The sequence below is a fragment of the Cydia pomonella genome, unplaced genomic scaffold (genome assembly GCF_033807575.1).
Source record: "Cydia pomonella isolate Wapato2018A unplaced genomic scaffold, ilCydPomo1 PGA_scaffold_202, whole genome shotgun sequence".
NCBI lineage: Eukaryota > Metazoa > Arthropoda > Insecta > Lepidoptera > Tortricidae > Cydia > Cydia pomonella.
The window spans coordinates 844,708-988,886 of NW_026907842.1; the positions used below are offsets into that span (position 1 = coordinate 844,708).

At 39.6% G+C, this 144,179-nt stretch overlaps 5 protein-coding genes, 1 long non-coding RNA gene and 1 pseudogene across 6 annotated transcripts; 5 read left to right on the top strand and 2 right to left on the bottom strand.

Annotated features, from left to right (window-relative positions):
* The first annotated feature begins 2,574 nt into the window (after positions 1-2,574).
* On the top strand, positions 2,575-18,314 carry LOC133533754 (dihydrolipoyl dehydrogenase-like). The gene is made up of 12 exons (XM_061872793.1): positions 2,575-2,735; positions 3,076-3,198; positions 3,644-3,880; positions 4,429-4,569; positions 4,964-5,129; positions 6,040-6,197; positions 6,605-6,741; positions 7,158-7,245; positions 7,355-7,456; positions 8,075-8,212; positions 9,103-9,192; positions 17,077-18,314. Exons 1-12 carry the CDS (start codon positions 2,694-2,696, stop codon positions 17,140-17,142), a joined length of 1,488 nt encoding a protein of 495 aa, XP_061728777.1. The 5' UTR covers positions 2,575-2,693; the 3' UTR covers positions 17,143-18,314.
* A 1,442-nt stretch (positions 18,315-19,756) lies between these two features.
* LOC133533756 (uncharacterized) lies at positions 19,757-50,664 on the bottom strand. Its single transcript, XM_061872795.1, has 19 exons — positions 50,166-50,664; positions 49,959-50,081; positions 48,809-48,980; positions 47,726-47,880; positions 46,568-46,723; positions 45,997-46,217; positions 45,623-45,794; positions 45,104-45,270; positions 44,455-44,734; positions 43,831-43,914; positions 43,492-43,628; positions 43,002-43,155; positions 39,782-39,978; positions 28,524-28,608; positions 27,773-27,952; positions 27,307-27,468; positions 22,896-22,980; positions 22,378-22,583; positions 19,757-21,988 (listed from the first exon to the last, which is right to left on the bottom strand). The coding sequence occupies exons 1-19, from the start codon at positions 50,601-50,603 to the stop codon at positions 21,056-21,058; spliced, it is 4,107 nt and encodes a 1,368-aa protein (XP_061728779.1). The 5' UTR covers positions 50,604-50,664; the 3' UTR covers positions 19,757-21,055.
* Positions 50,665-52,963: 2,299 nt separating this feature from the next.
* LOC133533755 (mpv17-like protein 2) lies at positions 52,964-55,453 on the top strand. The gene is made up of 4 exons (XM_061872794.1): positions 52,964-53,330; positions 53,503-53,764; positions 53,848-54,086; positions 54,552-55,453. The coding sequence occupies exons 2-4, from the start codon at positions 53,533-53,535 to the stop codon at positions 54,690-54,692; spliced, it is 612 nt and encodes a 203-aa protein (XP_061728778.1). The 5' UTR covers positions 52,964-53,330; positions 53,503-53,532; the 3' UTR covers positions 54,693-55,453.
* Positions 55,454-55,845: 392 nt separating this feature from the next.
* LOC133533752 (histone-lysine N-methyltransferase 2D-like) lies at positions 55,846-64,618 on the bottom strand. The gene is made up of 6 exons (XM_061872792.1): positions 64,364-64,618; positions 64,019-64,267; positions 63,221-63,522; positions 61,234-61,803; positions 60,640-60,999; positions 55,846-59,879 (listed from the first exon to the last, which is right to left on the bottom strand). Exons 2-6 carry the CDS (start codon positions 64,263-64,265, stop codon positions 59,733-59,735), a joined length of 1,626 nt encoding a protein of 541 aa, XP_061728776.1. The 5' UTR covers positions 64,266-64,267; positions 64,364-64,618; the 3' UTR covers positions 55,846-59,732.
* Positions 64,619-65,799: 1,181 nt separating this feature from the next.
* Positions 65,800-69,180, top strand: LOC133533747 (GTPase Era, mitochondrial-like). The gene is made up of 5 exons (XM_061872779.1): positions 65,800-66,242; positions 66,355-66,479; positions 66,842-67,016; positions 67,973-68,164; positions 68,790-69,180. The coding sequence occupies exons 1-5, from the start codon at positions 66,057-66,059 to the stop codon at positions 69,144-69,146; spliced, it is 1,035 nt and encodes a 344-aa protein (XP_061728763.1). The 5' UTR covers positions 65,800-66,056; the 3' UTR covers positions 69,147-69,180.
* A 43,691-nt stretch (positions 69,181-112,871) lies between these two features.
* LOC133533763 (uncharacterized) lies at positions 112,872-113,735 on the top strand. Its single transcript, XR_009801920.1, has 2 exons — positions 112,872-113,076; positions 113,199-113,735. It is a non-coding gene; the product is annotated as an uncharacterized LOC133533763 (long non-coding RNA).
* A 27,780-nt stretch (positions 113,736-141,515) lies between these two features.
* On the top strand, positions 141,516-142,645 carry LOC133533710 (uncharacterized; annotated as a pseudogene).
* The last annotated feature ends 1,534 nt before the right edge of the window (positions 142,646-144,179 follow it).

A 144,179-nucleotide genomic window follows, 5' to 3' on the forward strand; every position in this document is an offset into this window, starting at 1 on the left:
GAATACTTGTTAAATATTCACAAAGATAAGAGGGTGATGCCGAAGACCGTGCGGAGAGGAAGATAAAAAGTCGCATGGCGCTACTTTCTCGGATCGGATCAAATGCTCCCAAGCAAGGGGATGCAATCTAGGGTTATTTTACGCTAAGATGAAATGACGATGACTAGAGTTGGCATAATAAAAAAGACAGTCGTTGCAGCAAGCTGCAAAAGTGTATATCCTCTTTATGAACGAAATTAATTCCTAAAGTGGTTGTGCACTTCTGCAATGGGTGTAACTAACCCAAGTATCCTTTTTTCCTAATCTTTGTTAATTTGCGTTACTGGGTCACAGTTCAAAACGAAACATCAGTTATTTTTTCCTAAGATTATATTTCTTGAGTGTCATTGAGGACCTACAGTAGCGAAACAATAGTATGACGCATTAACTTTAGTTAGTGTAGTACCTATAATTTGCGTCGCGTTTTATATGACGCCTCGAGTTGACTGCTCAGCTGATACCTCTATCTGAATGTGCTTTTAAGAAGTTAAGTGAGTAGGCCAGGCTATTGGAAGCTCACAAATCGATCACAAACAACCACTCCGCCTTTACGATTACAGTTATCTTAGACAACAACTGGAAACTAATGCATCCAAAGCATGGTTAGAATATAATTTTATAAAATATAAAAATACATACCTATACATATAGTATTGTGTTATTCGTGGACCAATTTGTTATTTTTAGGTAAAGTAAATTCCGCAAAGGGTACTTAATGCATCATTGGGGTGTTTGTACTAATTAAAATTAAACTTTAAGGTAAAAAACATTTCTTTTAGGGTTTCTTAGGGCTCTGACTAAATATTATATACTTTCTGAGGTCTACGTATGTGCCTGTGCCTACCTATCTAATGTATAAAGATATCCCTTCTTGATACGAATTACGAACTTAACAAAATTCAATTCGATTTCTTACATATTAAAATAATGGTTACGAACAAAACAGCTGATTTATTTATTGTCCATTAATTACGATGTTAAAATAACCTACATACACATGGGCATGGGCTACGGAGACTGCTTACCATCAGGCGGGCCGTATGCTTGTTTGCCACCGACGTAGTATAAAAAAAAAAACCTACTGTTCTATTTTAATTCATGTTCAATTAAATACCAAACTGCATCGACATATCTATTGTTATTATCATTTAAATCATTATTTATGTTCGGCGATGGATATGAATATAAATTGCAAATTAAGACAAATATAAACCTAGTGAGCATAAGTATTTCATAAAATTAATAATTTTATTGCTCAGCGAGATAAATGCATTTAGCGTGTCTGTACTGAGCTCAAAAAATACATAAACATACTTTTTTTTTACTCACAACCACAGCTGTCAATTATTTAAACCTAAGTAAAATAATTACAAACAGTAACTCACCAGAATAATCGAAGTGGCGTACACGTCAGTTGATTAGTCGCGATCTAACACAATATTTTGGATATAAACACGTGAGAGCGACCGGCTATTTTCTGTTATGTAAAAACACGGCGATTTTTGTCACGCGATGCGCACATAGATCAGCGACTCCCCATCTACAAATCCATTCCGCGTCTGATTGATAAACAAAACTTCCGCCCCCATGGAGCGCGCGCAATCTCATGTTGCTAGCGTAAAAAATAAATATTTTCAACACTTTCAAGGTTATATTGCACAAAAAAAAAACCTGACTGACAATATATAAGTTTTTTTTTTTATACCATACATGAATCACATTTTTTTAACCTTTCAATGTGTTATTTATTAGCTCATTGAGTATATCCTTTTTATTTATAATTTATGATATACAATCACTGCCGGTCTTTTTGGCATGAAACAAGCATAAAATTACTATCGTCTATATGCAAATCCAGACGGGATGATCAAATCGACCGATTCGATCAGAAAAGAAATTAGCGTTAATCTCCAATTTAATCACCAATTTTAGATTTATGGTACTATTTGTGCGCTCTGAATTTAAAAAAAATGCCTTCAAACACGGACTAGTGTCAGGGGGCTTACCACGAAAACCGAAATTCGCGAATTGCGGGGATCTTTCTCTTTTACTCTTACTAAGACGTAATTAGAGTGACAGAGAAAAATGCCCGCAATTGACGAACTTCGATTTTCCCGGTAGGAGCCCAGAAATTGGTATTCTTGCGTCCGCGCCACCTGATCTGGAGGCCTACCGCGAAAATCGAAGTTCGTCAATTGCGGGCATTTGTCTCTGTCACTTTAAATACGTCTTGGTGAGAGTAAAAGAGAAAGATCCCCGCAATTGGCGAATTTCGGTTTTCGCGGCAGGCCTCCTGATCAGACAATTTAATCAGATTGGAGAAAAAAATTTCCCGCCTGGACTGGCCATAATAAGCTCTATCATGAAAACCGAAATTCGCAAATTGAGGGTCTTTCTCTTTTACTCTTACTGAGGCGTGATTAGAGTGACAGAGAAAAATGGTCCGCTATTGACGAACTTCGATTTTCGCGGTTATAGCCCTGATATTTGTTATTATTTCCAATAGCAACACACATTATATTGTCACATCACAGATGACATTTCATGACATTTACATGACTTTTGCTTGATCGTCGCCATCGTCAGGGCCAGGGCCAGGGCTCTGAGTATATTTTTCTGCGCTTCTGCAACATCTTTTCAACAAAAAATACAAAATGGGCTACAAATTTCTTAAACTAGCTTCCACTTCCATAAGGGTAAGCTATACTTTCTTATTTAGGTTCAATTCTTTACACAACAAAAGGTTACTTGTTATGCAATGATCACGTAGAGAGGTTGGAATGGGTTACTGAAACAAGAATTATGTTGGGATAATGTTTTCTGATATAAGTGAAAAAAAAACATTCAACAGTGTGACACAGTATATGGTATATCGTTTATTTGTTTTCACTGACCTTCAAGTACATGACCGATTAATCTAGGCCGGTGCACTGCAATACCTAACGTATTGGATATTCTCTTTACCTCTTTAAAAAAAAATGTATATTTTCTGACTATCAATTTTAATGCATTATATTACACACAAAATAATTGCAGCCAGTGAGTGTCCGAATTGGAGTGAGGTCGTACGCAACAAGCCATGATGCAGATCTCGTGGTTATCGGCGCCGGCCCTGGCGGTTATGTCGCAGCGATTAAGGCTGCTCAGCTTGGAATGAAGGTAATAAAATCCTTAGACCTTGTTATCCACTGACTATCTAACTAAAGTTGTATGCTTACAAACAGGACAACCGTAAAACACTTGCGAATGTATTTTACGAATATTTTTCTCTTCATCATGCTACAATTAGCTGGCCACGCCCTTTTCCTGTATTTTTTCACTTTACTGCTATTACACTATTTTATGTATGAAGTCATGGGTGGCCTAAGGGTGAGCGGTGTGATGCCAACCAATGCCTTAGCTAGGCGTGGGCGAATAGGGCCTTCGCACTTAGGGGGCCCCACAATGCCTACCTTTTTATTACCTTGGAAATACATATTCAAAAGAGCCTCACAGGTGTGGGTTTCACCTGGCCCGCGGCTAGATTAGTTCACGCTACACCACTGATGCTAATAGGTGCATTGTCTGTGTGATTGTTAGTGTGTGTTTGTTTTATTTATTTCAGGTAGTGTCTGTGGAGAAAGAACCTACTCTTGGTGGTACCTGCCTAAATGTGGGATGTATTCCCTCTAAGGCTCTACTGCATAACACACACTTGTACCACCAAGCACAGCATGACTTTAAGCGCAGAGGCATTGAAGTTGGATCTGTACAAATGAATTTCAAAACTCTGATGGAGTACAAAGAAGCATCTGTGAAAGCCCTTACTGGAGGAATTGCTATGCTTTTCCAAAAGAATAAGGTTAGTTAAAAAAAAACATGGATATTTCGTGGTTATAATGATTTTGAATTCCTTAGGTTCAAAACCAATAGTCATAAGATAGACTATATATTCAGTAGGCAGTGGGAATGTGCAGTAGAAGCAGAATAACACACAGCAACCCACAAGCTGATGATAAACTAAAACAGTAGCTGTAGGCACAAAATTTATAATATTTCCATTTCAGCCAATATTAAATGTTTAGCAAAAATAAGTAAGGTGCAGAAGCCACATAGCAGCATGGGACCGCTCCGCCACGGGGCACGGCGGTGGCGCGGCGCGTAGTTTTGTATTGGGGTGTAGACACTACTATGTGGGTTCTGCATCTAAACACTTTGTGAGAACTTGAGTTGAAAATGAAATTACTTCCTCGCATGATATGCTAATAAGTTTAAGCTGGTGCAATTTGGTTGCGACACAAGTTTAGCAGGCCAAGTTTACTGCAAGCCACTCAAACAAGATCATAATTATGTGGAGCTGCTCATGTGCTAATTCTTGTAAACCATTTGTAATGTATTATTATATAACAGGTCAAGCTGGTAAAGGGTGTAGGCACCATTGTGGCCCCCAACAAGGTAGAGGTGAAAGGTGCAAGTGGAGTAGAGACAGTTAACACTAAGAACATTCTTATTGCCACTGGCTCTGAAGTCACACCCTTCCCTGGAGTTCCGGTAAGTGTTGAAGATCCACATTCTTCTATGCTTGTATTGTAATATGGGCAATTTAATAACTAGCACCTATTTTGTGTGAGGCGGGATAGGCTAATCCAGCAGTGTCCGGTAACCAGTAACCCAATAGTCCGGTTTATTTTGGTACCCTTTTTTTACAATAGTCCTACACTAACTGGGGCTTGTCCTTGCGTGTAGTGTGAACAGGGATAATCGTCGATTGGTGTCATGTTCATGTTACATTTAGAGTAAATTGTCTTATTACAAGTTGGCTCTACGTGTTGGCTTCGGCCCCACGCACGCCTTCCAAATGTCCGGGACCACACGGTCCCGAGAATTTGTAAAAGACAGACATAATAATAAATAATTGGAATGAAAATGAAATTTCTGTCTTCAGGTTGACCAGAAAAATATTGTGGATTCAACCGGCGCCCTATCCCTGCCGCAAATCCCTAAGAAGATGCTCGTCATCGGCGCCGGTGTCATCGGTCTGGAGCTCGGCTCGGTCTACCAGAGGCTCGGCGCCGAAGTCACGGCTATTGAGTTCCTTGGCACCATTGGTGGTTAGTTATTTTTATATTAATCAATTAGAAATCAATCTTGAAATGGATTCCTAAGATGCTTGTTATCGGCGCCGGTGTCATCGGTTTGCGGCCGGCTGGTGCTCGGCTCTGTCTACCATAGGTTCGGCGCTGAAGTTATTGCTATTGAGTTCCTTGACAACATTGGCGGTAAATTCTATTTGATTTATGCTAAATAGTACATAATTTGGCTATTCAACTTGCTATCGGTAAAAAAAACTTATAATCCCTTTCTCTTCACATGAGATTTGTGTGCGTGACCTCAACCCTTATGCGGAAACCAATAAAAGTCATTAATAATAAATGTCTCCTCTGCAATGAGAGCAAGAATGCAATTATTTTACTTAATCTAAATCCAACCCTAAACTGATCTCATGAAAATTCGCCTCATATTATTATAAAGAAAATAATTTGTTTAGTCATTTTTACAAGCTTTTATTTAACTTGCCCTGTTAGTATGTATGGGACAAATCTTGCAAGTTAAATTTGACCCACTTCCCGGTTTCCGATAAAACTGAAAATTTGCATACATATGTAAGTCGGGTGACAATACAATATTATGGTACCATTAAGCTGATCAGATGGAGACAGGAGGTAGCCATAGGAACTCTGTGACAAAACAACGCAACCTAATTGTGTTTGCGGTTTTTAGAATTGTCTCAATGAGTATTAGTTTCTTGTGGAAAATAAAGTACAGTCAGCGATAAAAGCTTGTACCAAAAATGAAATTTTTGCCAAAAACTTATTACAATATTGATGAATGAAAAACAAAATAAAAAGTATGTAAATTTTAAGAGACTAAATATACATGGTTAATTCCTTTCAGATATTTATTTTTGTCTGCAGTCCTATTATTCACTATAGCATTCTAAGTTTCGCTACAAATTTCCAGGTGTCGGTATCGATCTGGAAGTGGCGAATACGCTCCAGAAAATCCTGGCCAAGCAGGGCATGAAGTTCAAGCTCGGCACCAAGGTCTTGGGCATCAAGAAGGAGGGAGAAACTGTCAAGGTCGAAGTGGAGGCAGCCAAGGGCGGCAACAAGGAGACGGTATGTTTTTTTAAGGAAAAGCTTCTTTTCTCATCATAGCGTCTGACTGTAAACTGAAATAGATGTCACATATGAAATAAAAAGTGACCAAGGCCTCCAGTGCCCGAGGCTGGATTAGAAGAACGTGGTTGAGCTGAAGCCATCGCGTCGGCAGAAAAGTTTTACCTCCAAGTCCCACGGACGAGACATTTCATAGAAAACATTAAACGTTAGAAAACCCTAGAACTTTGACATGTCTATGGCTGGGACTCATACATGGGTAAAAGTTAAATAGCGAACAAGTGCTCTGTTACTATCCGGAAATATAAATATATAGTATTTGGAATTAGCTCTGTGTCATGCGTATCAAATCTTCGTTAACGAAAATTTGTATATAAAAAAAAACATTATTCGGAATATGATTTCAGTTGGATTGCGACGTCGTGCTGATCTCGATCGGGCGCCGGCCGTACACCCGCGAGCTGGGGCTGGACAAGGTGGGCATCGCGCTCGACGACCGCGGCCGCGTGCCCGTCAACGAGAAGTTCCAGACCAAAGTGCCCGGGTATACCATTTTTATCTTTGCTACGAAAGACATAAGATCTAAAATCCGACACAAGCAACCTGGGTCTCGATACTGTTGGCATTGCCCTTGGCGGTCGCGGCCGAGTGCCCGTCAGCGAGAAGTTCCAGATTAAAGGTCAACATTTCCTACACCAGCGAACACGGGTTGTACAAGGTGGGCATTACGCACGACGACTTGAAGGAAAACTTAATCATGGATGTTACATCACTGTACTTATTGCGAATTGAACAACAAAGTAAACTTTTATAATAAATGTTACAACAGCAACCTTCATCTCTGTTCTTTGCCAAATTTTGTACCCATGTGTAATTTATAAACTTATTGTGTGTGTTTTAAGTTGAGGTGATAATAAAACGCAAGAGTAATAAAGTAATATTGTAATTTAAATATTACAGAATTTATGCGATTGGCGACTGCATCCACGGTCCCATGTTGGCGCATAAGGCAGAAGACGAAGGCATCGTTTGCGTGGAAGGCATTAAGGTACTGAGCTATTTAATTACTATTGCATCCAATTAATATAATCTTTATTAGGTTGATGCAAATTGCGCGTCATCGTGGATGACACGAACTATATGTGGTTTGATTTCAGGGCATGCCGGTACACTTCAACTACGACGCGATCCCGTCGGTCATCTACACCACGCCCGAGGTCGGCTGGGTCGGCAAGTCGGAGGAGGACCTTAAGAAGGAGGTCAGTTTACATACAGCTCATATTTTATTTAAAAAAAAACTTTTTAGGAAAAGTCGAAAACTGGGAATTGGGAGTACACATATTTATTTTATTTTGCCGCCTCAAAGTTTCAACGTTTAGGCATTACAAAAATAATCGTCGACGTTACACTGTAGCAATTCATGTTAACATTAGTTGGGTATAAGTATCATTTCACGAATTCATTCAAGTATTTCTACCTTCCTCACTCCCAGTCCTTGAAAATGGTTATTTTTACAAGCTTTTATTTATTTCTACCAGTTGTCTGTCTGTAATTAAATCTTATAAGTAAAATTTGACTCTCTTTTCGGTTTCCAATGATGTTGAAATTTTTCTACAAGTGTATGTCGGGTGACAATGCAATATTATGGTACCATCAAGCTACTGATGATGCAGACAGGAGGTGGCCATTGGTAAAATCGTTAAATCTTCTTCTTTCAATTATGTTACCCCCTGCTGGGGTGTAGGGCTCGAACCATTTTCTTCCACTGTCTCCGGTCCTGGGCAAGCTTGGGAAATCGTTAAATACATACCTACTAAAACCACCGGGTATTGGGAGTGTTACATACTATACTTATAGATCTATTTAACATCTTTCAGGGCAAAGCGTACAAAGTAGGCAAATTCCCGTTCCTGGCGAACTCCCGAGCGAAAACCAACGGCGAGCCCGACGGCTTCGTCAAGGTCCTCTCCGACAAGGCCACCGACGTCATCCTCGGCACACATATCATCGGCCCCGTGAGTATTCATCCAAGGACCTTACGTTTAAACCGGATTCGTCCTGGTTTTTCTATTCTAACGCGAAATAGTCTACGCACCGGTCAGGAAAAAGTGCAGTACGGATTTCATACTGCCCTGATTCAAATAAATAAATATTATATGACATTTTTACACAAATTGACTAAGTTCCACAGTAAGCTCATTAAGGCTTGTGTTGTGGGTACTTAGACAACGATATATATAATATATAAATATTTATAAATACTTAAATACATAGAAAACACCCGTGACTCAGGAACAAATACCTTTGTTCATCACACAAATAAATGCCCCTATAGTCGTTAGATTTGTAGCTGTAGGCAGGCTCTAGTGACCCCACTAGGCCAGACCGGTCGTCCCAGGTCGTCGAGATATCTGATTTGAAAATAACTTAGACCTAATTTTGCACAAAAAAATCAGCTAATCATAGCGATTTTAAGTCTTTCTTGAGGTATATAAAATGGCGCTAAAATAATGAGGTCAGATTTCTGTATAGTCGTTAGTTTTCAAGCTGGCCCTTACGGCTAACTCTTTGTCTATTGTAAGTAAAACCTCGCAACATATTTATCCATTAGAATTTTAAATCTTATTGCAATTTCAATGGGAGTTGTAATTCAATAACCGGTTAAAGTGACCGAACCTCTTTTTATGCAGATAAGTAGCACGTGCGGTTTTACTTACAATAGACAATGGGCGAGTCGTTAGGACCAGCTCGAAAACTAACGACTACAACAGACTTACATGAAAGATTGAAACGAAAGAACTGTTTATTTTGATGACGATTCCTTCACCTTAGTAGTAGTGTAAGTAAGGTTTGAATTTGTGTGGCAACTGGCAAGTAGCGAACAGTAACGAGAATGTAATCACAGGGTGGCGGCGAGCTGATCAACGAGGCGGTGCTGGCGCAGGAGTACGGCGCCGCCGCCGAGGACGTGGCGCGCGTCTGCCACGCGCACCCCGTGAGTACTGCCGCCTACAGTCCCGGCGCATGCCATACCGCATCCAATGTTTCAGCGAGACAACGCTATGCGCGTACTATAGCGACATCCCGCTCGCACGCAGGAGTACGGCGCCGCCGCCGAGGACGTGGCGCGCGTCTGCCACGCGCACCCCGTGAGTACTGCCGCCTACAGTCCCGGCGCATGCCATACCGCATCCAATGTTTCAGCGAGACAACGCTATGCGCGTACTATAGCGACATCCCGCTCGCACGCAGGAGTACGGCGCCGCCGCCGAGGACGTGGCGCGCGTCTGCCACGCGCACCCCGTGAGTACTGCCGCCTACAGTCCCGGCGCATGCCATACCGCATCCAATGTTTCAGCGAGACAACGCTATGCGCGTACTATAGCGACATCCCGCTCGCACGCAGGAGTACGGCGCCGCCGCCGAGGACGTGGCGCGCGTCTGCCACGCGCACCCCGTGAGTACTGCCGCCTACAGTCCCGGCGCATGCCATACCGCATCCAATGTTTCAGCGAGACAACGCTATGCGCGTACTATAGCGACATCCCGCTCGCACGCAGGAGTACGGCGCCGCCGCCGAGGACGTGGCGCGCGTCTGCCACGCGCACCCCGTGAGTACTGCCGCCTACAGTCCCGGCGCATGCCATACCGCATCCAATGTTTCAGCGAGACAACGCTATGCGCGTACTATAGCGACATCCCGCTCGCACGCAGGAGTACGGCGCCGCCGCCGAGGACGTGGCGCGCGTCTGCCACGCGCACCCCGTGAGTACTGCCGCCTACAGTCCCGGCGCATGCCATACCGCATCCAATGTTTCAGCGAGACAACGCTATGCGCGTACTATAGCGACATCCCGCTCGCACGCAGGAGTACGGCGCCGCCGCCGAGGACGTGGCGCGCGTCTGCCACGCGCACCCCGTGAGTACTGCCGCCTACAGTCCCGGCGCATGCCATACCGCATCCAATGTTTCAGCGAGACAACGCTATGCGCGTACTATAGCGACATCCCGCTCGCACGCAGGAGTACGGCGCCGCCGCCGAGGACGTGGCGCGCGTCTGCCACGCGCACCCCGTGAGTACTGCCGCCTACAGTCCCGGCGCATGCCATACCGCATCCAATGTTTCAGCGAGACAACGCTATGCGCGTACTATAGCGACATCCCGCTCGCACGCAGGAGTACGGCGCCGCCGCCGAGGACGTGGCGCGCGTCTGCCACGCGCACCCCGTGAGTACTGCCGCCTACAGTCCCGGCGCATGCCATACCGCATCCAATGTTTCAGCGAGACAACGCTATGCGCGTACTATAGCGATATCCCGCTCGCACGCAGGAGTACGGCGCCGCCGCCGAGGACGTGGCGCGCGTCTGCCACGCGCACCCCGTGAGTACTGCCGCCTACAGTCCCGGCGCATGCCATACCGCATCCAATGTTTCAGCGAGACAACGCTATGCGCGTACTATAACGACATCCCGCTCGCACGCAGGAGTACGGCGCCGCCGCCGAGGACGTGGCGCGCGTCTGCCACGCGCACCCCGTGAGTACTGCCGCCTACAGTCCCGGCGCATGCCATACCGCATCCAATGTTTCAGCGAGACAACGCTATGCGCGTACTATAGCGACATCCCGCTCGCACGCAGGAGTACGGCGCCGCCGCCGAGGACGTGGCGCGCGTCTGCCACGCGCACCCCGTGAGTACTGCCGCCTACAGTCCCGGCGCATGCCATACCGCATCCAATGTTTCAGCGAGACAACGCTATGCGCGTACTATAGCGACATCCCGCTCGCACGCAGGAGTACGGCGCCGCCGCCGAGGACGTGGCGCGCGTCTGCCACGCGCACCCCGTGAGTACTGCCGCCTACAGTCCCGGCGCATGCCATACCGCATCCAATGTTTCAGCGAGACAACGCTATGCGCGTACTATAGCGACATCCCGCTCGCACGCAGGAGTACGGCGCCGCCGCCGAGGACGTGGCGCGCGTCTGCCACGCGCACCCCGTGAGTACTGCCGCCTACAGTCCCGGCGCATGCCATACCGCATCCAATGTTTCAGCGAGACAACGCTATGCGCGTACTATAGCGACATCCCGCTCGCACGCAGGAGTACGGCGCCGCCGCCGAGGACGTGGCGCGCGTCTGCCACGCGCACCCCGTGAGTACTGCCGCCTACAGTCCCGGCGCATGCCATACCGCATCCAATGTTTCAGCGAGACAACGCTATGCGCGTACTATAGCGACATCCCGCTCGCACGCAGGAGTACGGCGCCGCCGCCGAGGACGTGGCGCGCGTCTGCCACGCGCACCCCGTGAGTACTGCCGCCTACAGTCCCGGCGCATGCCATACCGCATCCAATGTTTCAGCGAGACAACGCTATGCGCGTACTATAGCGACATCCCGCTCGCACGCAGGAGTACGGCGCCGCCGCCGAGGACGTGGCGCGCGTCTGCCACGCGCACCCCGTGAGTACTGCCGCCTACAGTCCCGGCGCATGCCATACCGCATCCAATGTTTCAGCGAGACAACGCTATGCGCGTACTATAGCGACATCCCGCTCGCACGCAGGAGTACGGCGCCGCCGCCGAGGACGTGGCGCGCGTCTGCCACGCGCACCCCGTGAGTACTGCCGCCTACAGTCCCGGCGCATGCCATACCGCATCCAATGTTTCAGCGAGACAACGCTATGCGCGTACTATAGCGACATCCCGCTCGCACGCAGGAGTACGGCGCCGCCGCCGAGGACGTGGCGCGCGTCTGCCACGCGCACCCCGTGAGTACTGCCGCCTACAGTCCCGGCGCATGCCATACCGCATCCAATGTTTCAGCGAGACAACGCTATGCGCGTACTATAGCGACATCCCGCTCGCACGCAGGAGTACGGCGCCGCCGCCGAGGACGTGGCGCGCGTCTGCCACGCGCACCCCGTGAGTACTGCCGCCTACAGTCCCGGCGCATGCCATACCGCATCCAATGTTTCAGCGAGACAACGCTATGCGCGTACTATAGCGACATCCCGCTCGCACGCAGGAGTACGGCGCCGCCGCCGAGGACGTGGCGCGCGTCTGCCACGCGCACCCCGTGAGTACTGCCGCCTACAGTCCCGGCGCATGCCATACCGCATCCAATGTTTCAGCGAGACAACGCTATGCGCGTACTATAGCGACATCCCGCTCGCACGCAGGAGTACGGCGCCGCCGCCGAGGACGTGGCGCGCGTCTGCCACGCGCACCCCGTGAGTACTGCCGCCTACAGTCCCGGCGCATGCCATACCGCATCCAATGTTTCAGCGAGACAACGCTATGCGCGTACTATAGCGACATCCCGCTCGCACGCAGGAGTACGGCGCCGCCGCCGAGGACGTGGCGCGCGTCTGCCACGCGCACCCCGTGAGTACTGCCGCCTACAGTCCCGGCGCATGCCATACCGCATCCAATGTTTCAGCGAGACAACGCTATGCGCGTACTATAGCGACATCCCGCTCGCACGCAGGAGTACGGCGCCGCCGCCGAGGACGTGGCGCGCGTCTGCCACGCGCACCCCGTGAGTACTGCCGCCTACAGTCCCGGCGCATGCCATACCGCATCCAATGTTTCAGCGAGACAACGCTATGCGCGTACTATAGCGACATCCCGCTCGCACGCAGGAGTACGGCGCCGCCGCCGAGGACGTGGCGCGCGTCTGCCACGCGCACCCCGTGAGTATTGCCGCCTACAGTCCCGGCGCATGCCATACCGCATCCAATGTTTCAGCGAGACAACGCTATGCGCGTACTATAGCGACATCCCGCTCGCACGCAGGAGTACGGCGCCGCCGCCGAGGACGTGGCGCGCGTCTGCCACGCGCACCCCGTGAGTACTGCCGCCTACAGTCCCGGCGCATGCCATACCGCATCCAATGTTTCAGCGAGACAACGCTATGCGCGTACTATAGCGACATCCCGCTCGCACGCAGGAGTACGGCGCCGCCGCCGAGGACGTGGCGCGCGTCTGCCACGCGCACCCCGTGAGTACTGCCGCCTACAGTCCCGGCGCATGCCATACCGCATCCAATGTTTCAGCGAGACAACGCTATGCGCGTACTATAGCGACATCCCGCTCGCACGCAGGAGTACGGCGCCGCCGCCGAGGACGTGGCGCGCGTCTGCCACGCGCACCCCGTGAGTACTGCCGCCTACAGTCCCGGCGCATGCCATACCGCATCCAATGTTTCAGCGAGACAACGCTATGCGCGTACTATAGCGACATCCCGCTCGCACGCAGGAGTACGGCGCCGCCGCCGAGGACGTGGCGCGCGTCTGCCACGCGCACCCCGTGAGTACTGCCGCCTACAGTCCCGGCGCATGCCATACCGCATCCAATGTTTCAGCGAGACAACGCTATGCGCGTACTATAGCGACATCCCGCTCGCACGCAGGAGTACGGCGCCGCCGCCGAGGACGTGGCGCGCGTCTGCCACGCGCACCCCGTGAGTACTGCCGCCTACAGTCCCGGCGCATGCCATACCGCATCCAATGTTTCAGCGAGACAACGCTATGCGCGTACTATAGCGACATCCCGCTCGCACGCAGGAGTACGGCGCCGCCGCCGAGGACGTGGCGCGCGTCTGCCACGCGCACCCCGTGAGTACTGCCGCCTACAGTCCCGGTGCATGCCATACCGCATCCAATGTTTCAGCGAGACAACGCTATGCGCGTACTATAGCGACATCCCGCTCGCACGCAGGAGTACGGCGCCGCCGCCGAGGACGTGGCGCGCGTCTGCCACGCGCACCCCGTGAGTACTGCCGCCTACAGTCCCGGCGCATGCCATACCGCATCCAATGTTTCAGCGAGACAACGCTATGCGCGTACTATAGCGACATCCCGCTCGCACGCAGGAGTACGGCGCCGCCGCCGAGGACGTGGCGCGCGTCTGCCACGCGCACCCCGTGAGTACTGCCGCCTACAGTCCCGGCGCATGCCATACCGCATCCAATGTTTCAGCGAGACAACGCTATGCGCGTACTATAGCGACATCCCGCTCGCACGCAGGAGTACGGCGCCGCCGCCGAGGACGTGGCGCGCGTCTGCCACGCGCACCCCGTGAGTACTGCCGCCTACAGTCCCGGCGCATGCCATACCGCATCCAATGTTTCAGCGAGACAACGCTATGCGCGTGCTATAGCGACATCCCGCTCGCACGCAGGAGTACGGCGCCGCCGCCGAGGACGTGGCGCGCGTCTGCCATGCGCACCCCGTGAGTACTGCCGCCTACAGTCCCGGCGCATGCCATACCGCATCCAATGTTTCAGCGAGACAACGCTATGCGCGTACTATAGCGACATCCCGCTCGCACGCAGGAGTACGGCGCCGCCGCCGAGGACGTGGCGCGCGTCTGCCACGCGCACCCCGTGAGTACTGCCGCCTACAGTCCCGGCGCATGCCATACCGCATCCAATGTTTCAGCGAGACAACGCTATGCGCGTACTATAGCGACATCCCGCTCGCACGCAGGAGTACGGCGCCGCCGCCGAGGACGTGGCGCGCGTCTGCCACGCGCACCCCGTGAGTACTGCCGCCTACAGTCCCGGCGCATGCCATACCGCATCCAATGTTTCAGCGAGACAACGCTATGCGCGTACTATAGCGACATCCCGCTCGCACGCAGGAGTACGGCGCCGCCGCCGAGGACGTGGCGCGCGTCTGCCACGCGCACCCCGTGAGTACTGCCGCCTACAGTCCCGGCGCATGCCATACCGCATCCAATGTTTCAGCGAGACAACGCTATGCGCGTACTATAGCGACATCCCGCTCGCACGCAGGAGTACGGCGCCGCCGCCGAGGACGTGGCGCGCGTCTGCCACGCGCACCCCGTGAGTACTGCCGCCTACAGTCCCGGCGCATGCCATACCGCATCCAATGTTTCAGCGAGACAACGCTATGCGCGTACTATAGCGACATCCCGCTCGCACGCAGGAGTACGGCGCCGCCGCCGAGGACGTGGCGCGCGTCTGCCACGCGCACCCCGTGAGTACTGCCGCCTACAGTCCCGGCGCATGCCATACCGCATCCAATGTTTCAGCGAGACAACGCTATGCGCGTGCTATAGCGACATCCCGCTCGCACGCAGGAGTACGGCGCCGCCGCCGAGGACGTGGCGCGCGTCTGCCACGCGCACCCCGTGAGTACTGCCGCCTACAGTCCCGGCGCATGCCATACCGCATCCAATGTTTCAGCGAGACAACGCTATGCGCGTACTATAGCGACATCCCGCTCGCACGCAGGAGTACGGCGCCGCCGCCGAGGACGTGGCGCGCGTCTGCCACGCGCACCCCGTGAGTACTGCCGCCTACAGTCCCGGCGCATGCCATACCGCATCCAATGTTTCAGCGAGACAACGCTATGCGCGTACTATAGCGACATCCCGCTCGCACGCAGGAGTACGGCGCCGCCGCCGAGGACGTGGCGCGCGTCTGCCACGCGCACCCCGTGAGTACTGCCGCCTACAGTCCCGGCGCATGCCATACCACATCCAATGTTTCAGCGAGACAACGCTATGCGCGTGCTATAGCGACATCCCGCTCGCACGCAGGAGTACGGCGCCGCCGCCGAGGACGTGGCGCGCGTCTGCCACGCGCACCCCGTGAGTACTGCCGCCTACAGTCCCGGCGCATGCCATACCGCATCCAATGTTTCAGCGAGACAACGCTATGCGCGTGCTATAGCGACATCCCGCTCGCACGCAGGAGTACGGCGCCGCCGCCGAGGACGTGGCGCGCGTCTGCCACGCGCACCCCGTGAGTACTGCCGCCTACAGTCCCGGCGCATGCCATACCGCATCCAATGTTTCACCGAGACAACGCTATGCGCGTACTATAGCGACATCCCGCTCGCACGCAGGAGTACGGCGCCGCCGCCGAGGACGTGGCGCGCGTCTGCCACGCGCACCCCGTGAGTACTGCCGCCTACAGTCCCGGCGCATGCCATACCGCATCCAATGTTTCAGCGAGACAACGCTATGCGCGTACTATAGCGACATCCCACTCGCACGCAGGAGTACGGCGCCGCCGCCGAGGACGTGGCGCGCGTCTGCCACGCGCACCCCGTGAGTACTGCCGCCTACAGTCCCGGCGCATGCCATACCGCATCCAATGTTTCAGCGAGACAACGCTATGCGCGTACTATAGCGACATCCCGCTCGCACGCAGGAGTACGGCGCCGCCGCCGAGGACGTGGCGCGCGTCTGCCACGCGCACCCCGTGAGTACTGCCGCCTACAGTCCCGGCGCATGCCATACCGCATCCAATGTTTCAGCGAGACAACGCTATGCGCGTACTATAGCGACATCCCGCTCGCACGCAGGAGTACGGCGCCGCCGCCGAGGACGTGGCGCGCGTCTGCCACGCGCACCCCGTGAGTACTGCCGCCTACAGTCCCGGCGCATGCCATATCGCATCCAATGTTTCAGCGAGACAACGCTATGCGCGTACTATAGCGACATCCCGCTCGCACGATGCAGTGTGCTAAGCGCCTATACGGCTATGTGACCGATGCTCTTCGACAAAAAAATTGTGACCGGAAGAGTAGCTATGTATCCAAAGGATCGCATCTCGTTTAGATTAAGGGAACGATGATGTCATTAAACGATAATGCCAACATTACAATAAGTCAATATGGCATTACTGTAACTGGTGTGACTGAAACACAAATCTCTGGTTTGAAACCGTTGTTTGAATTTACAGTACTATCCGAATTCTGCATACATCCGTGTATAGATAGTGTCATTCACGATGACGCGTGCCTTGACTCATAATATCATGTTATTAAAGGTTTGATTTGACAAATCTGCGCGTCATCGTGTTTGACACTATGGAAAATTTTGCTAACAATACCGTATGTTTTCAGACCTGCGCAGAGGCGCTGCGTGAAGCGAATCTCGCGGCGTACTGCGGCAAGCCCATCAACTTCTAAATATACATCGTGTAGTACACTCGGAGACCAGTGGCCGTGGGGCCGAGCGGAGAAGTGGCCCCGACGATAACCACCATGTGACGACTCTGCAGTGATCAGATTTTTTATGGTGAAACAGTCGAGACAGTACAATGAATAAAACTAAAGTATAATAAATATATTAACAGCGAAACGCTACATGATCATTGTATCATAGACACAAAGTTTAATTTCGTCTGACTGTTTGCGTTGTGTCGCCGTCAGATATACCGAAGCAAGCAGGCACTCGCACAAATATCAGAACACTACTCAATTGCCAAGGCGTTCTGGATTTTTTTTGCAGTCTACTCTGGTGTAGATATTTTTGATGCTGACAATGCTTAAATCCACAAGCAACTTTTTTCGTCTAAGCCAGAGGTCGGCAAACCGCGGCTTGCGAGCCGCATGCGGCTATTTGGGGGTACAATTACGACTTTTTACGTCACTTGTAAAATTAACCCTTGAGAGTTCTTACACCACTGAAAACAACATTTGTGGTTATTTAAGCTGCCTTAACACATTGACTGCCAGACAAAAAAACGGCGCACTACCCCAGAAGCCGGTGATCTATAGCTGCGTACAAAACAACCCCCCCAGCGGGTTGTCCGGCATCTGAACAAGTTCACGAGCGCCCACCAGGTGGGCTTCCGGCAGTGAATGTGTTAAACTGATGTCTACTGGAGTTGATTCTTCTTCTCAAAAGTTTGCCGACCCCTGTACTAAGCTGCGCTACAAAAAATCTGATCACCAAATATTAGAAATAAGCAAGTTGTGGATTTTATCATTCATAACTTGCTTCTTGGGGTTTAGTCACAATAAATGATGCACGTCCCTGTAACGAATCTTGTGTGAATCTGATATGAAAGGTATTAAATATAATTTCCAAACGCTGCCACTACATCCTCTACGTCACTATATAAAACTCCATAAGAGATTTTGTATAATGTATACTTATTTTATTTTTGTTGCTAAGCTGACGTGAATTTAAATCTTGTTATTTTTTTTAACCTATTTATTTTACAAACTTCGTTTGCGAGTCCATTCCGATTAAGATCAGTTAACCATGCATTTACTGCGAGTAAATGTTTGTTCAATTGGTGTATTTATTTTATTTTGTAAATAGTTTACAGAAATACAAAATGTTATAAAACGTATTTTGTTATTATTTTATAATATCACGTCCAGGTTACCAGAGAACACAGTGTAGAGAATAAAGCATATAGTTATTTTCGGTATTTATCTTTGTCTTTATTTATTTACTGTAGTAATTTTGAAGTTTAGAGTTTTGACCGCAGAAAGAGATGGCGGGACGACTTGGATGCGTTTCAGCGGGACTGGCGGGACCTTGCTCAGCACAGGGAGGATTGGAAAGCTAGAGGGGAGGCCTTTGCCCAGCAGTGGGACACACAAATAGGCTAAAAAAAATAAAAATAAAAGTTTTGATGTAAATATACAGCTCCAGAAAAAAAACTCACTGAGGTTCAGACTGGTATCTTCTCGATTTATAAGTATGATGCTATACACCACGACCACGGAAGATTTTGTAATTTCTTTTACGGTACAAATTAGCCGGGTCCACACAGCGAGGATATGCGCATATGCTCGCGCTGTGTGGACCCGGCTATTAACGAAAAAAATGTACTTTTTTGTACTTGTATTAATAAAAATTGTACTCGTACGGTTTAGGCGCTGTAACACCGGAGTCGTGGACGTTCTGGGTAGATGCTATATGGCACGGCCACACTTTATTTTATGACACGAGTGGTTAATATTACAGCAAAATACTACAAAATAAATGTAGGTACTTTAATGTACATTGAAGTACATTTGTAGAATTTGGGCTATTAAATTAATCAATATCATAAAATACACGTAAAGCCTGATCTTGCCAGATAGCATCTACCCAGCACGACCCCGACCTTTTATGTCACCTTGCCTAAACCATACGAGTACAATTAAGACAAAGCACTTTGTTAAAAACTATATTAGAAGAAAAACCGCTAGTAAGCTATACCATAGAGAAATAAGAAGTAATAGAGTGCTCACTCCATACATCAGTTTTGGTACCAAAATGCTTATTATATTCGCAGTCGACATCTAGCATCGAGTAGCGGAACTCTCAGTACTGCTACTCGACAATAGATATCGCGGCAAACAAAAAGTCTAATGCTCAACGATTTTCAGCTAATATTATAAGCAGAGTAATCGTAGGAGTTGAAAATAGAGTTCCGGTTACTCTGGTTATAATATTAGCGGAAAATCGTTGAGCATTAGACTTTTTGTTTGCCGCGATATCTATTGTCGAGTAGCAGTACTGAGAGTTCCGCTAATATAATAAGCATTTTGGTACCAAAACTGATGTATGGAGTGAGCACTCTATTACTTCTTATTTCTCTATGGCTATACGCAATACAACTTCTAAAAGAAAAAGTAAATGTTGTCTTATACTACTTAAAGAACTTGGCTGAAGACTGGCGTCCACTCCACCGAGCACCGACAAGAACCAGACTCTTTAATTATGATGATAAATATAGGTAAAGCCTTTTGACTTAGTTGCCAAAGGTATAAATAAGGAAGTTAATAAAAAAAACCTAAATTGGTTGATATGGTATTTTATTTATGCATGTGTTTTATAACATTGTATTGTATTACAGTAAAATTGATTAGAAGTTTATAAAACAATCTCGTAAAATAATGTAAATTGCAGAGTTCTGCATGAATTAATGTTTTATTTGTGAAGCCAATAAAACAGACCAACAAGGTGTTAAATCACGCACTAATTCAAAAGGATCGACCATTGTGGTAATATCACAATGGAACGTTAGAATAATCTTTGCCCCGGGAATGGACGAGTCAGATAATCTGACTCGTATAATAACCACATCTACAGACCATCTTACTGTGGGTCTTTTTCTGCCTTCCCTGCCCTTTTCCTATAAAATAGGAGCTACTTTCATTTCAGTAGGCAGGTTCGAAGAGTAAGAGGCTTATTACTCTGTAAATGTAATCTGACTCAGATTAGGACAAGGAACATAACAAAAGTTTGTAAGGACTCTTTTTAAGACACCAGAAATATTAATAAAAACATAAAATTGTAGAAGTAGATTGACACAATCCTTTCTATAATATCAACAAGAATAATTCTTAGGCTTAAACTTAAAGATATAAAAACAGTGAGTTAGCAACAATTTTCCACAACTGTTAATCAAGAGAATTAGTTCGTTCTAAGTTACCAGAAAATTTAAAATTACTAAAATTGCGCTATAATGTGAAAATGGCCACAAATATGATGGAACTATGTAAAAAAACTCGCTTAAAAAGCGTTAAATACAAATATAAAACAATATTCTACGCATCTTTGACAGGTAAAACAAGTAGAGTGACTAGAAGAAAATACAACGAATATAGGTTTAGGTGGGTAACAGTTAATATGATTAAGTTAATAGCACGACAATTATTATTATCATTACTCATGTATATTTCCTAACAAGCTAACACAAACACTCAAACAAGAACCGCACTATAACACTTCTATCACGACTAATCAAACAACAAACACAATTGACAAGTCGAATAGATCACATTCACAACAACTGCTCTAAGTAAAAAGAAACGAAGATAAATTATCACATTAGTTGGACAGATTTGATTTACTAAAATATAAGCTCTTCTAAATAAGCTAACAAGCAAAATATTTATTTATTATAATGTTTATTGAAGTTTATGACCGGTCAATTTATAGTATAATATTTCAATATTAATTTTAGATAATTCAATACCACAAATTAAATAAAAACTAACATTTCCTATCCATTGAAAATTCAATCGCGTTATTGCTTTAACATGATGATGATGATGCCGCATGGAAACATTCACAAAAAATCCTTGCATTTCTTCAGCCCCACGTATCTAGTACTTCGCTACACATATTCAAGTAGAACTTGGGCGACAAAATCTGACTGTACTGAGCACAATCATTCGAGTACATTATGGCACCCGCCATCGTCGTAGCATTAGACTCCATGTATTTACGTAACACTCTTTCTAACTCTGCAACTGCCAAATTATTTTCCAAGTAAAAGTCCTTTGAGAGGCGGAAACATTCCTCCCACAGTTTAGTGTCGACAGGGAAAATACTGATGCATCTGTCAATTACATTTGCTGCTTTTACTGATAAGTCGCTTTCCGTTATAAAAGTAGTGGATGTAGCGATGGTTTTCTTTCGTATATATTTCATTTCATTGCAACAACACGGCAAACTCTGGTATATAGAAGAATCTATCACAGGATAGGGATCTTCGTTGAGTATTGTCAAGGATATGTCTTTGATTCTCTTGGACATTATATTTGTTATTACAATTTTGAGTTCGTCTTCTTTGCGTAGATATTTGGGTGAGGCGCTTTTGTTTTCATTGGCTTCAAATTGTGTATGAGTGAGGTAGAGGCGGTCTTCTTGTGGACTGGATTTTAAATTCTCTAACAGAAGTTTTAAACAATTTGAGTATTTTTTGTTATGGAAAGCGAGTTTAGCTGCCATGTTAAGGTTGTTCGCGAGGATGTCCTCATTAATATATTCCCTTAGAAGTAGAATGATGTCATCGGCCCATGATTTCTTTTTGAAGTCGTTGCAGGACGTGAGAGGGTTGAGTTTGGGTTCTAAAGGCTTCCTCTGCGAGCCGTCGATATCGAAGGGGAACATGATGTCGATCCTGTCGATGGGCTGGAACAGGAACTTGTTGTTGGAGCGGCTGGCGGGAATTTTGATGACGCGTTTAGTCGTTTTCATCATTATGACGCGATTAGTGCCTTTTTCTTTTTCGTTGTTAGTCTGAAATACATTTAAAAAAATCACATTAAAGGAATTACTATTACTTCATCGAGTTTCAACGGCGGTTTTGTGATATTTTTAATGGTGTTAAAACGATTCTGCAATTTCTGATTATGATCGCACATTTCGCATGGTTGATCCTGCAAGTTCGAGCTCACAAAAAGCACGATAAATGCCATGTTACCGAGACATGAGATTTCTTGTCAAGAGCCAAACGAAGAGACACGTAATCACGTTACTAACTTCTACGTCTACATTATCAGTGATAAAGTAATTTAAATCGGAAGCTACATTTACACATTTTTAGGAGTTATTTAGAATGATTTAACCACCTGAAAACTTGTTTAAAACCATGACACAATATGTAGCGAGGTGATCGCGTGACTTACTTGCAAGTGCATATTGCCCGTGGCGTAAATCCTGCCATCGTCGTCAATATACACAGTGAAGTCCCCTCCACACGCCGCCAGCGCCTTCGACGGCCCGCCGGCCCGCGGCGTGCAGGCGGTGGCGGCCTCTTGCGCGTTGTCGGGCTGCGAATCCGTCCGGATTCTCACTGCAGTTGGTATTGTTATTTGTTTTCTATCACCGCTTCCTATAAGCAACCAAAATAGATATTTCATATGCAAACTCCAATGCGATACTCGCTGTTCAAAATTGAACATAAGTTATAATTGAAGTGCCCTGAAAATGCCTTGCGATAAGTATACTCGTAATTCGAACAATAATACTTTTTCAAGTAAAAGTGCGTTCAGATGTGGCGAACGCGCCAATCTCGAATCACACTGCATGCGCGTTGCACATTAGGACGAAATGCTCGCAAGTTACGTTCCTTTTATAAATGGTGCACATTCGCCAGATCTGGATGTATTTTAAATGAAAATAAATCAATTGTTGAGATACTGACCTAATTGTCCATCAAAATTCAAACCCCATGAGTACAGCGTGCCCGCACTGTCGACGATGCACGAATGGTGCCACCCAGCTGACATCTGCAATATAAATAAATAAAACACCGGTCAAGAGCATGTCAGACTGCTCAGTGTAGGGTTCCGTAGTTCTTCTGTCACAATGCGCTGAACGGAGGCTATTAATGTAACACGTACAGTCATGGAATTTGAAGGAATGTCACTTTTCGATTTTATGTAAATGCATTGTTCAAAAGTAAATTGTACACTATAAGCCAAAAGCACTTTCGGAGCGCTTATTAAGACTTTTAACTATACCTCCTTTTATGAGCATTAGAAAAAGGATAAACAATCTTGACGTGTTTATTGAAAAACACTTAACAAAAATAAGTTACACTAAATGTGTAACAAATTATCATGCACAAATATTTTAGTGGCAGCGAGCACTGAGAACAGCGCGGTCTGTTTGTATATTTAATTTGTTGCTACATTATCGCATTGGGTTCAGCCTGTAATGATAATTGTATGTGGCGCCAGGTGCGGGTGGCGGCGGGCGGGCGCCCCAGCACCACGCCTCTTGCTTGTACTCGTAAGTACGTATGAATGAGACCTGTAAGATGGGCGCCGCCACGGCGGCGGTGTCGAGGCGCAGCGGCGCCAGGTGCGGGTCGGGCGCGGCGGCGGCGGCGGGCGGGCGCCCCAGCACCACACCTCTTGCTTGTAAGTACGTATGAATGAGACCTGTAAGATGGGCGCCGCCACGGCGGCGGTGTCGAGGCGCAGCGGCGCCAGGTGCGGGTCGGGCGCGGCGGCGGCGGCGGGCGGGCGCCCCAGCACCACACCTCTTGCTTGTAAGTACGTATGAATGAGACCTGTAAGATGGGCGCCGCCACGGCGGCGGTGTCGAGGCGCAGCGGCGCCAGGTGCGGGTCGGGCGCGGCGGCGGCGGCGGGCGGGCGCCCCAGCACCACACCTCTTGCTTGTAAGTACGTATGAATGAGACCTGTAAGATGGGCGCCGCCACGGCGGCGGTGTCGAGGCGCAGCGGCGCCAGGTGCGGGTCGGGCGCGGCGGCGGCGGCGGGCGGGCGCCCCAGCACCACACCTCTTGCTTGTAAGTACGTATGAATGAGACCTGTAAGATGGGCGCCGCCACGGCGGCGGTGTCGAGGCGCAGCGGCGCCAGGTGCGGGTCGGGCGCGGCGGCGGCGGCGGGCGGGCGCCGCAGCACCACACCTCTTGCTTGTAAGTACGTATGAATGAGACCTGTAAGATGGGCGCCGCCACGGCGGCGGTGTCGAGGCGCAGCGGCGCCAGGTGCGGGTCGGGCGCGGCGGCGGCGGCGGGCGGGCGCCCCAGCACCACACCTCTTGCTTGTAAGTACGTATGAATGAGACCTGTAAGATGGGCGCCGCCACGGCGGCGGTGTCGAGGCGCAGCGGCGCCAGGTGCGGGTCGGGCGCGGCGGCGGCGGCGGGCGGGCGCCCCAGCACCACACCTCTTGCTTGTAAGTACGTAGAATGAGACCTGTAAGATGGGCGCCGCCACGGCGGCGGTGTCGAGGCGCAGCGGCGCCAGGTGCGGGTCGGGCGGGTCGGGCGCGGCGGCGGCGGCGGGCGGGCGCCCCAGCACCACACCTCTTGCTTGTAAGTACGTAGAATGAGACCTGTAAGATGGGCGCCGCCACGGCGGCGGTGTCGAGGCGCAGCGGCGCCAGGTGCGGGTCGGGCGCGGCGGCGGCGGCGGGCGGGCGCCCCAGCACCACACCTCTTGCTTGTAAGTACGTAGAATGAGACCTGTAAGATGGGCGCCGCCACGGCGGCGGTGTCGAGGCGCAGCGGCGCCAGGTGCGGGTCGGGCGCGGCGGCGGCGGCGGGCGGGCGCCCCAGCACCACACCTCTTGCTAGTATAGTAGGTATGAATGAGACCTGTAAGATGGGCGCCGCCACGGCGGCGGTGTCGAGGCGCAGCGGCGCCAGGTGCGGGTCGGGCGCGGCGGCGGCGGCGGGCGGGCGCCCCAGCACCACACCTCTTGCTTGTAAGTACGTATGAATGAGACCTGTAAGATGGGCGCCGCCACGGCGGCGGTGTCGAGGCGCAGCGGCGCCAGGTGCGGGTCGGGCGCGGCGGCGGCGGCGGGCGGGCGCCCCAGCACCACACCTCTTGCTTGTAAGTACGTATGAATGAGACCTGTAAGATGGGCGCCGCCACGGCGGCGGTGTCGAGGCGCAGCGGCGCCAGGTGCGGGTCGGGCGCGGCGGCGGCGGCGGGCGGGCGCCCCAGCACCACACCTCTTGCTTGTAAGTACGTAGAATGAGACCTGTAAGATGGGCGCCGCCACGGCGGCGGTGTCGAGGCGCAGCGGCGCCAGGTGCGGGTCGGGCGCGGCGGCGGCGGCGGGCGGGCGCCCCAGCACCACACCTCTTGCTTGTAAGTACGTAGAATGAGACCTGTAAGATGGGCGCCGCCACGGCGGCGGTGTCGAGGCGCAGCGGCGCCAGGTGCGGGTCGGGCGCGGCGGCGGCGGCGGGCGGGCGCCCCAGCACCACACCTCTTGCTTGTAAGTACGTAGAATGAGACCTGTAAGATGGGCGCCGCCACGGCGGCGGTGTCGAGGCGCAGCGGCGCCAGGTGCGGGTCGGGCGCGGCGGCGGCGGCGGGCGGGCGCCCCAGCACCACACCTCTTGCTTGTAAGTACGTAGAATGAGACCTGTAAGATGGGCGCCGCCACGGCGGCGGTGTCGAGGCGCAGCGGCGCCAGGTGCGGGTCGGGCGCGGCGGCGGCGGCGGGCGGGCGCCCCAGCACCACACCTCTTGCTTGTAAGTACGTAGAATGAGACCTGTAAGATGGGCGCCGCCACGGCGGCGGTGTCGAGGCGCAGCGGCGCCAGGTGCGGGTCGGGCGCGGCGGCGGCGGCGGGCGGGCGCCCCAGCACCACACCTCTTGCTTGTAAGTACGTAGAATGAGACCTGTAAGATGGGCGCCGCCACGGCGGCGGTGTCGAGGCGCAGCGGCGCCAGGTGCGGGTCGGGCGCGGCGGCGGCGGCGGGCGGGCGCCCCAGCACCACACCTCTTGCTTGTAAGTACGTAGAATGAGACCTGTAAGATGGGCGCCGCCACGGCGGCGGTGTCGAGGCGCAGCGGCGCCAGGTGCGGGTCGGGCGCGGCGGCGGCGGCGGGCGGGCGCCCCAGCACCACACCTCTTGCTTGTAAGTACGTATGAATGAGACCTGTAAGATGGGCGCCGCCACGGCGGCGGTGTCGAGGCGCAGCGGCGCCAGGTGCGGGTCGGGCGCGGCGGCGGCGGCGGGCGGGCGCCCCAGCACCACACCTCTTGCTTGTAAGTACGTATGAATGAGACCTGTAAGATGGGCGCCGCCACGGCGGCGGTGTCGAGGCGCAGCGGCGCCAGGTGCGGGTCGGGCGCGGCGGCGGCGGCGGGCGGGCGCCCCAGCACCACACCTCTTGCTTGTAAGTACGTATGAATGAGACCTGTAAGATGGGCGCCGCCACGGCGGCGGTGTCGAGGCGCAGCGGCGCCAGGTGCGGGTCGGGCGCGGCGGCGGCGGCGGGCGGGCGCCCCAGCACCACACCTCTTGCTTGTAAGTACGTATGAATGAGACCTGTAAGATGGGCGCCGCCACGGCGGCGGTGTCGAGGCGCAGCGGCGCCAGGTGCGGGTCGGGCGCGGCGGCGGCGGCGGGCGGGCGCCCCAGCACCACACCTCTTGCTTGTAAGTACGTATGAATGAGACCTGTAAGATGGGCGCCGCCACGGCGGCGGTGTCGAGGCGCAGCGGCGCCAGGTGCGGGTCGGGCGCGGCGGCGGCGGCGGGCGGGCGCCCCAGCACCACACCTCTTGCTTGTAAGTACGTATGAATGAGACCTGTAAGATGGGCGCCGCCACGGCGGCGGTGTCGAGGCGCAGCGGCGCCAGGTGCGGGTCGGGCGCGGCGGCGGCGGCGGGCGGGCGCCCCAGCACCACACCTCTTGCTTGTAAGTACGTATGAATGAGACCTGTAAGATGGGCGCCGCCACGGCGGCGGTGTCGAGGCGCAGCGGCGCCAGGTGCGGGTCGGGCGCGGCGGCGGCGGGCGGGCGGGCGCCCCAGCACCACACCTCTTGCTTGTAAGTACGTATGAATGAGACCTGTAAGATGGGCGCCGCCACGGCGGCGGTGTCGAGGCGCAGCGGCGCCAGGTGCGGGTCGGGCGCGGCGGCGGCGGCGGGCGGGCGCCCCAGCACCACACCTCTTGCTTGTAAGTACGTATGAATGAGACCTGTAAGATGGGCGCCGCCACGGCGGCGGTGTCGAGGCGCAGCGGCGCCAGGTGCGGGTCGGGCGCGGCGGCGGCGGCGGGCGGGCGCCCCAGCACCACACCTCTTGCTTGTAAGTACGTATGAATGAGACCTGTAAGATGGGCGCCGCCACGGCGGCGGTGTCGAGGCGCAGCGGCGCCAGGTGCGGGTCGGGCGCGGCGGCGGCGGGCGGGTCGCGGCGCGCCGCCGCCGCGCGCACCTGCTGCGGACTCGCGCCCCAGCACCACAACTCTTGCTTTTGAGTTAGCGCCAACTGAAACAATTATACTGATACTCAAACAAAGCTAGCCTAAAAATTAACCTTGGATTTAAAATTATTAACTTCATTAATATATGAGAACACTATCAGGTACCGGTGGCCTACTGGACTTCTACAATATCATCTCTCGCTGTCTGTCTCACAGCGTTATGGTTAGACTAGAGTATAAGGCCTCGGTTGTTCTCACCCGCGGCCCGTGGCGAGCACTGTTTATCGTGCGCGCCGGAGCCGAGCTAGCCGAACACGCCGTTATGGTTCAACACTAGCGATAGCGTATACACAGTAGAAATAGACTTACATTGTGGAAGTACCCCACAGCAATATTCTCAACAGGGTCGAGCGCGACCCGCAGCGGCAGCGAGCTCTTGTCGCGCGCGCCGGAGCCGAGCTGACCGAACACGCCAGCGCCCATCGCCCACACTTCGCCATTGCGGGTTAACACTACGGTGTGACACGCGCCGCAACCCACGCGCAGTACCTGTCAGGTAAAGAAATATGCTATAATTTTCATTGAAGTGGAGCGGCTCCTAAGCTCTGTTTTTATATCCCTGACATTAAAATGACGGTTGAAAGTGACAATTTACTGCCCAGTATTTTGTAACAATTTTAAATTAGTAGATCTGTGAGCTGTAGAGCTCGCGATAAGATTGACATGATTGATGAGTCATTATCACAGCTCACTCACAATAGTCTTAGGTGCCATAGACGCTAATCCTAAAGCTACATAAAAGTCCTTTACGCCAATTTCCACCATTTTGAATATTGTCCAAAAAACGAAACGACAGTACACCTGCTTACAACATCTCACGAGAATCGATTGAGAATTGCGATCTGTAGAAAACATCCGGACATACGAAAGCAGATTGCCCGAGAAAAACGGACACCTCCGCTATCGCTTCGGTCAACTAAAATCAAAATTCGGCTGAACAGATTAGGGAATTGAATGGTTTATTAGTATCTTGTATATAAAAAAGGATCAATCTGAGAATCATGGTAAAAGGAAAATCGCTATCTGAACCTGATTGACTGGTAACAAAGATGATCCTTACTTTTCTGCCCTGGAACTTGGTGACTAGCTGCGGAGTCCATTTATCATCTATGGTGCCAAGACCGAGCTGACCATGCACGCCCCACCTTTAAAATAAAAATGTTCAATTATCCATTTATCAAGACTACAAGCTCGCGTCTGTTCAATATGAGACGTAGAGGTTGGACAGTAATTCCATTAGAGGTCATCATCATTTAAGAGCATGGCTCTTGTCGGTGGAGTAGACGCCAGTTTTCGCGGTCCTCGGCCAAGTTCTTTAGGTCCCTGTAAGACACGACATTTGCTTTTCCTTTAGAGGTAAGCATCTATAAAGAGTCACGCGTTGTGGTCGCAATGCTAGCCAAGCTCGTCAGTTACAAATAGCTGTAGTACCCTGCCGCATATAACTAATTAGTCATGTCACGCTCGCATCGAAGAGCCGCGCACCATGGCCGCGTCACCATCTACGAGGGTGGATTGAAAAATCCGCGGCCTGAATATTAAAAAGAAAACAGAGGTTTTTTATTTTTATTTTTCTACATAGTCCCCGTCGAGTTCAATGCACAAGTGCCATCCAGTGTCAAGTGTTCCATCTGGATTCCAGAGCCATTACACCACTTTTGAAGAAGCTTTCCTCGAGACCTTCAAAATAGGCATCCACCTCAGCTTGGACCTCGTCGTTACTTGAAAATTTCATACCACCCATGTTTTTTTAAATTGAGGAACAGATGAAAGTCCGATGGTGCTAAATCGGGTGAAAATTGGGTGGGGCAATAATTCAAACCCACATTTGGCAATCTCCGCCATCGATTTTAGTGACGTGTGAACACATGCATTGTCCTGGTGGACCTGGAAGACAACTTTCTTTGTCAACATTCCAGGTCTTTTTATCTTCAGAGCCTCGCGTAATCTGCGTAATAACTCGGAATTTATAGTTTTACCTTTCTGAAGATAGTCAACCATTATTATTCCCTTTGCATCCCAGAAAACAGATGCCATGAGCGTATTGGCCAACTAAATTGCTTTGGCTTTTTTGTGAGGCGGAGATCCAGGACGAACCCACTGCTTCGATTGCTGTTTGGTCTCTGGTGTATAGTGGTGGACCCACATCTCGTCCGTAGTAACAAAAAGTCTTATATATCATAGAGTCGTACAGGTCTAGACATTCACGTGAATTAGTACGACGAGCGATTTTTTGTTCCACTGAAAGAAGCCTCGGGACCCATCTCGCCGACACCTTGGAAAAACCTAATTCGTGGACTATAATATATTGAGTTTGTGGGGACATATATACATACTTAAACATATACATCGACCGACGTCGTGTCCGTTATAGAAACAGTGAAATTGTTCTGATAAGAACAGTTTATAGATCGATCGATTGACACTCTGCGGTTAAGCAGAGAAACGGTGACGCTTGCTCTAACAAGAGCAGTTTTGAGTTTGCCCTGAGAAGGGCAGTTTTATGTTGCCCTGACAAGGGCAGTTTATGCATATGCGGAGCCTGCAGCATCCTCTTCGTGTCTTCTACCGGCGTGTATCAAGCAGCGGAGCGGGACACGGCGCACCGACGACACGATGTGCACCCTACGGAGGCCGGCCGAGAAAAGGACGGGAACGTTGGCGCGCTTTACTTTATAGGCGCGCGCGAATGCCGCGGCCACGCGCCGCAACCTTGCGCCCGCGCACCTCACCCCGCGCGTCCCGCGCGGCTACTATTATTTATCACGCTCTTTCCTGTATATAGATCTCTTTCTTACATTTCTCTAATTTTGTATAAATTACGCGCATTTTGTAAATAAATTCATTCAATCTTGTACATAGCTAAAAACGTCTTTCACTCCAAGAACCTTCTGATATCTGCCTACATGGTACCTACCTCACCATAAGTTCTTTCATAAGAGATGCCTACGATGTCAGCTATTTCCCGCACCTTTAATCGCCGTTCTTTCATTATCATTTCGCATAATAATTGCCACATTGTCCGTGTTAGTCACCGTTGTTGGCTCAGATCATAGAAAGTACTAGATGGCTGACGGAGGCGTGGCGCGTGTCGCCGCGACATGGCCACATCGTGGCCATACCAGCCCGCCGTAAGACAGTAGCAAATTAGCTGTCATTGAACAATGTGCGCGTCAATTTTATTGAAATGCCGAATTATAGCGTTATTTTGTGTCGAAATAGGAGTGCATCCAAAAACTATAAGGATCATGGAGTTACATACCACATTTTTTTTCACGTATTAGTCAATAAAACCACACATTTTAACAAATAAATCCAGTGACATATGATTTTTCTGAGTCAGACCATGTTGTCATACAAACGCGTGGCAATTTGACTATGCATCCTACATTGACGCTTTGGCATGGAAAACTATTTGTAGTGTCCATAGCAACGGCGCAATGCATTAAACCGCTAACGATATTCACAGGGGCATTATTGTTTCTTGGTACGGCCGCCAACCGCTCCCTTCATTGACGCCGCGAAGTAGAGTGGTGCTCGTGCATATAATTGATCTTTGAGCGTTATCGATAAAAATGTTTGGATGTAGTGTGTATGAAAGTAATTATTTTTCAAGTAAAATTTTACAATTATTTTATATGCACCTAATGTTTAATTTAATACTTATTAATTTGGATTAAAAATCGAATAGTGGAGATGCGGAATAACTTACCGAAATAATTAAATTATACTGGTTCTGAATTACTCCTTGTTGAGCGTCCACAGATCGGCGGCACTTTGGATATTGATGTGCTTGAATTATATGGATCTCACTTTCCTTTATATATTTATTTGTAGTGCATGCAATATCGTAATTTGTGGATTTTTTCTCTTCAGACATTGAAATGTGTCATGTACATATACTTCTTTTTCCGCCTTGCCGTTTATTTGAAAACCCGACAAGGAGGTCAGAATAGATAATAAAAAAGGTTATATTTATGCGGCGCAAACATTCCCCCGGCCTTGAAAGGAATAGTTTTCAAAAGTTATTTAAATAAATCATTTACTACATAATAGCATCCTTATTGCTCAGAGAAAACTAAATGAACATAAACAAATTAGGCCTACATAACTTAATAGAAATAACGAATTACTAATAGAAATACATATATTATTGAGAAGGCAAAGGACATAATTTGACTAAAGGTGTTTTAAGTATGCCTGATTTGGTTTTAACCAAAGCAACTCTGGCAATACCATCCTTGCCCGGCATAAGTTTAGTTATAAGACCTAACGGCCAATGTAAAGGCATAACATTCTCTTGAAGAATAACTACAACTGTTCCTTCCTTAACAGGCTGAGAAGGAGTATTCCATTTTTGTCTGGTTTGCAACGTGTGCAAATACTCATCGCGCCACCTCTTCCAAAATGATTGTGTTAAACGATCTAATAATTGATATCTTTGCAAAAGATGATCAGATGTTACCTCCGCAACAGACGCAGCTGGAAGATATTTCAATGGAGTAACATTAAGAAAATGAGCTGGTGTCAATGCGGAAGGCTCAGCGGGATCAGAGCTTAACACGGATAGTGGCCTAGAATTTAATAAAGCCTCAATTTCACATAGAACTGTCATTAATTCCTGAAATGACAAAATTTGTTTACCTATAGTACGATACAAGTGTAATTTGACGCATTTAACATTACTTTCCCAACATCCTCCAAAATGTGGAGCACTGGGAGGAATAAATCGCCAAATTATCTTATTGGCTGATAGTTCATTTTCCCAAGCCTCTTTATACTCATTCGCAAGGAAATTATGAAGTTCATGCAAATATGTATTGGCTCCCTGGAAGTTTGTTCCGTTATCGCTGTATATGTATTTAACAGGACCGCGTCTGGATAAAAACCGCTTAAATGCTGACATAAAACTTGCTGTACTTAAGTCAGTTGCAAGTTCTAAATGAATTGCTCGCGTTGTGAGACATGTGAATAAGCACAAATAAACCTTTTGACTCTTCACACCCCTTCGTCGAACAGGTGTACAATACAAAGGACCAGCGTAATCGCAACCAGTATGTATAAAGGCTTTCTCAACTTGATTTACCCTACATGCTGGTAAGTCTGCCATCATTGGGCAGTTAGCCTTTGGCTTGGTCCGGAAGCAGTAATTGCATAAATGAATCCGATGACGAATAATACATCGAGCTGCTATAATCCAGAAGCGATGTCGCAGAATAGATATAAGAGTTTCAGGTCCTGCATGTAAATGGTGTCGATGGTAGTAATCGACCAGTAGATTAATGATGTGATCACGACGTGGCAATAACAAAGGATGTTTATAATCGTAATCTTCATTAGAATTACTGAGACGTCCTCCGACGCGAAGAATTCCATCTTCAATAAATGGCTTCAGGCTTGCAAAAGCCTTTGTAAACCCTTTTTTCAAGGTCATGTCTAAAATATGTTGACTGAAATAAACTCTTTGTAGAGCTCGTACAATTTCCAGTTCGGCTGTTGTTAAGTCATCAGCGCTAATAAGACCTTTAGGTAATCGTTTTATGAATTTTAAGATATAGGCAACTGTGCGAACATATCTAATCCATGACGAGAACCGTTTAGACAAATCATAAATTATGCTGTCGTTCGAATTGTCACAAGTCATTAAAGAAACCGTTTTTTCTTCAGGAACGTTAACTTCGTCTGGAATAAACGCCTGAATCGGCCATTCGTTTTTTGGGAGCTTCATCCATGGAGGGCCTGATAGCCATAGAGGATGGTTCACCAGTTGTGCTGGAGTTAAGCCTCTAGACAGGCAGTCACTTGGATTCTCTGTTCCCTTGATATGATAAAAATGATCGCCTGACAAGTTCTCTTGGATCTTAGTAACTCGATTGGCCACAAAGGTTTGCCATCGATGGGGCGACGAATGAATCCAACAAAGTGTCACTGTTGAATCGGAAAAGGCCAACACAGAGTCAATTGGGTATCTGGTTGAGTAGGTATCAACCACCCTTTTCATTAGTTGTGACAATAGCAATGCTGCGCATAATTCCAGTCTTGCTAGGCTAACAACCTTCACGGGCGCTATCTTAGATTTAGCGCAAATTAAATTAATGACACCCCGGTCATTATTAGGAAAGGTGACGTAGGCATAAACCACTCCACCATAAGCCCTTTCACTAGCATCCGAAAAACCGACTATAGTTAATGAACAGTTTTCAATAACACCTATATGTCTGGAAATGTTAATGTTAGATAGTAGCGGTAGTTCACTTTGGAACTGTTGCCATTGGCGTACAATTTGATCAGGCGGCAATTCATCCCAATCGATTTTCAAAAGCCATAACTCCTTTATTAGAAGCTTAGCAAACACGATTACAGGGGCAACTAAGCCCAGAACATCGAATAGTCGAGCTACTGATGAAAGAATGTTTCTTTTAGTACACGGTCGATCATCGGGACTAACCTGGAACTTGAATACATCTTCACCAGGATACCAACGAAGACCTAAAATCTTCAACGTTGTATCATCGTCGAAGGTGACACTTTGGGACAGATGTAGTTCCTTTGGTATTTCTTTCAGAACAGCTGCAGAATTAGACGACCATTTTGCCAGTTGGAATCCGCCTTTCAAGAACAAATCCAGCAGTTGTTTAGTCGCTTGTACAGCCTGGTCTTCATCAATAACTGAACTGGCTACATCATCCATATAAATATCACGAGATGCGATTTCTTTTGCGAGTGGGTATTTATCACCTTCATCAGCTACTAACTGTTTGACAGTTCGCAGTGCCAGAAAAGGACTGCTACGTAGACCGAAAGCTACCCTGTTATATTGAAACACCCTTATAGTTTCTTCAGGACCAAACCTGTAAAGGATACGCTGATAAGGACGATCCTCCCCCCGTACGTCAATACACAGATACATTTGACGTACATCAGACGTGATGGCAATAGCAAATAATCGCAAGTTTAGGAGAATGCAGAACAAGTCAGCCTGTAGACTTGGTCCTGCGTGAAGTATGTCATTTAATGATAAGCCGCTTGTGGTCTGTGCACTAGCGTCCAGCACAATTCTCACCTTTGTGGTTGTTCTGTCACTTTTGACAATTGCGTGATGGGGTATGTGATAAGCATCATTTGACTTATCATTCGGAACCTCAGATAAGTATTTTTTATCAATATGTTCACGGATAACTTCATCATAAGCTGGCTTTAACTCAGGTTGTTTGAGGAATTTTCTTTCAAGTGCTAAAAATCTGCGTTCAGCAGTCTTGTAAGAATTGCCTAAATTGTTTGGTTCCAATTTAAATGGAAGTGCAACTTCGTACCGCCCGTCTTCCAAACGATTCACTGTATTTTTGAATATGTCTTCAGCTTGTTTGTCGGCAGGACTATGAATGACTCCATCTAAATCTTCAATTTCCCAAAATTTTTGCATCAAATTTCCCACTTCAACCGAAGTAAAATACCCAGCTGCTGAGTAGGAAGCATTTACTGCGGGAGCATCACCTAATATGATGTACCCCAGTGTAGTTTCTAAAGCGTCAGGCAAACCAGGTTGGTTCGCAATTTTATCCGACATTAACAATTTGGTGAATAACTTAACACCAAGAAGTACGTCAATTTCTCCTGGGATCGCCCAGGAATCATCTGCTAGATGTAAATTATCAAACAGATCAGATGAAGATTGATCAATATGACAGGTCGGTAAATCAGGCGTGATCTCATCTAATACAAGCGCTTCGATAGTATATTGACATTTAGGATCATATCTTGACCTAAATGTTAAGTTGACAGTTCCTCGAATGGGTTGTGTTATCGTTGTTCCCCCTAATCCATTTATTGAAGTCACGGGGCTGCTGTGTACAGGAAGACCTAAATTCTTGCAGCACTTCAATGTAACGTAATGTTTCTGTGATCCTGGATCCAGCAGACATCTCAAAACCTTGTCCTTGCCGTTACGCCCACTAGCTAGCACCTTAGCAGTGGCGAGAATTTCCGTCAAGGGTGATTTAGTCTGTCTCAATGCCGAATGAGTACATACGGAGGCACCGTTGTCCGTCACAGATGAACTTGTGCTAGCTTCACTATCATCCTTAGGTGAGGACTTGGACTCGTTTCTCTTCATTACAGGTTTTCAAAGTGTAACGTTGTATGATGTTTGCCTTGACATTTACGACAAGTTTTCTTTGAGGAACATTTCGATGCAGTATGATGCGTGTTCAGACAATTAGTGCACGCGTGAGTTTCCTTAACGAAATTAAATTTTTCGTTAGGTGGGAGTTTCATGAAGGAATTACAATTATAAAGTTGCGAGTGATCATTACTCTTACACATAGCACATGGATTTCCGTTGTCATGCCCTTGCGTGCTAACATACGCTTGGGGTGTGCGAGGGAGAGGAGCTCGCACGCTGCTAGTGCTGGCAGCGGAGCCGCTTTCAGCCTTAGTTGGCGTTCGTTGCGATGTCCGATATAAAATCTTCACTTGTTCACTAACGAAACAAATGAATTCGTCATATGTAGGCATTTTAGAAGAATTCCGAATAGACATCTCAAAATTCTTTGTGGTATCTGAATCTAATAACTTAAGACCCAGATGAATGAAAATAAAGTCACTTAAGTTTTCGAGCTTGAGTTGTTTTATTGCTGAAATAGTAGCAGCAAACGAATCAATTGTTTTTTCTAAAATAGATGCCGAAGGACCGTTGACGTTGACAGGTTTCATCGAAAACAGCTGGTTTAAATATGACGTTGCCAATGCGCGTTTATCATCATATTTTGCGATCAATGCTTCCCAAACTGTGTTGTAATTTTCTGCGGCAGGTATAACTCCCACACAGATCGACTTTGCTTTTCCTGTCAGATGACTAAATAAGTAATGAACACGCTCAGAATCTGTAAGTTTTTTATTCTCATGTATGATACGCTTAAATGTTTCATAGAAGTATGGGAAATTTTGAATATCTCCATCGAAAGAAGGAAGATCAATCCGTGGGATTTTAATGGAGTCGTCCTTACAGGTATGGCTTGAATCCCTGGATGTCGAGAGGCTCGGAGCAGGTGCATCAATTTTTGTAATTTGACATTTGATTACGCAGTAGAGATCTTCAAACGCGTTCATTGCGCTGTAGTTCACGTTATATTCCGGGTCCAACTCCAAGTTCAGAAGATTGACGTCATCCATCAACTCTATAAATTCTTTCCTCAGTTGATCGACCAATCGAGCTTGCGCGATGAACTGCGATAGAGCCTTCTTGTCACTGCTTAGCTTTGGAATCATATCGTAAATGTTTTGTAAACGTATGAAACATTGAGCACGCTTTGCTTCGGCGAGCTTAAGTCTCGTTGCCATGGTTACCTAGTTGTTACTATGACAGCACGAAAAATATGAATAATTGCCTAAAATACACAAGTAATTGTAAATTATATTCAACTTGAATAATATCTTAATACAAGTCGAAGGAAAATGAAGTAAATACGAACGTTCCGCTTGTATGATACCTTAATACAAGTGTAACTTTCGCAATAGGTTAATTACAGTTAAAGAAAAACTGAGGCCTTCAGGAATAATTTACCCGTAGTTTTCAGTTTATTTTAATGTATTTTGTAACTTAAAATACATAAAAATTATATAACGAACATTGCATGCAAAAATGTCCCGTGAAAATTAAAACACAATATGACAGTTACAAATTACGAAATATTATTTGTAACACATCTATTTATGAATAAGGTAGCGCGATGAATAATTCCACACATTTCCACACACTACGCGTAAAAATAACAGACAATAACAATAACTTAGTATACTGACTGTACCTTTGGATAAATTAATTACCTACGGGAACATCTTGATAAAGAATTAAGAAACCGCGATTCAGTGAGCAACAAGGATGAATTATAGAATTTTAAAGGTAAATTTGGAATCCGGTTCATAGGCCAAAAAATGGAGATGCGGAATAACTTACCGAAATAATTAAATTATACTGGTTCTGAATTACTCCTTGTTGAGCGTCCACAGATCGGCGGCACTTTGGATATTGATGTGCTTGAATTATATGGATCTCACTTTCCTTTATATATTTATTTGTAGTGCATGCAATATCGTAATTTGTGGATTTTTTCTCTTCAGACATTGAAATGTGTCATGTACATATACTTCTTTTTCCGCCTTGCCGTTTATTTGAAAACCCGACAAGGAGGTCAGAATAGATAATAAAAAAGGTTATATTTATGCGGCGCAAACAAATAGGTAAGCCAAAAAATAAACTGATTTAATTAAGTACAATTTATTTATAACATTATAGTTTATACCTATAAGTATATTTTATTTAGGTTCTTAGCAACGATTCGAATAACTGCACTAGGTATAATCAAATATGTTCATAATTGCAATTTTTTTCAGTTTCCCGAAAAATTCCAGTATTAAAGAAAAGTGGATAGATGCTACAGGTAGAGGCCCCTAACTGGTTTACGAGCGAGAAAAGTGTTATTTGTTTGGATCATTTTCAAGAAAAATGTTTCCAGTTACACTTCGCCTCATTTATATAACGATAGAATATAAATATGTTTAAAATAATAGTATATTGTATACTTAGTCTATTCAAAAGTTCTATCAGAAAGATTTTTACTGATAATTATGATTACTCTTTCCTTATTATTCGTACATATGATTTAAAAGCTTATTTAATGGTGCATTATACTTACAATATAATTTACTATAACTTGCTTTCGCAGTTCTTCATAACTCTATGTAACATGCTGGAATTGCTTTCAATTGGTGACGAAATATGCTATAATAAACTGAAACTATTTTTTTAATGAAGCGCTCACGTCTAACGACAATCCCAAAGTAAACAATTTAAACAAAAATTACATCAAATAATGACTAAAATTTAAACCAATTTGATTAGTTAAGCATAAACAAGCTTTCGCATCATGGTACATGTTTTTTTTTTTTTAATTAAAAGCTTTGTATTACATTTTATCAGTAAAAACCTTTGTAAGAGAACTTTTGGATCAACTCATATACCTCACACGTACCTTAAAATTCTTAGCTCGTAAATAAGGTCAAAAATTTAAAGGAATATAAATTAAGTCTATGGCAATTATTACTTAAAACAAAAATGTCAAAACTCTAAGGTCATGTTCAGAACATGTAAAATATCGATAGCTCTATCGAATCGTCCTCACTCTAGTGCCGCCGCTCTAGACTTCTACACCGCGCGGTTTGGCCAATCACAGCGCGTGAGTTGGTTGTCTGGCCACGCCTTTAATGATGTGGTGGGGGACAGTTGGAGACAGCGAGACTCGTTGAAATTATGCTTCGTTATAAATCTCCTTACTTCTTATATCTATGGTTGTTGGCCTCCCGGGACGAGGGTCATCTGCGATACTGTCTCGTCCACGCTTGAATTCAGCTGCCCATTTTTTCACCATTTCATGGGCAGGATTGCCCTAATGTACTTTGCATATCATCATAATTTTTTTTCGGTGTCAATCCTTTTTTATGCAGGTATAATCACAGCACGCTGCTCTAATTTATCCATTTTCACGACATCTACCGACACGTAACTTTAAATATGTCGTAAAATTGCTTTTAAATATAGACGCCAATTGAAATTTCGCGGGAAGACAGTTGAATGTTGACATTTCAAAATGGCGGCAGAAAAAAGTTTTTTAGTCACCCCTCGTAGTTACCCTTAACTATTGCGTATCATGTCTTCATGTCACTGTCACGTTGCGCTGTCGCGTATAGCTACAATACGCACCCCCAGGTGTAGAGCCGGCCGCCCCGGTCCACCGCGGCCGAGTGGTAGTGCCCGGCCGCCACGGCCGCGCCGGGCGCGCCGCCGCCGCGTCGCGTATATCTACAATACGCACCCCCAGGTGTAGAGCCGGCCGCCCCGGTCCACCGCGGCCGAGTGGTAGTGCCCGGCCGCCACGGCCGCGCCGGGCGCGCCGCCGCCGCGTCGCGTATAGCTACAATACGCACCCCCAGGTGTAGAGCCGGCCGCCCCGGTCCACCGCGGCCGAGTGGTAGTGCCCGGCCGCCACGGCCGCGCCGGGCGCGCCGCCGCCGCGTCGCGTATAGCTACAATACGCACCCCCAGGTGTAGAGCCGGCCGCCCCGGTCCACCGCGGCCGAGTGGTAGTGCCCGGCCGCCACGGCCGCGCCGGGCGCGCCGCCGCCGCGTCGCGTATAGCTACAATACGCACCCCCAGGTGTAGAGCCGGCCGCCCCGGTCCACCGCGGCCGAGTGGTAGTGCCCGGCCGCCACGGCCGCGCCGGGCGCGCCGCCGCCGCGTCGCGTATAGCTACAATACGCACCCCCAGGTGTAGAGCCGGCCGCCCCGGTCCACCGCGGCCGAGTGGTAGTGTCCGGCCGCCACGGCCGCGCCGGGCGCGCCGCCGCCGAGCCGCGCCTGCAGCAGCGCGCCGCGCGCCGCCGCCGCGTCCCCCGCCGCGCCGCCCCACGCCGCGCCCACGCCCAGCTGCCCGTAGCTGTTATCGCCTGCTGCGTATATCTGCCATGGAACACTACGATATAAACGCTAATATAACGCAATGCTGCTAACGCATTTACGTGTCTGTGTAATAAATAAATCAATGTAAAATGTATCTGTTTTATACTTGGATATTAGTTTTTTTTACTATAGGTCTACAAACTGGGTGTCACAACTAGTACGAGGGCGTTTTGAGAAGTCAGTGACTTTATGTAAAACAAAAATCATTTTAACATATAAATAGTATATTACAATTCTGAACTCCTTGGTAGCTGGCAGTTTTTTTTTTATAAGACGGGACAATAAAAAAGTTGTTGAGGGATATGTCAAATACGATCGGAAAATTGTTGGAAAATGGAGAAAAGTGAATTTCGTGTGTTAATTAAACATTACTTTTTACGTGGAAAAACTATTAAAGAGACTGAAAACTGTTTAATAAAATATTATGGGGAATCTGCTCCTTCTCATGGAATGGTACATAAGTGGTTTACTGAATTTCGTTCTGGACGCAGTACCAATGACGCAGAACGCTCTGGAAGGCCGATTGAAGTGACCACTGATGATGTCGTGAATAAAGTTCACGATATTGTTTTGGATGACCGTCGAGTGAAGATTCGTGAGATAGCTGAGACTGCACACATTTCGTCTGAACGAGTTTTTCATATCTTGCATAGTATATTTTTTTCTTTTTTTTTTATATTTTGAATATGAAAAAGCTTTCCGCAAGATGGGTGCCGCGTTTGCTGACAGCCGATCAAAAACGACTTCCTGAAACAACTTCCGAGCAATGCTTAGCCAAATTCAAGCGTAATCCTAATGAAATTTTACGTCGATTTGTGACGGAAGATCAAACGTGGATCCACCATTATACGCCAGAGACGAAAAATCAGTCAAAACAGTGGACAGCTAACGAACGGGCCCCAAAGAAAGCGAAAACCGGTAATTCGGCAGGAAAGGTAATGGCCACTGTTTTTTGGGACAGCCAAGGGGTTATCTATATAGATTATTTAGAGAAAGGTAAAACAATAAACGGCCCTTATTATGCTACTTTGTTGGAAAAAAATAACGCAGAAGTTGTGAAAAAACGGCCACATCTGACAAAGAAGAAAATCCTTTTTCACCACGATAATGGCCCTGCAGACTCGTCAGCAGTCGCAACAGCCAAATTAGTAGAATTGCGTTACGAAATACTGCCCCACCCACCTTATTCTCCAGATTTGGCCGCATGTGATTTTTTTTATTTCCAAACATGAAGAAATGGCTCGGTGGGAAAAGATTTTCATCAAAAAAGTCATAGCTGAAACTGAAGCATATTTTTCAGGGTATGACAAAAAATATTTTTTGTAGGGGTTGAAAAAACTGGAACATTGTTGGATGAAGTGTATGGAGTTGAAAGGAGATTATGTAGAGAAATAAAACTAAAACAGGTGATTTTTTTTTTTTTTTGCAAAAATTCAATGACTTATCAAACCACCCTCGTACAACATAAAGAATATCACATTGTGTTTTTCAAACAAAAACTTGTGTGCACCTTAAAATAGCAGACACGACATGCATGAAAAAGAACAGTTAGCTAATTACCTTTCATACTTTTAACAGTTTACTAATAAAATATGAACAAAATTGACAAAAAAAGAGATTGAAGTTAAAATAAAAGCATAATAAAACTTTATAACTTTTAGTTTTGATTTGACTGAGGCCAAAGAATGAGAGAATATGTCTAAACTAGCTCTGATGACAAAATATGATGCGATCATTTTATACAGAGGTGCATGCCTGCCAATATTGGTACGACAGTGGGGGAGAGAGAAAGGTTTTCTGTTGCACAGGCGACAGCCCGCACGACGTACAATCAACTTGATATTTCTGAGCAGTTCCGGACTGTTTACTAAGCCGTGTAGGAGTAAAATGTCATTAGCTTTTCGTCTAGAAAGCAGTGATTGCATTTTATAGTGCTGAAGTCTAGCGTCGTAGGATCTAAAGATTTTACATTTGTTTTGGACGAAGGTCAGGGTATATAAAAAGCGTTTCTGAATTCGTTCAATGCGATCAGAATGTACCTTATATCCTGGATTCCACACAGAAGAGCAAAACTCCAGTATACTTCTAACCAAGGAATTGTAAACAGGTATCAAAACTTTTGGGTCTTTAAAGGATTTAATTTGTCTCGTCACGAATCCCGAGAGCTTTGATGTCCGCTTAACAACTGAGTCTACGTGTTCCCGGAAGTTAAGAGCGCCATCGATTGTGACTCCTAGACGCGAATACGAATACTTGTAACTTCGGCTAGAGCTGCTCCATTCAAATTGTGCGTGACAGCCGTTGGAACTCTTTTTCGGACAGCCGTTGGAACTCTTCGTGAAAACTTTATGTGGTAACATTTTGTACTATTTAAAACCATATTATTCTCACTGGACCAATTCGATACCTTATCAATATTCACTAGTAAATGTCTTATGTCGAAGTTGCTCTTTAAGTCGTCTGCATACATTTTAAACTTACATGAAATAGATTCCACGAGGTCGTTTATATAGACTATAAAAAACAACGGCCCGACTGGCCCGAGGTGTGATCCTTGTGGGACGCCAGAGGGAATTTGTAACGCCTCGGACTTAAAACCACGCAAAGCCACTAATTGCGAACGGTTTTTCAGATATGACTCACACGAACGGAGCAGGGAGCCGTGTATGCCCATTTTCTCAATTTTCGCAATGAGAATTTTATGATCTATTAAATCGAATGCCTTACTAAAGTCTATAAACTGCATGAACTTCAACTGTTGTCTGCCTTTTGTATTTGAATCCGCCAGCCGGAGGTCCCGCAAAATATATTGAATATTAAATCATCAACCTACGTTTTAATAGTTCTTTGATATGCGTGCGAGTACCTTTCACAGGTTAATTTCAAATCTACTAACCATTTGTTACAAAACCACTTTATAAAGCAAAATAGTATTAATAATTAGATATGTCATATTTGTTTAATTAGGATGAAACATAAATGCTGGCGTTGTCCTACATTGTCCTGTACGAACTGGGACTTACCCCATTCTCCGTCAATATCAACGTATGATGTCTCCCACAGGCCACGTCGATGACTCTCCCGATCACATCTATATTGACCGGCGTCTCTGTCATCATTACTTTGGCGTTCCCATCATCAGTTAGCGCCCAGTGTCCGAAACCGCAACTGAGTGCCCTTTGAAAACAAAATTAAAACTTTATTTAGCAAGTATACCTACCTATATTTTATCTTCTAAAATGAAGTTGAATCAACCAACTAAGTTAAAAAACCAATTCGTTACCATAAATTTCTTCGACGTTACCTACCATGCCATCATTGCCTGGCTTAAAATAGCAATTTTCTGCCAGCAGTCTATTTCTAAATCCTAACAATGGTTGCCTTTCTCCCACATTAGGAATTAGACAAAGACAGTTGTTTGGTATAGAATCATTATTTCAAGCCGGGAAATTAAGGAAGCTTGCGTTACTCAAAGTTTTTGTCTATACCAAGTATATTTATGCAGACATTTACCTTCGAGGTACAAACTGATTCTTCCACGTTTCGGAGGTTGGCGTCAATTCAAGGTGGATGTCTGGGCACGGGCTGCGGGCTTCGAGAGCACAGGCTACACGCATAAACGTTGATATAAGCTGGAGCATTCTTGTTGTCTGAAAAAAAACGAGGAGTTTAATATCTTTATATTATAAAATGTCTAATACAATTGTGTCCGTATAAAAAAAACAAACGTAAAGAAGTGACGTGGCGTTAAGCAAAGTATCCAACTTTCAACTAACGAATGACGATAGATATACCAACAACATAATGCAAGAAATACTGGTCCTAGATTGAAGAGAAAATAAGAGTACTTACGTAGATTGAAGATATTCCCTGATTCAAATCTCGCATAACAGGTCGTAATTGTTCTTGCATTGGATTCAACCATAGACAAAAGCACTAAAATCCAAAATAATATATAAAATTCAACATACTTAATTATTTTTTACAACAGATTTACAATTACATCATGAATTCCATGCCCTAAAATCTCTGACAAAATACAGCAGTAGTGTTTCTGCATTTTTTTCTTGGATTTGGTTTCCACCTTAAACACTTTCGTGGCAAAAAAACTGTTACAAATTGGACTGGCAGAGTTATTATCGGTGTATGCGCCTGGCTCCAATTAAACACTAGAATTTAGTATAATAATAACATAATTTTAGTGTGCTTAAGAAATTAAGTCAAAACTAACAGTGTATGAATCAACGTCTTTTTTTATAGCGAATATCAACTAATAAGAGATATATTATCTATATCATTATAATATCCATGATACAATCAAACATCCTCTGCGCGTTTTTTCTAAAAACAGCGGGATCACAAAACAGTGTTCATGGCGCTGCGAAAGATTCATTTCCTTGATTTTATTGCAGTCCGTATGAGGGCGGGATGACCGCAAGACTAGAACTAGGTCCCAGAGACCGATTTATAATTTACCTTGAGAATCTTCGTATCAAAACTGTCACATTTCTCCGCTATAAAATCAAAGAGCCACTGCGCATTTTCTTCTAAAAGCAGCGGCACAATATACAACTGTTGCAGTAAACAGTTGATCGCGCTGCGGCAGAGTTTCCTGGATTTTAGAGCGGTCAATATGAGAGCGGGGTGACCGCAGTGTGTGCTGAACACTGGAACTAGGTCCCAGAGACCGATGGCGGCGGCGATCGACGTGAGTTCGGTTAGTTCGACTGTTGAGAGCGTTGTGAATTTTGCGTCCCTGGAAAGAAATTACCTAATATTGAGATTCCAACTCATGCCAGTTTGGGAGTGGAATTCTTTTTATTACACTCAAGAGCAATGAAAACGGATCACTTGGTTTGAAAATATTGTGTACACGTGTAGGTGCGCTGATTTAACAAATTCGAAGCTAGACATAGTGCTTAGTATTATGCATATTTAAAAGATTAGAAATTCACTAAGTGGTTTTTAGTGTTACAAGATCTATTATTTCTATAGTTCATATCGCAAACGAGAGCAGCTATTGAACGTAATGACAAACCGTGAAGTATTTTTTTGGTAAAGGCCCAAAAATTAGATGGTTTTAATTGGGATACCTTATACATTTCGAATGCGCCCTATTACTTACATGTCGAAGCTTTCCTCCTCATTGGTCCCCATTTTGAGCAGCAGCGCCAACATTTTGATGGTGACGGCGGGCGCGCCTAGCGCAGCGTGCCCGGTGTGTTTATACATAGACAGCTCGTGGAGACGTCCAAACACTCCCAGGCGAGCTACCCACCCGTCCGGCTGGCTCTGTAGGACAAAAAAGAAGTAAATATGGGCCATAGACAATTGAATAATAGTCGTGCAAAAGCTAATAAAGTAGCGTTTTGTGAAAATAATGGTAGTTCAAATGTAGCCTCCCCTTTAGATATTATGATCTAATGACAACATCCCCTTGATACACTAAAACATCCAATATTAGTGTTTCGGTTCCCTTGATTACATGTCATTGTTTGTGTCACATAATTTTCCGAAGTCAAAAGAAGGTCCGTAACTCTTCACACAAGTAGCACTCGCATGTCTGAACAAATCACATATTATAGCGATGTTCCGCGCCGCAGCCGCGCATTAACACCGACTACAATCTACCTGTATAACTCACCTGTGCCAGCGAGAACAGGTACATGGCGGGCGCTATCTTGCCGCGCGACAGCAGCATGTCGGCCGAGGCGCGCAGCAGAGTGGGCACGGGCGCGCCGAGCGCGGCCGCGCGTTGCTCCGCGCCGCCGCCGCCGCGCATTATCACGCCGACTAGCCATTCGCACGGTTCCGACCTGAATTAAAATAATACACTTTCAATCAAATGTGAATACAATAGAAGAAATATTTATTTGGTATAAAATCTAAAATCAATTTTAATATAAAGTAATTTCATTACAAATGTCCTTAACTGGTTTTTAAGGCAAACAGACTCAACTCAACATCTAGGCTCAACTTAAGAAATAAAGGTAGAGATTGTAGATAAAATAAACTTACACAGTATTCAAAATATAGGCCCCACAAGAGGTGACTACGAGGCAGCCATCCAGCGCGAACCGCGGCAGTTGAAGGTCGCACATAAAGGTCGGTTCCTTCCAGCCGCCGGTCGCATTAGACGGTTCCTTGGACGACATGATGTGCGCGCCCCGAACATCGCCTATGAGCTCTGCTGCCCATAACTCTGTGAAGTCCCTTTTGGTGCCTAGAAGCGCTTCACCCTAATAATCAATACAATATTAAGCATCTTTCACTTACTGTCAGACTGTCAAACAAAAATTTACACAAAATATATAAGATGAATCCCAATTCAATTTTGATCTATTAATGGTGAAAAGTGCCTTGATTCTCTGGAGTCAAGATGAAGATTGATTCAACTGAGTTGTTTAATTCTACTCTAAGCAGTTAAGTCGAAGCTAAACTTCTTTTAACATTGTTTGAGACTTGTCTCTTGTAGAGACTGGAGTTCTTCCTAGAAAACACTTTTGAAATGCCTGGAACCAATGCACATTAATATTGCCTAAAGAAACTGATTTGACAAGTCAAAATCCCGGATGAAAGAAAAACTTACTTGTACAACTGAAAAGTTAGCACTGTGCACTTCCAACACATTTTTCCTCAACAGAAATATGAGTCTCTGCGACCAAAGCCCAAGTATATACTGGCCATCCTTCTTAATGCATGGTCTAAGTGTTCTTGATGGCGATTCTTCTTCTGGGCTTTCCAGCTGAAATAAATGTCAAATCATTAAGTATTGTCTGTTTCTTCACGTTTAACGGAAATGGTTGGTAAGAAGTTATTATAGTCAGGTACGTTCTGGTTGAAGGCTTGGCTGTATGAGTCTGATTTGAATGATGTTAAATCTTCTTCTTCCTCGCGTTGTCCCGGCATTTTGCCATGGCTCATGGGAGCCTGGGGTCCGTTTGACAACTTATCCCAAGATTTGGCGTAGGCACTAGTTTTTACGAAAGCGACTGCCATCGTACCTTCCAACCCATAGGGTAAACTAGGCCTGGTTGGGATTAGTCCGGTTTCCTCACGATGTTTTCCTTCACCGAAAAGCGACTGGTAAATATCAAATAATATTTCGTACATAATTTCCGAAAAACTCATTGGTGCGAACCGCGACCTCTGGATTGCAAGTCGCACGCTCTTACTGCTAGGCCACCAGCGCTTTTAATGAAATTTGAATGATGTTAAATAAGAAAAAAAAAACTAGTCTTAAGAGGGAAGTATACCAAGGACTCGTCCATACTAAAAGAATTTTTTTTTTCCACTTCTAAATATTTTCCATTCTCCATGATTTTTAGTATGTTATTGACACAATAAAGAACTAGGTTTATTTATTTATTTAATCTTTATTGCACAATACTTGAAGGTACAAATGGCGGACTTAATGCCTTAAGGCATTCTCTACCGGTCAACCAATGGGTTTATAGGTGTTCTTGTTTTTTCAAAATTTGCAATACAATTTTTTGTTTTAAGTGGAGCCTATAAACCTGAAGAGATCAACATCAAATTCAAAGTAATTTGTTAAGATTTTGTTAGTGGAAATCATGTTCCCCAAAATGGAATTTCATAGAAAAAGTACTGTTATTTCATTAGGAATAGATTTGCAAAAGCTATTCTTCACTGTAAATCACAAAACTAAAGATTAGAAAATGACTGCGCAACTTCCTCACCAACTGCCTGAGATAAATGATTGATAAAACAATAGTTTGAAACTTACTATCAATGTGCCTTCATTAAGTTCAAATGCTGTAAGAAAATGTCTGCCGTTGACATACTGAGCTGACAATGACCAGTTGTTGGATCCCTTGCGAAAAGATGGCAGGTATTCAGTGGGCTTCAAACAGTACTCTATGGGTTGAGATTTGTTGTCATCTGGATTAAAAGAAAATAGTACAGTTGTTTAAGTTAAGAGGGAAAAATTAAATTTGTAATAATATGTATGTAGGTGTATATACTGGAAAATGTATAAGTAATAGAGTTCCATACTGTAAATAAATAAATAAATAAATATTATAGGACATTATTACACAAATTGACTAAGTCCCACAGTAAGCTCAATAAGGCTTGTGTTGAGGGTACTTAGACAACGATATATATAATATATAAATATTACGACCAGTTTTGAGGACCGGTTTGGCCTAGTGGGTAGTGACCCTGCTTACGAAGCTGATGGTCCCGGGTTCAAATCCTGGTAAGGGCATGTATTCGTGTGATGAGCATGGATATTTGTTCCTGAGTCATGGGTGTTTTCTATGTATTTAAATATTTATATATTATATTATATATCGTTTTCTAAGTACCCTCAACGCAAGCCTTATTGAGCTTACTGTGGGACTTAGTCAATTTGTGTAATAATGTCCTATAATATTTATTTATATTTATTTTTATTTTATTAATAAGTACTTAAATACATAGAAAACACCCATGACTCAGGAACAAAAATCCATGCTCATCACACGAATAAATGCCCTTACCAGGATTTGAATCCGGGACCATCGGCTTCGTAGGCGGGGTCACTACCCACTAGGCCAAACTGGTCATCAAAATACTGTATAAGGTGAATAAGTAAATCACACTCAACAACTTTCTTTTGAACTAAGGTTTACTCCAAAAGTAAAAAGAAAATAGGTTTCTGTTGAAAGATGCCAATGTTATCTATGTAACTGCCAATTTCCTTTACAGTTTCAAAATTGGAGCCATAAAAAATGCTGTTTAGTATGATGTAATATTGAAAAGAAGCACATACGTCCACTGACTCTACTGTATGGACATATAATGTGTATTTAGTGCAGTACATTACCTTTGCTACCACCCTGACTGAAGAGGGTGATCTTATCCTTGGACAGCTGTTTGATGTAAGACATGAAGCCATCACGCTTGTCAGCCTGCACTCGACATTGCTGCACCCAGTTGTACCCATATGACCTGTGCTCTAGAACTAATTTCCATTGCTGTGACCTTCCTCCAGAGATCTGAAAATATTGAACTTCTGTTATTTTATCTGGAATTATATTTTTTCATTATTTTACTGCCATGTACAGTCAACCAATTTGATTCCTAGGCCACTATAGAACTATGCCATAATGACTTCTACGACAGTGCTTATAGAGTGATGGGTGTCAAGTATCTAGTAGTTAATGCGACAAGGTTCTATAGTGGCCTAGGATTCAAATCGGTTGACTGTACAATCACGGTTGACTGTACAATCAACCTCGTTGATATGTTAAAAAAATAAGCTAACATAGAGATGTTTTGATACATTCTCCTGAGGAACTCTTAAGAGGGAAGTATACAACATGATTTTCCATACAAAAAGTATTTCCACTTCAAAATATTTTCCATTCTCCATAATTTTTTAGTATCTTATTGACACAATGAAAAACTAGGTTTATAGGTTTTTCTTTTTTTTTTCAAAATTTGCAATACACAATTTTTTTTTTAAGAGAAACCTATAAACAGAATATGTTATGCTGAAGCACTCTACATCGAAATCAAACTGATTTGTTAAGATTTAGTTAGTGGAAACCGTTTTCTCCAGAAATGGAAATTTCATAGAAAAAGTACCATTATTTCACTAGGATCGCAAAAGCATTTTCCCTCTTAAGACTTTAAAGATAAATTCAAAATTTTATTCTGCAAGTAGGCTTCAAGGGCTCTTTTACAAGTTATAAGCCCTTATCTACTAAGCATGTTAATAGAACAGGACACAACATTTCCCCCAACAAACTGGACCACTATTGTCCCCTGGACTATGGGATAGAATAAAAACACAAAAAGTTGATCTACACTGATAATTAAACTTAAAGGAATTGTATTCCTTGTATCACCTATAAATACCATATATATATATTACTTTATAGTAGTGTGCTAAATTTTTTAATAGGTAACTAAACATGCATATAAGAAATTATAATATCTATGAATGTAGTTGTATGAATGAAATAAATTACCAAGAGAGCAAGTAGGTCTAAAGAATCATCAAAACAAATCTGTAAGTCTTTTATTTCACTTGAGACTTTACATTCTCCAACCACACTTTGGGATTCCAAGCTATAAAAAGTCACTGTTCCAATCTGTAACAAATTATGAATAAAAATTACAATAACAAATTACATAAACAGGAAAATCATGTATTCTATTAGGCAGCAACAACTTACCTTAGATCCAATAATAATTATGTTTTCGGATTCCTTAGTAAGCCACCATACGACGGTAGTAGGCTTTGGAATATTTGCGAGTGGAAGAACTGTGACACTCGAGAGGGACCACTTACAATCGAATGCACTTTGAGGCGTAAATTGAGGAAGAAACGGAACAAGCAAGATCTTCTGTTCACTAACGATAAGAACCCAAGTACCACTAGGTTCAAAACACATACAGAAGATCGGGTTATCCAGAAAATCCCAATCAAAATTCTTCTCTGTACGTTCTGATTCACGATTAATATAAAAGAATAATAATTCCTTGTTACTGGAAACAGCCAAGAACTTTTTTAGACCAAGTTCATAGAAACTGTATGAAGCTATATCAAGATGGACAAGAACATCTAATTTAAATAAACCAGAAAAATCTAAATTTTCACTTATTTGGGCCATAATGTTTTTGTAATATTTATTGACCTCATATTGTTATTGTGACAGTTTTGATAAGAATGAATGAATGAACGAGTGATCAAGACCACAGATAATGTAACCGCCAGGGCGTAGATGATGCGCAGCAAAGAATATAATACTCACTATGCGCAGTAAGTATTTTTAAAATGCCAATTACATCCACACTTTATCAGGCCTGACTCGAGAAAGAATTAAAACCAAAAAAATATATTTGGTATTCAGTTTTCGGACGTCAGACCAAGGCCTGTCGACTTCCTTAGAAAGACGTTCCTAGTGAGTATTATATTCTTTGGACGTGACGCTTCATAATTGCGCATGTGTGGTCTGACATCCTGGGAAGTGTACTATTGCCAAATTCAAAGACATTTTTTTGTATGGAGTTCTCGTTCTTCTCCTAGTGAGTATTATATTGATTATCAGGCCCGAAATCGGGAAGGGTGGATGTAATTGGCGCCTTTATTTTTAACACGCATGCGCTCGTGAGAAACAACACACGCAATGCGACAAAATTAAAAACACGTTTCAACATTCCTGGCAACATACCAAAAACAAGCTACGTAAAGCCCCACCAGAGGGTCTACCGCGAAAACCGAAATTCGCCAATTGCGGTGATCTTTCTCTTTTACTCTTACTAAGACGTAATTAGAGTGACAGAGAAAAATGCCTGCAATTGACGAACTTCGATTTTTCCGGTAGGCCCCAGAAATACATGATCATTGTCAAGTGGGCACTTTTATTCTCATGTATAGGGTGACAGTTAAGATCAAGTTAAGATCAAGTTAAGATTAATATGAAAAATTTATTTTCAATCAAAATCGGCAATATGGCGCGTGATCATATATTACTGGTCAGGCTCTTAATTTGTTTGGGTTATTTGTTGCCCACCAATCACCATATAGCGTTTTCTCTTCTACTAAAATATCTTACAGGTACAATAAGTATAGAGATGAGATGGTAGAGCTGGCAGATGGCCGAACGAGATGCTCTTATGGAACTTTCAGTAGGAGTAGCAGAGAAAGCCCTATGATTGTTTGTCCTTTTCAGTTTCATTTTTTTTTAAATAGGATTGTTTCCATCTACAAATCTTAGGGCAGACTTGTATCCCAATAAATTCTTTTGGATTTTAAAAAGGAAAATTTTTTATTGACAAGAACAATATACATAATGGATATATACAGATGATTACTATAACTAGCTTATATCTAAAATAGGCCCTTGAGGCATTGTACCAAGGATGCTGGCGGCATTTCCTCGTTGTATCGCAATACTGATACGTTGTGCGAGGAAGCCGCCAGCTCTTCGGTCACCAGTTACGTCAACCAGACGTTTCGCGATTTCTCCAAAAAACTTGTGCGCGCTGGGACCCCATGGACCTAGTGTTTCAACGCCAAAAGGTACAAAATGGTACTCTCTACCGAGGCTCTTATATTTATTACGTTTCAAAATTTCGGCGCTTTCCGCCGCTGCGCCCGCTTTTACATTAGTCCGTTGGAGGTGGGACGGTGCCAGTGTGTCTACGCAGGTAGCATCCCACACTAACATCCGTCCCAAGCTCCAAGGAACCAAGGACACCCCATCAGGCCTCTTGCCATCATCCCTGATAATGCCAGTTGGCTCAAGAAGAGCAGGCACATTGATGGTGGCAAGAGATCGACGAATTATGTCATTAAGCGACGCATGTCTTGAAAAACGACCTGCACTTTTTTGACAAGATAATCCGTGGTGTCCCAGTCGGTCCACGTCCGTGCCACAAGAGCATATATGTGGCATACATACCGAAACCCCGAGTCGCAAACCAGTCGCCAGTCTTAGGGAGGTCGGATCCAAGAAAGTACCAGTATTAGGTGAAGGATGGGCATGTAGCCAGCCTTTTGGATTATAAGAACATGTTAAACTACTTTTAGGGGACCTGTAATGACCATATTTTTGTAATTATTGAATTTAAAATATCTTTTGGCACACGTCACGAGACCAAACTGGAAACGTCTTTGAAGATTCTGATGACGTCACAACTCTCGGATTGACACTGTTGACAGTTAGGCGATAAACAACAAATGACAAATGTCAGTTAACAGTTCTTATCTTCTACGTGTGTATGTAGTTATGTGTCAAACCGTAAACTGTGACGTCACACAATTTTCAAAGAGCGTTTTGGGCGCGAAAGCATCTGTCAAAATATATTTTGTTAATTTAACATATTTAAAGCCGTTTTTAGTATAAAAGTTGAATTTTAGGGCAACTTTTAGTTAATATAGCGTTTATACAAGCGTTTCAAAAAATTGGAAACAACCCTATTCCCTACTGTAAATTTTGGTATGGCTTATCGTGGGATCAATTTACGTAGTTTATTTTTGGTATGTTAGGAAAGTTAACACGTGTTTTTTATTTGGCGCAATGCGTATGTTCTATCCCTCACGGGCGCACGCGTATATCGCATCTAGTTGATCCTACCATCTATGTAAAATATACATATAGACTATCCCGTCATTTGTCGTTTGGTAATTTCTCCTTCCCCCCGTTCATGCCTGATCCAGTTATAATTGATTCATGATTTTTAAATTGTCATATTTGACATTTCATTCAACCTTGACAATGTCTATTTTTCAGCAAAAAAATGTATATTTAGGCGCATTATTTCATTTTTGTGGAGAGTGAGTGGATCCATAATGAGTAAAAATATGTGGTAACACGGATTTATATATTCTCGCTGTAAGTAATGGATATTTGTAGTTAATGGTCTATCTTTAATTTAATATCATAATTCGGTTTCGCCGTATTTCAAGGATATTTAAATGTTTACATAAGCTTATGGGATTTATGGCAATTAGCGTAATGGCATGTGTTTCTGATGAACATTCTTAATATAAGTGTCTATTTGCAGAATTAAAACTGTTGTGCTCCTGATATCATAATGCATGCTGCGTGTGGCATGAGGCTCCTACAGGCTGCGAGCCCTATCAGGAGCCAACATAGGTCCATTTCAGCATTCAATCGCGGTATAGCAGTACTTTTCAAACCAAAGAACTTGCTAATTACCAACAGCTTAACATCAGGGATATTTATGTTTGTCGGAGACTTGGCACAGCAAGAGTTTGAATATCGATCTGAATATCTGAAAACACGATATGATTGGGCTAGATCAGGTATTTTTACACAGAAAGTATACCAAAATATTGTAGTTAAATGAGGCCTATATGATAATAGTATATTATTTTTTATGTTTCAGCAAGAATGTTAATTGTAGGAATACTTATGGGTCCATTACACCACTACTATTATATATATTTAGACAAAATACTACCTGGTGCTGAAATAAAGACAGTTTTCAAAAAAATAGCTTATGATCAACTGTTTGCATCACCTGCAACTATTTTACTTTTCTTTATTGGAATGGGCATGCTAGAAAACAAAAGCACTCAACAAACAAAGGATGAGATTGCATACAAGTTCAAGTACACATACCTAGTGAGTGTTTTATTTCTAATTGTTTCTGCACCCAAATCCCTGGTGTATGGTTAATACATGTAGGATGTTGGTTGTCAGGACGTTATACCTCACACACGTCAAATGATACTTATGACAGTTTTAGATTTTTATATGGAGTAGCTGTAATAAATTGTTAGTAGACATTTTTTTTGTAATTTAGCACATTAATTTATTTAGAAATAGGCCACACAAAGCGAACATACGAGTGAGGCAATTTTTCTCGTGCCTTGGCCGACGTATGTTTACACTGGCCGGTTTATGTGTGGACGTGCCTAATGCAACATTTAAATAATAGGAATATGGTAAACACATATTTATTCAGTTATTTTTTAGAATAAGCTCAACCAAAAGAGACTTGAAGAAGCTGTCATAGAGACCATCATTTGACGATGCGAGAGGTATAGTGAAATAATGTTATTATTAATTATAACAACTTTGTTCCAGGGTGACTGCATGTTTTGGCCACCAGTACAGTTCATCAACTTTTATTTTTTACCAACAAAATACAGGGTGTTTTACATAAATGGCGCAACAATGTTATTTAACGTATTTTTATCTTATGTAAAACATTTTGATCAATATTGATGCATTTACCATATGGTAAGGAAGCCCAAGAGGGGATTGTTGTAGTTACTTGACAGATTAAAATATGAGTGTTAGTTTGCTACCTATGGAGTCTACCTTAATCACTTTTAGTTATCTATGTTGGTTTGTTGGATGGTGGAGAATAGGTTACAAGTTCGGAACACAGTATCCGTCAGATTAAAAAAATGCATACAAATAATTGTCAAATTAAGTACAATTATAGCATCAACATGGACCAAAATAACCAAATCCATCAACCAACGGCCCAACATAGATGGCTAAAAGTGATTAAGGTAGACTCCACAGGTAGCAAGTTATAACTCTGTCTTATTGGTGTCCGCAACTCGACGTCATATTTCGCGCCTATTTTGCGTAGTGGGTTGTCAGCACTACTCTTGCTAACCCAACTCTACCAAGAAGCCTAGCAGACCCTTGATGTTGCCGACGACTACTGGGAGAGACCCCGGCGAACCGAGGTATTGTGTCCGGTACTCTGCCAACCCTGGGCATTCAAGAATGACGTGGGCAGCTGTCTCCTGCCACCATGCATGCTCTGCAGAGGGGGTGTAACACGTAGGGTTCATCACTCTGTCTTAATCGGACATTTTTAGTAACTACAAAAATCCTCCCTGGAGTTTCCTAGTGTTACTTGAGCACAACCTGTTCTGTGATGTAAAGAATGTAATGTAAATATTATGTATATAGTTATAGAAAATATATGTAAAAAGTAGTAAAATTCGTTTGACGCTTGGTGATATAAACTTCTTTTCTTTTCCTGTTACTCTCTGTTGGATTGGAGTATTGAGCTTGAATCAACCTTGAGCAGTTTGGGTAACCTTCCCCCACCCCATCCTCAATAGCCGGTCGATAGTGACCCTGCCTTCGAAGCAGGAGGTCATCGTCTCTTGTACAAAACACGTGCGAATAGGTAGGCAGTTCATAAGGCCGATGGCCAAGGTGCATACATATAGTTAGAAATTTTGTTCTCTAGAGAGGATGCCGCTCACATGCCGCTGGTGCCCATGATTATTTATGATTATGACTGTTAAACACAAATAAATTGAGCCTACTGTACACTAATTGCCAGTTAAACAATAGTAGGTAAATTTAACTTGTCCATGGTAATCATATTTGTAAAGAAAAACACTAAAAATAAATGGCTTTCATCATTTGTAACATTTTATTGCAATATTGACAAAAAAGTACAAAATCACTTTTTACAATGTTTGATAATGATACAGGATGTATTTAATTATTTACTTTAAGGGCAGTATAATAAATTACTCAGCGGGTGTCAATCACCATGTACCTATAACACACTTAGCCTGTATTACTATGTACATAAATACCAAAATATAGAAGTTCATATTACATTTGCAAATACAATTGAGAAAAACTTGTTTCGGTATAACTGCACTGCGCACGTTTCCCGTATGCTGCAAAAAATGACCGTACGGCCACCACCACTTTGACACTGACATATTGGCTAGCGTGTGCGTAACTTACTTTCTATGCATCTCGCTCGTAAGTATGAATTTTCTCAAATGATTTTTACTCCTACAAAAGTATGTAATAATATGAGCGGTAGCCTACATTGACGTGGTCAATCGTCCTACATTATCAAAACATGTACATAGATTAGAACCTTAAAACCACCACCGTACAGCCGCTTTTTAAACGACATTGTTGCTTTTGCACGCGCTTAAAACGGGAGCCCACCGCTCGTACAAAATAAACGGCTTTAACAGATAATGCGTAATAATCATTTGAGAGAAGTCATACTATGCTCGTGTTGGATTTGCCATTATGAAATCGCATTTTAAGGTACATTTTATTCAAACATTTAAAATACGGCATAATGTCGGTAGGCGAAGAAACGAGTAGATCATGCCATTTACCTGAACCAGGTATAAGAGGATGATGCTCGCTGGCGAGCGGTCACTTGTTGTGCTACCAGCGCCACGGACAGAGATAAGTACCTTAATCTGATTATTTATTTTGTACTGTATATTTAGATACATTTATTACTGAAAATGTGGCTTAGTGTTAGAAGTATAATATTATGATTATTGTTGTTTATTAAATACTTTTACTGCTATTAAAGTATGATTTTTAAATTATAGCTTATTTAGTTTAAATTACACCTTTTAGCCCATTTAACATGTGATTCATGTATTGCCAATAAATAAGTATCTCTCATATGAACTAAATAGCTTTACTCGCATTTGCCTAGTAAATAATAATTATTTAAAGTAAAACAATGGAAAATGACAATTGTCTTTTCTCTATTCAGTTCACGGTGTTGTTTTATTAGTATTGTTTATATTGTGTTGTTGTATATTCATTCTTTTTTAAAACAGTAATAAAAATCACTAGCTTTCAACAATGAGGCAGTTTTATTACCCTTTTTTTATCTTACTCAGCTTCATTTGTTATTTAGTTATGAGATCCCTTATAAATTCCTAATAGTAACATTTTAATATATATACAAAAATGAGCATCATATTAGCGAGCCAGATGTATAGAAAGTAAGTTGCGCAGACAGCGAATATGTCAGTGACACAAGGCAGTTGTAAGGCTACTGGATTCGGTAGCGAGCAAAGTGGGGAGTGTCATTATAAATGTCATGCTTTCAAAAAAATGTGACATTGCCACACTTAGTGATTGCAAATGCCATGCAAAGTTAGCTTGGTCAGACGATGCTACAAGCTGGATCCGTGCTCCATTACGCATGTGGTGTGGTTTGGCCTTTACGACATTACATACAAATATATACTTAGCATATATCAATTGGAGCTTACGATTACTGAAAATATTTCTCATCATACCACAATTTATATTTCCTACGAAAACGCTACACTACATTGTTGTAGCCGAGTTAGTCATTTGGTCAAAGGGGTTATTTTTTAGTTGCCATTACCTGAATGGCAAACAATCCAGACCCCGTTTAGTATTCTACCGTGATAATGTACGTAACCTGAGCATGTCTTAGCAAAAACGGCGAAGTTCAAGTTTCATTATCTTCATCTCAACGCTTATAATAAAATCGAGCAATATAAATGAAAATCACGTATATTCAAACTTCAAGGTAGCAAATAGAACTAAGAAGACGAAGAGTGTTCACTCCATACGATTTTGTTACCAAAAATACTATTATTTTCGTAGTCTACATCTAGCGTCAAGTAGCGGAATTCTCAGTACTGCTACTCGACAATAGATGTCCCTACAAACAAAAAGTCTAATGCTCAACGTTTTCAGCTAATATTATAACCAGAGTAAGCGTAGTAGTTGAAAATAGAGCTCCGCTTACTCTGATTATAATATTAGCGGAAAATCATGTAGATGTAGACGACGAAAATAGTATTTTTGGTAACAAAACCGTTGTATAGAGTGAGCACTCTTGTTCTTTTTAATTCTCTTTGAAGGTAGACACAAAAACACTTATCTATACGTCCGCCAAACAACGTGCCGATGTGGGCATAAATCACTAAGCCAAACCTCTCACTTATACTAGTTTCCGTGAGAGTCAGAATGGCGGGTGTACCTAAATAAAATTAAATGAAGACCATACCATATTTTTGTACCTAATTTGTACTATTTAGTACCTCCTTTAAAAAAAAATGTACCTCACGGTACTTAAAGTTATCACCAAAAAACAGGTCACCCGCCATCCTGACAGTCAGAATGGCGGGTGTACTTTATTACGCTATGTTCCCGTGGTTATTGATAAATTCTATAAAAGCCAAATTTTTGTACCTTTTTTGTACCTTCATATTCAATTATAATACGAGTCATTATATTTTTGGTTTCCAAATTTTACTCATTTTATATTTTGCTTGCTATTACAATTTTGCAGGCGTTATAATTTTTCAAATTATCGATTTCATTTTTAAGAAAAAACGCTAAGGTACAATTATTTTTATTACGCCAGGATTTAGTACCTTTACTGTTTAATCTGTTAAGTTCAAATAACTCAGTAAATCATGTCTTAAAAAAGGGTAGGCGCCAATTCAAAGAAATCTTCCTAAGAAAAATCATTTTTAAGACATGATTTTCTGAGCTATTAGAACTTAACAGATTAAACATTAAAGGTACTAAATCCTGGCGTAATAAAAATAATTTTACCTTAGCGTTAAAAAAGACTAGGCGCTAATTCAAAGAAATCTTCCTAAGAAAAATCATTTTTAAGACATGATTTTCTGAGTTATTTGAACTTAACAGATTAAACATTGAAGGTACTAAATCCTGGCGTAATAAAAATAATTGTGCCTTAGCGTTTTTTCTTAAAAATTAAATCGATAACTTGAAAAATTATAACGCCTGCAAAATTGTAATAGCAAGCAAAATATAAAATGAGTAAAACTTGGAAAGCACAAATAAAATGACTCATATTATAATTGAATATGAAGGTACAAAAATTTGGCTTTTATAGAATTTATCAATAAACACGGGAACATAGCGTAATAAAGTACACCCGCCATTCTGACTGTCAGGATGGCGGGTGACCTGTTTTTTGATCATAACTTTACGTACCGTGAGGTACAAATTTTTTTAAACGAGGTACTAAACAGTACAAATTAGGTACAAAAATATGGTATGCTTTTCATTTGATTTTATTTAGGTACACCCGCGATTCTGACTCTCACTAGTTTCCTCTCGCTCACGTTTGAACCACGCATCCTTGTGATGTACGCCTCCATCGGCACGTTATGTTTGGCGGACGTATAACCATCTGTGGACCTTATCCCCCTTATTCATAAAACTTTACAAACCTCAATTACTTTATTTATGTTCTATCGCTTTCTAACAAATAAGCACATAACTCATAATGACAGATTAAGACAAACAATTAATATTAATTGAGGCTTGTAGCGCTTATATCAATAACACCGTAAGTCTGCAATACGGTTTACCTATTGTCAATTACCAGTATGGATGATGATTACACCCAACCGCATAATTGTATGGCCGATTTATGAATGAGTTCATAATTGTCACATGCAATTTTATAGCTCGTTGTACCTGGGGGGTATTAGAGAGTTAACCCCAACACATTGTCCAGTCGTCTTTCCTCGTTTGTAGCTTGACTACAATGCGGTATAAGTTGAGTGCTGGACCGAGAGGCAGTCCCAAGCCTCTCACGATGTCCGCTCGCCGTGCCATGCTCAATGCATGTCCATCGAATTCCTGAAACACATCACACAAACATTATTTATTACAGTATTCTTGGTAATCATCCTTAAGAGGAAACATTAGTGGTAATTTTTGCACACAAACGTTCTCAGCATTTTCCTCTCCGGATTTTAGCCTTAGATTTGCTTTTTCTTAACAGACGCCTAGCATATAAAATCGGCAACAATAAACTCAAAAATAAAAACGGTCAGACACCTGACACAGTTTCGCATTCCGTTTCCAAAATTGCGTTACAATTAGGCGGGTCCACTGAGAGCGAGGCAATTTCCTCACGCACAAAACGGCCAGTGTAGACGTGCCGCGGCCGAGGCGGCGCGCGCGTTTTCCTCGCCTGAGCGGCTATTGGTTAAGATTTGGAGGAGGAAAATGTCGAGAACTAATCCTCATTTTCTGAGATTTTTACGAAGGATTTTTCCGCTAAGCTGCATTTGCCCTTATCGCACGAATTTAAGGAACCGCCCCCTTTAGCGTGACGGAAATATTTACCAAACATTCTCAAATCTGAGAAGGGGTGCAGCTGGTACGGTCACGTGTGAAAATATTGATACGAAAAAGTGCCAAAAATATGTATACACGACTTCATTACTCATATATTAAGGTAGTGTATACATATTTTTGGCACATTTTCTCTTAAGAAATACAATACGCACGTAGAGACTAGAGAAGGACAATCCTTCTGTCGGATGCCAAGAGTCTTATTGTGAGCATAGCCTGCATAGCCATAAATATTAGTATTATGAAGAAAATTGTTTACCTGTTCCTTTAGCAATGGAGCAGCTTCTGCAAAATTCTCCATAAAATAGTCATATACATCATCTGTTGTCCAATTAGTTATATCAGGTATCCTTGGATCAATAGGCACATCTTCCGCAAGTTTAGATTCAGATCTGTCCAACTCATGGGGTTTTAGGAATGGCTCGACCGGAGGAGATCCTCGAATACTGTACTCTAGGCTGCTAGGAATGATAGCCGGGGAGCCGACCACTGTGGGTCGTGACTCAAGGCAGTTGTTACATTCCCATTGGTCCCACGCTTTCTGACGCTCTGGGATTCGTGGAGTGTGGCAAAGCGCGTGATATGCATCTGAACATATGCTGCATACTGTTAATATTCCCTGAAAACGTTTGCAATCAATTAAATAAACAAGAAATATATAAAAGAAAAACTCACAACTTTTTAGCATATTCTAAAAGCATATTGGTGTAAAGGTTCGACCACACCACTGCGTATACGCAACGTGTTACGTTTTCGCCATAGTGTGGTTGCTGGTCCTTTACCCTGCAGTTAGAGATCATGAAAACTGGTGGCTTTTATGTATTACAATTATTATAATTTTTATGAAACTTACAGCATCATTAGTCTCACAGCAAACTACACAGGTTTTACAATGTGGACATTGCCAGGTATTATCTGGCCTAGGTTTCAATATGCCAGATCCTGAATGCAGGCAGTTTAAGTGTGCCTTATTATTGCAATCTCGGCATTCAATAAGCCTATCATTGGACCCGCGAGATTTTTGAATATGGCATACTGAGCAAACTCCTCCAGAAGTCTCATGGGGTGATGGTTCATCTTGCTCCAGTTCATCGCCACTTCCGTCTAAAGACATTTGGCTTTCAGAGACGGGTGTACCTTCTTTGTCCTTGTTTCCCTGCCCCGTAATTAGAAGGCGCTTTTTAATAGTGCTCTTGTTGAGGGACCCTACCGGTCTACCTCTTTTGCGTTTGCTAGGAACATTGTTGTCTGATGGGTCAAAGACTTTTTTGGCCATTTTTCGTCTTTCACCTACTCGGACGCCCGCATTTCTAGTCATGCTATTGCTTGGCCCAGTGCTGGAGGACCCGCCGCCGCGTTTTTTTGGCCGCCCTCGCATTCGTTGGGGTGATGATCGGCATGAAGAATTTGCTGAAGAAGTCATCTGGAAAAGAAATTAATTTTCCCGATTGGGTATTGTTATTATAAATTTGACAGAAATGACATCAATGTCACATAAAATTACCTGAAAAAAGGTGACACAAAAAAAATCTTATTGTAACATCCTTGGAGGATTTACTAAATAACCCTTTAGATTTTATATGGCGAAATTGACCACTTTATAACATCATCTTTTTATTTTATTTCCTAATGCAGATTTTTAGGACTTTTAGGCGCTTAGCGCGATAATACGCGCATAGCGTTTTCTCACTTAAACATTGGAGCGACGAGCGAATCGGATCCAGTGAGCTAAGCGCCTAAAGCGATGACTTGATGAGTTTGATCATTTTTTTGACCGAGCACTAGCCAATGTTTCAGCTTTGGCAAAAATGCTTTCGTAAGTCCGGATGTACTCCCCTATAGGTCGCAATACTTAACCGATTGTAGTGAAATTATGTGAGCAGGTTTAATGATTAAATACAATTTTTTTTTTATTCAGACTTTGGATTTCTTTCAAAACCGCGGAGATTAGGTCTCAGGATCAACCAGTCAAAAAACGAATACCTTCACATGAAACGTTACAAAAATATACGCGTTGAGCGTAATAGTCTTCATGTTGGGGGTACTGCCTACAGTGGCATTTACAAGTTTTGGTGCCTTGGATGCACATTTACCAACACAAACACACTGGTGGTAACTGCTAGGAAAAAAATCCCACCTTTTACCAGTGGTAAGTACTGGGAAAAAAAAACACTGGTAACAACTTGGTGGTAACTAGTGGGAATAACCGAAATTTTTTCACGCTAAATTGTGACATAATGGAATGGACATTTTGGGACATTTTTTTATAAATGGTAGGATTGAGAATGCGAACGATTCAGAGTAGAATGAGCCCAAGAAAGTCCAGATTTGTAAAAAATCTGGTTTACAATATTTTAAATATTTATTTTAGAAAACACCCTTATACACCTTGTGAGTCGCTAAAATGATTGGTGGTTAAATTGTGTAGAAATATTTTCTTCAATATTTTATTTAGAACCAAGTTCATATTGAACCATAGAACCATTTTTCCTTCTGTCTAATCCTATCTGCAATGGTGTATAGGTTTTGAATATATTTTACAGTACATACTAGTTTCCTGCATCTGTGCATGCGCGCATATGTAGAAACTTTAAACACCCATATGTACTGTATAATGTTGTACAATACACATGCGAATAGGTAATTTGCAACTCGTGTTGATTTAAAACACTCCCTTCGGTTGTGTTTTAATTTATCACCACTTGCTGCGAATTTCCTATTTTCTGCACTTGTATCGTAAATAATATATTTAAAAATTAAATGTTCAATTATTTTTAAGTTGGTTGTTGTGATGGGACACCACAACTGAAAGCATTCAAATATAACAAATCCCTACATACCTTAGTATTTGACTCAACATTGTAGTCAAATTTAAAGCTGTCTGAACTGTCACCATCATGATCGGCAGGGCCCAATGCCAAGTTTCCATTTGGTAGCTTTACAAGACTACCCGAAGACAACTCTTTATTTACAATGGTCTCCAACTGTTTCTTGGAGTATTTAGATTCTTGTGAAGCAGCCTCCTGTACAAGTTCATCAAATGCAATCCCATTCTCCAGGTAACTCTGATCTTGATAGATTAGAGTGGCTATTGCTGAGGTAATTATACGTCGTTCACTTGTTGCTATTGCTGATGACATTTCTAGAACCAAATTTACATGCATAAGAACAAAAAAATTAATGCAGTTGACTTGTAATATGTATTATTAAATGATATAAGTTTGATGATAAAATATTAATTCAGTCTACCTGTCAAAAGTATATTCTTAATAATATTTCAATGTATGATGTATTAGTGTATTTAGTCAGGTCATAAGTTCTGTCACAAAGATATTACTGATAAAAAAGTAATAGGCACAGATCCTTATTCATAGTATCATATGGTTTTAACCTTATTTAATGCTGAATTGTTTATGATATAATTTAATGTAAGTTGCTGTCTCAGTTATGCATAATTCTGTCATATACAGAAAAAAAGTTGCTGGGTCTTTTTAAAAAAGATTTGAGCATGTTTGAGTGAATTGGTATAAAACAAGCTTTCAAATAATGGCTATTTTTTTTATTAAAAGTTTTGCATTATATTTTTTCGGTCGTAACCTTTGTGATGACCTGATTAAGTATATACGTAAAATTCTTACTGTTGTTTTGGCTTGATTTCCTTCGCCACTTAGCAGCGTTTCTATAGCTCTCATTATCTTTATAATCAACTTTATAAACGCTCTTCTCCTTTAGGCAACGTTTAAGATCTGCTTTAGTGTATTTCGGGGCAACTTTGTAGCACTTTAACATAAACTTGCAAATTCGGTTGATGTCTGGTCTCGATTTCCTTGAACGCAAATGGTCTATCGCTGACAAAATTTCTTTTTTATACTTTATCTCTGACATTTCTGGAACAAGTAATATGAATATAAACGAGGTTTGCTTTTGTACGAATTATATATTAGTTTATTTAAGTACCAGTGACTTCAGCTGAAGTAATTTACCTGAGTAAAATCATGCCGGTGAGTTGAAATCACACAGCTACTTTATGATAACGCCACTATTGGACTTATGTTAACGAATAGGGCTTTATAAGTTCAGTTTTAGACTGCGTTATTATTAATATAAATTAATTAATTAAGTAAAACCACTCCGCTACCAAAACTGAAAAGTGAAACGAAAAATTCGGTCTTGCGAAAAAGTTACAATTTTATAGACGTTTTATATTTAGCTTAACCTTATCCGTGTATAAAGCAACCAATATCAACGCGAGTAGGCAAACATGTGGTTAGAAATGCAAAACGCTTTTATATTTAAGTGCTCTACAGATGTGACATTTTGTCCATTATAGCGCAAATTACACTTCCCGATTTCGGACCGCAAATCAGTCCCAAATTCGGGCCCTGATAATCGTTTTCGTTTCACGGAATATCTGGGGGCCTACCGTAAAAATCGAAGGCCCTACCGCGAACCACGTTCAACGTGTTGCCTCCCCCAGCGCTAATAGGGTTGTTTCCATCTACAAATCATAGGGCAGAATTGTTTGATTATAAGAACGTGTTAAACTACTTTTAGGGGACCTGTAATGACCATATTTTTGTAAATATTGGATTTAAAATATCTTTTGGCACACGTCACGTGACCAAACTCGAAACGTCATTGAAGATTCTGATGACGTCACAACTCTCGGATTGACACTGTTGACAGGCGATAAACAACAAATGACAAATGTCAGTTGACAGTTCGTATCTTCTACGTCTGTATGAAGTTATGTGTCAAGCCGTAAACTGTGACGTCACACAATTTTCAAAGAGCGTTTTGTCGCGAAAGCTTCTGTCAAAATATATTTTGTTAATTTAACATACTTAAAGCCGTTTTTAGTATAAAAGTTGAATTTTAGGGCAACTTTTAGTTAATATAGAACGTAATACAAGCGTTTCAAAAAATTGGAAACAACCCTATTGCGGGCCTGATAATCTTATATCAGTTTTGAATTCAATATTTATAAAAATATGGTCATTACAGGTCCCCTAAAAGTAGCTTAACATGTTTTTATAATCAAAAAGAATTTATTGGGATACAATTCTGCCCTAAGATTTGTAGATGGAAACAACCCTATTCTACTGCTTTGTTCTATCTATTTCGGTTGTGTAAATAAATCGGTGATATACCGGTACGTTTAAAAATCCCTTTAGCAATCCAATACGATAACTCACAAAATCTGGAGAAGATTAAGACGGGAAGTCATAGCTTTATTACCACCATCAATAGATTGAGGTTTGGTCACAACTGTGCACCAGCTCTCTTAGCCAGATTTTCGTTTATAGCCGATGGTATATGTCCTCACTGCCAGAATGGTAGCGTTGCAGATGTTGAACACCTTATGCTTATCCTTTAAATGCCAAGTGTTTGCATTTGAAAGACTAATCCTTGCAAGTGAATTAAGTGAAGTGTTTAATAATAATGTCCCCTGAACGAAGTGTTGTAACATTACAAAATAAAGACTTGGCTTAAAGGAGTCGCATCCAGGCCATAATTGTTAAAAAAAAAAACACAAAATATGTTAATGTCAACTGTCATTGATGACAATAAATCCGATCCATGATCCTTAAAGAGTTTTTAGTTGTTAAAGTTTATATTTTGTCATTTTCATAAGGTGTTATTTGAAATGTCATAAACATATCTATCTATAGCAATATGTCCACAGTCATGTTGAGTCCTTTTTGTAAGACATACAGTAAAGCAATCGTCTTCCGCGCAGTTTATTATTCCTCTCAGCCCGAAAAGGCGAGTAAAACTATTAACAAAGTTGTAAACGTTGCCATAATTGGTGCCCCTAATTCTGGGAAGAGTACTCTAATTAATAACATTGTCGAGAGAAAGGTACGTCGGTAAGACTTCGTAATTTGAGACATAACCTCAAAACTATACCAAAATACTTTAAATGGAAAACACTTAAGTTTCCTTGTATGATTTCATGTTTGTCATTTTGTAGATATGCGCTGCTTCAAATAAAGTCCACACTACCACAAAGTTAGTAAGAGCAATGTGTTTTCAAAATGACACTCAAATTGTATTTCTTGACACACCAGGAGTTGCTACTGAAAAGGAACAGAAAAGGTAAATATTTGAAACATTTATTTCGACTTCCAAGTGTAGCTTCCTTAATACACTATTCTCTCCAATCTCTTACAAGCAAAATTCAATCTGTAAATCTCTAATATCACTCTCGTAAGTTACCCTTGGCCCTTGGGTAAGTTAGATTTAAAAAATTCTGTTCAACATCATAATTGAGGGTAATAATTTCTTCTCACATATACATTTAACTAAAGAGGTTCATTATATCTGCATTTTAAAATGCTATAAATCTTTAATTTGGATTGTATCTAATTACAAATGTCAGTAAAGCATGGTATTATGTGGTTCATGGAACATAATAAATCAAATACCATCTGTAACACAACTTTTCATTTTTTTTTCAGATACAAGCTTCCAGAGTCTATGATGAATGCTTGTCACAAAAGCCTAAGATGTGCAGATGTGATAGGTGTGGTACATGACATCTCCAACAAGTGGATCAAAGACAACCTGCACTCTGATGTAGTCAATATGCTGCATAGTGTGCAAAAGATACCTAGTTTTCTTATTATAAATAAAGTAAGTATATAAGTATGCTTAGATAAAGTAAGACACATAATAGTACATTGTGTAGTAAGGGCAGTAACCAAGAATTTACGAACAAGTGTTAATTTTAAGTCTGAAGGCGAAGGTCAGGGTTTAATTAACACAAATTCATAATTCTTGTACCGCCCATGGCACACACAATGTTTTTCATCACACTTGTGAGGAAAAAACAAAATTTTAAGTAAAATAATTATTAAATACAATGACAATCATTTGTCCACCATATTGTAATTTTTGCCAGGTTAGGCATTAAAGGCACAGCTATCCAGTATTCAGCCATGCCTATGAAGCCGATGGTCCTGGGTTCAAATCCTGTTAAGGGCATTTATTCGTGTGATGAGCACAGATATTCGTTCCTGAGTCATGGGTGTTTTCTATGTATTTAAGTATTTATGTCATATCCTTGCAATGAATGAAGGACTTTGGAGAAGGCTATCTGAAACCAAAGGAATTCAAAATGCTACCCATGAGCTCCATCATCAGGCACATGGAGATGGTCATCTTTCCTAAGGAGGCAACTACACAAAAGATCCCTATGGGTCGAAGTGTTTCAGCAAGGACCCCCAAAATCATAAGATGAGATCATAATTCACAGTCCATGCCTCATACACATACATGGGTCATGGCAAGCATCTATTAGAGCAGAGACATGAGGTTACAAATTCAGATTGGGATAGTTAACATGTTAAAATTGTTTGCCTTTAGCATTTGTGTTTATTTTTAGAAGAAATAAAGTTTACTAGGTTTATAAGTGTGTAATATTTAAATAAGTATTTTCCACTCTTTAATTTTCTTGTAGTTAATTTGAAGTGCATACTATTTGCTTGACCCTCAACTTAAACTTCTTACATTCATATTTACTGATCCACTAAATTTTACCACATTCAATAGACCAGAAAATTAAATTATATTTTTATTTTCATTTTCAGATAGACAGACTGGATTCAAAAAGACAGCTCTTGTCTGTGATAAGGAATTTGACCAATGGAATGATAGCTGGGAACCCCGTTCAAGACCCTGAGACTGATAGCAGAAAAAAGAAAAGAGAAAGGGGTTATAGCCACTTCTCTGACATTTTCTTGGTATCAGCTTTAAACGGAGATGGAGTAAAAGACATAAAGGTTTATTAGTAGTTATTTAATGTTATTACTACTTGTACAAAAACTATTTTATCAAGCTAAAAATAAACTAGTGGCTCTGTGAGCTGTAGAACCCGCGAGGATAGCTTTGCACTAAATAAGTCTATGGCTCCGCCATTTTGGATAATTTCCAAAAACTGACAAGAAAATTATATTTAATCATTTAACCAGCTCACAAAATTTCTACCGTCAAATTACGACTTGTAGAAGACAACATCCGGAAATACAAAAGCATTTTTGCCCAAACTGAAACATAGACCTTTGCTAATGCTTGGTCAACTAGACCACACTTAATAGGTATACTGTATTTTAATTTCCTTTGAAATCTTATACATTTTTATTAAAAATTAAGACAACACAGGTACAATCAGTATCATCTATGAAAACACTTTCACACCTGTTATTTTTGTACGAAATGCTCTAATTACCAGTTTACTGGAAATTGTACTGTTTGCCTTTATACTTGGAACTCTTGTCATAAACATCGTATTACAACATGTATTACACCTGTATTACAACATGAATGTAATAATAATAAAATACTTGGATACCTATTTAGAGAATTACTATATTTCCATTCTAAATACAAATCTTGTTTATTTTTTAGGATTACCTCATCAGCAACGCCAAGCCTGCTTCCCTGCACTTTTCTCCAGAAGAGTGGACTGACCAAACACCAGAATCGTTAATAGAAGAAGCAGTGCGGGCCAAGTTTTTGGACTTCCTCGCTCAGGAGCTGCCTTATAACCTCAAAATTGAGCTAGAGTATTATGAGGACCTTCAAGAAAAAATTATCTGTTCTGTAGCTGTAGAATGCCCTTCCGACAGAATAGCTAGACTTATATCTGGTGCCGGAGGGGGCAGGCTTCAACAAATCAAATCACAAACTAGGAATGACTTAGTAGATCTATTTAAGAAACCTGTTGTTATTAGTATTCAAATGAAAATTAAACCTAAACCGTAAGATTACTGGTTATTATAATAAATATGTAAATATTTTCTTTTGTTTTACAAAATATTCGTCGTAGTCGACGTCCGACAAACGAATGTTACATAGTAGAGAAAGGCGGAAAATTTAGAAACTAGACGCGGAAGATCGATCTCTCATAGATTTTTTAACTTGGCTCCTTTATCTTCTAACATTAGTTTGCCAGACTATATAAAAATTATGTATGAAACAAAAAAAATGACTGAGGGTCCATTTTCTGAGGGTACATCTTCGATTTTCGTAGTCCCCCTCAATAAATACTTGCTGTATTTTATTACTGTACTAACATATTATTAGAACACCGGCGAACTAACACCTTCATTATTAATTTTAATTCTAATGTTATATTTTAATATTTCTCGCTCAGACGTGGCTTAAAATTATATCTATTTCATTTAAATAATAGCTTTATGTATACTCAATACGACAAACTACTAACTCAATACTTACGTCGCTCCATCTCGTGCATAAGAAGGTATATTCTGGCAAGCCCGTTCTGTTAGTAGAAAAGTTTTACAAATAAAAATATTTGGGGACAAAGAATCGATCTCCCATACAAATTTTGAATTTCGCGCCTTTTTCTACTGACAAAGTGACCTTGCCCATGTAGCTGTTTACTTTTAATTTCAATTCTAAACAATAAGCGTGAAATATTAATTTGAATAGTTCATTCAATACGACGGCGCGCGCGTTTTCCTCGCCCCAGCTTGCCGCCTCGGCCGAGGCACGTCTACACTGGCCGTTTTGAGTGTGAGGAGATTGCCTCGCGCGTATTTTCGCACTGTGTGGACCCGCCCATACTTAAATTTTTAATTTTTTTTTTTTTTTTATACTACGTCGGTGGCAAACAAGCATACGGCCCGCCTGATGGTAAGCAGTCTCCGTAGCCTATGTACGCCTGCAACTCCAGAGGAGTTACATGCGCGTTGCCGACCCTGCAACTTTGAATTACTGCATGTCATTTATTTGTAGTACTTATTTAATATCTAAGCAAACTACGGACGTTTAGCGACGATCAGTGCCACCCGTGGTACAGACCGCGTAGCCAACGTGCCTATCGTTCACGCTCTGTGGCGAACGAAACGCAACTGTCACAGTCGCACTAATTTGGAAGAGTGATAGAGACAGATGACTACGCTACGAAGCGTTAACGATTGTAACGTTGGGTACGCGGCTAGGTACCTATTTATCTCTTCTAACACATGGCACGAGATGAGACAAGCGAAGTCAGGATAATTTATTTAAGTAATACAACATGACATGATCCACAGTAAAGATTTAATTCATGCTAGAATTCGACAGTGGTGTAGGTGGCGTTGTATGGCTCCGGATACTCTTCGTAAAGGCCGTGGCAGGATAATGGAACATCTTGTCCCTTAATAGCTTTTCGACCTGTTTTTTTTCTGGAGATGTGCCACGTCATTTGTAAGTACTATACTAAATTTCAGCATTCGTCTCTTCTTATTAAAAAAAAAAAGATTTCATGATTTTTTCCGTTTTAACGGAACAAATTCTTTCGTGCTTTACTCTTAGTTGAGACCTGCAATATGTAATTAAAATCAGGTTAACACTCCAGATAAAAAAAATTATTACGTGTGTCAACATAAAAAAATATTAAGTATAATTTTTAAAACACAGACAGATCAAAGTTTTCAATTAATAATACCTTTTATAATGACCTACTACGTATATTTAATTCAAGCTTTTAACAATGGTAATCAATGGTGAATCATGATGAAATTATTTAAGCAAGCTGGTAAGCCCCCTTGATGTAATTAAATCCATCATATTAAACCTTCTTTCATATGCGTATCAATACAGGCCTGGTGCATAATACCGTTTCTGAAATCATAATTTGTGGCCTTCCATCCGGTAAGGTTCCTATTGATCCATGTCCAATAGCGCATAAGGACCCTTCTCCGATGGAAAGTTTTTTTTACGTAAATACATAAAGCATATCCTTATATTCCTTATGCTTAGGACCCTTCTCTACCATCAGAGACGGGTCCTAAGACAGATTTTGACATATCGACAAAAAGAACATCTATAAGAACATCATGTTTCATTGGAAGGTTAGTGTCATGTTTTCACACGATCTAGAGTCTCTTCGGAAAGAGTCGTGGAAGGTATTGGGCCCCATACATTCCACTACTCTTCTCTTTTAGCACAATCGGAATAGAACAAAGCTCGAAATCTCTTGGACAGTCCTGAAATTGGGTACCTATGTATGTAAATAAAAGGCCCTTTATTCATGCCCATACCATTTGACGTTTAGGGACCGCGAGGAATCGCAGCCATGTTGGAAAATGTGTACCATCCTGGAGAAATTCGCGTTTACCTCAAAATCTACGTTATCTAGGAAAATGGTGTAAGACAACATTAAAGCTGATTAAATTCTACACCAAAAAGTGCGATATCTTTGCGAAAAACCCACATCTTGCAATAGAAAATACTTACTGAATCTTGCCTTTTATTTACATACATACCAAATTTCAGGACTGTCGAACAGATTTCGAGGTTTGTTCTATTCCGATTGTGCTATTTCCGCACAGACTCTAAATCTCGAATCTAATAGTTTACTCGACAAGTTCAAAATGTTGAAATAGACATACTACTCCTAAAAATACGTGTGATACCAAAATGGATTTGGAATGTTGTATAGAAAATGTATTCGAAGCGTTTATTAGCACACAAACGAGTTTAAAAGTTGTCGACAAAAAAAGGCGGAAAAAGAAGACATTTCATTTTTGCCCAATATCTTAAACGTATTAATATTTAAGAAATCTGAATAAAATATTATTTAAGAGGAGGAAATTTCCAATCAAAAAGAACTATATCTCCATTATTTATACTTTTTATTCAACGCTGAACATAGCCCTCCGCGTCTCATTTTTGGGATACGTGCGCGGCGTGAAAAAGCGAGTGCGTAACATTAAATATTATTTTAAACGTATTAAATATACATTTAATAATTTGGAAAAAATATGGTGTATATTAAACGAGTCAAAAAATGTAATACTGTTAGAATTTTATCTTAAAAATATTTTTTCAACAAGTTAGGCAATTATTAAGTAACACATTTTTCTCGAATTTTTGTCTTTACTTTTTTGTTAAAATATTTCGCCTCGTGGAGCCTTTCTTACTTAACAAGATCACGTCATAAAAATTTAATAAAATTATTACTTTGTTTAAAAGAAATTTTAGAATAATAGTGAAAACTAACAAAAAATGAAAAATAAAATAGTAAAATATTAAACTATATCATAAGCAAACTATTAATTATTTCGAAGCTTTTATAACGTGATCTTGTCTAGCATGTATCTCTATGAAACTCCACGAAGCAAATAGATTTAAAGATAATTCTATTTACTTTGTTTTACAATGAAGAAGTTAGTTCTAGAAAATTTTGTTATTAAAAAAATTCCTAACTTGTTGAAAAATAATATTTAAGTATTTTTTCTAACGGTACTAGATTCTCTGTGTTCAAAATACACCATAAAGTATATACCACGTGATCGTATATACAAAAAGAGAAAACGTTTTTCACTTCTAAATATTTTCCATTCTCTACGATTTTTTAGTATGTTATTGACACAATGAAAAACTAGGTTTATAGTTTTTCCTTTTTTTTTCAAACTTTTCACAACAAAAAACATTTTTTTTCTTCAAAAAATCGAAATTTATAAACCTAGAATATGTTATGCCGAAGCAATCGATATCAAAATCAAAGTGATTTGTTAAGATTTAGTTAGTGGAAATCGTTTTCTCCCGAAATGGACTTTCATAGAAAAATTACCGTTATTTCGTTAGATTCGAAAAGTTATTCTTCCGTATTAATTAATACCTTTAAAAATATTCAATGTGACGTACTTGTTTTTTGAAGCCGTGCGCCTATACCCAAAATCACGCAGGGATACCTATTTTCAGCGCTAAATAAAAAGTACAAATAATCGAGATACAGTTCTGCAAGTACAGACTTTTCTATTGGAAATATCCTCATCATCAACATTAATTTTGATTTCTTAAATATCAATACTTTTTGAGATATTGGGGAAATAAGAAATACCTACTTTTTCCCCTGTTTTTGATGATAACTTTGATATTTTTTGTGTGCTAATAAACCCTCCGAATGCAATTTTCTAGACATCATTGTGAATCTATATCACACGTATTTTTAGGAGTAGTATCTCTATTTTACACCGTTTCAGTTTGTCGAGTAGACTCTAATTTTTTTTTCACTTTTAAGAGGCAACAGGAGTGAACATTTCTCCATACAAACGTACTCGACCGTGGTTTTTAGGGTTCCGTAGCCAAATGGCAAAAAACGGAACCCTTATAGATTCGTCATGTCCGTCTGTCTGTCCGATTCTGTCACAGCCACTTTTTTCCGAAACTATAAAAGCTATACTGTTCAAACTTGGTAAGTAGATGTATTCTATGAACCGCATTATGATGTTTACACAAAAATAGAAAAAAAAACAATAAATTTTGGGGGTTCCCCATACATTAGAACTGAAACTCAAAAAATCTTTTTTCATCAAACCCATACGTGTGGGGTATCTATGGATAGGTCTGTAAAAATGATATTGAGGTTTCTAATATAATTTTTTTCTAAACTGAATAGTTTGCGCGAGAGACACTTCCAAAGTGGTAAAAAGTGTGTCCCCCCCCCGTAACTTCTAAAATAACAGAATGAAAAATCTAAAAAAAATATATGATATACATTGCCATGCAAACTTCCACCGAAAATTGGTTCGAACGAGATCTAGTAAGTAGTTTTTTTTTAATACGTCATAAAAATTAAAAAAAAAAATTTTTTTCATCAAACCCATACGTGTGGGGTATCTAAGGATAGGTCTTCAAAAATGATATTTAGGTTTCTAATATCATTTTTTTCTAAATTGAATAGTTTGCGCGAGAGACACTTCCAAAGTGAAAAAAAGTGTGTCCCCCCCCCTGTAACTTCTAAAATAACGGAATGAAAAATCTAAAAAAAATATATGATATACATTACCATGCAAACTTCCAACGAAAATTGGTTTGAACCAGATCTAGTAAGTAGTTTTTTTAATACGTCATAAATGGTACGGAACCCTTCATGGGCGAGTCCGACTCGCACTTGGCCGCTTTTTGAAGTTAGAGCAATGATTTTTTCAACACAGATTATTATTATTAATATCTATGTCGGACTGTTTAGATTTTAGTGATATTTTTTGTTTCTTAAGGCGCTAGTGCACTTCAAATATTCACAAATACGGCCTTATTTACTAGGCCACAAAGAGAAGCATTATGGTATTCAAAACTGACATCAATTAGCCTAAAAAGCAAAACAGTCCGACACAGATCATTTCATTACCATTTAGATCTATCGTTACATTTGGTTAAGTTTTGGAGGAGGAAACATCGTTTTTTGAGATTTTTTACGCAGGATTTTTCGCCTAACCTAGAGTTGTCCTTATCGCACTAGTTTTAGGAGCCGCTTCCGTTAGCAAGACGGTTATTACTCACCTAAAATATTTAAATCTCAGCTCCGGTATCCTCTTAAGGCAGTTTACTGGAACACTAATCGACTTATAATTATTCATTAAAGCTCTATATGTATACTATACTATTTCTACTAGTATAGTTTTATTAGTATTGAGCTCTAACAACATTTTGGTGGTAACTACTGGGAAAAAAAAATGCCAGTAGTTACCATTAAACCAAGTAGTTACCACTGGTAATACAATGCGGTGTTAACTAGTGGGAATAATCCGTTTTTTGTACCAAATTTTTACAATAATCAAAAAATCTAAAAATGTCAACCGGAAGGGCTTAGCTATGGTTAATATACATCCAATTATGTAAAAATATATTTCATAATGTCAATATTCAAAGAGGAAAACGGGGACTACGTTTGTATGACGAAGCGGCCATCCCCTTTCCTCTTAAACTTTTAAGCTTAGATGATCACATCGGTCCTCTTTTACCAAAAACTTACACCGTCCTAGAAAGATCCTAGACATTGAAATAGTTATCTATGGACCTACTTTAACTTACTACGTCAAACATGACATGTTGTGTGAGAGCTATAAATTTTCAGATAAATATTATGAAGATTACATTATAATATATATATTTTACTATCAGAAGAGTAATTTAAAATGAAGTGTAAAAACTGTAAAGTCCTTGATGGGCTGTGCGTGGCGCCAGCCTGCTGTTGGGTCGTAAACCTGAAGACGGGGACTCTAATAATTGCCTATATCGTCATTTTACCCCTAATCAGTATTACTGTGGCTTTCATAGTGTTTACATTCGAATATGAGAAGAAACCATTTTCAACGTTGGAAGCCGGAATCCTCTACTTAATTTTCTTGCTAATGTTGATAATGAGTGTGCTCCTACTCGCCGGGGTCTATAAGCGTTCTCGGTGCCTGCTTGCTGCTTACGCCTGGCATATGATAATTCACATAATAATTATGGTGATATTTTTTGTGCATGGCGTAATACGTTTCACATCGCGAGATATTGTAAGCGGTGGTTTGTTATTGATGTGTATATTTTTATTAGCTATTTTATATGTAACGGCTTGTTATCATTTTTTTCTTGTTGTGAATTCTTATAGAATGAAAATTCCAGTGGTAAAAGTTTGAACATTCGTTTAAGTATCAGTAACACCCTTTTAATTAATTTTCCTGTCTACTGAGCTCTATAGTTATAGTATATAGTTAAATCAAGGTTAAGGTTCTAGACTATTCTAGAACCTTAGCCTTAATTTATCAATGTTTTTAAGTATCTAAGTCGCATTATTTTACGGTTGGCTATTATCATAACATAACACTTGATTTCTGCTTACCAAAAATATTAGTATAGGCTGGTATATGTACACTAATACTTTACTATACTTAAAGTGAACTTGCGCCAGTTGTGCCTAATTATAAATGCACTTAAAGCCTGACCTGAATATATGATCACGCGCTCTAAACTGAACTGTCACCCTATACATGAGAATAACAGCGCCCTCTTGACAATGATCATAGTTATATTTTTGGCCGGGCTTTAAATTTAAAGTCTACTTTATAATTTTCTTACTAACCAACCCTATTTTATCTGCTTTATATAACACCAAATAAATTTACATAGTAAGTATCCTTACTCAGTCATGCTCATGCTCAACAATAGAAGCACGAAACTCCAAAGACGCCGTCTAGGTGTACTACTTAACCGCACAACTTTGTTGAGACTTGTTTACGGATAGTGACAGTTCAGTTTATGTGACGGTGGTCCAAACTTAGGAGGTAAGTACATTACGCTACACGATTAAACGATTTCGGTTCGACTAAACTAGTTATAGCTCGGGGTTTAGTGACCCTAAATCTATCGGTCCCGATGTTCGGCAAGCGGCACTTCACAAACTTACCCGTACTTAAGATCTAGTTTTCAGCCGTTGTTTTCACACTGATTTAGTTGTAGTTTAGTTGTGTTTGGAGCAGTTATGTAAGAGTTTCTAGAATGCAAAGCTGCCAAACTTACATATAACAAATCTGCCAAACGTACAGTCAGCGTCAAATACTTTGTAGCAACTAAAGTAGCCAAATAGTTCGGTACACCATATATTTAGTATGGTGTACCGAACTATTTGGCCACTTTGACTGCTACAAAGTATTTGACGCTGACTGTACCTTAAATTAGATGAAACCGATTTTACTAGGCCTGAATTATATTTATTTACCTATAGTCTTACACATCTATAATGATTGAAGGGTACCTGACAGTGAGGTATTTAACGCGTTTTCCCTAGTTAAACTAGTTTTCGTAAAGTGTCTCGGTAATTTTTTGACTCACTAAAAAGCGGCCAAGTGCGCGTCGGACTCGCCCATGAAGGGTTCCATTTTTGAAGACCTATCCATAGATACCCCACTAGTACGGGTTTGACGATAAAAAAAATTAAGTATGGGGAACCCCCAAAATTTACTGTTTTTTTTTCTATTTTTGTGTGAAAATCTTAATGCGGTTCACAGAATACACCATTTACCTAGTTTCAACAAAATAGTTCTTATAGTTTCAGAAAAAAGTGGCTGTGACATACGGACGGACAGACAGACAGACATGATGAATCCATAAGGGTTCCGTTTTTTGCCATTTGGCTACGAAACCCTAAAAAGACGGGCCGTATGCTTGTTTGCCACCGACGTAGTTTAAAAATAAAAGGACATGGGTGCGTAGCCCACGTGCCAATCGTCACTGTCGCACTAATATGGAAAAATGATAGAGAGGGATGACTACGCTATGCTATGCAGCGTTAACGATTGGAACGTTGGCTAAGCACCATGTTTATGCTACGACGGTACGACGCTACACCGTAGCAAGTAACTACCATTTCATGCGTAGCAATACAGTAGATTAATAAGGTAAGTAAATTAAACCATCATTATTTTAAAGGTGTCACCAGTTTTTTCGGAGATAAGCGCGATTACCTAATTTTACAGTAGATTATTTATGTCTCCGGGTAAAATGAAATAGGGCTGCATTACGAACGATTTAAGAAGGATCTTGGTTTGGCGACTAGGTGTGATACAGCTTTTTAACATGGAATAGATAGGACGAAATGGATACAGAAGGTAATAAATACAGTTCCGACTTCGCAGGTAGACACTTCAGGCCCCCTTAGCGTTGTCTTTGTCCTCTTCGCCGTATTCTTTTATTGTGTCAGAGCGTTTAGTTAAATCTTATCATTTGCATGACTAAGTGCCTACTTAAGATAATAAAGTTGTCCGCGTTAAGGCATGCAAATAAGTTGAAAAAGTATACTATAGACGCGGACGAAGCTTTGAATATAATATTTTAATGTAGTACATTACCTGTTTAGTATTTACGTTTGTTTTTATTATGCAAAAAACTTGTTTAATGCTATTAAATAGCTTTATATTAGCAAAGATAATTTGAAATACAGGTGGATCGTAAAAGAAAATTTTGTAGCCACAGTAAAGCCATCTTTCGACACATGATCAAAAAGTGATGTCATCTTACCGGGCATCGGCTAAAGTTTGTGGCATCGCTCGAAAGGATGCCGCCATACCGTGTGTGTTGTACTGTTAAAATTAGGTGTGTTCTACTTAGGTCATTGTAATTTAATATTAGTAACATTTTCTTTTTAGAATTCCTTTTCTTCAGTCTTTCTGACAATGCGTACAAAATTTTCTTTAGAACATCCTGTAAAGTACACGGCTCATTTTTCCTCAGGCACTTTTTGTATAAAAATTTGGGCCTTGTATGGCGGTTGTGGGGTATCTTTTTTTTATACTACTTCGGTGGCAAACAAGCATACGACCCGCCTGATGGTAAGCAGTCTCCGCAGCCTATGTACGCCTGCAAGTCCAGAGGAGTCACATGCGCGTTGCCGACCCTAAACCCGCCCCCCCCTAGTTGAGCTCTGGCAACCTTACTCACCGGCAGGAACACAACACTATGAGTAGGGTCTAGTGTTATTTGGCTGCTGTTTTCTGTAAGGTGGAGTTACTTCTCCAGTTAGGCTCTGCTCTAGATCTGGAATGACATCCACTGGCTGTACCCTACCATACAAAGCGAGATGATATTCACAATGCCCATACCTCGGACGTAGTTTAAGGACGTACCCGGGTCCAAATCTATTTGGTATCTATTTAGATTCATGTTCTCTGACGTAAAACCGTGCATGTAAGATTTTTTGACTTGACTTATTTTGCAGAGCCGCTGTTGAAATACTTTTTTGATTATGTATGTATGTATGTATGTATGTATGTATGTATGTATGTATGTATATACTTTATTGTAAATAAAAATAAAACACGAAAAACACAGAGTAAATTACATAAAACAAAGGCGAACTTATCCCTGTATGGTATCTCTTCCAGTTAACCTTTGAGGAAAGATTCTCATTTCACGTAAGATAAATATAAAGGCAACTAAATTGATAAAACGTACCACATTCGCACGAGAACTGGGCTTCATTATAAGATAATATTCATAGATATAATGATAATATTTGATACCTAGTATAAACTTGTTGTCGACTGAGGGCACATTGAAAGTCATATAAAATCCTAACATACACGTTAGAAAGCGACATCTAAAAGGGAGTAGATTATGCAATATATATATACATAATGTACAAATAAAATCTGAAGGTTAGATTTTTTACTTACCTAATACTTGTTAAACTTTTAACAACTTATTATGAAGTTTCACTAATTATGATAGGCACAAAATGTTGATAATCTATAGTAGTGCTAAGTAGATATTCTCAGGCAACATGATACATTATTCATTAGAATCATTAGGAAAGCTCATGGAAAGCTCTATGCCATTAAGTTTGGGACTCCCTTTCTGCTGATATCAATATAAACGTTTGGTGGGTACAGGTACACACTCACAAGGTGGATTTTTAATGGTTTAATAAGGTTTACACTTTGGACTTTTGGAGCGATAATTTCCCAAACTATCGGCCCGATTCGAAGAATGATTAAGACACGTTTCATTTCTTGGAAAGATCTTTAAAAGGTCGATAACTAAACGACATGTCAAAATTGACGTAGATTCCGTTGTGATATATCTACGATATTTCCAACGTCAAAGTGACATTGGTTGCCCGAATCGAGCTGTTTCTGTCAATGGTCAATTATTTACGACGTATTAATGATATCTAAATGAGAACTTATCTAAACCAGCGCTGGCAGCATGGTTCCATTTTTTTTTACTTGTGATTATGCCCGTCACTTTCACGCTTACACATTTGTTAGAACGTGACAGGCAGGGTGACAAATTATAAAGAGCCGACCATCTTGGCCCTACTAAACTTATCGTATCTCATTCTTTGAATCGGGCCGTATTGGGAGCGTGCACGACTGTCACGCAACCTAGTGTCCGCAAGTCTAGGGGAAAACGTCAATTCACTACATTTTATAAAACTACTCCAAAATTAAAAACTACTGAACGGATTTCTTTCTTTATCAATACTTTCATCTATCAATAGAGTGATTCTTGAGGAAGGCTTAAGTATATAACTTGTTAAGGTGTTGTGTAAATTGTTTGAAATATAACGATGTTGTCGGAAAAAATCACGCTGGCTAGGAACTTTAATCGAAAACGTTGCCTAATCCGTTTGAGCTATAACAACACAATGTATGGTGGGGTTGTTTCTCAATCATAGGTCTACAAAAAAGTCCGCGATGTGAAATGTCTATCTTTTAAGGATAACTTACTATATCCATTCTTAACTTCTAGAAAAAGATCACGTAATATGTGGCATTTGCAAAGCTATTTACATGGATAGATTATTAACAATTATCAAAATAAATAAGTTAGTTATATTAAGCATTTCATACAGATTACAATACACCATACAATTTAAATGAATATTTCAGGAGTAATCGTAAATCAAAGTTTTATTTCGAGCCATATAATTGTACGAAATGTTAAAGACGCTATCCGCAGTAAGTTCAAATTTTTACCACCTTATGCGCTGGGATCGCTTTACTTACCCCCACCACGCACTTCGCACGGTCCCAATAGGTATATTCAGCTTTCGCGCATGTATTTGGCTTGTACTTGTTCGTACATGTATTGGCGCGAGCGACACGCACGGGCGAATGATAATTGATAACAAAATGGCATCATTTAGAACAACAACATCAACATCAAGACAACATCATTTTCAACATCAAGACGTAAATTTGAATTAGTTTCCTGATCGAAAACATTTTACTAATATTCCAGTTATTTTCAAAAACCTAAGTGGTAAATTAATATTGATAGACATACCTACATATCGAAACTTTAATATCTATGGTCAATTGGTCAGCTACGGACTACGGACTGGTTGAAGGAAGCAAAGATGAAACATGTAAACTAATGTTACTCCTAAATAAATATATATTTTGGGGACATTTTTATACAGATCGACCTAGCCTGAAATTAAGCAAAGCTTATACTATGGGTACTAGGCGACGATATACAAACTTATATAGATAAATACATAAATAACATCCATAACTCTGGAACACATATTCGTGATGAACACACAAATAAATACCCTTACCAGGATTCGAACCCGGGTCACTACCGACTAGGCTAGGAGGCCGCTGATGATAATAGCGTGTGGAGGAAGTGTCGTTCCCAGTAAATTTTCCAAGGCGAGTACATTCCCAGTAACGGTACATGGTATCGTTCCAAAATTAATTATTTTACGGTAAACAATTTTTTCATTAAAACATTACGTACTACCTAGTACCTATACACTATTGCTTCATATGAAATTAACATATAGGTACAGCAATAGTATACAGGTATAATAACATCGGTATATATAAATAGATACTTTAGCGATAGCGATATGAACGCCTGATGTCACCTCTGTCTTCATGTATTATGTAAAACGTAGTGATTATATGCTCTTTGGTATTATGAATGTCTCTCTCAGGCTGACGCAACTAGGAACAAAATAAGTTTTGTATGGAACTTGTTTCGCAAATCTTTGCCAACGAAGAAAAATAAAACGTCAGTGCTATTTATTCTGTCAAGTTTACATCAAGTCATACAGTTTACATATAAGAAAACACATATGACTCAGGAACAAATACGCATGGTCATCACACAAATAAATGCCCGTACCAGGATTTGAACCTGGGACCATCGGCTTCATAGGCAGGGTTACTGCCCAGTAGGCCAGACCGGTTCTCATGATTAACAGACATATAAATACATAAAAAGTTAGAGCATTGATAAAGGGTTGTTGAAAATTGAATGCCAAAAAAACATAATTTATAGATGCATATTAGCGCTAAATAATCAGTTAATCATCTCATTAGCAAACACTTGGAATATAAACTGTACATAACCAAGGCTGTATGTTTTCAGATGCAGGCAGTGGGTCAAATTTGTTGGGAACGAAGACCTGATACATCTTCCCATAGAAAAGTTACATTTATTGAAACATGTACTGCAGATCATTTTGAAAATAGTGCTATTAATAAAAAAAAAAATAAAAAAAAAGACAGTGAAGGATTTTATAATTACGAGGTATTCTAAAATAGAATCCTAGCGTAGTGAGGGATTCAAGTGTTAACGCCTAAGGGTGGTATTCCACCTATACAATTTCTTTGTCCAATGTGTATTGCGTCTCACATTTTGCTTAATGACAGAGTGAGACGCAATGACATTGGACTAAGAAATTGGATAGGTGGAATACCACCCTAAGGTGGAAATATTTTTGCTACCACGTGATAAATTTACATAGTGCTTTTCACATCACCTATGAGGAAATTATTATGGTACAAATTTAATTTAACCTAAGAAGTATGCAAAAAGTGATCCCTACTAGGAGGTAGGGAAGAAAAGTGCTACTTTGATCCTTCCTAGTGGTGAAGAACAAGGTGTTCTAAAAAAAAATCGGGTCCACATTAAGCTCGACCACGTATTAGTCCACTCATAGAACTATCCACTATATAACATACAACTTCAATGTGGACTCGATCCTAACTTGATTTCGAGTACAAAATTTGTAGACAAGAGTCTATATTTCAACCCTCCCCATTTTATCGATATCGATAAGAAACGCAAGCGTGTAGCGTACTACACTATTTAAATTGCTTATGTTGGTACTATGGTTCTTTGACAGTTCTTTGTCGTACATTTTGGTAATGATTTGCGAAACAAACTGATTCCACTCGCTAGTATGGAAGTCCCGTCTCTTAAAACGTAGTGATTATATGCTCACCAAAGTCTCTCTGTAAATGTTATTTTGAGGTTGTGCAATAAAGAGGATTTCTATTGTATTGTATTTAGTTAAAGATATTGCTGCGATAAAAAGCGTTTCGTAAGCGCACACACTTGCAAGACTGAAATCGTAAGAAATTAGACTAAAACCGCAAGAAACAGCGCGTTCTAAGCCTTAAAGCATTAGGTATATGGCGCTAAGTAACATCTGTCTGTACCTATTTGCAGTATATCGGCTTTTCCCGGCCCGACCTCAGAAATATTTACTCTACAACCCACACGGCCTCTTTAATAGAGCGTGGGACTTCGGCGGGCATCTCTGAAAAAATTTAGTCGTCTGTGCTGACATATTGTCAGAGCATCAGTCATTTGCTATTATTCGGGTTGTGAAAGTTAGTGTTTTGGTTTGGTAATATGATAAGATTCATATACTAGCCGTGTCTTATCCAACCTCGACATTGGCAGAATCATCAACACCTTGATGGAGCCATAACACGAAAAATTGATCGATTGTTTTGGTTTGGTTTTGGAGTAGGTAGGTACATTGGTTTTTTTGTGGGGTAAGAGAAAAATAGTACAGTCAGCGTCAAATACTCTGTAGTAGTCAAAGGGGCCAAATAGTTCGGTACACCATACTAAATATATGGTGTACCGAACTATTTGGCTACTTTGGTTGTTACAAAGTATTTGACGCTGACTGTACCTATATTTTGAAGGGCAAGAGAAAAGTATGAGGAAAGTCCTTCTGCGTAAGAATTATTAAGTACATTTTATTTATTTATTTTTAGTAGGCATTATCATTTTTTTTAACCTATAAGTATCTCTAACTTCTTATTTTCCCTATAAGTGTTTCTCTTGCCCAATAGTTTCTTTAAGGCTAACCTCACACAGCCGGAATGTCTCTCTGAATTCATAATGAATTCAGATTGTTAATACAACCTTGCCTCACATACTCGTATGTCAACATTCCGATTGTTCAGTTGTCTAACGAACTTATGTCTCACTCTCTTCCACAAATGCCAATTCCATAATCCATAATGCGATTCCAGTGTGGGTGTGCTCGTCTATACATAAAGTATGAAAAGAGGTGCGTCAGGAATTTATAATATTCATTTTCATATTCTGAATTCAGAACGCTCGTCAGTATCTTTCTTACAATATCTGAAAAAATAAGGATGCGTGTGGACCTTAATTACGTTGTATGGAATTTCAGGGCCACCAGGCTGAATTCGCTGTTTTACGTCACTATAGTATGCTTGAACGTTGTACTTAATTCAGAGAGACATTTCGGACGCGGGAGTCCGGCCTTGCTCCACCTAACCCTTTAACAAATTTTCTCTACCTCTACTTGACTTTTGAAAAGGCCCTAGAGCTTAGTTTTAGTGAGATATTTTTTTTTTACAATAATCAATTTATTCACATGAAGAGACTTCAACATTATTTTCAACATGTTAAACCAAACGCAAGTTATGATTGTTATTTGCAGGGCTCGAACAAATCATGCGGATGACGCAAAAGTGACGTAATTTTACACACAGTAATAATATTTCACTGTTGTGAATAAAACAAAGGCGTAATTGCGTTTCTCTGTAAAGACAAAAGATTTATTTTTAAAGTGAACTTATAACATCTAATTTACTAAAATATTTGTTTGTACAAAGTAATTTACCTGTAAAGACAAAAGAAACAACATTTAAAGTCTCTATTTAAGGGTTTTGTTATTTCTTTTACAGAAAATCAATCAAATCTATTTTGTAGTAATGAACAATCTTTCATATTTTTGCCAATCATGAATGTCAATGTCATAACTGTCATTCATGACAGCTGGTAAACTCTATGGCTAAAACAGCTAGACGCGTTCAGGTTAACATTAAGAAATTAGGTGTCACGATTTTCTTTACATGTATTTAAACCACCGTGTGACATGTCGCACTAACTAACAAAATAATCGTAAATAATTCCATGGAATTTAGGTGACAGGGTGATGGGTCTTGAATAAAATAATCTCATGAAACTTGTTACTGTAAGCATAGAGGTATAACCAAACTTAGAATGCTCACTCTATGGGCGTTTCTCACAGCGTTTTAACCGCTGACAGTCCCCTGCCCACATTTATGATGAAGTTCTAGAAGATCGGTGGGTCAGTTTTGTTTATTTTAAATAAGCAAGGTACTAGTTTACCGTAACCAAAAATGGTATACCAATCTTCTACATGAACTTCGACATAAACAGGAGACTTTCAGTGGTTGACACGCTCTGAGAAACACCTACGAAAATTAAAAATACTATTTGAAATCACCCTATGAGTGGCTTGACGTCATCGGCATGATTTGTTCGAGCCCTGGTTATTTGGAACTGGAGGAGGGTTAGCGTAAGCATATAGGTATTAGCGATCAATTTCTCCAACAAGGATGAGCTAAGGCGCCATATGAAAAACTGTGACCTCAACCCATTGCAGTAGAAAGAAACAGGTTCCAACCGGCGCAAATCGTTCACTGATATAGCAGGATATTTTTAATCAATCTCATTAGCTTGCAGAACGTGAATTAACGTGATATTCGACGAGATAATCACTCCCGACCACCTGCGGTGATCAATTACAATTACCAAAACGGTGTACTCACGTGCCCCTTATGTGCACGAGTCTTCGTGAGTCACTCAGGAGCGCACGAGCGCTACCAACAGCGGAGTTAAAGCAGTCACCGTGGCCGACATCAGCCTGTAGAGAATTGGAATCCATAGGTAAGTCTATGTGTTTTATCCATTTCAAGAGAAAAAAGCGTGCAGTATTCAGTGTTCACTACTCCCCATGAATTTGATGAAACTTAGTGAAAAGCTGTTTTAATGCGGTTAGGTTAGGCTAGCTTCGGTATTTATTGCTTAAATAATGAGTTTATCAATGGACCAATCACTTCCCCAACCGAAATATGCCAGTTGTAGGCCTAGAAGAGACATCTATTTATGTTAAACATTTTAATTTCGATTTTATTTTGCAGGCGATGTTCACCGATTCAAAAAAATCTACTTGCCATAAAAAATAAGGTAAGAAACACGTATGTAAGTACTTGCTTATAAGCAATATGGAAGAGTGATAGAGATGTCTACGCTACTCTACGGAGCGTTAACTATTGGCATATTGGCTACGCGGGCTGATGATTATGCAAATTATGATATTATATCTGGGTTTTCGTACATAATAGAACACGTATTGAAGTATCATTCCCGTATTACGTTACAAAATAATCATATAAATACCTCCTAGTAGTCCTAGTTACCTAACTACAATCTGACACAAACTGAACCATATTTCTCCTGTGTAACCATCCAGGAGTGAAGAAACAGTACATAATTGGCTGACCCGGCACACGAGCCGGTACACAGCGTAAATTTCACACAGTTTTAATTAAGGCTACTGTTTACTGATCCTAATGAAAATGCGACAATTCGTAATTTTGAGGGTATGATTTGTTGTTCCAATTTGGAAAATTTTACACCTTATTTCTTTATTTCATTTCGGTCGGTTTTGTTTATCCATTATTGTGAAAAATTGTGTCGCAATTTTGTGTTTACTTGCAAATAAGTTTTTATTTTGCGTCGCTTTCAAGTTTACGAGTATACGAGTTTTTTTTATGGGAATACATTTTTTTATGTTCAATAATTACTCTGTTATCCTCATATAAAATTATAAAACTGAATAACTACTTCTTCTATTAATATGTGCATTTTTTGTTCACACCAGTGGAAAACAAGTGTACAGCTCTCATGACTATCATCGGTTACTGACTATGAAAATTCCTTATGAACATCTGAAGTGATATCTAAAATCTCCGTGAAAACCTTACCTTGATAGTTAGTGATAGTGGTGGAAGAAGTGCAGAAATGTATGAAACAGTACCTATGTACTTTTGTCTCAAGCGACGCTGCTTGGCACGATTGTTCCTTATTTCATACTTAGTTGATATATTGGCCTTTTTTTAAATAGTTAATCTCTTGCCAACCTCCCATAAAGGGAGGGGAAAAGACAGCTCCGGCGGTGCACTTCACGATTTAATTCCCCCTACCTGTAGAATAAAAAAAAATATTTTACCCTCCACCATCCCTTCGCTATCACAGCACATGCACTAATTTAATTATTTTTTACTAATTAGCCCATTTACTGTTGGAAAGGCAAAAAAGTGTCAAAATGCTATATAATGTTCAATTTCGTTTAAAAATCCAAATATTTGTAAAAAAAGTGCTATCTATTCATAAATTAATATCCCGTCCCTAATTTATGAAAAAAATATCAAACTCGACTTGAAAGCTACAGTTACAATCGGGGACTTTCGCGGTGAACCAGTTCAGATTTTTTTTGCCCCGATCCTTACGACCGAGCTGAACTCCGCCTCCCATAGAGATAACCAATTACGATGCATTTCGAATTCTTTATGATAATGAAAAGGGTAAAAGCAGGTAATGAGACAAACAATAGGTAGTAAGGACAGTTTATTAGTGGTTGTTTAGGCTAAACTGCGCCTCCCCATAAAGATAACCAATTAGGATGCATTTAGGATTCCTTATCTTAGTCCGCAAATGCCGGCCACTACAAAGACATTGGACGACAATAAACTTTACCTGAGCTAACCTTTTTTTTTCGACAACTACTTTTTTTAAGTGCCATACTTATTGGTTATCACTTTTGTGTTATCTTCTCGCCACCTGGAAGACGTTTATTTCGTTTTAAGTACTCACGTAGAAATAATCAGAGGGCTAACTGGACCGCCGGAATCGACTTTTCCCACTCTCTTTTTTGTGGGGAGGGAGGGAGCCAGGACTTAATTTCATGGCTAGAGCATTACATCGGTTTAGTATGATCCAAGGAACAATCGTGTTAAGCGTGTAAGCATATAAAAGTGCATGCTTCCTGCACTTACTTCCCCGACTATTATTTATTAGAATCAACACTTAAAGGTACCTTAGTAGGTAAATGCTAATATCAAATACAAGTGCACTTTTTCTCTATGTTAGCACATGCGGTCTGTATAAACACCGTAAATTGCTTTCTCTAGACGTATCACTGCAGTTTTCCATGTACCGAGCACTTAGCGCCGCCGAAATTCGTTCACATGTGCACGGTCACGTGTGCAGACTTATGGTGTGCTTAGCGACGCGCTAAAACCCTCCAGGTACTTCATATCTCCGGCGATTCAACGCTGAGTTTTGAAACTTACTAGAGTTTATGCAAAAATGCGACTTTTGTCCTTAGGGGGTTGACTTTGCTGCTGAAGTTGAGGTGAGTTTAAGTAAGGGTAAAAAATGCAACGGAATGTTGCAGAAAATATTGAAGGTTGACTGAATCACTGGCTTTGTAGCTTTTTACGTAGGTATTCTAGTTTTATTACCGCTTATCGTCATATTTCACGTGAATGGGGACGATATTCAGCTCGTATTTTCAATATCCTTGACGTTAAATCAGCTCTGTGTATTCAACGCTGTATATAACTAATAGCATTACTTATTTATTGAAACATATCACAAAAGAACGCCTACAGTGCAAAATAAAAACACTTGCAGGAGCTATAAATTCCACTGAATCAGGTACTAGCATAAACCACATCAAAAAACGCAAGTTTTACGATTCACTTTAGAATTATATATCATGAAAAGTTTGGATTAAATTTCTGCAAATTACTGCTCTTCTTTCTTTGATGCTAGTAAAAGCTCAACAATAGCAATCGTAAAAATTCGCAATAGAAGCGAACGCGTGCTCGAAATAATAATCACGGACTTTAAAACTGAAAAGCTTCATAAAATTGAAACGATTGTGGCCAAATTGTACTTGAAACTTTTGCATTGGGACTATTCGTTCGTAGTACGTCAGTTTTTGATAACCTGTACTTAAGAATTTTGTTTGTGTAAATAGTTGATATTGATATCCGAGTAAGCGTAAGTAAGTAAGATTCCAAAATCGAACCACGAGCGTAGTCAGTTGTTCTCAAGTGGAAACTTGAGCGTTGCGAGGGTTTCAAGGCACGAGGGTTAAACAAATTTTGAGTGAAACACACAATTTTTCACCACACCATCGCAAATAAAATACTAACTGTAAAACATCAAACAAAATCAAATCCAAATGAAAGTTAATAAATATGAATCATTCCAAAATCTAAATCTATCAGTCATCATGAACAAACAACTCAAAATGTGCATCAGATTACTTTCTCATCCGTTTTCGCAATACGAAGAAAGCCTTTACCAGTAAGTGTGGTGAAAAATCTAATTCCGATTCAATATTATCTGTCATTGTCGGATTACATTTACAATTCTTAACGAATATATGGGTACCTACTCATATTTGTTTTTGAATGAAATAGGGAAAATATAATTTGGGTGATAATTTGGCGAATAATTATGTGAAATTGTTTCTTAGACTATTTATTCATTTTTATAACCGTATATTGATTTACCCATTAAACATTTATGAGACTTAATATTCATAAATTGCATGCCTAATAAAATAATACTCAAGTCTTAGTCATTAATGTACCGCAATTACAACAATTGTACTTATTAGCGCTCAAGCAACCGTGTTTCACTTTTTCACAATTTCTTTTAGTACCTAGGTATGTAATAAAATTATATTGCACTTTCCAAGAAAAAAGCGTGCCAGTAGGAGCACTTAACTAGGACTGTAAATGCTTAATTGTATTTGCAGCGGGGTAATCCGCAATTCAGGCACAGAATTTAAAATGCTCGTGTTATATCAACGTAAGTCGCGATATTTCAAAGTCCAAGATCTCGCACGAAATTCCCACGTTCCCCGGCAAGATAAATCTTTTAATGTAGATAGCGGTCCTCTAAAGAGCATTATGTGAAAATATCTTCGGTGATGGCAAAAATAAGCTTGTGTGTTACAGCTGCGTTATTTACTAGTATAGATATCACCAGATCATTTGTCATCCTTGGGACATTGAACATCGTTCTTCAGCTGTTAGAGAATCAAAAATGGAAAAATACAATGGGGTGGACAATGGTTGGTACTGGGGGCTTATTTGGATTTTATAAGCACGATATCAGTATGTGGGCTTGCAACATTTATTGGTGCGAGACGGATGTACTACGATTGGTATCATATGTTTAAATCTGAACAGGTTTTTGGTTAGCAACCGAGACGGGACGAGGATGCGATGGCACACAATACAAACAGCAGTTTGTATTTTCTGTAAAATAATATGTGCTTACATATTATTTGCTGCGTAACGTCACCTGCTAATCCAATCTGCATACATGCTTATATTAATAATATTGAGACCGTTGACTGACATAATGAATGCTGTACTATTTAACCTACCTACGAAAGCTAGAATTCTGTTTGTTACGAATGGAATTTACTGTTGTATTGTATTATACTATCAGTATATATTTTACTCACCCAGTTATTCAATTTGCATAATAAAATTGCTCAATTTAACTCAACTTTATGGTTTACTCCCGCGAGCCTTTACCATTTTAGGAAAATATTTTCCGGATGTAAAGAAACTTTTATGAAACAAAAAGTTTATGTTTATGCAGGAGCGTTTCGCTCACGAGGTTATGGCCTGGCGATAGTTCGTGTATGACCATAATGTTCTCCGTAGAGCTGTTATTTCCATTAAAACGCTTATCTTCAAGATTCATGGCAAGCCCCGGCAAAAATGATGGTCGTTAAAGAAATTGAATACCTACCCTTTAGTCATGTTTAAACTTACACATACATTGTAGCTGGCATCTTTCGTTATGCCTCGCAGTTTTAAAATGTTCATAGGTTTTAACGATTTGGCATATCCCTCATATCCCAAATGTTGAGTTGATGGTTTTGAGTACATGAGTTGTTTCAGTTTGACACTCTCTTTTGACCTATTATTGTTGTTATATGTATTTTTGGGCCTATTCAACAAAGACGTGGTTCCTACATATCCACTTTCCTTAAAAAAATACTCTATATTTAATTCATTAAAAATTCTATATCAATAAAGCTTAATAATTTATGATGATTATGGTTGATGTTGCAATTGTGCTGTTCATTATCATGTAGCATTCAGTTTCCATACTATATGCAGTAGGAATGCAATCCATGTGTACCGGAGCTTAAGTATTCATGTTAACGTGTTTCCTTTGTGTATTTTGCGGTCATGTTTTAATCTCACGAACTTGGATCCGTGCAGAAATAATTGAATTCTAATTAAATATTAAATAAAGCTCAATACCTACTAACGTGGATCCTCTTTCTGGCATACGAAGAGTTAATGTGAACACCGCGTTATGGTATAGACTGAACTGAATACTTTACTTTTATTTGTATCTATATTTTACTAGCTCTCATAATATCTCCTCGGAAAGATGCCTGTATAGCCAAGTAGTTTAATGTAAACATTCTAAAAATGTCACCGATTATAGTTATAATGTATGAGTAGAACTATTCGAATTTAAAATCACCACAGAATGCGTACCTAATAGTCCTAGCCTTATGTGCGTAGCGTTAGCATTACCTAGCGTATGCGTTACCTAGCGTGTGCGTTACCTAGCGTGTGCGTTATTTTCTATGCATCTCGCTCGTGCTGGCATATTCGTGTGAGCGAAATGTATACAAAGTATATACGACATATACGTTAGCGAATATGTCAGTGTCAGGTCAGTGACATGCTCGTGGTAGACATACTAGTCACCAAAACAATTTTTCGCTATTCAAATCTGGAGCGTGGTTTACATAACTCGGTGATCCGTGTATCGACTGTTTGTAAAACACTTGTCGTTATATAACTCAAACAGGCCACGTTCCGTGTCAATATGTATTTTATTAGTTAATCTCGAGCGGCTGTTTATTTATGTTATACCACCCTATATCGTCTCGACGCCTTCGATATTGTTAAACCATTTATCATCTGGTGTAGCGGTCACCAAACATTGTCTCGACGGACGATCGATCGTGTTAAACTCACTTAAAACAGTTCACCGGTTATTGATAAGGTTAAATGTTATGCTTCGCATAGTTCCAATAAGCTGTCAAAAACATCGTTGGTGAAATATCTTTGTCGTAGGAAAAATACCACCTATAGTAGGTATAATGAAGATATTGGCAGTTTGCCCCTCAGTGGCCTTACTCTCGCCACAACGTTCCTGCATCCTTACTTAGCATATATTTACAATTTGCAATATGAAACTACCAGTGTGGCCAGTTATCCTGCTTTTTACATGTTATACCAAGGACTTCATTATTCTCTCTCCCCATAAAACTAAGCGAACGCGCACACAGGGTTAAGTAACTTCGTTTATTATAATTCTAGAAGGCACATAAAAGGATTCCAGTGTAAACAGCGTCGAATCAACACGATGAATTTATCTACAGGGAAATCTTCTAGCGGAGAGCAAACAAGTCTCGAGCAAAAGACTGGTAAGGGACGTGTGATTCACTGGGCTAGAAAATGTTAGTTGATTTTTAAATTTCACACATCAATGCCTGCCTTAACGCGGGGGCGTGGCGCCGTCGCCTGTTCTGCTGTGTACGAAATAAATCATGCAAGCTTTTTCTTCGCACTTTACGGATACGATTGGGTTTCAAATCAATTTTACGTATCCTTCCAATGTTATGGGATATGAAATTCGGTTACTTTGAAATATAATAATGTTTGGTCATAATGATGACAGGATTGTTTATGTAAATCTTGCCAAACCTAACTCATTATTTATTTTTAATGTTGTCGTTTTTAGTCAAATGATCATTTTATGTTAGGAAGTCTATCTGCTTATTGAATAAAAGCCTCAAACTGTATTTAAAGCGTAAACGTTATTGAGGTAAAGGAAATGCAGGTGTTCATATTTAACATTTTAGTTTAGAAAAGATAGTGACGTAAATGGCACGAAGGCAGTAAACACAATGAACACAATTGCAGATACTTAAATTCACAAAACGATTTTGTCACGACTGTAAACTAAATCAAAATATAACTTGACATTGAGATCCATAGCAACTGTATGAAATCTGAGTACACAGTTATACCGGTTCACTTGAGGCGATCAGTGTCGTGTTGAGTATATCTAATAGCCTAGGATGTATACACGTAACGCGTCTTTATTAGCCATTGCCTAGCTAGTCGATATTGCAGGCGCCAACATTCTCATTTCTCGATATCGTGGAGATGGAGTAGAACAAAAGACGATACGATGTAAGATGTCTCGTTACTTTCATGACGTTGTCGTTTAAATTTTAAGCAGGAAACGTCCTTTAAACAGATATATTAATTAGGTACCTACCTATTTTATTTTCACTTCCGTTCACTTTCCTTTTGAAATGAATATAAAACACTGGATTAATTTAGTTTTCGGCGAAGTTTCATTCAAATAATACAACCTGTAGCCCGGGTAAGAATTGATTTCGCACAGCATTGAACAGATATTGTATGCTGGAATCGTCCAAACTTTATACCCGGAAGTAGGTAAATGGGAACAAAATTAAGCCTAGTTTTTTTTTAATTCCAAGCAATTGTTATTATTTCTATCTCCAAGTATAATAACATTTTTGCCTGAATTACATGTACAGCAATACTTGACGCGGTCAATGATAGTTTATTGATGATCCGTACGATCGCTCCTCGAATTCTCTTTAAGATAGACTTAATTGAGGAAAAATGTTTTTACTGTATTTTTATTACTTATTTGTTAAATTTCTAAAATAAAAAATGTGTAAAAGTACCAAAAAAGTCCAAAAACATTTGACATTGACAATTACTCCACACAATAACCGGCCAAGAGCATGTCGGGCCACGCTCAGTGTAGGGTTCCGTAGTTACTCTTCCGTCACAATAAGCTAAACTGGAGCTTAAAGTATAGTAAATTGTTAACCAAGGGATGAAACGATACCTTTCACCCGAGTTAAACAAATAGGCAAATTTGCATAATCAGTACCTAATTAAAGTAAGTCTTTTTACTATGAAGGGAAAACTTTTTGCGATAACTCAAAAATCGCTAAACTGATCATGTCCGCTATAGTTTTCATTTAATGACTTTCTTAAGTTCCACGATTTTTTTCATATTTTTTGGACCTATGGTTCAAAAGTTAGAGGGGGGGGACACATTTTTTTTTCTTTCGGAGCGATTATCGCCGAATATATTCACTTTATCAAAAAATGTTTCTTAAAAGCCCGTATTAGTTTTGAAAGACCTTTCCAACGATACCCCACACTCTAGGGTTGAAGCGAAAAAAAAATTTCACCCCCACTTTACGTGTAGGGGAGGTACCCTAAAAAAATTAAATTTTTAGATTTTATTGTACGATGTTGTCGGCTTTATTGATTTATATATCCATGCCAAATTTCAGCTTTATAGCACTAACGACCACGGAGCAAAGCCTCGGACAGACAGACAGACAGACAGACGGACATGGCGAAACTATAAGGGTTCCGTTTTATGCCATTTGGCTACGGAACCCTAAAAATGAACTGTCATAGGGATCATCGTTGGCCGCGTCAAGTACATAGATACTCGTACTATGTATGGCGCGTGTGACGTATGTCTCATTTGCTAGAAACAAATAGTAATAAGTAGTACTTTGTTTATGTAGATATATATTAAACGACCTAGAAAATATATTTTCATAAATATCCTACAGAAAAAAAAAAAACATTTTTAATAGGTGCATACATTCTTGTACCGGAAAGCATATCACGATATTCTGTTGGATTTTAGTTCGTATATATAATATTAAAGAATTATGACAAACGAATATGTCATAATTCTTTAATATTATATAGACGAAAAACATCAAATTCGCCATACTTCTGGTCCGTAAAAATACTGGAGTACCTACTGATCTATATTTGATCTCATCTGAATCTTTATTTTGACATCGCATTATTTCGACAGTAGCAGTAGGTACTTGCCTATGTACAATCGAGGTGCAGTGTGAGGAATGTTAAAGTGATATTTATTTCTATGGATTCAAGTAGCAAAGCTGGGATGCCTCTTCATAATAGGTAGGTTCTTGGTAGGTTCAAATAACTAAAATATCTTCGGTTATCAACAGTTAGTTACTATCTAATTAGAAAGTGAATTACGTGAGTGGTTGCCTTTAATATAAACTTTAGAAGTTTCGTTCCACGGTACCATAAACGAATGAGCAAATAAGTTAAAACTTACAAATTAGTTCTTATTTGTTTACTCCGCTATAATTGAATTAAAGGGAGATTAAACTCCCACTAGCTGTGCTTGTAGTGTATTGTTCACTTATTTTATAAAACTCTTATCTTATTTAATACTGCAGTTGGATAGTCAACTTTATTACGTGTTCTACAAAGGCCATATAAAAAAAAGTGTATATGTTAAGTAACCTATGCACACGTAGCTTGGTACAGCTCCAAGTTTTACTAGTGCATTAACTTAATTACTTAGTATGCGGAACACTTGATTCATGTTTCTTTAGTGAACGCTCTATTCGAAAGTTTGTCAAAATAAATTTGCATCGGAGAAACGGTGTACATTTTGGGTAATAGCATTAAAGGAGCATTTAAATTTTCCTTTCGTGATATTAACATTAATTATGGAATTAACTGTCGTACCCTAAACCTTTAGTTAGAAAACTCGAATCTCAAATCAGACATTTAAAATATTTTTATAATTCACTTACGCTCACCGCTTGCTCCACCCAGCCTTTTGTGTAGGTAAACCTTCCTGTCGACGATCCTCATAACGGAACGAAACATGTAAATATATAGGTACATATAAACAAGTGACCCATTATACAAATATTACCATATATAACACTCGTTTACGTTCGATGTGTTTGGCTAACTTTATAACTTCAATAACGCTTAGTTACGCAGTGGCTTACGAGAGCGAATAACTCGCGATGCGACGCAGCGCGGCGCGGGGGCCCAACGGCACAACGAGATCGCCCACGTAGGACACTTCCATAGGTATCAAAGGATTGAATTCACCCGCGTCGCGCTGCGCCGCTTCGCGTTCGCGAGTTATTCGCTCACGTAAGCCGACACCTTACAGTGATTGTGAAGGCTACTGTAACTTTTATTCTAACATACGTAGGTCACTAGATAAGTTTTGCAATAGACAAATATGAAACAAAGAGTCGGCCTATCACATACTTTTTAAAACTATTTCCATAGACAATGATTGGCCGGAAAATATTTATTTCCTTTAAAAATTTACTTTTTTTTTTTCACCTTGTATGGAATGAAAATGTTGTATGAAATATGCGTAAATCGTCCTTAGCCCACGCCGACGTTTTCAAAGTTAAAATCTTTTTTTTTAAGAAGTAAATTTAAAAATAAAGTAAATGTTTTCCGGCCAAACATTGTCTATGGAGATATAGTTTTATAAAATATATGCGATAGGCCGCCTAATTGTTTCATATTTATGTATTGCAAAATTTATCTAGGACCTACGTAAATATATTCAGTTACGTTTAGTTTCACATAGTTTCGTGGAATGTTGCTCGTTTATTGTATGTATTTCCGTCCGTCTCCAGCAATATGTGGAGAAAACATTTTTTTCTCGGAAATCCGGGATCTCCGCGCATGAACCGGACCCCAATACAATTAAAGTACAATCATCGCACCCATTTTAGCACTTGACCGCTGCCGAATATCCTAAAGATTGAAGCAGGAAACCCTAAATTGAAGTGAAGTTTTCTCATTAATTTGATGACGTCGATCCCGAGCCCGACCCGTGTCACAAGTTACTTCATTAGTTACGCAACTTGCTGAAAGTAATCCTTGGGAATTACGTTTTGTAAGACACGAATCGCCAAAATTATTCTGACGTCTGTGCTTCTTTTGTTTAACTCTGCTTAGCTAAGAAATTGGGGGTCGTTAGCGACCGTCCAACCCGCCCCTACTAACGATATTAACTGGCCTTTAGCGATGTTTCTCTTACACTAGCGTTCGTTACAAATAAAACTGTACTTTAAATACTGTAGCGAGAAGCACTTGGATTTCTGTTTCGTATATGTTATGATATGCAAAATAGACAATCGTAAAATTAGAATTTAAAATCAAAGCTCCGTTTCAGAGGTGTTTTTGTGTCGCCGAACGGGCGCATAACTTCATGCGGAATATTTATGTCGGGTGACGCCACAAACAGGCTCACGTTTATATTTACCGCCAAGATGTTGTTTACTGCACTCCATTTGCATTTTACGCGAATTAATTGTTTTTTGTCCATTTGATAGGACTAACTTTTGTTTCCACGTAGAGTAAATCGCCGCATTAGAATAAGTTAGCCGCGCTATAATTCTCTCGCAGACTGTGCTTATCTTGCAGACCACTAAAATAATTTGAATGCAGAGTCCGCTTTTATTAAAACATTTTTCAGTATTTTTAATGCTAATAACTTTCTATGGCTTGTAATATTTTTTACATAATAGAATAATTTCAGCGTATTAAGCATCCTAATAGATACAAATATAGCGGCATTAATTAAGTCAGTCGGGTTATATCTTGAGAGTTATTAGTTATGGCAGCGTTGCAATGCATTAGAAATCTTATTCCGCCTCTAGAATGGGATCATTAGGTGGCGTGGCAAGCTAGAGTTTAATTGATCTAGGCAGGATGATGGATGCGAGTGGATGCGGCAGCGGCGGGTTGTGTCGGATTAAGACGAATCTAAGTGCTGTTCCATGAGATGGCTCCCTTCGAGCCGGCTTGCCTCGATGCTTACCCGTATCAATCTCTAATGGCGGCCGTCCTTTAACAGCATTATAGCGCGGCACGTTTATATTTGGGAAATATCAGAATGAAAAAATAAAGTCAGAATATACTTAATGATTCATGAAATACAATTCAATATTTTTTTGTTACGAGTAGAATCATTCATTGTCATGTACACTACGTAATATGTGTGTTCATTTTGTACTGGAAACGGGGCGCCCGGCATCGAAAGTGTTAATTTATTGACAAGATCCGCGCTATGTCTAGGACTAGGTAAATACCTACCGTCTTCTGTATCTGGTCCTTGATATCTGTGTGTATTATAATTTTTACTCTTAAAAAACAAGAAAGCGCCACTGTATCGATGCAGTCACATTTGCATCGAGCTCCATGGGGGCCTATTAGAGCCACCAGTGTAGTTCCTTAAGCCTTCATAAATACCGCCTTGCGGTCCTCAGCATTTCCAAGAAGAATGAGGTTACTGTCCACTGCCACCATATCACGATGCATTGTACACACGTCGCCAAGGAAATAATTTCTTAAGTTGTTCCTCGCACCTCCTCGAGCTCGCTGTTACGAAGGTTTATTTATTTTACAACATGTAATTGCATAATATTTATTAATTATTCCATTTAGAATAATCATGCCCTAAAAGCTACACCAAATTTCAAAGCTACTACTAACACTTACTAAACTAAAACTATAAAACAAAACTAACAATTTAATCCATACACTACCTAATTAGAATTAAATCGTTTAAGCTCAACTTATTATGGAAGACTTCGCGATTACTTTTTACTTGACAACTACTATATTCTATTACATCATTCATTAAAATGAATTATAAATATAATGTAAATGTTATCTTATTCCTTAATGTTGTCCTTTAGCCGGCTAGTTAATTGCCATTAATTAAATTTGAAGCAAGTCCTAGAAGAGCTTGTTAAGAGGATAATATAGTGAAATGTAGTTTGCGATTTAAGAGCTTAAGCCACGGGAGCTGCGCTGATGACAAGAGATTTAATTAACTTTAATAATAAAATACTGGCTAGGCATCATTATCGCAGTAAACAGTTACGAATTCTTAAAAGAGAATGAGAATCCTTTTAGTAACACAAAATAACCATGAAACGATTTCTGTTGTGAATTGTTGGAATATTTTTATTTCCTGTTCATGAGATTAATGGGTTTTCTATCCAGAACTCTCGAAATTGTCACAATAAAATAAATGTAACACGGCGTAATAGGGTATATGAATGCTTCATATATCGTATGCTGGTGGCGTAGCGGTAAGAGCGTGCGACTTGCAATCCGAAGGTCGCGGGTTCAATCAAACCCCGGCTCGTATCAATGAGTTTTTCGGAACTTATGTACGACATATCATATGATATGATATTTACTAGTCGCTTTTCAGTGAAGGAAAACATCGTGAGGAAACCGGAATAATCCCAACAAGGCCTGGGTTGGAAGGTCAGATGGCAGTCGCTTTCGTAAAAACTATTGTCTACGCCAAATCTGGGGATTGGTTGTCAAGCGGATCCCAGGCTCCCATAAGCCGTGGCAAAATGTCGGGACAAACGCAAGGAAGACGATATTGTATGCTCCCAACAACATCTGGTGCTTAACCGTTTTATTTTTGTTTTTACAAAAACAGTCATATTATTACGATTTCTTTGTTACAAAAGAAACAGTCGCGGTTAAAGCCGGGAAATAAATTACTTATTTTGGCGGGAATGGCATCGTTTTAGCTACGGCTATAAAGACATTAGGATTGAGTTCTCCCGTGGTTCACCGTTGTCGGCGGTAGATATAATAATGCACATAAAATTCCCCACCGAGAGCAGTGAGCGAGCGAAGTTGCCGGCATTACGTCTTTGAGTTATTCAACGTCACGTACACGGTATACAAAACTAGTGATGTCACACTATGGAATCTAACAATAAGTATTGTTCTACACTGCATATACAAAGAAAACAAAAAGGATACGGGAAAAAAGTAAGGTCTCATTACATATTACATTACATACATTACAAGCAAATTAAATGTTTAAAACTCATTTGCAACATTTAATTTGCTGGTAGAAAAGTCAAAGGTTTATTATGTATGTATACAAAATGCTCCGAGCAATCTCTAATGTGCAGGATAATTTATGCGTGTCGATTTCATATTTGGGTAAGTAACATAGCTATTCTGAATAATTTACTTTCATTTAACTGCTGTTTTTGCTCGGAGAGGTAAAATACAATTATCTTTTTAAAAATTGTAGTAAAATACAACAATGTGAAAGAGCTCTAGAGAATAAGAGAAATGCTTTTTCCCATCCTTACTAATAATATTGTAAATGCGAAAGTAACTCTGTCAGTCTGTAACCTCTTTAAACTTAAGGTGCTAAACCATTTTTGACAAAATTTGGTATGGATATAATTTGAATTCCGGGGAAGGCCATAGTTTTTATCCTAGAAATCCTTAAGGGCTTATTACGAAGAATCCGATGTCGGTACCGACGTCGGGCCGAGCAAGGATCGTTTTCCGTTTCACGAAAGAACATCGTTGACAATACCTATTTGAAATGTAAAAAATTGTTCAAGCGCAAAAATTTAAACATTGGACAATTTTGGCAATTCGAGGTGAAGCATGTCAAAATTGTTAATGTTATTCTTATATTTCGTGAAACGGAAAACAATCCTTGCTCGGGCTGGACATCGGATCCATTGGCAAGGATGAATATACTGTATAAGGCTGTTTTAAAATAATATGTTTGACTAAAGGTTTAAGTAACACAAATTTTAGGAAAATAACCGAATTTTAGCTGATGTTTTTGGCCACCTATGTTGGTATAACATTACACGTATGCTTAATACCACTAATACTAATAAATGAATATGAATATGAACATTACTGTAGTTACTTAGATGTTTCCCAGAACCCAATTTCCCTTCTAGTGCCAAAATTAGGTGTCTGTATTTGGCATGTTTAAAGTTAACATTTTCCCTGCCCTAGGGCACGCGTGGCGTTTTGCCCCGTCCGCGACGCTGTTGTCGACACACATCCCATGGATATTACCCGTGACCCCTGCTCGAAATATGGTAATCGCGATCGGCCCCCGATACATACCACCTACGCGATATCGTTTACAGTATCTTTAAATTTCAGTTTTATACGTTTTTACTCGTATTCTTTCTTGACTTTCTGTTTACTTCGCCTATTAATCCGAGGTTTATATGTTTGTTTGGGTGTGTAAATATCACACTTGGCCGACTTTTAGCATATCTTTTTAAAACCGAGCCTTTCTTTTATGAAGTGACGGCAAGGAGGTTAAATATACAGGGTGTATTTTTAATACGACAACATAATCAAAGGGTAGTTAGTTTAGGCTGTAATTAACACACTTTCATTGGTTTTATAAAGAATGGACGACTTTTAATTTTTCATACAAAATAATTTAGCAAGCAATGTATAACTACTTTGTTTTAACTCAAAAGGTCTCATTAATGACGCGTCGTCACAAATGTCACAAGTGATCATGATGTCCGAAATACATTGCCGCTCGAAAAAAATTCAAAAATTAACTATGCTCTGGTAGTGAAGACTAAACTAAAAAATCTTTCAGAAATGTTTTATAGCACTAAAACCTACGTCTAGTTTAAGTTTGAGGTTATATCAAAAACACACACTGTATAATGCTTTTAATTTTGTTTTTAGGCTAATAGAAGACTACTTGAAATGAAACATATTTCTTAAGTTTTGTGTGTGTGTGTGTGTGAGGTTTTCTAATGCAGTTTAATTGCATTTACATTGTACGAAGTTGGTACGACTTATCATGCATGTTGTTTCAGTAAAAGGTAAATTTATTTTTAAGGTTTTTTGACACTTTAGTATGGTAGTAAAATATTTGTATTACTGATATGGAACTTTTTTTCTATTAAATATTAATATGCATAAATTGGCAGCAGATCCCGAAGTAGTGCCCATCGCGCGATAAACCCGCGCAAGTCGAGTGGCTCACTGATATGTTTCCTGACGTAAAGCAGCGTTAAATTGCATTCGTATTCCACTGCACACTTAAAATCACGAGCGACTGCTTGATGGATCTGTTCCACGATCAAGTGTATGCATGAGCTAGGCCTTACAAAGCGATAAAACTGTATGAGTATATCGCTTTCATATAGCCTTACGTCATTCGTCTTTTGAACATGTCGAGTGCCTCCGAGCTAAATTAGTCCTTGCGCGGCGGCCGGAACGCTAACATTAGTAAACTCATCCGAGTAGATATGTAGTTCAGTTGAGTTTCAATGTAGTTCTGCTGCGTGTTAGTGTACGGGGTAAATTAATAAACTTGTGCACACGTCTGCTCACTCAACTGATCGTCACTTGACGAGACTATTCCAATTACAGAGTGGCAACTATGCAATGGCGGAACGTTGCGGCAACGGCGGGGTACAGGAAAACTACATTAATATAACGGATGTGAAATACATCCAGCTCAATCCTAAGTATAACGCTAATTACTATCTGCTGCCTCTGTTCTGTTCTGTTCTGTTCAGTTCCATTTATTTATTATGTTTATAACATTAGGATGGGTGAAATATTTTACTTAAGTAATAAAATATCCACATTTAAGCAACACAGGTATATTTTTACGAATTTGCATGTTTACCTACGTATTGAATAACTTATGGTTGTTTTTTAGAAAAATGTAAAGGTGATAATTTAATAAAAATATATAATGTTTGAGCAAATAAGCACCTAGTTAGTAAATCGACGCAAAAAACTATTAAATCTCATTTTTATGAAATTACATTATTATCCGCGCCAAATTTAAGATACTACTTATGATTCTAGCATTCTATGTATTTGTGTGGGTATGATTTTGTCACATGTTCCACTCTAGCAATAAAAATACTGAGCCGATTTCGAGTCATCATGCGTCCATCAACTTGTTTTCGTGACCCGGGTGATCTAGTTTATTCTTTTACTGACTTTTTTTTAAACAAGGTTCTAATATGAAAATAACCGTAGTCGGCTTAGTTTACTTATCAAGTATAGTTATTGCGCGTAATTTTAATGCAACTAAAAGGACAATATTTACATTTTTGAAGAGTTAAGTTCTTTTGTGCATAATTACAAATTTGTCAGAGATACATGCACGGTTTCATACTTGCACTTGTTTCATGCTTCATCAGTTTCATCACACAAATTCTTTGATAAGTATTAACATGCACAGACTAAACTTTCTTAAGCTCCGCCAATATGGCAGCGATCTCAAAATCGATAGTTCCCGTGACGCGGCAGTTGTTAATTCATGGAAATATTAATGTAGTTCACGTAATGGAATCGGTAGTCGCCGCACGTCGCGGGCATTTCGCCTTTGAAATCACTTCCCGGCCGCTCCACTGACAGTGACGTATTGTTGCTCTTCTTTAACATTAATGTAATGGATTGTTTCATGTTCCGGAACTCGTCCCATTTTTCATGGTGTGCGTAATTCGTGGATTATAATTTTCATTGTCTTTACGCCGCTCTAAACTTTTAAATGTATATTGATATCGGGTCCCTTATTTCGTCCAATTTCGCTCGACATGTTTCGAAATTACGTGAATAACCGGTTATAAGAACCTCAAAGAAGTTTTATTGTTTGACGTATTGTTGGTTATATTTAACATTAATTTAATGGATTGTTTCATGTTACGAAACTCTTCCCATTTTTCATTGTGTGCGTAATTCGTGGATCATAATTTTCATTATCTTTATGACGCTCTAAGCTTTATTGCTGATTTTTAAAGGTGCCGTAGGTTTTATTTTAAGTCGGCGCTTTTTTAGATCAGAATACGGTTGCCAACAATGTAATTAGCAAACTTGAAGCCTTTCTCTTGGGACTTAATTGATTTGAATCCTGAGTTTTGGCTTTCACTCCATAGAAAAAAAATCACACAATTATAAATTTGTAACAAATTTTGCACTAAAGTTAAAAATATGAAAATTGCTTCTGAAAATGTTTAATATCATGTTTCAGGGAACTCATCGATTACTTTTTTATTTATTAAACTTACAAAAAATTCACGCACGCACTTCCATCTTGCTCACGCGTACGCTCAGTACCCGAAACTACGGGGCTTTAAATAATAATAATTATTATTGCATTTATTTACAAGCAACATAGCTCAAGAAAGCATTGAAACATAATGATTAAAATTAAAATACAAACTTAAAATCAATAATCTTTTAACATCTCGTATTAAAATTGAACGATTTACTTCGAGTTTCGAACTTGCATGCTATGCTCGTCTTGCCACCGGATTTTGCGAATGTATACAAATGTATACAAATACAAATGTACAACAAATGTATTTGAACAACTAGGGCCATATTTAAGGGGCCCATTGACTATAAGTTCGCCGGACGATACGGCCTGTCAATTATTCGCTAACTTCAGCTGTTGCGAATAACTGACAGGCCGATATCGTCCGGCGAACTGGTAATCAGTGGGATCCTTAAGAATTAACCCTTTGCAGGGCATCGGTCACATAATCTAGCATTCGTCTTATACTTGTCATATCATATTACAATGTGAATATATCTTCTTAATATTTAATGACACTGGCCATTGAGATTTTATATTTGAGGTCCTAAGAATTCTTATGTGATTTCATAAATTGATGTCCATTTCAGCTCATCGATATATTATTCGCCCTTGTATCTCGCTCGTACACGTATATTAAAAAGAACGCGCTAAAAGCAGATTCTGTTTTAACAATTTGTAAAGGTGTTTATCTTATTTTGATATGACCATGACCTTAAGCCTTAAGCTGAAAATCTTTGAGCATTAGACTTTTTGTTTCGCGACATCTATTGTCGAGCAGCAGTACTGAGAGTTCCGCTACTTGACGCTAGATGTAGACTACGAAAATAATAGAATTTTTGGTAACAACCGTTGTATGGAGTGAGCACTCTTGGTCTTCTTAATTCTCTTTGCTTATGCTAATTTACACAATAGTATGGCCAATTACAGGTTTTCCTGTGTAACTTGTATTGTACAGAAAACATTAAACGGACTTAACGGACTATTATCTAGTTAATAAAATAGTTATTCTAAGTAACATTGTGTGCATATATAAAATTAAGACAAATATTAAATTGTGAACTTGATTTCTTGGCACCTACTCGTACCTAACTCCAAAGAGAATTGTTGCTAACTCCAGAGACGTGAAAGTGTTGGTCTAAAATTTCGCCCATATATTACTGACGTTACGAAACATTTTTAAAAACAAAACCGAGTGGCAGTATGTTTTTAATGGTATTTTGGTATGTTTGTGAAATTTTCGAAAATATGTCATTTCTGAATTTTGGACTAGTCCGTAACTAAATATTTACCACTAGAAGCTTTACCTTCAATAACATGTCGCTTGCACCAAAGGCCCCCGTGTTTACGTGACAGATTGCGTGTTTATCTTACCGTAGATGCTATGCCGTCGTAGCTCCGTAGAGGGGCTACGCCGTAGAGCGTAAGTTTGCTAAGTGAAAACTCGGTTAGGATTATTATTAACGTATTAACACACTCGCTGCTGAGCTACGATCGTAGCGCTATGTCGTAGTCGATAACGTGGGTTTCCCGGTATGTAGCACAAATGCTTCGTAGAGGCAAAACGGCAATGTGTAGTGATTAGCGCTGAATGGGTTAAGTTATACAATATACAAAGGTATAATGCATTTTTACCAATCAGTTTCAATATAATAATATGAAAATTACATATAAGACCGTCCGCCTCCTCATCTTAGCTCCTTTCAGGTTGGGTTTGGTTGGTAAGTTGCGCCAATATAAACTTTTTTACAAAACGAGGTATAACAAAAGTAGGGGGCATCCGTTGAAGGGCATATATCGGTATCGTGTTCTAATAAGGAATAAGCAGAATAAACATTTTGACGAGAATAATTTTTGGCCTTTGAATGGAGGGTTCCTGGCCGACTTAAAAGACCAGGCGTCGAAAAAAAAATTCTTGTACTTTTTCCCGATCAGAACACGGATCCCCACTATTTTTGTTACACCTTGTATGTTGTGTTTTTGAAGAATTTATTCATTGAAAGTAAAGAGTTGTATTAAATATGATTATTCATTTAACATATGTGTTTTTCCTAGGCTTTCTGTCAATTTCATTTTATTTACAATCGAGTGTATACATTTATATTTTTATAAATAACTCAAATCACCAAATATTTTTCACAATTTTACCTCATAATTTTACTGACTGACATTTTTATGATTGATGACTGTGCTGCCTTACTCATATCAATTTTTGTATCAATTTTGTATCTCCAAAGATTACCTACGGCCCGATTCGAAGAATGAGATACGATAACGATAACTTCTGGTTTAGATAAGTTTTCATTTAGATATCGTTTCTATGTCGTATAATTGACAGAAGCAGCTCGATTCGGGCAACCAATGTCACTTTGACGTTAGAAATATCGTATATAGATCTTATTGGGATCACAATGGAATCGAAATAAACGTTAATTTTGACATGTCGTTTGATTATCGATCTTTTAAAGATCTTAAATGTGTCTTAATCATTCTTCGAATCGGGCCGCTAATCAATACCTTCTGCTGTAACTATTTATGTTATTTTAATATACTATGTCTCCGTTAATTAATGGATTCTAACCACTGAGAGGGCACCTTAGTGTAAGGCCCGAGTGGACGCTCGGGTAGCGGCCTTAGTGCACGCTGTACAAATCACTCGTGAGCCCGACGCCACGCTGCACGCCCCGCCGAACTCTTCGCTTCGAGCGTCACTCAGGCTTTACAATTAGGCTAGGTTCTAGCTGGGCCTTATAGGTCTAGTAAAATTTTCATGATTTTCGAGATAACCGAATTTTTCTATCTTTTTATTAGTACCATACTTAGATTAAATCGCTATGTAAGCCATAATTTTTTTTTGTAAAGATGTAAATTACCATTTTAGACTCAGTATTAGATACACCATTTAAAAAAAAGTAGTCACTCTGTTCTCCATACAATTTTTATTTATCACAAGCGATAGTAGCTATTAAAAAAGTATGAAAAGTTCGATTATCTCGAAAACCATGAAACTTTTACTGACCCATAAGTCCATTATCTGGATGAACCTAAGGTCTCGGCGGCTAAGAGCTTATGCCGGACATTCAGTATAAGTAAAAAATAAGAGCGTTATTTATTAAAGATAACAAATGTCAACACCTGCTCTAGAACTTTTATCCTCAAGCTGCCTCCAGAGACTTTAATTAGAATTCTTATCAGGCAAATCAAAATTACGTTTTTTGGTAGGTCTTGGTTTATGCGCGGCTAAAGCCAAAAGCAAATTACAATGTTGAACGAGTTATTTCACGTCTTTGTCCACCGGCATGCAACATGGCCATATTAGTCCTCGTCAGTGTCACGTTAAGCGTCGGCCGCCAGGACGCTCGCTTTGGAACGCTGCGCCTGGAATCTTACGGCGTTTGTGAGGGCTCCGTGCTTCTTGTAACACGCAACTATATACGGGGCCAGTGGGCTAGTATTTTAAAATAAACTGTTTTTTAAACAAGTTAAGACGAAAGACGATTGAAAAATACTGACTTAATCTATAAGTATTTGGGCCTTCTGCAACTTCTGCAACTAAGATGAATCGTAAAAGGATAAAATATAGTAGATTGTTAACCAAGGGATGAAAGGTACCCATTTCAGTCGAGGTACTTTTTCGCTCGAACACAGTGAGCAGCAGCAGCGCCTTTTACCCGAGTTAAACAAATATGATAAAGTATAAACTAACATAGTACTTCTTAAAAGTACTTTAAATTAACAATTTAGGTAAAACTATCGTTATTTATGGAATGGGGACTTAAATAACAGAATGGAAATTATCCAACAATGCCATTTAAATACAAATTCGAATTGTTTATCGAAAAAAAGTACTTGGAATGTAGAATGCTCTAGTGCAGAAACGTTTCACTTTCTGCACACGTTGCAGAACAACAATGACCCACTTTCAGAGCATGAGAAATGAAAATAAACATGCAGATTTAGGACCGGTACGCTTATTGAATACGGTATTGGTATTGGGTACGGTAGTCTATTGAATGAACCTTTCATATGTGGCCTACAAAATCGTGGTTTCAAACTGCAGTCGTACCGTATAGGCATCTCGAAAACAAGACCGATTTTAGAAAACTTTTTATGACATTCTAGTCTCCAAATGCGGTTAAGAATACACCATTTAAATCTATCGGGTTTTATCAACCCTCGGTGTATATAATTTAAAGTATGTGAATATATGTATTCGATGATCGGCCATCTTCCAGAACATTTAAAATTCCTTTTATATCAAAGTAAGTTTCACGTCGGTTGGAGCCTGTGTAAACTAAAGTCTACTGCAATTTCAACTCCTTAATGTTTGCACACTTCCTTGGCGTTTAATTGCCTTTAAACATGTTTATGTATTTACCTCCTTCTCGTTTAAACCCAGTAATGTATTCTTTATTATTTTAAACTTGCCAGTTAGTTGGTAATTAACATTAAAATTGTACTTACTAGTAGCAGATACTATCAATACTCGTACAAAGCAAAGTAAGTATTATTAATTATTTTTCACGAAATACTCGTATTATTACTTAACCCATTCAGCGCTAATCACGACACGTTGTCATTTTGCTTCTACGTTTCTTAGCTATAAGCACAATGTAATATAAAATTTTATTATATCAATAAACTATTGAATTGAATTGAATTGAAGCATTTCGGCTACATACCAGGGAATCCATGTTATCGGCTACGACGTAGCGCTACGAGCGTATCTCATCGGTGAATGTGTACTCATGTACGGAAGTAACATAATGATATAAAAAAATATACACCTATTTACTATGGAATATTGCAGACCCAGTAAGTCCAAAGAGTGTTATTAGGTTATTACTTTTTATTACTTAATTGTTTATGAATGTATGAGTAACACAAGGATGTCGATTTTTTACCGACTTCAAGATCTCAAAAGGAGGAGGTTATCCATTCCGGTGAATGTTTGTTACTCATAACTCCGTCATTTCTGGACCGATTTCAAAATTTATCAAAACTCAGTTCTGATGATGGGATCCATGAGGAATCAAGCGAGCTCTTCAAATGTGAAAGGCATACATATAGTAATTTTTATATTTTCAGTGAAAAATTTTTTTTTATACCGTCGTGGTATAAAAATTCAGTGGCAAACAAGCATACGGCCCACCTGATGGGAAGCAGTCACCGCAGCCTATGGACGCCTGCAACTCCAGAGGTGTTACATGCGCGTTGTCGACCCTTTAAAAACCTGTGCACTCCTTTTTTGAAGAACCCCATACTGTAGACCCTCGGGAAAACCTCGGAAGGGAGCTCATTCCACAGCCGGAGCGTCCGCGGGAGGAAATTCCTCTTGAACCGCACAGTACGCGACCATTTAGGTTCTAAGGTGTGAGGGTGAACTCCCTGCCGACGGCGAGCGGTGCGGTGATAGAAAGTGGCCGTTGGCATCATGTCAAACAATTCCTCAGAGCACAGCCCATTGTACAAGCGGTAGAACACACACAAGGAGGCAAAGTCTCTCCTTAGACTTAAAGGTTCAATACCGCTTGTGAGTTTGGGATCGTCAACGATTCGCACAGCGCGCCTTTGGACTGAGTCAAAGGGTCCAAGCTGGCATGCAGGTGCTCCTGCCCAAAGGTGACAGCAATACTCCATAAGGGACATTTGGTGAAGTGACACTGCTGATGCTGATCAGAATGGAACTCTTCAACGACGCATAGTTCCCGCTTGGCGATTTGTCGTCTTCCTTATGTTTGTTAGTCAAATTAGGTTTTCGAGACAAATTTTTGCCAAGCGTGAGATCTGATGGTAGAATCTATGAGGAATTGAGGGAACTCTTCAAATGTGAAAGGCATACATATAGTGATTTATATATTTTCATCAACAAATCAAACATTTCCATTTAAAAAAGTGACATTTGATGAAGTGGAACTGCTGATGCTGATCAGAATGGAACTCTTCAAAGACGCATAGTTCCCGCTTGGTGACTTGTCATCCTCTTTATGTTTGTTAGGAAAATTAGGTTTTCAAGATACATTTTTGTCAAGCTCGAGATCTGATGGTAGAATCTATGAGGAATCAAAAAACTCCTCAAATGTTAAAGGCATACATATAGTGATTTTTGTATTTTCTTTTACAAATCAAGCATTTACATTAAAAGGCACATTTTATGAAGTGGGACTGCTGATGATGATCAGAATAGAACTCTTCAACGGCGTATAGTTCACGATTGGTGATTTATCCTCTTCGCTGTGTTTGTTAAGTAAATTAGATTTTCAAGACATTTTTTAATATAATATAATAATCTTTCTTTGACTGGTCTCCCTCATTGAAGTCGGTTTTTTTTCTTAAAAATTATCAATTGAAATGACATGTTTGAGACCCCATATGAGACCATGATAATTATCAGTAAAAACTTTATGAACTTTGCTAAATTTCATTTATTTTAGTTTGAAAAACGAATTAAAAACTATACTCACTCTTTTATGGGATTAAAATACCATTTTTTTCGCCGGTGTGGGAATGCTGTTACGTATCGTCCCTGGCTTGAGGTGGGCCCATTTTGGGGGTATGTGGGACTCAAAACTTTTTTATTAACATGGCAGTTTGTACATGCATGGGACAAGTTATTCATCATGGACTGAAGCTCGCGGGGAGACGTCGCGATGAAATCACTGGCAAATAAAAAGCTGTCAACGTGAAGACCGGTACCCCTTCTATATCAACAGGGAAATATTGACAAACTTCCTATTAGCTCTCTTGTGAAGGTGAATGCTTAGTAAGTTGTAGCCCAGAGCTGATTTGAACAACAACAAATTATTATCCCTATCAGGGTAAGCGCCAAGAGGAGAAGCTCACGGAGGATAGGGACCCTTTGCGGAGAGCTATGAAGGAAGGTCAGAAACTGCACGACCAAGTCTGGCTTTACAGATTAGCTGTTAAGGAAGCGGGACAGCACGGGTACGTCACCAGTTTTTCAGTCGCAAAATATTCTGATGTACAAAATATGGGCAGTCTGTCATAGACGTCATAGGCTACATGCCAATGATAATGATGATTCAGTGCCTCTTGCCAAACTATACCAGCCTATGATACAAACTGCATGAAACGATACTGCTGCACAATATATCTTATGATTTACCAATTACCAAAGAGAATTTGAAAGCCACAGTAAATTTACTGCCATCTTTCGACACATGACTTTTAAATATCAAAAAGTGGCGCTATCTACTCGAGCACACGCCAAAGGTATGGTGGCATCTTTTCGAGCGAAGCTAAGACTGTTGATAAAATGCAATATTGGAAACCTTCGTTTTATGCGTAACTTGTTCATTCTAAGGTAATAATCACTAAAAATTATTTAATAAATATTGAATGGTAATGGAGGCAGCCTATCTATTTTGATCACTTACCTTTAAGTTCACCCCTGTATTCCCATGGCATAGGCACGACAAGTTACAAAGTGTAACACGTTGATAAACAAAAGTGTCCAAAGAACAATGCGTCTGCTTGCCAGCCCCACATTAAAAACAACATCAATTTGCGAAGGACTTCCGCGCCCCGCGGCGAGGGTCTGAAATTACGCTTCTTAAACGTGTGTACAAATTGTGCGGGTGCGGAATGAGACGCAAATCGACTAGCTATAACGACCTCCTATTACAAATGACATGTTTACAAAAAACATGTTTTAAATACAACCTTATTGTTTTGAAGGAAAGATTAAAATTCAACCTCAGCGATGTTATTCTATGAACATGCGAAACGACCTCCCGAAATCCATTTAAAACCGCAGTAGACGCCGCCCAGGCGCTAGGCAGAGCTCTCGATCCGTCACGCGTGGCATACACTTAATCCCTCATCAAATCCAGATTAATTAAACTAGAGCCAGCCATGATCGCAGCCAAGCCCGCGCATATTATATGCATATGTGCGTGATTGTACATACCGGAATTACGTAGGTCAAGACGGTAATGAAGAGATTTGAAACCAAATTGGCTGCTCAGTTCCGCGGGTGGCGTCTTACACCCGCAAGATGGAATTAATATTCTATTCAGGTGAGTTTCTGATTTTGTATGTACAAAATTTGTGAACAAATTGATTATTTTTTAGCTGTTTGTATTATTCAAATTAATAAATACAAGGTGTAACAAAAATAGTAGGGAACCGTTTAAGCGCATTGTAACTAGACGCACTAGCAGTTCTAGTTAACATATAAAAATAATTGGCACAAATAATCGGTCCATATCATTTTCATAAACTAAAAACCTCAATTATTATGTTCCAATATTAATCAAAATACTAGTAAATAGTATGTATATATCTAATAAATTAATTCCGTAAGTTAAATGGAATAGAAGCAAAATATTCTCACGAGAAATTCTAAACAACAAACAAAGACTTTAACTAAATCATATTTCGTAGTGGGTCGTTACTCAGAAAAAGTGATTGGTACTCGAGTTTAAAGGGTAATAAATTAGTCAAACGTATAAGGTAAAGGCATCAGTGCTCAGACATGCACCAGTGTGCCAAAAGTAGGTGTTATTATAGATTAATAAAGTATGAATTGAAAAGTAACTTAATTTTTAAAAGAATTGTTTAGCAGGGATATGCCATATGCGCCATTTTTTTGGAGCGTCACATGGTATTTTGATCAGACGTTAGCAGCCGAATTGTGATATTTTTTTAAAAAGCATGTGCTCTGCTTCACGTAATTAATACTTAATTTATCTGGAAAAAGTAAAAAACTAATATAAATCCATATTAAAGTAAGCCCTGGCCGATTACTGGGTTTGAGGCAGTAATTTTAAAGGGACGTGGACCAAGAGGCCAGTCGATAGAGGCTGAGCATAGGTTTCAAGATTTTTTTTATTTTCAAATGCAATGTAAGTCGTTAAATCAAGCACCTTTAAATATCTACATTATTATAACTTTATTTCATTGAAATACATCAAATACTCAGTAGTCATCCTGTGGCTGACCACTGGACACTGAAATCACGGAACTCGGAACCCAATAGCTAGGCGTTAAAATGGGATGGCTGTAGACTGGGTACTTAAAGGCTGTGTCTTGGTAGACGGGAGGCTGATTGCTGGCGGAAGGGCCCTTGCATTATATTTAATGAAATATTTCCATAAGCTAAATTAAATTACGTTTTATTCTTTGTAAAAATTAAACTTTATTAAATTATTGATGAGTAAAAACATTCATAATTCTTATTGATCAATAAGTGGGCAAATGAGACGTTCTTGAACATAGAAATTTCGTGTAGGGGTTGACTATTGGTGCCTTTACCCTACGATAAGTACGAGAGAAACGTCTAACACTTCTGGAGCGTTTGCCGAAAGTTATAAATAGCTCAGTTTTAAGCCAGGACCGCCATTATATTTTTGACCGTCGGATTGTCACTTTCTCTGGCTTATTCGTAGACGTAAAAACAAAGGTTGTTATTTTGACGATTGAATGTTTGACTTTGCGTAGCTACTATGCTGCTCTTTGTCAAACTGTTCAATTGTTATTTTAGTGTTAATACTTACTTATTTTTGTGGATTTTTTGTATTTTAGAGCCAGTTCAGTGTCAGGTTGCATGGTCAACCTACCGAGTACACCTAACCTGACGGTGACAAGCAGGTTTACTCGGGAATCCAGTAGAGAGTTAGGTCCAGGTCGCGAGAGGGGCCTGGCGTCAGCCTTTTTACCAACACAGGTGACGATTATACCTCTTACATTTTCTTCAAGGTCTGACAGAGGGATATGAGGGTCTCACGTGTGGACCATTAGGAGTAATCCTTACTCATTGAAATCTGTTGGTAATTGAAGAAGCGTTGTCTTGTTAAATATATTTATTTATACACATTATATACATGGTTAGGGCGCCTTATTCATCTGTACCCAGGCTTCGGCTAACACAGATGGAGGGAGGCAATCACACAGACACTAGGGTTTGCTATACCTCGGTTTTGTCGGCCGAACGTTTAGAGCTTAAATTAGGGTCCCTCACACACACTCCTCCCTGTAAAAATAGAGGTTCGCCTCTAGTTTTACACACATTAGAATAGGTGAATTTGGGGTAGAGTTAGGGTAGAGTCATTATTTGGGTGTTAGGTTTATTTATTTTCTTTCACATTTAGTTTGATTGTAAACAAAACTAATATCATTAGAGTTTTAACTGTCTTTAATTACAAAATAAATTAAAGTCTATTTTCAGTAGCATATGGATGGGTTACTGAGGCTCGTACATTAAATATGATTGAAGGTTTATATATTTTTACATTGGGTGAGATAGGGGAACAAAGTTATTTGAGGACATACTAAATAATTTTGTTATAGGGAGCTAGTGACAGGCGGAGCAGTTCACTAGTGACAATTGAGCTTTTCTATAACTGGGGAATTAAAGGGTACATAAAGTCATATTTAATAGACGATTGTTTTCAGTATTCCATACATTAATAGTAGATTCAGATGAGTTTCTTGACGTTTCTTCTCGTCTGAAATTAGGTTACGAAACGTTGGTAGAGTAATATTACATAGTGCTTAGGAATACCTATTAAAAATAAAATAAATTAAAATGGGTATTAATTAGCTTAGAGACCCGTCTTCATCCGGGCGTGACAGTAGATAAAGTATGTTTGTACGTACTATTCTTTGCAATATATTTACTTATGGTTACAATGGTTACATATACATATTTTCCTTTAGCTAGCTAGGTTAGCGAAGAGATATATTAAAAGGAAAATATAAGTTTTTAAATTACAAACAAAAAGGGCTTACTACTGTTCACGGTAACTGGTCACGGTAGGGCCCGGTAGGAGATAAATTCTAAAAAATATATATTATTTAATATTTTTTTTATTTGTCTAACAATAGTGTTAATAAAAATATACAGTAGGAATATTTACAAATTCATAGGATATTTAGGGATAGTTTTGAAAAACCCAAATCGTATCAGTTTTCACATAAAAGACGAAGGGTACTAAGGTTCACAACGTAAATACACTAGACGATCACATGGCCAAATTTTATTTATTTTCCTATTTTTATTTAATCCTGGTTGAATTTTAGTTAATTAGTTTAGTAGTAGATGGGGTAAGGTACAGCATATCGTGTTCTGATTAGGAAAAACTGGAAAAAAAATTGACGCTCATTTTTTTGGCTTTTGTATGGTCGAAAGAAGGTAAGAATTCGCGACAAAACAAATTTCTTCTATCGGATCCTGATCGGAACACGATACTGACCCTTACACGGATCCCCACTATTTGTGTTACAACCTGTATAAACCGAATAATGCAAGGCAATATTTACTAATTAAAGCATACTGTGACCCCAGGGTTACATTTTGCTACATTCCATTTTATTTCTTTTTGAAGAAGAACACTAAGTAACTCACATTTATTTATTCTTTAGGTAACAAAAGAACTTTCCAACGTTGTAAATGTTTTACGTTGTACGGTTTTTCGCAATTGTCTGGGTTAAGTCAAACAAAAACATTAAATATTAATTTAGCTAAATTATGTTATACAAACAGTTTTAATTAGTAGCCCCAGGCGTCTCTTTACTCTAATAGCTATTTGGCACTAATATCAGATTTAGAGCTGCCCAAGTGACCTTCATGAATTAAAGGCTGTAAAATGTATAGCCTCCCATTAGTTATATGGCTTGATGGGTCTAAACAAGCCGTGTTACCACTCCTCTGTGACGCTTGTAACATCACTCCCGCGGTCTGCTTTCGCTTTATGAGTGAGCTTTTATAATGGAACAGTAAATTAGAATTGAAGTTTATTAGCGCGTGAGGTTGTGTTTGCTAATTTACTACATCCCTTACGATATAGGGAGAGCAAGGTTTTTGAAGTGAATGTAGGTTTTATGTAGCTAAGTTTATTTTTGCCTTACACCTGAAATGATTGGTTGTATTCGAATTACATAAGTATTTTATTGTTTAATAGTTCTATTACGAGTTCTATTATTACGTTTTTTACGAGAATAACAGGGCGTATTGCTTATGTAGCTTCCAGTAATAGAGAACTTTAGATAAAATATGAAAAAGATTGTCATATAATATTAGCATGAAATCATAAAAGACAGCGTGACATTAAGAATATTTTATTCGTGACGAGATTTAAAAAAGAAATACACTCTGCCGGGACCCGAAGCGGAGTGTTCGGTAGCACAATCAAAACTTTTGATGAATTTCTCCAAAACTGTCTTTGTTTCCCCTTTTTGTCCAAGTTAAATAATAAAAGCTACGGCGGACTTCTTTAACTGGAAACCATAAAAGGTTTGTCACGAAGAAAAAGAGGTGAAATAAAAACATTTTTTAACTGCGCGTCGTAATATCGTAAAGGGGACAAAGTAAACTGTGGATGTGGAACACAACGATTGAAGTAAAAAAAGGGGTTTATAAATTCTACCAGCATACAAAAATATGGGCTAATGTTATTATTGGATATTGCGCTATACTAAAGGCATTTAGCAATATCAGTAATATCGATACCAATTGAAACTTTTATGTACCTACCTACCTAAATGTTACGTGTAATAATGCTGGAATTGAACAATACTTGCACATGTTTGGCCAACTTCCCAAACAGATGATTGTTATTTTAATTGTTTTTTTGTTTATATATTTAAAAAAATATATATGACCGAAGGCATTTTTTAAATACAGGATAATTTTTGGGTCAAACACGCAGAAAAACAAATATTATCTTTTTTGATCCCGAATATCAAGGATACTGGTTGCATTGCAGTCCTAATAACGTGTTTATTACCGATATATGTAACAGCATAAATCATGATATGAATTTTTTTTTTTACACATTGACTTCGAAAAAAATATTATAACATAATGGCGACTCCGTGGATTCTAGAACCACGGCGAGCATCCAAAAGTCCCAAGCCTAGTTATAAGCATATATATTATTGTAAAATATATCTTAAAACTAAAAACACACAATTATGGCTGTGATGCAGTTCGCAATCCCGCAGTGTCAGGGAGCCGGCCGCGAAACCGCTGGAACTGGATACTCTTCGGTCAAAACTCCTCCTTGGTGAAGGTCGCTAGATGTTCAGTCACCCAGCTAACCACGGCAAAAGACAAACTAAACAAAACACAAAGACTAGCATGTGTGGCTGCGACGGGCTGTATGAAAACTACTCCGACTGCGGCGCTAGAAATAATGCTAGGACTCCTGCCATTACACATATACATGTATACAGAAAGAAGCGACTTCTTCCACGGCTATTCGATTGAAAAATCTAAACCTATGGACATCTCTCAGCTCAGCATACAAGAAGATATATGAAAATATGATCTCAAAACTGCCAATGCTGAAACCGCCTATGGAACAAACACCAAAAACTATGATTGTTAAGTACTGGACATACGCACGGGAGGAGACGCGCGGGCGGCGGACAGAGCGCGACGTTATCGCGGCAGGCCGCGAGCGCCGCGCGGCACACACTCGGCTTCACCTACACCACCGGCAACGAACGAACACCGAATTCGTTTTTGATAATTGTTTGGCCGGGATGTATTTGTAATGAAAACGGAATAAACCAGCCTATTTCTATATAGTCCGCGTTATTATTATTTCTACGTCCAGTAGGACCCTAACAATGATTTTCTGGAAAGATTACGCCTTACCATTAACAGAAGACTCGAGAGAAGGACTTAATCAAACAAACCTAAGAATATTTACAGATGGCTCAAAAACTAATGAAGGCACAGGATGCGGTGTCTTCTCGGAGGACCTGAACAGACGCATCTCAAAACGTCTGGGTGAACATAACACAGTATTCCAAGCTGAATCAACAAGACGGCAAGTGAAACACGAAAATATACTAATACTGTCAGACAGTAAATCAGTACTACAAGCGCTATACAGCGACAAACTTACTTCAGAGCTTGCACGTCATGGAAGCCTCACTGAAGTGAGTAAAGAAGGCAACAAAGTAACCGTTCAATGGATAAAGGGGCATATACGGCATAGTGGATCAAGAGGAAAGGATGCAGCGGATGAACTGGCCAGGAAAGGTTCAGAAACACCGGCATATGGACCCGAGCCCATCATACCTCTACCAATATCTTACATACACAACCAGCTAGTCCTACATCACAGACAACTCCACAATAAGTACTGGAAGGAAATGGACACATGCAGGCAGACCAAAGATGTTTTACCGGAACTAAACTACAAGCTCACCAAAATACTACTGAAAACACCCAGACATCAACTACGTAAAATAGTAGGATTAATTACAGGACACAACACACTAAACAAACACCTACACAATATGGGTAAAACAGACAGCCCAATGTGCAGAGCGTGCATGGAAGAAGAGGAAACAACAAAACACATTCTCCTAGACTGCAAACAGGTAGAAGTATACAGGAGCAAATACCTAGGGACTCCGTGCACACTAAAGGAGGCAGTTAGCAACCTTGCTAGGCTTCGTGGAAGAGCTCGGGTGGTTAGAGTAGCGTTACCTTGATTTCACGCAAAATAGGCAATGGTTGTCGACTTGCGGAAAATGCTCAGAAGCACTAACTAACTCTAGTCTTCAGTCGGAACGCTCGCCACAAAATAATTAAAATTGTATGAAATTAGGAATATTTTCTAATGACACGTCATACTAAGATATATTTCTGAATCGGTAAAGTACTAATAATATTATTTTCTTTTCTAGCGAGGATTTTTGAAATCACAAGAAAACATAATAGGAAGCACGTATGCACCTATAGTATGCAAACATGTATAAGGGCTAAAAGTGGAAAAAAACTGGCTTCGCCTTAACTCTGAATTCTCTATTTCCGTCCAAAAGTCGCCTGCGTCATAACACTTACGAGAAATGTAACTTATACCATAGACAAGGGACTAATGAAGACTGGCAGTAGCTACACAGGTTGTTTTTTCAACTCTGCCAAATTTTGCGACTTAAATTATTATTAACTTCAAATTAGGATTAAATCCATTCGAGCCTCTTAGGAAATGTACCTTCGGTGGTAATGTAGATACCATTCATGAATAAATTTATTATCTTAGGAAATATTTACCCTATCACCTTTTCTTAATACCAAAATCGCTAAATCTGGCAGTTGGATTTATCTAAGTTTGAAGTTAAGCGACTCATATGTTAATGAATATAATAAATAAATAAATATTATAGGGACGTTCTTACTCAAATTGACTAAGTCCCACGGTAAGCCAAGAAGCTTTGTGTTGTGGGTACTGAGATAACGATATATATAATGTACAAATACTTAAATACATAGAAAACATCCATGACTCAGGAACAAATATCTGTGCACATGACACAAATAAATGCCCTTACCGGGATGCAAACCCAGGATCGGCTTCATAGGCAGGGTTACTACCCACTAGGCCAGACCGGTCGTCAACAATAATCAGTCAAAACATTACTTTACTAATCCGCGAAAAAAAAAAAATGTCGTTAACAGATGAGCTTATTTTGTTCTGTAAACTGTAACCGTCCGTTACGGTTTATGGTTCAATTTGTAATGGTTAATGGTCAAATGCAATTAACGTTCGGCCAACAACTTGAACTCAGTTCAGTTGTCGGGCGTCAGACCGTCAACATCTCCAATATCTCCACAGGATGCCTCGTAGAGAGGCGAAACACGTGTCAAGTTTTATACTTTTAGTGGTGGGTTGTTTATTTGCGTATTTATTTTTGCGGTGGGAGGGCGGGAACATTAATTGTATGTAGAAATATGCAAGTAGGTAATGGTAAAAATACGCAAGTAAGTAATACGGTTACAGTTGACATTAATTATTTTTGTCTGACAGTAAACCACAGTTGCTAGGTGACAACATTATAAATAAAGGTCTTGACAAACGAGGTGTATGCAACCTTCTTAATGTTATATTCATGCCTTAAAATTCCATTTGTAGTGACATCTAGTGATGTAGTTTACATAACCGGAAGTCAACTTTACGCAAAAGTGGGTTTTCTGGAATAAAATATCAGAAATCGCCACCATCTTAACTTAACTAACTAACTATATTGCTAGTGTCACCCGCCCTGGATATTAATATAACAAATTAAATAAGTACTTAATATAATCCATGAAAATTTTACTTTTTATGTTTATTTTGAGGCATAAGTATGTTATTTATATCGATAATAATTTGAAAATTGTATGTAGAGCGTTATTCCAATTTTGACCGCATATTTTTCTGACATAATTTATATGATTTTCAATGTAGGCTCAGCTTACAACGAACGGGTTTAGTGATATAGTCATACCAAGATAAGTTGGCAGTAATTTTGATAGCCCAGCCTGTGCAAGTGTTAAGTAAACGTCATAATTTCATAGAAGTATGACGTTTAAAATAACACTTGCACTGTCGGAGCTGTCAAAATCGCTGCCACCTTATCTGGTTAGACTCTATTTTTTTTTCAACGAGTATTTACATTGAGAATTCTCTATAATGTCTTATATTTAGAGTATATTGTATGGACATAATTATAATAGACAGTCTATAAAATTAACTTGTCACTGTGTATATGTATGTTCCAAATGGAGAGTAGTGCCTAAGTAACGACCGTTGTAACGGTAATAAATCACCTACGGCGAGTGGAATCTGGAGTAAACCCTCACTAACTTCAGGTGCCTACCAACGAGGCTGACGAAATTGTTGGTCTGCTAACTAAGCTTATATCAAAATTCTTAAATTAATCCTAAAATTGATTTTACAAACTTGCGAATCTTTTTGGATTTGTAAAAAAATTAAGTTGTTGAAAATTATGTCATTCGGTATTGTCTTTTCAAGAAGTCAAGGCCTTTTTACACCCACGCCAGTTTTTGAGTAGCATACTCAAATAAATCTCATGTGTGTAATGTTTATCAACAGAAGACATGTGAAATGCCCCTTTCATAATTTGACATAGCTTCGATGTACTTACATTTAAATGGCACTTGTGTATAAAATTGGAGGAATTCCCTCAATTCCATATGGATGAACTGGATTTGACAATAATGGGTCTGAAGCGCTAATTCCATCCACACTTCCCAATTTCGGTCCTGATAATTGTTTTCGTTTCACGGAATATCAGCACATCGTTTACAATATTTGAAATGTAAAAAATACTTTGTCTCTAATTGCCAAAAATGTTCAATGTTTGATATTTTTGCATATGAACCTTTTTTTTACATTTCAAATATTGTAAAGGATGTGCTGATATTTGGTGAAATAGAAAACTACTCTTAATTGGGCCCGAAATCGGGTCTGATATCAGGCATGATAAAATGTTGGTATACAAAATGGAAAAAAAAAAAAATTCCAAATCGGTTTAGGTTCATGCTTGACCAAGTTCTGAGGTAGCAAACATACGAAAGTGAACTCATCCTTTTTTAAGTCTGGTAAAACCTGGGACTGCAATCTAATCAGTACTTACCACATCTAAATCTCCGGTGACACTGTTTTCGCCGGGATTCCATTAATAGGCGGGACCTAGATTTATGATTTGGCATTGAGCAATGTATCGCCGACGCGACATCCGTATGAATCACACTGACTTGTGGAAATGCTTCTCGACATATGTGCAAAAAACTCGCGCGTTTTTAGGGTTCCGTAGCCAAATGGCATAAAACGGAACCCTTATAGTTTTGCCATGTCCGTCTGTTTGTCTGTCTGTCCGAGGCTTTGCTCCGTGGTCGTTAGTGCTAGAAAGCTGAAATTTGGCATGGATATATAAATCAATAAAGCCGACAAAGTCGTACAATAAAATCTAAAAATTTAATTTTTTTTAGGGTACCTCCCCTACACGTAAAGTGGGGGTGAAATTTTTTTTTCACTTTAACCCTAGAGTGTGGGGTATCGTTGGAAAGGTCTTTCAAAACTAATAGGGGTTTTCAAGAAACATTTTTTGATGAAGTGAATATATTCGGAGATAATCGCTCCGAAAGAAATAAAAAATGTGTCCCCCCCCTCTAACTTTTGAACTATAGGTCCAAAAAATATGAAAAAAATCTTGAAAGTAGAGCTTAAGAAAGACATTAAATGAAAACTATAGCGGACATGATCAGTTTAGCTGTTTTTGAGTTATCGCAAAAAGTTTTCCCTTCATAGTAAAAAGACTTATTTTAATTAGGTACTGATTATGCAAATTTGCCTATTTGTTTAACTCAGGTGAAAGGTACCGTTTCATCCCTTGGTTAACAATTTACTATACTTTAAGCTCCAGTTTAGCTTATTGTGACGGAAGAGTAACTACGGAACCCTACACTGAGCGTGGCCCGACATGCTCTTGGCCGGTTTTTTATTTTACTTACATCGTGTATACTTACTATCGCAAATTGAATCGAGGCGTAGGTTTTAGTCTCGATTTTACAAGGTTTTATTTAGACTTAACTAACAGAGGTTAATTTTTTTCGAGCGGCAATTTATTTCGTACAATAGCCATCACTTTGTGACTAGCGTTGCAAAAAACAGGAAATATTCAAAACGGCTCCTTGATTTTCAAGTTTCTTTATAAAATAACAATGCAATTCCGGTGGTAATTTGTCCGATAAAAACGAATAAAACCGAAGAAAAACCTAGTTCTTATTCAAACTTTTGTATTTTATAATTCGTTAAATCTGTTATTTTTGTAGTTTGTATTATTAACGCCGGCGATATTTATTGTATTACATTGACTTAGAGCGAGTTTTTACCCAACTCTGAAATTTAAAATTTTCGACGTCTAACTTAGTGCCCAACTTCGCCCAACTAAAATATAAAAATAATTATTTATTAAATGACAATAAAAATCACAGTGAAAAATAAAAATTCTAAAATAACCTGTCTTTGATACCCGTCCTTAGGCTTAAGTAGCTAAGGCGGAGTTATGTACTTAACGCGAATTTAGGGTGGGTATTTTTGTCAACCCTTATATTACGGGGTTTGTGACAACTTAATAAAGAAAAAATCTTATTTGGGTTCCATGTTGTTATAACAATTTATTGAATTGTTTAAGTACCCCTTTTTTGATGATATAGGAAAATAGTTCTCAACTGGAATATTTTATGCTCATTGCTTACATTCCCTCGAAATGTTTGAATTTCATAATGTTTCTCAAAAATACTGGAAAATAACGAACATTTCAATAAAACCAGGAAAAAAATCATATTATTATGATTTTTTCGGACATTTTCATCGCTACTTGTGACAGTTGTGACTAGGGTTGCCAGATTTTTATTTGAGATTAAAATAAAGTAAAACCTTTTTTCAGGCATGTCAAGAGTTTGCAATTGACTTTTCATTTTGAATAAATCTTCATCTCAACTGATATTAGAATAGAGATGGTTGTCGTTGAGATTCAAGATGGCGAAGACGTCTCGAGAATATTTTTTTGTGTTTTGCTCATTTATGTTGTTCCAAGTGTAGTATTGATAGCTTATTATGCAGTGAACTATCGTGGAAGTGTGCAGTTAATGAAAAACTAATCTTGAAACGCGTTTAACCATGTTTTAATCAACATCCGGCAATCCATCGTGGCTTTTAGTAAAGTCGAGCTATCTCTTTACTAAAAGCATCTACCGAACAACGTCATGCTCTACGAGCACACTTAAAACTCACAACGAAACTTGACATTGGCAAAATCATCATAGATTTGATGAAAGCCATATTTTAAAAGAAGAAGAGAAGAATAGAGATCAAATCAAATTGCTTTTTTATGATTTGCTTTTGTCATTACCAAATCGATTTTGATATACATAGTAATGAAGCAATAATAACATTTTCATAGATAAGAAATTTTGTTGTAATAAACAGTGTATCTTAGTGTTGGCCATTATTTGTGAATTTTCAATGCATCGTAGAGGGATTATGATATGTGTGTAGATAAAATACTATAATATATCATATGATTTTTGCCAGCAGCTTTTCGGCGAAGGAAAACATCATGAGGAAACAGGACTACTCCCAATAAATATGACATTAGGATGGCAATTGCATTAGGTACTATTGCGGTAATACGGCTACGGCGCAGATGCGGGCGGTGTCACTGTCATTTTCCTTGATAAAATGAGTGACGTATTGAACATTTAGTGACGTATAGTCATTAATTCTTTGTCGGTTAATTTTAACTTCGAAATGTTACAAACACCTGTGTGCATTTTACAAGCCTAAGTGTAGCCTGAGTGGCTCGAGTTGGGCGTGCAGCGGGGCGGCGTGCATTTTAAACGAATGCAAACCTATAGGAGTGGCCTTAGTGAACTATGCTCAAATAACTTGTGAACTCGACGCCACGCTACACGCCCTGTCGAACGCTCCGCTTCGAGCGTCCACTCATAATGTTGTGTAAGTACGAGTACATATTTTTATGGAAGTGCGCCGCACCTGTACACGATACATGTTGCGATATGCCACGCAACATGTCTCTCAAGGCTTGATTACATAAATAAAACACGCACCAGGTGTTCTTATGTATGTACGAGTGTCTCTATCCACTTAGCACGTAACCACAACATTGCGGCTTGTTTGTGTCGATTGTGTATTAAATTTCCGGGCATGAAGTGTAATGAATATTAATCTGCCGCTCCCTATTAGGAACGCTTAATATGCTCGAACATCACTAGAACATATTAAGGCACTCGTTTAGGGAATATTATTTAAAGCCTAATAAAAACTATCTATTGGTCTTAGTAAGCTTATTAAATACATTAGGTACATGAAGAATGTCTGATTAAACCTTGAACCTTTGCTCAGCATGAAATCTGAAACCAATTTTATCTCAAATATTTAGGTTCGATGCGTTCAAAGAAATAGGTATATGATTATATGAGTGAATACACACAATATAAGTACCTATAGTAGTAGTAGTAGTAGTAGTGGGACGACCGGTCTGGCCTAGTGACTCTGCCTATGAAGCCGATGATCCTGGGTTCAAATCCCGGTAAGGGCATTTAATTGTGTGATGAGCACGGATTAGAACCACGCCTACCTACAAAGCAGATTTTTGATATGACCACATACTTACTCTAAGGATAGTTAGTACAGTCACCATCAGATATATCGGAGCAGCCGAGGTGTTCATATATATCTGAACACGTACTCTAACACCTTGGCAATAGAGGCGTGCGCGCTTCGTGAATGACACGATATATACACAATAGGCCTGTGTCGTAAATTTCAAAAATGGCTTATTTCGATAGTTTAGTACCTGTATTACCCCAAAAAAATAATATTTCATGATAAAAATTATATTTAAAACACATATTTTAAGTTTGAAAAAAATATTTTTAAACTGACGTAAAAACACAAGAAAGTGTCATGGCGTCGTGAATGACGTCACATAGTTGCAAGCGATTGTGTTCACTTACGGCGAAAGTTTGTTTTGTTTAAATAAAAATGGAAACTTCGTATTTTAAAAACTGTATAGTGCCCCAGTGTATAAATACAAGTATAAAAACTCCGACTAAGTTATTCATACGTGTTCCGGTCAAGGAAAAAATGCGAAAAAGTGGTTAAAACTGGCAAGGAGGAAAGATGCTCATTGTTTATCAACAACATCGAGAATTTATTTTTGTGAAGATCATTTCGATGTAGGTAAGTATTATTAAAAAAAGTAGTGACTACATATTCAACTCGTAAATCTTAAGAAAAACCAAAGCTTTTTTTGTTGCCCTGGGAGCAAACAAACAATTATTTTCTAATTCTTACTTTCGAAATAGGCAATTAAAAACCCACTATTCCACAAACTTGCGATAGGGCTTAAGACACTAAGACAAAGTAGTGTCTTTACAATATCATCTCTCTATATTTACATTGTAATTCTAACCTCAAAATCAATTAATTTGCAATTGGTATACATACCTTCAAATAATAATTGACTGCATGCTAAAGTGAAATATACGTGAAAATTATAATAAGCAGTATTTTAGTATTGTTTATACTTACATAGAAGTTTTAACATTACGAAATTCCGATGAACAAAAGTCAGTGTTCGACGCGAAAAATCGGCCTAGCATAACAGCGTCAATTTTGGGTAAATTATTGCTGTTCGCTTTGATAAATCCAGGTTCCATGGCAGTTTATGCTAGTATTATCCGATATGGGTGGAAATAACACTCTCAACTTGTCGAAAAATGATAATAATAGAAAAAAAACGAAGTGACTTGTGCTGTTGTATGAAAATCATAACCAAACGTCAACAACAACAATGGCGCATATCACCATGTGACGTAATACGTTCTAATTGGCGTTCACGGCGGAGGGGCCAGGGGGGTATTTTTTTGATTTTAATTTGTAAAAATAACAATAATCTTATTTTTTTATGAGGAATTATTTCGGTTTTCCTTGATTAAATATTACAATTTACGCCTAGAAACATTCATCCATTGGTTTCATTGTTAGTTGACACAAGCCTATTCCCTGTATCAAGGAAATGTTGACATTGGTCACAAAACAAATTGATTGTATAAAATAAAGTTCTTTATGTCAAATCTCTTGCGCGCATTAAGTCATACGGGAGCTGATATTTAAATATTTTAGGCGAATATATCCATCTCACTAATGGTAGCGGTTCCTAAAACTTGTGCGATAAGGACAACCCCACGTTAGGCGAAAAATCCTGCGTAAAAATATCAATAAACGATGTTTCGTACTCGACTGTTTCCTCCTCCAAATCTTAGCCAAATGTAACGAAATTTTGAGATCTAAATAGTAATGAAATCATATGTGTCGGACTGTTTTGATTTTTAGGCTAATTTATGTCAGTATTGAATCCCATGATTCTCTTTGCGGCCTAGTAAATTAGGCCGTTTTGCGAATATTTGAAGTGCACTAGCGATAGCGCCTTAACCCATTCATAGCCAAGACCCGTCGAGCGTATACAATACGCCGGGCCACCATACAGACCGTTTTTAGCTAAAACGTATGACTAAGCTTATGGGGTCTCTGGCCTGGCGCACACGGTAAATAAATCGCCGCTTATGAAGCTGGCTAGTTGAACAACATTATGCAATATTTTTACTAACCACCTTTTTTCTGTTTCTATCAAAAAATATTGCAGTTTGTAGGAATGAACATTTTTACTGTTTACATATTTAACTTGCTGTGTTTGTTGTTGTTGTTTTTTGGATCAAATCGTGACAAAATAATATTTCCCATATTACTTCAAAATCCTCTAATAGGGGGATAGGATGAATTACTTCTTGAACTCCTGTGCTCGGATGCATTAATTGTTTATTGTCCAAGTGTGCCCGATAAGCTTAGGTACAACTGGTCGGTCATTATCTTTGTTTTGGTAAACGTCATTATAATAGTAACAATAGAGCACTTAAAATATATTATAGTACTCACTTTCTAATCTACCGTAGAAAGCACAAAGACGTTTTAAAAACTTGTAAAAAATTGTCACACACTATTATGATAATACAATATTATTAGTTAGTGGTGACTGTTTCAACTGCCTTGTTTTATATTGAAATGAAAAAAAAAAGAATATTAACATCATTGTTACTAGGTAATTTCCTAAGATACAATACAACGATCACCAAATATTATGACATAAAAGTACAGTGGGAGAAAATCCTCGTTGCCTTACCCCTCACACAAAACAAAATATTATTATACTACGGTTTGGTAAATGTTGCTTGCCATCATCCAAACAGTAATCGGTTGTAAAATGGTATGATATCAAACAGCTTCAACATGAAATAAGCTTTAATTCAATTCAATTAAATTATTTATTTGTATCGAATCTAGGGAGATCCATATAGTGTTAGTACAGTACAGCTAATCTTAAAATTAATTGGGGTTAGTGACATCGAATTTACAAATAACTTAAAACACACACACACACACACACACACATGGCATATTAAGACAACACAATAGTTATTTGTACAACAAGAGAGCAAAGTTTGGCAGAATGCCTTAAACAGTGTCTTTTTCACGTCTTTATTACACCTAGCAAACCTGCGCGCCAGCATATTTCCGCAAAAGGTACCCTACGCTTCCTCTCTATGTCGAGGTTATCTTTAAGGTCTTCGGTGACCCAGTGGCAAGGTATTTGAACGTTTTTGTGACCTTGAGCAGTTCTCCGCCCAAGGTCACAGGGGGTACTGTTTTATAGGATTTACTTCCTGCTTTGAAAACAAGTACCTCGCTCTTTTTTCCATTGTACCTTAGCCCATGATTCACCGAGTACCTTTCACAAATGTCCAGCAACTCTTGAAGTGCACCCATGGATGGGCTCAACAACACCATGTCGCGCCTTTAAAACCAGCCAATAAAGTTTATTTTAGCCTGCTACGGAAACATTTGTAGTTTTTACGAGTAGCACCTGGCCACGGTGGCCCATATCCTTAGCTTTTTGGTATCTTTCAAATATGGATTTTTCTGTTTGCTTGTAACGCGTATGTATCTAGAATTTTAGTACATTTTCTATATTACGCTGATAGTAAACCAAAATTGAATATTCTAGGCTCTATTTTCATTTAAAAAAACGCGTTTATAATTTTTATCGTAATTTAATATATCGTTAACTCAATGGATACATACGTTATTACGTCAAATAATGTTTCGTTTATGTTTAAATCTGAATTTCTTCAGGACTCACATGTGAGTCACTGGCCCTGCGGAACTGTTTGAGCATGAACCATAAGCTGAGTCGCTGGCCCTGAATGGGTTAAGAAACAAAAATATCAAAAAAAGCAAAACAGACCGACACAGATATTAATAATAATAATCTGTGTTGAAAAAATCATTGCTCTAGCTTTAAAAATCACGGAGGAAAGAAATGACCACTCCTGTTGCCTCTTAAGCACGAGTACCTACAATACATGACGTGGTCAACAATTCAACATGCGCGCAGTGTATGTGCATGTGGTAGTGAGTCGCTCGCGGTATAATTCACGTGGGGTCATTTTTGAGCTCAAATCCGACTTTTAAAGTTATTTGAACAAAAATTGTTTAACAGTGACGGATCGTTTGGTGCAACCTACTCTTAATCTCATTAGTTCCTACAGTATCATTGCGGATCAGTGAGCACCTAAAGCAATACCAGTTATAACGCACGAAGAAAGAAGGCACATGTCTTAATCCGACAGCCTCGAGTCGCGTCTTTGTACATCGAGTCCAATCAAAAACGTTAGGACTTTGTATAGGCTTAATACATAGTTAAGCCCTTCTTCTATCGGATGCGGCAAAGTACGTGCCCGTGAATAGGGTTTAATTTGCTCGCGGAGCATCTTCCGCTGCCATTAAACCCTCGACTGACTCAGTCTCAAGTTTTCCTTCTTTAAATACTATTTCAAAGGCGGTTTCAATTTTACGAACAGTGAAGTTCACCGGTCAAGAAAAAGTCCGAGAAATGTTAATTAAGAACTAGTTTTATATTTTTTACTCGTAATGGTACTTCAATTAAGTTTAGCATAAACCATAACGTGGTCATCTTCGACTGCATACTTGTTAAGGTCAAATATTCATAATGTTAATAATATTATGAGTTATAGCGTGTATTTGTGTTAGTCATGTTGAAAATATTTATTAATAAAATATTACATTTAAATTATGATTTATTATGATTTTTCTTGCTCATTTATCGGTAGTAAGAATAACGATTAGATTCTACCTTTTTTGTAGATCGAAAATACTCGTATGCTTGCCTTTGGAATCGTCAGATTTCTTCACAATCGGGACTATAATCAATTTACAAATGTTTGACAAATCGGGAAACATTGTACATGAAAAAGGATCCTGATATGTTCTTCTGAATAACATTTATTCAGCACTTATTAATAAAATAAACAGTAAACAACATATAAAAATATAATTAAAACGTATTTTTTTTTAGATTCAGAAGCGATGGAAAAATTGGAAGTATTAATATAATTTTAATTATTTTCGAGAAAAGAGAGAAAGTCCCTACCGTCAAACTGTCCAAATTTGCCGTGGAGGGAAATTGCCACCACCCATCAAAATGGATTAGGTGTAATAGGGAACTATTTAAACTCATTGATTAGTACATAGTAATCAAACCAACAATGAATATCCTAGAATTTTAAATTTATTCCGATATGCTTTTTGTCGATGATTTTCCAGGACAAAAACTTACGGTTTCACGATAATCATATTGAATGCGATTACATATAATATACTCCCGTTAACAACCCAAACTGTTATTACGGTACCTAATCCAGATCAATCATATTAAATTAAGCTGCGTAATTGATTACGCGTACGCGATTATACAGACAAAGGGCAGATGCTAGCCATTAACCTCGCCAGTGGCAGCCAACTTGTGATTCAGTTAGGGTCCCATATTCCGCACGTTGAAACACAAATTGAGGTAATCTATGATTACGCCAAACTTTGAAGGCGTAGCCCTTAATTTTACTTAACAGAACATAAAATAAAATTAATTAAAGTAATACAAGTTGGCCACAAAGACCGGGACCATATATTAGAAGAACGGTGAATTGAGTTAGCTTGTAGATTCTCACCACGTTCGTTCGCCTTCATTCACGGGACTCTAACGGCGTAGATAATAGAGACTTACTGCGCACTTTACTCCGCCATACCTAAAGCAATAACTCTTCCCGAGTAGTTTTCACGCGAGAAGTAAATGGCCGGATCGGGGATCGGTTGTGGACGATACAAAAAAGTTATGACGCTTTGCTGAAGTTACAAACGTCGGCCTAACGAGCCGGGCATATGACGACATCTGTTATGAGATATATCCAACTTATTGTTTGTCGAGGCAATCATTACCAATTACTAACTGTGCGACATGAAAAAAAAAAATGAGCGTTAACGTATACTTATTAATGTTAAAAATACCTATGAATGTTTTTTTGAAAAGAGTTAGGTATATAATTACTTTTTTAAATACTGTTTTGTTTTACTTTCTGTTTCTTTTTTTTTAATGTGCTTATTAATTTGTATTCTTGAAGGTAGCTTAGTTTTCCTTGCTACGCATCTCAAAGAGAGAAACGACGTGGGTTACAAGAAGCGTCTGTAAATCCATCACCGAAACCACTGCTTAGATTGGCCTGTCAATTACGTCAGTACTTTCCCGCGCTTAATCTGTCATCTAGACATCAATTAAGGAAGAAACTGCCACTGTGAGGAGTTGCTACAATCTATCTTGTAAAAAATCGCTCAAGTAAATCTTTAAGGCGTTATTTTGCGTACCTCCGTCTCTGTAGGAAAAACGAGAAATTATTTTCTTAAATTCACCTTTGCTTTTGTAGGCATCACTCATGTGAAAATTTATCTTATCAATATTTTTGTTATTCATTCATCATTTTCGACTCGCCTGGCATAGTGTAGAATGTTCAAGACATTTGTTACTGTCTCTGTAAATATAACGAAAATATATGAGTACATTACCTTTCCTCAGTCGTTTGGGATTAAGCCAAGTCGAGTTCGTTGACAAAGATACGACTGTTGTCAGGCAACGAAATTCGGATTCACAATGAGGGGTACCTATTGGTAGTTACGGAAGCGTGAAATCATGGAAGTGGATGGAGATAGAAGTATGTTGTAGTCGCCGTGCACGGCGCCGCGGCGCACCGGACGTGGCGCGCTGCCAACAGCCTCGCACCTCGCACGCATACTGTGTATCCTATTTGCATCCTTCTAGCATTTATTTATTGAGCTACGATCGCCCGCAAAGCCACATCTAATGTACACCGGCCTGGCAACTTAACTAATTGTTGGTTAGCTGCTGTAGCCCTGTATGTACCTCTCTGTAAAATCTAAATTTAACCTGAAAATTGGAACATAGGAATATTAACAAAATCCTAAGGCCACATGGTCAACCCGCAGGAATACAGCGGCTATAAATATTTGTTAGTTTACAATTTATGTTTACGTTTTGTCATGATTTAAAGTTGTTTTTGAACAACTTGATAGATATAATGAGCAGGTTTACCCTGACTGGACTCCTGGGAAATTTTGTGGCCAACAAGTAAGGTTCACAATTTCGTTTAAACAAAGAGCGTTTATGGAAAAATGGATCTGGGGTCGCCGTAGTGCCAAAGAAGAAAGCGCTTTACGGGGAAGAAATTAGGTCGTGGCGGTTTACTTTATTGTTAATTTTGAAGTCGTTCGTCAACGTGGATGCTAAAATTGTTACTTTCTACTTTAATTTAATATACCTACGTAAATTTTAGCAAGTAAAGCGTGTGGACCCACGGGTCCATTACGTCCTAATTGACCATCCATGCGAATTAGCCTAATTAGTTGCTATAAAAGCAATCATTAGCCAATTGGATTCAAAATCATTGATGGTCGGATAAAATTTACTAATGTGTTCAAATCATTGAAGTGGGTGTACTGCAGCCCAAACGGGCTATTTGGGAGGAAATTCTAGTTTCATCGCCCTGTTTTTCTTATGGACGTTTAGGTAAACGCACGTAAAGCACTGATTTTGTTGATCTTATTTGTAAATTATGGACTGCTAAAAATGGTAATTTTGTATTACACATATCCTGTACTTCAACTTTGATAAACTACATTTTTGTTATTATAAATTTGAATTTAGTTATTTGAATGAAAGTTAGACGTAATCAATTTTCTCCAGAACTAACTTCAAAACAAGTGACAATTTCTCTGAAAATCGACTTAATTTCAACGTAATTTTGATACTTAAACAATCTACAACATTTGCTAAAACTGTTCTTATACATCATTTTGTATAATTTACTACCATAGTTTTTTGATGAATTTTTAAAAACTGTCCCTTCTCTTTACATATTACCGGGGACGCACGCTTGCGACCTCATTATTAAAAGGCACGATGAGAAGACGTGCTAATAGAAACCGATACTTGTTATTTAGATATTACGTAACAAAATGAGTACAATTTCAACGACTAAATCTATCAATTTTACATTTTTGCTCTAAAATCGTTACCATAACTAATCTTAACAGAGTGCTAGTAAGTATGATTAACCGTATATTACACTTATGTTAAGCATTTTATCTAAAAGTACTATATTTTTTTAAATGTACTATATTTTTTATGCCTTATTCTGGAAAATACTATATTCCACCAAAAAATAGTTGGCAACCCTAGTCGCCAGCGACGTCAGGTGATGAGGCGCGACGTTGCTGGACTTCCCTCGACATGTCGGGTGCACCCGACGTCGCTGGCGACACGTGACGTGGGATATTGTCGCCTAGTATATCCCTGGCTTAAAACGAAAGTGGACGACTACGCCAAACCGCCTTTTCATAGTCAAACATAGTCCTCATTTTCCTCTCTGGATATTCACATTGAATAAAATATTAATATACAATTTTGTGTATAATATCTACAGCTAAGGATGATATTTATTGGATGGGGCTGGTCGTTCAAGTCTACCAACTCTCCATACAAACGCCAAAAATTTTACTTCTACTTTTTCCTAATCAGTACCTCTAGTGTAAATTTACACGATAGCGAAACGTTACGTACGCGTTTGCGTTAAGTCTCATTTTGTATGGGATTTAGAAACAGCGCGCCAAGCAGGACGTTTTGGAAACTCAAAATCCCATACAAAATGAGTCTTAACACAAACGCGTACGGTGTCACGTTTCGCTATCGAATAAATTTACACTATGGGTACTGTTTTAAAAATAAATAAAATAAAATAAAATAGCCTTTATTCACAGAACAAAGAACAGTAGCACACTATCTCTCTATTATCTCCCATCTTTTGTATTCTTTGTCTGCTTGTCCTTCGGCAAAGGCCTCCTCCAACCTTCTCCACTCTCTCCGATCTATTGCCACTCTGCCCTAGGTACGGCCAGCTACCTGCGCGATGTCATAATTCCATCTCATTAGAGGTCTCTTTGCTCCTCTCTCTCCCTCTCTTGGGTACCATTGGATGACTCGCTTGCTCCATTTATCTGTGCCTCGGATGATATGGCCAGCCCATTTCCATTTAAGTCTTCAAATTTTTGTGGCAATGTCTTGGACTTTCGTCCTATTCCTAATTAGGGTGTTTCGTAGCCGGTCAGTCTTCCGTACACCTATCATGCTCCTTTCCATGGCGCGCTGGCAGCATGCTAGATGGGATGTAGTAGCTTTTGTCAGGGCCCCCGTCTGGCTACCATACATTAGGACGGGAAGAACACATGTGTTAAATAGTTTACCCTTTGTCTTAGAGTGGAGTTGTTTATCTTTGAAGACTTTTTTCAGGGACCAGTACCTTTTCCACCCGTTCACTATTCTTCTCTCTTGTTCTTTCTCTATTGTTTCATCAGATGATATAATCTGACCGAGGTAAATGTATTCGTCCACATATTCCACTGTCATTTCTCCTATTTTAATGATGTTCTTCTCGCCATTTGTCATCACCTTTGTTTTTTCCAGGTTCATTGATAGTCCTACTTCTCTGCTGTTAGTTTCAATGTCGTTTATCATTCTGTTTAGGTCGTCATCCGCAAATCTTAGATGTGTTAATTGGCGACCACCTATATATGTTAAGACCGATCCGATCCCAGTTCAGGTTTCTGAATACCATCTTCAAGACAGCGGAGAATAGTTTTGGGGATAAGGGATGGGGGGAAGAGATTTGGTTATAGTTACCAGTTGCTCTAATATCGCCGTTTAAGAAATTCTTAAACTTCTTTATAAATATGTAAGATTTGCAGAATCTTTTCAATCAGTTCTAAGAGGATTGTTAATCCTATCCTTGGTTATTCGGTGTTTATAGGTAACATAAAACTAGAAAAGTAGTAGCTTTATCAAGCCCACTAGTTTACGCCACGTTCAGTTTGAAACTACTTTTCACTACAAATGAACGGCTGAACAAAACTTACTGGTTTGTTTTCTTTTTACGTTAATTAATTCGCTTGTCGCAAACAGGCGTGCGGCCGCAATATTATTTTATTATAATAACTTAAAACATCAAACGGATGCATTTGCATAATTTAATCAAGCCATTGTTGTCGCCGTACCTGCGGAATTTAATTTGGGGCGTACTTTATTTATTGATTGCTAATGGTTTGATGTAATTTAATTTTATTCGTTACTTTATGCCAAAAAAGTGTGTGTAGTATTGGAATTTTGAAACACGCTAAAAGCAAACAAATGCACTTGGTATTTACATCAATATATATTATAATTATAAAGGACCTATTTCAGATATAAGCTAGTTATAGTAATCCTCTACATTTATCTATTATGTATATTGTTATTGTAAATAAAGAATTTTCAATTGAAAATATTATAATATACATATTCTAAGTCATATCTTAGTTTAGAGGAATGTTGTAGGTATCTAAATTATACAAGATTTGTTCGTGCTAAATCGATGTATTAAATACGCATCAGATCAGATGAAAGTTTGCTCTGGGCCAGTACTCTGAAAATACTGGTACGAAACAGTTGCTTATAACTTACTGAATGCTCAAGCTTGATCCTGCTCACGTCTCCTGAATCAACCTGTATATGTATCATATGATACGATCGCTGCGCGAGAAATACACAGTGAGTCATAACAATATCAAAACTTAAAAGAATTGTAAAATCAGAAAACCTCTCCTTGTACTTATGCAAGGTGAGTACCTTTTTACAGGATTATTGAAACTTAATATTAGCTGTAACGATCAACTCTGAACTAAGCTCTATGCGACAATTCTAAATTAAAACATAACTTATTATACCTAGGAAATGTATAGGCTAGGTAATTTTAAACTAAGGGGTGACTGCGCATCTACCTAGCTATCATATTACGGATAATGTTACATGCAGCACGAAGAGTAGCAGGTATAACAAAGTGCTAAAAATATCTGCCACATGACTGTTATAATGAAAATCTACCTGATTGTAGAAAAAATCAAAGCCAAGACAATCTAATGAAATTTAGGTCTGCCCGAACCTCTCGCCTTTATTGTATTTTTTTTTTATGATTCACCTGTTCTAAACGATGACGTAAGCATTTTTATAGACCCAAATCCCTATTTCCCGTGATGCCAGCTTTACATAATCATAATACGGCTTTGCTTGTTTTTTAGTGGCCAATAAAACTCGGACAACATTTACGAAGACAATGCTATAAAAATTGGCATAAAATCTCGGCGCCGAAAATTTTATATCCAGATACGATGAGTTTCATAAACCGGGGGAAAGAAATGATTGGACAAAATGTTTCCTTCCTTATTATAATTATTCTATTGATTTGTTTCCTTACAAGTCTGATGTTAAAACAATGTTAGTAGACACATTTCCTTAAAAAAATTGTTCGTATTATAAACAGCGAAGTATTATTACAGTTCTTTCAAGAATACAGAAATACTGAACAGCCAATTACTAGTTTTAGATAATTTAAAGATTGATTAAAATAAAATAATTCTAAATGTATTCTTCTCCCGTTTATTCAAATCGGCAAAAAAACCGCAGGTGCCTGTTATGCATGTTTTCCACGACTGCTTGGGAAACCTGTGGAAAATCAAAGACAAATTAAAGTTCACTAAATGACTGAATAAACCTTGCAGACAATGAAAGCTTCTGTTAATTGATGTAGAAACAGTCAAAGGTAACAATCGGTGCTATACAGTATTTCTATCACTTTCATGGAATGTTGGGGGAGAACAAATATTAGTTCTTTTATTCTCTATAATATATAGCAAACAGGTACAGTTTTACAAATCATATATATAATATAATAAAAGCTTATACCAAAAAGGAAATTTTAATTAAAAAAAAATATTCTAAGGCTCAGTAGGTAGAGCACAGCGCCAACGACAACTATAGGTGTTATTGCGGACGCTGTCAAAGTAACCTTCACACTTTAAAGTAAGGTTTACATAAGTTCCCTTGCGCCCGGGAGCTTGGTGTTTGAGTCATGTTTGTGTTTATGGCATAAAGCGTTCAAAAGGTTAAAACTGTGTCATAGACTTTAAATAAAAGTCCTACCTAAAAATTCTTAAATAATATACATATACAAAAAAAAAACAACGAAATTGAGATAAGTACTATTAAATTAATTATATTTGTTAAAGCCGTCTTGATGATACAAACGAAATCCACTTTTTTGCAGAAACCTATTACGATCAACACTGATTTAATAACATCTATTTTATTAAAAGTCTCCTAGAAGTCCTAGAACAGAAAAATTGCCCTCTAACGAAGGAGCTAAAAAGATTTTGTATACTAAGGAAAATGTTTCAAAATAAGTACTAACCAAATAACAAAGTTATTAAAGTTCCAGCGAGCTACTTTGAAGTTATAACTAGATATTGTGGTGGTTATTAAAACAGACTTTTTCTCACAAACACATTTCGTTTAATATGAGGACCGTAAATATTGCCATTTTATTTAATTAAGAGTTTTATTAGAAGGTGAAGCTAGCAGACGTGACTTTTCGAATTTATAGAAAAAAGATTTTGATGATAAATCTTTTATATTTGCAACGTCAACAGACTAATTGCTGAAAAAGTGAAACGTACGTAAGTACAGTAGCACTGTACTTTAAAAATGTGTTAAGGTGTTATTCCGGTTCTGAAAACATTACTTCGCTGCATTGCAGCAGCGGTAAACGGCCGATATTTATCACGGTCAATCTTTTTGATAAAACGAGTGACTGACTTGAAATCTCCAAACGCGTCAGCAATACGGTAACGGAACAAAATAATTCCGTGAAATAAATCGCGTGCCATAACTGGCACTTTTTCAGATGACCGAACGAAAACCTATTGAAAAAAACACTCTTTTATTAAAAACCTAGAAATCAACTACATTTACAAATTGAACCAGGGATTCAATTTGTAAATGTAGTTTTTTTTTGTGTGCCAGTTCTGGCATGCGCTTTATTTGACGGATTTTTTTTTTTTCCGCACTTACAACTATCTTTACAGGTACTAAACCTAAGACAATAGTGTAACTATTAAAAAAAAATATTTTAACTTATGGCGCATATAACATAATGTGAACAATGTGGACTTTGTGAATTCAGTCAGAGAACACCAAAACAAATCAATGCTCTCGGCTACTAGGTTATTTTGTTTCGTTTTTCATTTAATAGCGGCAAGATTTGGATGAAATTTAAGTCACGTGTTTAGGCCTTTTTCATCTGCTCGAAAATAGGTAAATTTGTTCTCAAATAACAATTTGGAAGATTTGGGCTTGACTCGGAACTGAACTAAAGATCGAAGGAAAATAGTATTTTATACAATCGTGACATAATAGAGAGCTTTTCAGTCGAGTACCGTGTTTAGGCAACGATGCTTGCTGAGTTGCTTAAGTAAGGTACAGGATTGAAAACCTTGATTCACTATTGTATCTAAAAAATAATAAGTACTTTTTTACTAAACAACCTAAATAAGTAATTAAACCTAAATAAGTAAGTATTTCAGTACACAATTTTTTTTTTTTTTATAGTTGGCGTATTGCGTATCGAAATGAATATTATAGTTAAATTGGGAGCCTATACATGAAAAGTATGCAATTATAGTTTGGTATATGAAGTGTTAATTCAACCATTACAGTCGCCGAGTAGAAAAAAATGTTTGACGTATAGGTCAAACATTCAGGTTGAACAAGTTGAAAAAAAAAAAACTATTGTCAGGCTGATTATATGTAAGATAAGGATATTTAAACAACCTACAAATAGTCTTGTCCGACAGGTTTACATTTTTAAATGGGCACATTTTCTTCGAAAATGAGGACCTTATTAAAATATCGTCCCCACCGTAATACAGGCATGGTAATTAAATATTGGTTATTCAGCATAGAATTAGAAATATTTATCAATATTTTGGTGTATTTTACAATACTTCATCGATTACAGTTTTCTTCTAATTATGATTCTTTCCCGCTAATAAACGTAACATTTTAGAAATCGTGCCAGCATCTCCTGAATGCCAATATAGTGTGTATTTTTGATATAACCTCAAACTTAAACTAGATGTAGGTTTTAGTGCTATAAAACAATTCAGAAAGATTTTTTTAGTTTAGTCTTTACTACCAGAGCATAATTAAGTTTTGAATTTTTTTCGAGCGGCAATGTATTTCGTACATTATGATCACTAAACTTGTGACAGTTGTGACGTCGCGTCATTAATGAGACGTTTTGAGTTAAAACAAAGTAGTGATACATTGCTTGCTGATTTTTTTTGTATGGAAAAATAAAAGTCTTCCATTTTTTTAAAAACCTATAAAAGTGTGTTAAACTAACTGCCCTTTGATTATGTGGTCGTATCGAAAATACACGCTATATATTAAACTACTATCTATAATGAAAAAAACAGAAGGCCATTTTAAATAAACTCAATTAATTTTAATTACTTATAGTGTGTTTAAATAAAAATATTAATATAATCGTATTTGAAATATTTTAGCATACGGCCTGTTTACATTCGTCTCAAAACTTATGATCATATTAAGTAAGTACATAGAAGACGTTAAGTTGAGCAATAACGCGCTAGCGTCCTCTTTTTCAAATAAGTTTCCTTCTTAAATCAATAGAATTTAAAACAACTGACGTTAAATAACACAATAATAACTGTATGAATAAGTAAATTGAGTTTACAAAATGTTTAATTTAAAATCAAAACATAATATGGTACCTACTCCTCGTCACTGGGAATAAAATTGTCGTAAATTGCGTATTCCAATCCCGAGTAGGTATATGTGAGTATTTTTACCGCGCCGCCGGGGCCCTATTCAGAAGCCCGGCCGTTTTAGTGACACAAAAACCTTAATTTATTCTTGAACCCGATTTATTCTTCTCATGTGTTGGGAGTTGGTGACGGAGGGCCCTTAAGGTTAATGTAGGTCTTGTCATCGGAAATTGGAGCGGTCGAAACCGTGCGATTTGTCAGCTGCCACACGGAATTGAATGCTAAAGGTGTGGATAGGTACCTAATTCATCCACCGGCCGGCAGCGGCCGGTGCGCTCGAGCACGAATATTTCATTTTTCATAAGTTAATCCCATGCAAAATGTTTTACGATTTTCAGATTTTGAGCATTTTTACTGATAAGATAATTTATTTCAGGAATGGATGCGTTGTGAATTAATAAAACCAGTCATGGTAAAAGCTTTTGCTTTGCTGACGAATATATATACATTTAACTACACTACATACATAGTTTATTTTATTTAATCGTATGGCATAAATATAAAAATAGGCAATTATTTACATTAAAATTATTCGTTAGTAACTTAAACGTCAACGTTCAGGATGCCGATCCAAGCAGCTGCGTCGGGTGTGAGATGCAGCAGATCCTCTGGTGGCCCCTGGTAGGAATGCAGGGGGCAGCGCTGGATAATGTGTTCCATGGTCTGGTCCTCCTCGCCGCAATCACACAGAGCTGAGTCCCTCCACCCCCACCTGTGCAAAAAGTAGTTGCATCGGCCATGTCCCGTTCTTAGTCTATTGAGCCGACACCATTGTTTTCTCGGGAGGTCAAACCCTGGGAGTCGACGTGTAGGGTCTGCAATTCTTGGGTTTGCATTGGCGGCGGCCCATTCATTTTCCCAAGCCTCTGAAATGTTAAAACTTGAAAGGTTCTGGGTATATGCGGGTTTTCTGGACTTCAGACGCTCGTGAGGTGGGTTACAGAAATCCCTATGAATGGGTAAGGAGCCAGTTGAGATGATCTTCTCTGTTTCCCTCCTCAATGCATGCTTCCTACGCAGATGTGGGGGGGCTATGTGGCACAGAGTTGGCAGCCAATATGTGGGGGTAGACTTGATGGTTCCAGTGATACATCGCATAGTGTCATTGAGTTTAGTATCCACCTTAGCTACGTGTGCGCTTTCCAATCACACGGGAGCACAGTAGGTACTCTGCAGCTGAGTAGACTAAGGCGATGCCAGTCGTGCGCAGGCATTCAGCGGATGCTCCCCAAGATGTGCCACACAGTCTGTGTATCATGTTGTTCCGCGAAGCAAGCTTAAGTGATAGCTTGGTGAGGTGCTCCCTATACGTGAGGGATCTGTCAAGGGTGACTCCTAGGTATTTAGGGCAATTGTTGTACCTGAGCTTTTCTCCGTTGAAGTAAACAGTTGGTTGGTAGTTCGCCATTTGGTTGCTAAGATGAAAACATGTTACCTCTGTCTTGCTTACGCTGGGTATTAGGCGCCAGAACTTAAAATATTCTCCCAGCTTTGTAAGGTCCGTAGTTAGAGCATTTTCTCCAGCTGAGAAAGATTTGGTTTGTACGACCAGGGCTATATCGTCGGCATATATGAACTTTGTTGCCTGCGTTGGTGGTAGGTCGTGGACGTAGAGATTAAAGAGTTTCGGCGCCAATACTGATCCTTGAGGTAGGCCGTTATTCAGCTTCCGTCTTTTACTTTTTGAGCTTCCCAGGAAAACTTCAAATTCCCGCTCGCTCAACATGCTATTTATAAGATCCGCCACCTCTCTACTCGGAATCGCGCTGAAAACTTTGCTCATGAGACCATGTTTCCACACCGTGTCGTAAGCAGCAGTTAAGTCAATGAAAACTGCTGTAGACTTAAGCGCTTTTTGGTATACAGTTTCGATATGGGTCGTGAGGGCTAGGACTTGGTCCGTGCACATTAGGGTGTCCCTTATTTTTCGACCTATTTTTTTTTTTAACGCATACCCCCTATATTTGTTCGATATGTACTAAAGTACTCCTAAAATAAAAATTAGCTTGATCTATGAACGGGAACCCGTGCCGACCTGAAGCTGAATCTTGTCCATACAAGTTGCTTAAAACGAGCGGCACATTACGGCGTAATTTCTTAGTCTATCGACAATTGTTGGTATCTGTAAGGCATAAGTTTAGTTTTTCAAAATGGATATTGAACTGCGAAGTTCTAAAAAGGATATTTTCTTAGTGGGTGATATAAAATATCAGATAACAGGTGCGAAATTGCCTTCAAATAGGCAGGTGCTGGCAGTTTTGTTTTATAACATTCGCGAAGTGAATTTAAAAGTATTCTCCTATCCTTGTGCCTTTAATACCTGTTTAAATTTTGTGGAAGAACACGTCAACAATACTGTCCGTAATGAACTTCTGGAATTTTATTACAGCGAGCTAAAGAAAAGTATTGTGCGAGATGACTATCGCGAACTAATTGAATTGTCAGTAATATATTTGGGCGGTGATAAAGAAAAAAAAAACAAAATTAAGCCTCCTGGTGCCATGCACCAAGCGCGGTGGATGGCAAGAGCTATTTACGCTATAAAGATGTTTTTGCTGCAAGATCAATTAAAAATCAGTGTCAAAGTCAAGCGAGCATTGCAAGATGTTTCTTTATTCATCGCGACTTCTTATGTAAAACCATGGCTTCAGTGCAATATGGCAGTTAAAGCTCCTCACCAGGATTTGTGCTTTCTGAAAACCTTGAAGAGGTATGAAGCAATTGATAAGGCAATTTCAAAAGCGGCTTTAGATAAATTCTGCAAACACTTGTGGTATTTGACGGATGAGGTTGCGATTATGGCAATTTTCGACGAAGAAGTAGGTGTTGAAGTGAAAATGAGGATGGTTTCTAAACTAGAGTGTGATAACGAGAAGCCGCATCAACAGAAAAAAAGATATATTCCATCTAAACAAGAAATGGCTAAAACTTTATTTAGTAAAAGCATGGATGATTTCGTGTCAACAAAAGAGTAAAGACTTGTTTACTCGCTTGAAAATTGACACCAGCTTTTTGAGGGTCCCTGTTTTCATGTGGAACCAAGATGATGCTTATTTAAATGCTTTATCTAAAATCTCAAATCTTCGAGCTGTAAATGATACAGCAGAAAGGGCGGTTAAGCTGATGCAAGATTTTCACGGATTAATAACGGCGGACGAAGAGCAAAAACAATTTCTATTGCGGTGTTCAGGAACACAGAAAGCTTTATCCTGACTGTAAAAAAGCTACTTTGCGAAAAATGTATCCCAAATAAGTATAATATAACTGTATTTCATGATTATTATGTTGATTTGAACTTATTTTCCTATTTGTTTTTGAATTTTGGAATAAAATGGGAAGTACGAGTTTAAGGTGCGTACTAAAAAAATTGACACAACTTTAAAGCCAAGTCGGCACGGGTTCCCGTTGAAACAAAGGTTGGAAATTTCGCAGGTACGTTTTTTAAAGCATTTCTAATAATATTGAGGGGTATGCGGTCCAAAAAAAAAAAAAAAATTTTTTTTTTGCTCATATAAGGGACACCCTAGTGCACATACATAGTAAAATATACATATCAGGCTTTGCAATATGGTATTTACATTGGAAAATAGACAAAATAAATATCATTGTTTTATTTTCACTCTTCTGAAAAACTGAAATGATTAATCCATGCCGAATAAAATGTTGTGGTTAAGAGATTGGATAATTGATTCTTGTAAAATACCTACTTGTATCGAATAGTAATATATTGTATGAGTCTACCCTCATCAGTTATGTGATTCTGACAATTACAGTCATAAGTTAGATTATACGTTGAGATCTAGGTAGATAATAGAGGAAAAAGTGGCGAAAGTGGTGTTGTTGGTTAAAAGTATATTGAAATTTGTCTGTAATTTTTACTTATGAGTAACAAGTTTATTTAATATTTTAAGCTTATTTTGACGTATTTACATTACATTTACAAAAAAACTCTTATTTTATATTCCTAGTCGGAACTGACCTATGAAGCTGGAGGTCCCGGGTTCGAATGAATGAACGAATGAATATTTATTCACAAGAACATATGGTACATTAGATATCATTAAGTGTACATTATTGACCCTTGAAATCCTGAATCGAATCCTGATGGTAAGGCCATTTATTTGATTCCAGCTTCAGCGCCGGAAGATTCCACTGGGATCATGTTCGTAGGACCCTTTGACACTACCTACTTCGACCAGCTACACCACCAGCTATTACTATATACCAGCTTCGTCAAATACTAGTATCACTCCAAATTGTTACCCGTTGTTAGGGATTGAAAATGGCGCTGAAAGAGGCAATGTTTAAAGCCCCCCTTCACCCCCTCGGTTGACGGGTGACGGATACAGACTATGTAAACATTTCGTGGCTACAGTAATCTCATCTCTATGTTTTAATTGTGTTTTGTTTATTGTATTGTATGGTATGAATAAATGATATTCTAATTCTATTTTTAACCGACTTCAATTTCATAGAAGGAGGAGGTTCTGTATTCGGTTGTGGCTATTTTTTTCATTGTGTTAATATAGCCATACATTGGTAAATAACTTACACCAAATTTCAATAGATGAGGGTAGAAACGCCTTATCACAGCGGTCTGCAAACCATGGCCCGCGGGCCGAATCCGGTCCGTGAACATGTCAATTCGTTCTATCAAAATATGTAGCCAATCCGTCCCGTTACAAGAAAGCGGAGGGCTGGCCGTGGCTCTCAGCTTAAAAGTTTAATTAAAGGTATTGTAGGTATCTTATCGATTTTATAATTATTTTATATCTTTACATATACGATTTGTGCAGTAACGAACTCGCCCACTTTTGTAGTGCTCGTAGGGCCCGTCTTTACGAAGTCTTTACATGTCAATATATCAAATACCTCATACCCCTACCCCTGTTTCATACCATTTGAAGGATTTGTTTCTCGTAATAAGTTACTTACTGCAAATACTTTTACGTAAATCTTGTACAACGATAACACATTGGCT

Coding starts and splice junctions, on each gene's coding strand:
- LOC133533754 (XM_061872793.1), top strand. CDS start 2,694: ATGGGCTACAAATTTCTTAAACTAGCTTCCACTTCCATAAGG. Junction 7,246..7,354: donor TTTGCGTGGAAGGCATTAAG/GTACTGAGCTAT, acceptor GTTTGATTTCAG/GGCATGCCGGTACACTTCAA. Junction 8,213..9,102: donor GCACACATATCATCGGCCCC/GTGAGTATTCAT, acceptor ATGTAATCACAG/GGTGGCGGCGAGCTGATCAA.
- LOC133533756 (XM_061872795.1), bottom strand. CDS start 50,603: ATGGCCCAAATAAGTGAAAATTTAGATTTTTCTGGTTTATTTAAATTA. Junction 47,881..48,808: donor CAGTCAGGGTGGTAGCAAAG/GTAATGTACTGC, acceptor CTTTTAATCCAG/ATGACAACAAATCTCAACCC. Junction 43,629..43,830: donor AGGGAATATCTTCAATCTAC/GTAAGTACTCTT, acceptor GTTTTTTTTCAG/ACAACAAGAATGCTCCAGCT.
- LOC133533755 (XM_061872794.1), top strand. CDS start 53,533: ATGCATGCTGCGTGTGGCATGAGGCTCCTACAGGCTGCGAGCCCTATC. Junction 53,765..53,847: donor ATATGATTGGGCTAGATCAG/GTATTTTTACAC, acceptor TTTATGTTTCAG/CAAGAATGTTAATTGTAGGA. Junction 54,087..54,551: donor AGTTCAAGTACACATACCTA/GTGAGTGTTTTA, acceptor ACTTTGTTCCAG/GGTGACTGCATGTTTTGGCC.
- LOC133533752 (XM_061872792.1), bottom strand. CDS start 64,265: ATGTCAGAGATAAAGTATAAAAAAGAAATTTTGTCAGCGATAGACCAT. Junction 61,804..63,220: donor ATGTTGAGTCAAATACTAAG/GTATGTAGGGAT, acceptor TTTCTTTTCCAG/ATGACTTCTTCAGCAAATTC. Junction 61,000..61,233: donor GCTGTGAGACTAATGATGCT/GTAAGTTTCATA, acceptor AAACGTTTTCAG/GGAATATTAACAGTATGCAG.
- LOC133533747 (XM_061872779.1), top strand. CDS start 66,057: ATGTCCACAGTCATGTTGAGTCCTTTTTGTAAGACATACAGTAAAGCA. Junction 67,017..67,972: donor GTTTTCTTATTATAAATAAA/GTAAGTATATAA, acceptor TTTCATTTTCAG/ATAGACAGACTGGATTCAAA. Junction 68,165..68,789: donor ATGGAGTAAAAGACATAAAG/GTTTATTAGTAG, acceptor TTTATTTTTTAG/GATTACCTCATCAGCAACGC.